Below are 104,231 nucleotides of genomic sequence, written 5' to 3'. Positions count from 1 at the left end.
CTGGAGTACCAAGCTTTATACTACTGTCCAAACAAAATCCTTGTAATGGCTTAGATAACAAGATGCAAGGCCTTTGTTTGGACAGCAGTATAAAGCTTGGTACTCCACATTACTCCAGACTTTTTGAATTGAGAAAGCTTCCTGGAGAGCAAGCTAAACGTCTTCAACTACGGAAAATAAGTCCAGTTGCTTTGTTTTTTACTTTTTTTTGGAAAGACCATGACCTGGATGACTGAGAATCTTCACCAGCATATGAAGAGCTTCGTTTTTGTCGCCGTTTCATGTTGAAAAGGACATGCGGCACACTAAAACTCATCATACTGGCACAATAAACACAAGTGTGTATCTATTTTTCCCACATTGACAAATGTGTTCCAGTTCAGAAAGTTTGTAAATTTCTACCTCAAACGTGTTAAAGTTATTTGCTTGACTTTAAACGTCCTAGAAATACACGACTGAAGCAAATACGGTCCACTCCCCTCAAAAGTCCTCCCATACCTTCCAACTTTTCACACTGCAACCATGAATATCGGTGTATTTCGCATTATAGCGACTGACCAAGACTAAGTAGTTTGCTGGTTGTGAAGTAGTGAATTTTGACGTGCATTTGCACATCCGGTCTGTAAAAGCCTCGTCTGAGGACATAATACTGAATAAACAGTATGGTGAAGACAGCAGTCGAGTGATGAAGTTGTACAAAAACCCCAAATAAGGATTTGGCTATGAATCAAAATCCAAGCCTAGCTTCTAACAGAGTGCTTTTCAGTTTCTCATCAAAACCGAAATAGTATGACGGCGCTGCAAACGTACCAAGACATGGTCGGAAGCAGCCAAGAGGTCTGTAGTAACTCTGGAGGAGCTGCAGAAATGGGCAGCTCAAGTGTTAATACGAAAACGGGTGTAGGCAACAAATATGGCCTTTCTGGAAGTGCGGGCAGAATAACAAAGTCCCCATTTGAATGTTACCAGAGGCCATGTAGGCAGACACAACAAGTCTGTGTGGACAAAGGTCCGGTGAGACCAAAGTTAAACGGTTTACATCAAAACACATTCATGCATTAGCATGGCCTAGTCAAAGTCCAAGACTTGAGGCCAATTGGACTAAAACATTGTAGTTTTAAAAATAAATTCAAATGAATGCTTCACTGTTGAGAATTCTAGCTATAAACAGGTTTTAGTTTAGGATTTGTGAGGTACACACTTTTTCGACCTTACACACAAATGTCAATACCATCCATTTGTTGTGATTACTCACTTATCTATGTGGGGGTGAGGCGAGGTGCACCCTGGACAGATTGCCAGTCCATCAGAGGGTGGAATTTCAATACCTTAAGGGGATATATCATGCAAAATCCACCTTTTTAGCCCTTTAATACATGTTGGTGTGTACTTAGAGTCTCTAGGAAGGAAGGAAAGTTGAATTTAGTCTGTCCAAGTGCTGTGTAGATATCTCTATATTCTGTTGTGGCCCCTGTCCTAAAGACATATCAAATACATTTCTTACAATGATATATGCCGACAAACATACCATAACTGAAATGTTACTTAGACCAAATGTATTTTTTACCTTTACAGTTTTACTATAACAATAATTTAAAAATTAAGTCGTTTCACATTAAGCTCCAGCCGTATTGATTTAGGATCAGAATTGGCTCTTTGGCTCACTTAATATATTAAACAATGAAACATTGTCCTGTTTAGTTTATTTCCCCAAATCTTTGGCAAGAAATACCTGCCTTTTAATGTTTATAGTTTTTTTATATCGTGTTTTACATGTTTACTTTTATGGTATTTTGTATTTTAGGAATTTTTCTATTTAATTTTCACCCTTTTAGTCAACGGCCGTTGTTTTAAAGAGCTTTACAAATAAGCTTGAACTTGATCAGTTTCTATTATTATTTAAAGTGGACATGTCATGTTTTTAATGCCACATTGAAATCATTCAATATTAATCAGAACTGCCAAGATTTGCTCTGAATTCCTCCTTATTGTTGCCCCACGGTCCCCTTTTTTTGCCCCTCTTCTGTCTCGTTAAAGGCACTTTACACCCCGCCCGCCCCATCTAGGTGGCAGAGCGTTCCTCTTCAATCCGTTCGGCCATGTTTGCAGTATGCTGTGGGACGGTGTAATGAACAACCGAACATTTTGACTTATCCACTTGTAGCTTTGGCATCCCCGAGGTTGGACAACAAAATTGCGGCGGAGGAATGAAAATGGCGGATTTGTGAAATCGGTCCTTCAGAAGTCTATGTTTATCAGCTCTCCAGGAAATACTGTGATGTAATAGCTCAAAAAAATTTATTGGGGAATAGACAAACCCGACAAGCTTGAAAGATATGACCCTAGCAGGTGCCAGGACCAGTTCTACAGGGGCACTGGGCCCTGTTGGCCCCTGTCTAGAACCGCCCCTGCAGAGCTGAAATTTTATGTAATCTTGCACCCTGGACATTAAACAAAAGAAGTGTTTCCTTTGTACGTTATCTGTTTCTCCGGGCTATAGCCTTCCGGGACTTCTCTGCTGCAGCTTCCTGTTAACAGGGACTTTACATCACCCGCTGCTGCCACATACCTGCTTGTTTCTATTTTCGAAGCAGTCGTCGCACAGGGATTTTTCTTCGATACATTTTTGTCTTTCTCTTGTGAGTTAGCATCTTGTCAACGCAATGCGCTCAAATGCCTTCACATCACAACTGTTCTAATTCAATCAATCATAAACACTCCAGAAAGTCACACACACTGTTATTTGCGTCTCACAACAATCACTAAAACCAGAAATTACAGTTCTACGGTTGTTTAGCTAACTTTGAGCCAATTATACCTCACGTTAAAGGAAGTGAATAGTCTTTTCAAAATTCCCCAACAATAAGCCCTGCAGATAATGCTCCTGGGAAGCAGATCTGATTGTTGGTTTGGAGGAATTTCCTTGTTTTCCCTGGAAGATGTAGCTACCTGTTTTTATCCTTAGAGATGAGTGATATCGCTTTGTTTTTCTATTCAAATTGAGCAGGAGGTAAGCCGACACCAGAGCAGGCCGAGCTGCGCGTAATACACCTGGATGACGGCACCCTGAGCCAATGTGTCAGCGACGTGTCGGCTCGCACATAAATCACCATGTAAGTACAGTAGAGCTAGGTGCTTATTTTCTAAGCAGCGTTGGCAGGGAGACAGCTGGTGGTAGGACTCCTCAAACACATCCTCTCAGTTCGGAGGCATGTAAAATATGTAGTTTTGTCATATTGGAGCCACAAGCTTCGAGTGTATCATTGTGATTTTTACAAAATAGCTCAACGCAAAGTTGCTTAACCACCAAGAACAATAATTTATGGTCTTCATTTAATTTAAGCAAATAAACATCTGAAAAGTGTGGCTTGCGCATGTCACAAGGTGAAACTGTGTAGCCGTTGCATGTCAGTGTTTTATGTGGTTTGATTGGCATGCTGACTAATTGATATGTAAGTATTTCCCATTTTACTTCACCCATGGTTGCACATGGTTTCTTGTGCAACCATTAATATGTCAGCAGGCTGGTGGAAAAAAAAAAAACAATGAGTAATGCTCCTGAAGAGGCTCTAAGGTTCCTGGTTTGACTTCCACAGATCTGAGCAAGTGAGCAAGACCCTTAGCCCCAGAAAACTCCCCAGGTACCGCACAATGGCAGCCCACTGCTCCCTAAGGGGATGGGTTAAAAGGTAAGGACACAAAGGGGAGGAACATGAATGGTCAAGGAACAGGAACTGAGAACAGGAGCTTTACATTGATGTATTTGGATGGTGCCCCTGTCTTCGTTTTTTAGGAGATAGCTGCTGAATGACTCAAGTCAGAGAGGAGGGGATCCAGACACCTGGACGTCTCTTCTGAACATTTGTCGCCTGGACTGGACTTTTGGCTTGGCTTTTTAGGGCTTTTCAATGGACCTTTGCTAACAAGGCTTTATTCTAAATGTTCATGTTGGAGAACATGAATGAACAAACGACATCACAAAGACCTAAGAACACAGAAGGCAGGTCAGGGACACAGTTGGGAAGAGGTTCGAAGCAAAGTTGAGTTCTAAAACAACACCGCAGTCTTTGAACACCTCAGCGTGCTGCTCTATCCGTCATTGGAAAGCGGAAACACTGGCACAGACCTACTTATACCCAATGGGACACGAAATACTACTGCCTGAACTGACAGGTCGGGCAATGAGGGCATTAATTGGGCTATTTGCAAAATGCCATTTGTGGATGAAAGCAAACACGGTGGTGGCAGCGTCATGCTATGGGCTCCCTTTTCTCAATATGGACACAAATTCTGGACAGAGTGGATGGAGAAGATGCACGCTGGGCAATACTAGAAGAAACTTCTTGGAGACTTCCTCCTCCAGCAGGGCATTCACCCAGAGCTGGAATGGGATGGTTTAGAACAAAGTCCACATCTAATTTCATCTGAGAATCCACCTTCCTTACAGATTTGCCCTGTAAAAAAACGCACTGACAAGGCACAGTGACTATAAGATGTTTTTAAATAGGGTAACCTTGAACTTTGTGCCCGATGTTGACAAGATGTCCTTCACTGTCGTGTTTCTGTTACTGTCAGATTCCTCAAGGACACCAGGGCGGTTTATCGAATTTGGTTTTCAGTAAACAGAAATTACTCCACTTGTGTTCGCTGAGAAATTAGAGTGCGTCAGTGCGTCTGTTTTTTTTCCCAGAATATTCTGCGCATAATTATCTGCATGTCCTGCTAGTACATATTACCCAGTTTGCTGTTGTGAACAGAAACGGTCAGTGTTGTCAGGAGGGTGGGGACGTTTGCCCCATAACACTGAGTTGTCAAAAAGATATACAGTTCCAAGTAAAATTGTATGAGCAACTTTTTGATTTGCAAGCTTGCAAAAAGACTTTCATGCTTGGTTTTAGTTGTTGTTGGGGAAAAATGCAGAAGTGGGCACATTATGGAATATTACTCACAATCAGAAATGAATTAACAAAAGGAGTTAAAGTCCACCCTAAATGTTAATCTTTTTTTTTTTTTTACAGATTCTTTAAGTGCAGCTGGGATACGTAGCTGTAAAACTGTGAATAGCCGTAGACGTGGGGCAGAATCAGTTTGTCTAAAAACGTTCGGATGCAGGACGCTGAACCGATTTGCCCTGGGATGTTGAGAAGATCGGCTTCCCTGGAATTCAGGCTCCTGTGTTTACAGGTGCTGTCATGTGAATCCAGTTTCCCCCTCTCTGCCTTACAAAGTTACACCTAATCTGATCAGCAAGCATTTAGCTCCAATAAAAGGAGGAATGATCCTCAGGGCATTTTTTTTTTTTGCCTCAGTGTTTCTGCTGACCTACGGATGGCCTTCTAGTGCCTATTGATGCTCAGCTGCTCGTTTAGAAGGGGATTAAATCTATTTTTGCTTTGGAACGGTCAGGCAGTCATTTATCTTCTTCGAGTTCCTCATTGCCCACATTTTCTGGATTTGATTAATTAATTCTGTTTTTGCGTTACATAACATGTTGAAAGAAAAGGCCAACGGGAACACTTTATTCTGAGGATTACGTTTAATTGAGATAAATCTAATTCAGTTTTACTGACACATTTCAAAATCACAGATCCCATTTTTTTTTCTTTTTTTTCCCTTTTTTCTTTCTTTTTTTCTTTTTTTTCTTTCTTTTTTCTTTTTTTTCTCTTTTTTTCTTCTTTTTTCTCCCCTTTTTTTTCTTTTGTTTTCTTTTTTTTTCACAGATCCCATCTGAGCACAAGAAGGACATCCAAAGACTGCCTTCAAACAGACGTTTGTTTACGGTAAAATGCTGAGGCACACGTCTGTGTGAAGGTACCAGGAATAAGAGGCGCTGAATGCGAGCTGAAACAGGATCAGTTCTGTATTTTTCATCAAACAGCCATGCTCCGATGAGACCGGGTTGTGGTGGACCAGCTTAGCAGGCCTCAGTCCCCAACTGGGAGGAAACATGAAAGAGCAAACTCCAAGAGCAACGTTATCAGGCTCCAAACAGCACGCCGTCATAAACTGGATCAGCCAGGCTTTGCGTCACAGTGGCAGACCTTCCTATTCACATACTTTCCACAGATCAAGTGCGTTCATGCAGCGGCACTTCACAGCCATGAGTCACTTTAGGCCCCATTAGTGTTGTGCAAGAGTAAAGGGGGCGTGGCTTTAATGTCACAGTGAGCAAAGCGCTCCGGTAAATTTAACCCCAGTGGACAAAAAAGATCAACGTTTCATCACCCTACAGATTTATTATCGGCTTGTCCCGACCTGTTCCGGCTCCTGAAGCTCGTTTTTCATATGTGACAGAAATTAGGACGCGTCAAGCTCAGCTGGCAGGCAACACAGATCTGACTCTTCTGTGTCCTGATTCAGGGAAAACGTATAAAAGAGCGTTGTTTTGCAGTCTAGAATGACATCTTGTAACAGAAGTATGTTAACATAGTTCCTGACTGATTGCGAGGGCTGATTGCAAAGTGCGAGCGAATCTCAGGTTTTCGCGTCACGTCACAGAAGACAAAGGATGTCTTATTCAATACAGGAATTTGTCATCTGCCGTTGCTTCGTGCTGTAAATGCATGACTACATGTGTGTTTCATGCAAGGACGGTCTCATCTTTCCGTCATCCGCAGCCTCTCCTAATAAACATCCTGTAAGAAGAAATTAGTCCCTATTAAATTGTGGGATCTCTGTTTTGGCAGGGCCTAACAAAAGCCATCCTATGTTTGGCAGGTTCTATAATTATAAAGTTTACAAAGACTCACAACAAATTATGCAATTATTTACTTCCGTATAATAGGGGGAAAAAAAAACTAAACCCATGATTAAACAGCTTGTAAAACGATGGGGATGACAGGAAGTCATCTGTTTCTGCTGGTCTTTATCAGTGTCTCGCATTGTTTGTGGAGGAATGTGGGCCGGCTCTTCCTTACAACATCACTTTATTGCTTTGCTGACCCGGTATCAGTGGAGATTTGGCAGCGATCAACCCCCAGCATCACTACTCCCACACTGTGCTCTACAGTCGAGATAAGACGCTTGAGCAGATACGCAGAGTTTGGTTTTCCACCACACACCGTTACTGTCTATTCTGGCCAAACATATCCGCTTTGATATTTATATACATATTATTTGGGATTCCTTCAGATCCAACTTTGCAGACCTTATCTCTGCTGCTGTATTATTCCTCGATGGTGGAGAATTTCTCCCCACAACTGACCCGATCTTATACGGTCTTCTTTTAGCTGTACTGGGGGAAAACGACTTTTATATTTACCAGACAAGCTGTTTTTAATGTAATACATGGTCAATACCTTCATCTGCTGCCATATAGCCTTTACCAGCCATAATGGGCGGCAGCAACGATTTGCACCTGTGCTGTAGAGCAGCTAACTACCAAAAGCTCTTGCTTATGAAGAGGTAGTGACACCAGATGATTCAAGTGTTTTAATTAGCAGCGCCGGGCTAATTTTCAACCTTAAAGCCTATTAAAGCAACAATGCTTAGTTTCCACACACAGTGTTTTCGTTTGCTTGAGTTTTTTTATATAAAAAAAAAAAAAGAAAAAAAAAAGAGAATGTGGAATCAGTTGTGTGGCTTTGTAGAACTGAAGTTAGATTAAACTAATTTTAGAACCTGGTAAAGAAAATTAGTTTTTTCTTGTGTGCCAGTACCCCAAAAGCCAAGAGTGGCGCTTTCTTTTCATTGCGACTTAAATATGGGATTTGAACTTTGCCTGGTTCTGACACACCACTGCCATCTAGTTATATACATAATACACTTTGTGTTTTTTTCTCCAGTCAAACAGTTTGGGGCCGAGTTCAGTGCAATGGCGCCATCAAGTGGGCATAACGTCAAAGTCACCTTCATGGCCCAGCTGAGATAAATGTCGAGGATTCTGACTAAAAACAAACTGGAGATAAAAATATATGATTTTTTTTCTATCTTCTATGAGACTCTATGAGTGAAGTAAATGTAAAAGCAAATAATGTAACAGTTGAAAGAGTTTACGTATAGATTTTTTTTGTTGGGTGTGACAGCAGATGACTAGGTTTCATGGGGCCTCAAGCAAAATTAGATTTGGGGCCCCTCAAAAAACAAAAATTTAATAGTATTCTCATTCTCAGTAAAAGCAACTACACAAAATTTAGGTACGTGTTAAGTGTTTAAATTCAAGCATTTATGGTAGGCCGCTACTGCTTTAGGGGCCCTAAGCAGCAGCTCAGTTCGTTTTGTCTTGGGCCAGTTCTAGTTGGAGGTCACATATAACACATATACAATCTAAATGACAAAAAAGTATTTAAATTTAAGGTAAGGCAAGGCAATTTTAAAATCACAAATAACTCCAACTGCTTTATTCCTCCCTTATTGTACCATACCTGAACAATGCATGGAGATTTGAGGGGATATATATATATATATATATATATATATATATATATATATATATATATATATATATATATATATATATATTATATGGTTGCAGCGCTTGAATCATTGTGGAAACTACTGAAAAGAGTGATAAAGATATAAAATAATGCTGGCTATTGTGAACATACAAACATGCTATTTTGCAAGTCATAAGCCCTAAAGTTTGATGATCTGCTCAAACGAAAAACGTAAAAAGTGACACACAAACTGTTGCCTGCAAAAATGCAGAAGACGTTTTCAGAGAGACAGAGGCCATGATTTTCAGAAGAAAATATAGGTTCTCAGTGTTACAACAACTATGAAACTATGAACTACATAATAAATCTATTTTGTTATAAGTTTAAGAAAATGCTGAATGTTAATGCCTGATGGCTACTGGCAAATCCGTCGACATGATTTTTGATTTTGAAGTGGTGGGGTAGGATTTAATATGTTTATAGCCTACTTCTTCCTGCCTCATTTCAAACTTAACATGCAGCTGTTATACTGTGAATAGTGTGAAATCTCTGATTATTCCTGTTGTTATTTTGTTTTTCTGTTTTTATAAAGTCTTTTATTTTCCAATCATCCTCAAACTAAACTACACTAAACTGATAATGTTGATGTGTTTCAGAACCAAATTTCTCTTACATAACAGATATTCACTCACCGCCATAGGAACAAAACTACAAGTGTGGTTCACAATGTTAGGCAAGTCAAGGACTGGTTTCTATGTGAGTGAGGAAAAATCTGCTGAATTTAACTTTTGCAAAGAAACTTTGCACCGTTTTTCTTTTTCATTCTTATGCAATCAAGATGTGAACTTAAACCAAATTACTAATCAGCCTTTTGTGCTATGAAGAATAACGGTTTTTTGAACGAAGCACAAAAAAGCATATTTACAAGCAGCTAAGTCTTGTCTCTTCATATAACTACCACTACCTCTACTACTACTACTAAAACTTTTCATCCCTGTAATATTGCCAACATTAGAAATGTTTTGTCCACGGGTGATGATGAAAAACTAATCCATGCATTTGTTACTTAAAGGCTGGGCTATTGTGATTCTTTACTATCAGGAAGTCCACAAAATGCAGTTTGAAGCCTTCAGCTGATCCAAAATGCTGCAGCAAGAGTTCTGATGAAAATCAACAAGAGGGATCATATTTCTCCAATTTTAGCTTCCCTTCATTGGCTCCCGTTAAATCAAGAATAGAATTTAAAATTCTCCTTCTACAGTATAAAGCCTCTTAATAATCAAGCTCCATCATATATCAGAGCTCTGATTACCCCGTATGTTCCTAACAGAGCACTTCGCTCTCAGACTGCAGGTCTGCTGGTGGTTCCTAGAGTCTCTAAAAGTAGAATGGGAGGCAGATCCTTTAGCTATCAGGCTCCTCTCCTGTGGAACCAACTCCCAGTTTTTGGTCCGTGAGGCAGACACCCTGTCTACTTTTAAGACTACTCTTAAAACTTTCCTTTTTGACAAAGCTTATTGTTAGAGTGGCTCATGTTACCCTGAGCTACCTCTATAGTTATGCTGCTATAGGCTTAGGCTGCTGGAGGACATCAGGGTAAATATTTCTCACTCTGTTGGCATTGTTTGTTGTCAACTTTTAACTTTTTGTTCTCGTCATCTTTTTCTTCATAGTAGGTACACCTGGTCTGGCGTTCTGTTAGCTGTGACATTATCTAGGGGAGGCAGATCACCCGCTACTACCATCTAATGTAGAACAGATTACTAGATCAATGTGTGCTCCTGTGCTTTTTGTGTCTCTGCTCTGTCTTCTCTAATCTCCAGTTGATCGAGGCAGATGACCATTGACACTGAGCCTGGTTCTGCTGGAGGCTTTCCTCCCTGTTAAAGGGGAGTTTTCCTCTCCACTGTCGCTTCATGCTTGCTGAGTATGAGGGATTGCTGCAAAGCCATCAACAATGCAGACAACTGTCCACCATGGCTCTACGGCGTAGAGTCTACGCTCTTTCAGGAGGAGTGAATGCTGCTTGTCAAGACTTGACGCAATCTACTGGGCTTCCTTAGATAGGAAACTTTTTGGCCAATCATTCTGATTTGATTGAACTTGACTTTGTAAAGTGCCTTGTGATGACACGTGTCGTGAATTGGTGCTATATAAATAAAATTGAATTGAATAACTACTACTACTAATAATAGTAATAACAATGTAACGATTATTATAACAGTTATTATTAAACAATAGTTGTTACAATATTAATAATCATGATAATGATTATTAATATTTAATAATAACAATTATTATTGTTATTTTTTTATTATTAATAAGGGGTGGGGGTAGAGGGCCCAGCGGCATTGCCATTTTCTAACACCGGGGGCGGTATTGGCCGAGGTTAATTTAGAAATAATCTGGAAAGCTCCATAACTCACCAGGTCAGAACCCAAAATCTACAAGGTTTAACACCTCTCACTGAATAAAAAAAATAAATAAATAGTGATTTCTTTTCACCCAAAAAACATCAGAAGAGACAAAAATATCGACTATCTAATTTCACAAGTATCGCTTTTTTTTTTTTAATCAGGAAAGTAGGCAGGGTGGCGGCCGTGTAACACCGCCCACTCTGATGAATCATTCCCCGGGGAGGAGAGCTGATACGCCGCCGCCGTGTTGTGATTGCAGGGCAGAAGCAGGCACCGCAGACATGGCGCCGGGGGGGAGACTCTGAGTCCAGGTGACTCCCTCCAGCTCCAGCAGCCTTTGCCCTTGTGATAGAGCCACCGCCTGAGTCAGTATCGCCGGAGTGAGCGGGGAAAGCTGGCAGCTTCGGTGGGCAACCGCGGCTCCGCTCGGAGGACATGATGGAGGTGACGGCGGAGGGAGAGGCGGAGGAGCGCAGGCAAGTGACAGCTTGGGCTCGGTTCGTTGCCTCCGCTCGGTGTTGGTGCCGCTGGATAAACAAGACAACCCGAAGCGCGCAGTCATTGGCGACGAGCTTCACTTTCGCTCAATGTTTTGGAGAAAGTTAGCAAAGACTCGTGCTGTGCTGCAGAAACGCCCTGAAGTTAGCCTGGGGCTGTTAGCTGTGATGCTAGGCTAGGCTAGGCTAGGCTAGGCTAGGCTAACCTAGCATTTCCATCCAGCCAGTAGAAGCGAAGCTGTCACCAGACGCGGTTTGATTTGCTTGGACAGTTTTATCGCGTCATCTGATGAAAATGACTCCTAGTCATTCATTAGCTCTGTTGTCGCTAATTATTAACTATTTAGAAATCCTCATCCAGGGCGAGCGGTGCTAGCGGCTAACGCTAGCTGTCAAATGAGGACGGCTGCAGGCTCTCCCTGTTTGTGTCGCCTTTAGACGGATGATTTATCACAGTTATTGCTCATTATTTCTTTTTGCAGTTCATCAAAACGACTCCACTGCGTCTGTAATTTTGAGGAAACTAATTGTTTCCTCCATATTACTCATAGTGAGCTAATATGTGTTAGTTTTTTTCTTATATAATGGCCCTTCCTCAAAATGAAAAGAGGTAAACAAAACCCTCCTGATGTCTGATGCACTGCTACGTTCACGCTCCTAGGCACCTTTCAAAATAAATGAAAATAGTTTATGATTAATGTCACTTTCTTTAAAGCTGAGGATTATATTTTTTGACACATGCTGTAACAGAACAGGGACATTTATTTTTGCTTCCCAAGGCTGCAAAAAACGATCACAGTGATGGTTTGGGAGTTTTTGCAGCTTGTTCTTGACACATCATGTTGTTTATTTCATAGACGCTGAGGGTCACAATGTGCGTTACAAAAGTGCACGATTATACAATAAGATAAAACAATAAAAACATCAGAGTGGGGGGAAAAAAATGCTGACACAGAAGGGATCTTTCCAGTTCTGCATGTAAGTCTGTGTAAACTTTCCTCCTGGCAAGAGATCGGTTTTTTCCCACCTCCTACTGAATGGACACGTGTCTGCGCTGTCTGCTGGAGTTGCCTAACTTCATGCTTCCTCTGCAGTATGTGAGGAATGTTATCTAATGGTCTGATTTGATCAGCGCCCAAAAGGTCTGCACTCACAAACGTCACCCTGTCGGCCATCTAGTCCTGTAGGGAAAGCGAACGTCCAGATCTGTCATTTATCAATCTATTTTAGCTTGACCTCTTTTCTTCTATTTTGCAAAGAACTTGTAAAGATGTGTCGATGTGACACTATCTTCTCCGCCAGGCAGATTTGTTTTTATCCTTCTCTCCTCTTGCAGCCTTGTGTCTGGCTTTTTTTTTAAATTTTGGCTTTAAACGTGACGGGTAACTGACAGACAGTTGTCTTGCAATCCCAAAGGTGCGGGTTCGATGCCGGCTGGCTCCTGCCGCATGCCAGTGAGCCCACGGGCAATTCGCCTAACCTCAAGTTGGCTACCGACCTTTCTATTTGTGCACGTATGTGTGAGTGTCAGTGAGGACAGTTGAAAGTGCTGCATATTCGGTCTGTTTAGCGTTTAAAAAGAAAGTGCTGGATTTAAACCAGAATGCGGTGGCTCCCTGAGCTTTAGCCTGTGTATTATCTCACACTGACAGAGCAACAGGCGTTCCCATATGAAATCAATGCAAGAATTTCCTTTAGAAACTCTGCAAAATTTTGATGAACTAGGTCGGATATCTCTAGGAAGCATTCTAGTGATAAAGCGAGAAGCTCAGGACATCCGTACTAGACTAATTATTCATTGAATTGCTGAGGCTGCCTTTTTTTCCTCCTTCAGTATTCAGAGTCGCTGGACAACATTGCTGTCACCAGCACTTCTTTTGCTTCCTTGCTTAATCTCCTCATCCTGTGTCGTCTCTCTCTCTCTCCATCCTGGTTCCCTCTGTGCCTCCAGGAGGGAGCAGTGGAAGCTGCTGTCCAGCCTGAAGACCACCGTGGAGGGCCTCCTGTCCACCAACAACCCCAACGTCTGGTCGCGCTACGGCGGCTTGCAGAGGCTGCACAAGGACATGAACAACATCCTCAGTCACAGGCTGAAGAACGAGCAGGTGGGGAAATGCAGCTTTGCTCCAGTCGGTTTCCTTCTTTTCCTAAAGATGAACCTCATCTGTCACCGATGCACATTCTTTTTGTCACTTTGTCACAAGCGGCAACTCTTAGGGAAACTTTAGCCTTAAAATCACCACCGTTAACATATCGTGATGGGACTCAAGGGAAGCTTTGATTCTTGCTGCTTGTTAAAAAAAAACAAAACCTTTTTATTTAATTTTGGCCTATTTATAGACTTAAACATATTTGACAAAATGTAATTATTTCATTCATCAAAGTAGCTTATTAGGATTTAAGGAGGACCTTTTATTTTATACTTGACCAGCATTATTATTATTGTTATTATTATTATTAGGTAGCGTCCCATGCATTGATGAAATTAAAACGCAGACATTTATGCAGCATTTGCTTTTCATAATTGCTTTTTGCTATTGAAAAAAAAACCTGTATTTTAAAATGTTTTTAAATAAACCGGTTTACTGTTGCAGATGTACTACAAGCAGCGAGACTACTGGCCTTTTGTTTGGTGCGTCCGCTACATCAGCCCCCACCTAGCCCAGCACGTCGAACAGGTGGGATCTGAGAGAGAAAGTTTCTTTAATCGCAGATGGTTGAAATCTCTCTGGGACATTTACACTAAATCACGTTTTCGGCTTTATGAGTTACTGAGTCTCTTGACAGAGCCAAGCTGCAAAGATAACAATTTTTGCTGAAACTATATCCAAACCAGCTCTAATGTACATTTGTTTAAATATCAAGCAAGTTTTTTTTTTTTTAGTTCATAAGAATAGCTTTACTGCAAATTAAGCTCACTACCTTGCAATAAAATACCTCCTCATACAGAAATTTAAGACTAGAAAAAAAACAGATTTCATTGTTTATTTCCTCAAAGCAGGTCTTGTTTCTTTGTAACTTCACATTTAGAATTAGCGTTGGTAGTTTTGGTCAAAACAATGGTGTCAGCTTTAAAAAAAAAAAAAGCCTTTTTACACACAGTGGACCCTGTAAATTATTATTTCTGGCATGGATGAAGCTAGGGCTAGATGACATGGCCAAAACATTTATCACGATATATTTCTTTATTTCAGTAGGTACGATATAATTACGATATAAACATGAACAAAATGTAAACCTCACAAAAACTTCAACAGATGCCTGTGCAAACTTATGTTTATAAATGTCCTCCAATACAACATTTTAGAAATATTTGCTTCACTGCAAAAACAGATCTAAAAATAAGTAAAATGTCCTTAAAGTTAGTGTATTTATCCTTGATTTGAGCAGGTAAATAAGATTATCTGCCAATGGAATGAGTATTTTGACCCCTAAAATAAGATAATTAGACATCCTGCACTTGAAATAAGATGATAGAGATGAATTGTTCCTATTTTAAGCGCAAAAATCTTATTTCATTGGCAAATCATCTTATTTACCTGCTCAAATCAAGGACAAATACACAAATTTTAAGAACATTTAACTTATTTTTAGTTCCGTTTTTGCAGTGTTTAAAAAATAAAACACATCAATTTACATAAAACCCAGACCGTCAGTCAGTGACAAATGCTGTAACCATAGACTGTAATGTATATGGAAATATTGGTAATGTCATATCACCTTTATTGCATAGTTATATTGCGATATATATTGATATTATATTATTTTCCACCCCTAGATAAAGCATGCATAAATCTTGTGTTGCAGGATGCATTAAGTAGCTGAGCGCTACCATAGTGTCTAGTTCACCAAAGGTAAAAATTATAGTAAATTGAATTTTTGCCACTGTTGTTTGCTTTGTGAATCGATTCACTTAAGAAAGACGGTGAAGATCAGTTTGAGCAACAAAGGTGAACTGGGGGTAAAAAAACAAAAGAATCATTGATTACAAAAACATGCCAGGCATGCTGAATCATCTTATATAAGTCGAGTCGTGCTGCGTGTTATATGATGCCTAGAAGTAGATGAATTCCCTGCTGTGGAAACAGTTCTTTGTTTTCTGTGGTGGTTTGGAAACAACGGATGGACTTTTAGTGGCTGGAATGTAATTATCCTGATTATTGCTGCTGCTGATCTGCAGGGCTTAGAGCTCGCTTAGTTGTGATGTAACAGTCATGTGATCGCTTGCTTTCTGTCCTCTGTGGTCCTTCAAGTTAGGTATAGAGGTGCACCGTTTCTGATGTCTGTTTTTTTTTTTTTAAAGCCTTTTGAGCTGCCTGTTCCAATTTATCTTAAAAATAATGCACAACGGCATTAAAAACATGTTTTTTTTTTTTTTTTTTTACCTTTTTTGACCATTTTTTCAGATAAGAGTCACTCTGAAACAAGCTTTTATATACATTTAAATTAAAGACTGGATTGTAAAGTTGACATTTTAGGCTCTCTTTAACATTTTATATTAGCAGTGTTGTTAGCATTAGCAACTTTAAACAACCTCTATTTAGCTAAAACTGTTGCATCATTTGTGCTTCTTATGGCATTGTTTAAAAACGCCTCATTGAGAATGAAAATGGCTAACCTTTTAGTCTTCATCGGTCAGTCACAGCTTCCCTAACAAAGGGTTTTTGTTTTACTGTGGTCAGTACGCTAAATAGATTAATTAGAGGTTGACGCTGGTGAGCCTGTTCAATTTCACTTGCCAGCTGACTTCCCAGTGCATCTCTAGTAAATTTGCTCGTCAGGGACTCGTTAAATCCCCGAAGCGATACTTCTGATGCTCTAAGAATGTTGTTGCTTCACATATGTTACTGAAATCTCCCCGGCTGCTTGTCCACCCTCAGTTCAGCCACCTGGAGCCGGTCTTGAGCAGCGGGACGCACAGCGCCGGCGAGAGCCACAAGGCCGAGCGCTGGTTGCTGCACAGCTTGCAGGTTCATAAGCTCTCGGCTCAGCTCAAGCCGCTGCTCAGGCATCTGGGCAACACGCGGAAATATTACAACGGTGAGTGCGGCCGAGAAGCAAACGCCGTTGACGTCTTCTGGGTTCCGCGGCGGTTCCCGCAGATCCGGCGTTTCTGTCAACGCAACTTCTCGTCTCTTTCTTTCAGACGACGCCTTCCTGCTGAGCGAGCCCCACGTGACCGCCATGTTTCAGTGTCTGGAAGCCGTGGAGCAGAATAACCCCAAGCTGCTGGCTCAAGTAGACACGGTTGGGGTGGGTTGCTAAGGCGCTTAAATGCATTTCAAACTGCCTCTGAATGGGATAAAAAAAAAAAAAAAAGTTGTCCATCAGTCATGTGGAGTTGAGTCTAACCGTAACTTTTTTTGTCTCCTTCCTCCAGCTGTCCCCTCTGAGGGGCTCTCCGTGCTTCAGTCTGCTGAAGAGCCAGAGCCTGTGCGTGCTGCCGGGGGCCGGGGGGACCTGGAGGAACTCGGACACGCCCCCCGGAGGAGACTCGCTGAACCGCAGACTAACCACCTCAAACTGCTCGCTGCGAGAAGCGGTGACGGCGAGCCACAAGCCCGCAGACACTACAGGAGCCAGATCCCCCCGGGGCGACGCCACGAGTGACGAAAGCATCGATACCAAGTGTAGGTCTTAGCTGTTAGCTGTGTTTCTTTGTGGCAATTAGGGGTAAATATTACATAGATGGACAATCTATCTGTTGGTTTCTGCAAAGGAAGATCTTTATCTAAGGCTACGTTCACACTGCAGGCCTTAATGCTTAATTCTGATTTTTTTGGTGAAATCGGATTTTTTTGCGTGGTCGTTCACATTTCCAAATATATGCGACTTGTATGTGATCTCCTGTGTGAACTGAATGCGTTCAACCAAAGTGTCCCGCATGCGCACTCGAGGACGCGATGACGTCACACGTAGCAAGCGTCCTCAGTGTTTGTGGAAGTAAACATGGATTATAATGCTGGCGTGCATTTTGAGGTCATTAATTTATTTTCTAACCAGAGCTTTCCCTCCATTGACTGCTCTTCTCATTGTAGTCCGCTATGGGCGTCGTTTTTCTTCCCGCTTCTGCATAGCAGGACGCAGAATAGTGACGTTTGTCGAGTATCGGTGACGTACAGGTTGGATAAATGCGACCAGGCCGTACAGACACAGGTCGCATTTGAAAAGATCAGAAACGTATCGGATTCAAGACCACATATACAAGTGGCCTGGGTCGCATTTGAAAAAATCCAATCTGTGTTGTTCAGACTGTCATAAAAAGATGAGATACAGGGCATATATGGGCAAAAAAATCAGAATTGGGTCACTTCAGGCTGCTGTGTGAACGTAGCCTTAGAGCATTGACAGACGGTCAGAAGGTTATTGATCCGTCCTCGTTTCACCCCATCTGGCGCCACGTTTGCTTGAATCAGCATTTTAGTTGTAAACTGATGCTGGACGTCCGTTTTCTCACACAGATTTCCTCCGAATGTCTTAGCAAGCGTGATCTTGGTTTATGTTGCTGTGAATGCACAGCAGTTTGCGCGTGAAACGGCCGACTGAAACACACATACAGGGGGCCGATTGTTTGTGGACACGATCAGCTGCTGAGGAATGTGCAGACGCAGCAGAACAAGAAAAAAAAGAAACATGGAGGTTTTCTCCACCTTGCTTAGTGTTTTTCATTTCTTGAGCTGAATGTCAATTTTAATTCAATTGAATTGAATTTTATTTATATAGCGCCAAATCATGAAACATGTCATCTCAAGGCACTTTACAAAATCAAGTTCAATCATATACAGATTGGGTCAGATTATATTCTTTGTCTCCGTTTTTTCGTGTGTATAGAAAGTTCCCCTGCCTAAAACATAGCATCAATAACTTAACAGTTTGCCTTTTTGCGCTATATTTGCAATAGCGTTATTATGCTATAGTACATATCTGGAAAACTCTATTCATAGTAATATCAACCTGTATATTACATTCGGTACATATCCAGCGGTAAATTTAGTCCACAACACTAGTTATCTATATATTATATTCATAGGACTAATCTATCAGTGAAATTTATTTAACTGATTATTACTTTATAAGTATTCATCTCTATATATATTCAGTAAAAACCCATGTCCTGTACTTATGGAACCATTGTTTATCCTGCACTTGCTGCAGGTCTTCTGCTTAGACCTAAACTGCATTTTGTTGCCTTGTACCTGTGTAATGACAATAAAGTTGGATCTAATCTAATCTAATAAAGCACTAGAAAACCAAAGAATAGGCACGGTTGTCTTTTACTGCAGTTTTTTTTTTTGTTTAGTAAAAGTTTTTCTTTCATGCTGGTTCGCAGACACTACCTCTCCCGCCAGCAGCGTGGAAGCTCCCTGGGTGTCCATGTGCGGGCCAGGGGAGGCCGATCGAGGCGCGACGCCCTCTCCTGGATCAACCTCCATCCCCCGCGTCTCTCTAACGGAGTCCCCGTCCTCCTCCGTTCAGCCCGAGGCCGGCGACTCCTGCGACGGCGACTCCGACGACGGTCCCGAGTACCTGGCCATCGGTAACCTGGGGCAGCGCAGTCGCCGCGACTCCCGAAGCTCCGCCCACAGCAGCGAGCGGGACCCGACGACGGAACCGTGCGCGCAGCGGGGTCCGCCGGGCCCGACCCCGCCGAGGCGCTCCTCGTTCTCCGAGGGCCAGAGGGGCCCCGGCAGGGGGGCTAAAGGACACACCCGCTCGTTTTCAGACACTGGGATCAGTCAGAAACTCAGGAACGGTGAGTGACCAGGACTTCTGGTGCATGTGTCGTACAACAGCGGGCTCAGATATATTTAACGGTGAAACATTTAGCTGGTGATGTCGGAGAACATCATGTGATGTAATCTGCAGAACGTGTCCAGGAGCCGTCCTGTTCTACTTGGATTTTTTGTTAGCTTGCAGTCAGACTGATTTGTTATCTGCGTAAGATGCACTTCCTTTGCAGGGTTCCTACACAGGAAAGTCTGAAACTGGATTTAGCTGTTTCACTGTAGATTTGGATGAAGAAATTATTTAAAATATTCAGTTTCATTTCACAGCCGTCTGTCTATCCGTCTTTCTCTCCACCCGCTCCCTCTGACGGTCTCTGTTCATTCATCTCTTTGTTCTCCTCTCTGTTTTCCTCTCCATGCACTGCAAAAAACGGAACTAGAAATAAGTAAAATATTCTTAAAATCTGTGTATTTGTCCTTGATTTGAGCAGGTAAATAAGATGATTTGCCATTGGAATAAGAATTTTGCACTTAAAATAGGAACAATTTGTCTCAATCATCTTATTTCAAGTGCAGGATGTCTAATTATCTTATTTTATGGGTCAAAATACTCATTCCATTGGCAGATAATCTTATTTACCTGCTCAAATCAAGGATAAATACACAAATTTTAAGAACATTTTACTTATTTTTAGATCCGTTTTTGCAGTGTATTTGTCCGTCTCTCTTTCCATCTTTCTGTTCCCCCATCATCCATCCATCTTTGTCCGTCTCTGGCGACGTTTAAAATGTGTAGGAACCCTGCCTCTGTAACTTCCTGCTGATTGAACTTCCTCTTTATTGCTCAGATTTGTTTTCCCTTTCAGCTCCAGTTAAACTGTACTTCTCCTCTATCTCCCTATTCTCTCTCTCTCTCTCTTTTTTTTTTTTAACTCTTTATGCAAAGGAGGAGGCCACAGAAAAATCACCATAATAATAGAGGATCCAGTTGCAGGTTGGCAGTGCAGTCTGACTGTACTTCCATCACTTCATCACCCTCCCTTTTGACATTTTTATGCATTTCTTTTTTATTTTCTTACCGCATGTTTATGACCTTAGCCCTTCTCATTTCCGGTCTTGTGCTCGATTCATGGTCTGTTCCTCAGGAGCTGCTTTTGTTTAGATAAACTAGATTAAGTCTGTGACACAAATGGTTTTCTCCATTGTTACCTTTTTTTTGTTCATGCACGTGTCGTTTTTATTCCCTCTCCAAGCATTTCATTGAGACCATTGCAAGACAATGAAGTTTTTATTTTCCCCCTGTTGAGCAAAATGAGCCTGCCTATTCAGCAGTTTTTGTTTTTTTTTTAAAGTAATTTTCTTTACGCCTACATCCAGATGCTCCTAAGTTTAGTCGCTGTCTTTCTGGGATAATAAAATCAGCAGCAGGTAAAACAAGTACTGAACACATCAAGCTTTTCTCAGTTTAAATATTTCTAACATCTATAATACTGACATGAAATTTCCACCACATGTTGGCAGCAACCCAAGCGTTCCCACGCAGATGCTTGATGAGGCCATGCTAGCAGTTTTACTTTCTTTCTCTGACACCTTTTGAAGAGGTTTCCTGGCTGTGCGTTTGGGACTACCGTCTTTCTTGGAAATCAACTCTTGTAATCAAGTATATCCCAGTACACTCCCCACGAGTGCTCCTGTTTTTTTTTATTCTTCACAGATCTTGTTGGTTTACAGTGAAACAGTTTTCACTTGTGGGTCGTCACAACTCCAATGGCCCTTCTTACTGGAACAATCAGAAGTTAGGAAAAGCAGCTGCAGCCATTGCAATCAGGAGGTTTTGAAACAGCAGGACTTTTTTTTTTTTTTTTTAATGGTCTCTTTGATTTGACCAATTATACCATTCTGTAAAACTCTTTGATAATAAGAAATCTTTTTATAGGCTTACAGTAAATATTAAACAGTCTGAAACTGATGTGCAGAGGCTCATCTTGGATAATAGTAGGGGAAACGCTGCCCAGAGCGGCAGCAATCCTTCCTAAATACTGACAGATTTTAGCTTTCTATACATTATTGCATGCGTGTGTGTTCAGTGATAATTCCCTGAACCCCTACACAGCATTTATGGACAAATTTATGTTGATTTGTTACAAACACTTGACATCATTTTGATGTCGATAGAGATATAATATAAATATAATTACAGAGGGAAGGTTTGACGCGCTCAGTGCTTGTTTTACTCATTTCTTCATGCAGGTAATAAAACTTTACATGTTTTTTTTTTTTTAAATATAAACAAAAATTAAGAGGATGAAATTGAATATTTCATTGTCTATCATCACTTTTTGAGACACGTTTCCACTAATGATGTCATTTCTGTGATTTTTAAACCCCGTTTGTTCGTTTTTTTTTTTTTTTTGTTTTGTTTTGGTGCATCAGAATCAGCAAGCGAAGACTCCAGCATGAAGGACTACAGCCCCTTCTCACCTCAGCGCAGTGACACCAGCACCCCCAGTTCTCTCTACATGGAGTCCTGTGAGTCTCCTCATCTCCTGAGATTTAACCGTCTCTTCTCTTCCTCCTGCCGATTTACACCTGTTCAGGTGTTTTGTGTGGTTTATAAATGAGGTAGAGGTTTTCTTTTTACAAAACAAAAGCATGATGATAATGGGTTCTGATTAAGTACACATTTTTTTATATATATAGAAACTTTTGCAGATCATTCTTCAGTCTTTAACTGTAAAACGAAGTTTCCAGAAAGCCTTTTTTAGTTTTCCAATGCCAGCATGTGTCAGGTGACACTAAAACGTGAGACTGTGTATTCTCAGCAGGAAACGCATCAAAGGCCATTGTTTGGATGACTATAAAATAATTTGCTGAATACAAATATATATTTTTTTTATTCCACGAATAAAAAAACAAACTTATCTTTCTTTTTAGCATCCCCCTTATAGGCAATCTAATTATTGCCCAAATTATTACTCCACCATTTTGCGTGTAAAGGAGATTGTTAGATTTGATAGCTTATCAGTAGATACAGATGCTAAAAACCTATGGGCAGTTTTTGGAAAAAAAGAAAAACCCAAAAAAACAATAACCTTAAAATAATTACCTCTCACACTGGGAAATTTAGGAAAAGTCATAATTTTGTTCCACTTATTCCGAACAAAATCCCTTTGAGCTTCTAATTAAATCACAGTCGATCCAGTTATTATGCAAATGAAATAAACAAGGACTTTAATTTAGCCATTTTACGTCTTTACCAGGGGTGCCTACATAATGAATTACATAGAATGGCAAACTTTAAGCGCTTGTGTTTCTCTGTTTTGCGTGTTGACTTGGAAGTTGTGCATGCTTTGTTTACTTCAGACGGGCCCCAGAACAGCAGCGTGCCAGACGGGATGTTCAGGAAACCGTCGAAGGGGCAGAGCCTCATCAGCTACCTGTCAGAGCAGGACTTTGGCAGCTGTGCCGACCTGGAAAAGGTAGAAGCTTGACTCGTCTCGGATCACGGTTGAATAAATATCCCACAGATTACATGAAGAGTTGGAAGCTTTTAGTTTAGGGGATGATTTGTTGGGTAATTTCCCTGTTTTTTGCAGGAGAACGCTCATTTCAGCATCTCAGAGTCCCTGATTGCCGCCATCGAGCTGATGAAGTGCAACATGCTGCGTCCGGGGGAGGAGGGCGAGGAGGAGGGAGACAGTGACTCCGAGATCCAGCAGCTCAAGCAGAAGATCCGCCTGAGGAGGCAACAGATCCGTCACAGCCGTCTGCCGCCCTGCACGCCCTCCCAACACAGTACGCCGAGCTAGAATTTAACCTAGAGCTGTCTTTGTCTTCTAGAAATGTATAACTCTGTTTACTGGATAAAACACAGCTTTATTCTTGACGTAATTCCTTTAAACTCTTTCCTGCGCTCAGATTTCCACTCCACCGACAGCGGCGGCTCCAGGAGGAGCTCTCAGGACTCCTACCAGGGTCTGTCGGACTCCGGCTCGGCCGAGGAGGTGGAGGAATGTGAACTGAAAGGTACAGAGAGGGAAACAGCACAAAAAAAAAAAAAATATCAATTGAATGTTTTTATTTTTTCAAGTATTCCCTAAAAGATGAAGGTGATCCGTTTCCCACTCTAGCAGCTACCAAAGCTCAAAAAATTACTACTTTATTCCCAATAAGAAATATCTTCTTCCTCTAAGAAGAACTCATCATATGTCTGTGAATACATTTTTCTGTTCAACTCATGATTCATAATCTCATGACATCACTGGCTGCTCACCAACCAGCTTTTATCGTCACCTATAAACCTGTGGGCCAGAGTACAACGGTCACAGAACATTAGTCTGCGGATGGGGGACGTAAAATCTGCTTACTGCTAACGAGTGACGAGCATTTTAGGGGCTTTTCTGGACCGGCTACACCGCTCTGCAGCCATTGTGACTAATCTAACCCCTGCCATGTAACAAGCTGTTATTCTTACCCGAAAACGCCCAATCCAGACATGCATTATGTTGATTAATTACCGTATTTTCCGGACTATAAGTCGCTCCGGAGTACAAGTCGCACCAGCCATAAAATGCATAATAAAAAAGGAAAAAACATATATATAAGTCGCACTGGAGTATAAGTCGCATTTTTGGGGGAAATTTATATGATAATATACAACATCAAGAACAGACGTGTCATCTTGAAAGGCAATTTTAAATAAAAATAGAACGGAGGCAACAACAGGCTGAATAATTGTACGGTTAGCTTACGCTACATGACACAACTGAGAACGTGCCTGGTATGTTAACGTAACATATTAAAAGCTATTCAGATAACTATAGCATAAATAACATGCGAAGAAGTTAACCAAAGCGCCCGTGTCACTCCAAATAACTAAAATCCAGTGAAATCTTCACTTTCAAATAACTCTGTTAACTCTGGAGGTAGAAGCTGCGGCACTTCCGCCTTTACGTCGCTTACGTCTGATTCAACACAGGCCTAGAGCGCCCTCTTGTGGTTTGGTGTGAAAATAACAGGTGTAATGATATACCTGTAAAAATGTGTAATAATTTCACGCATAAGTTGCTCCAGAGTATAAGTCGCATCCCCGGCCAAACTATGAAAAAAAACTGCGACTTATAGTCCTGAAAATACGGTAATTATGTTTTTCTTGTGTGTGCGTCTGATTGCATTTCTCCGTTCTGTGATTTTTGTTATTAATCGTTGACCTTCACAGCTCCCCCCCCCATAGTGCCGTCTCTGTATGGCTGTAAGACTAACACACCTGTGTCTGGTTGGCTGCGGGTGCACACACACGTGGGTGACGGTAGTGCTGAGTGTTAGTTTCTGTCTCCCAGATGGCTGCGAGGGTCAGTCCCTGCTGGCGGTGTCTCAGAGCGGCCTCTCCTTGTCACTCGCCTCCCTCTTCTCAGGTATCCGCTGGCCGGGAACTCGCCGGAGGCAGCTTCATGCAAACGCCGTGCAGAGAGGAAGCCGCCGGCTCTGCTCCAAACAGGGAAAACGCCTCCCTTGATTCTTTGCAGCTGCATCGGATTTGTTGTGAAGAGTAAATTTCTAGCACTAGGAGATTACAATTGGCAGCGGCTTTTGGAGAAGTATTTAACACCTCCGGGAACGGTTACATGTTGAAACCACAAATTTCTAATGTATGTAATGAGATTTATTGCGACAGTACGACAAAAAAAAAAAAAACGACCGTAATGGTGCACTGAAATGAAAAGTGATGTATAGTTTTAAATTAAAAAGAAATCTGAGAAGTGTGACACGTTTAAGATCCCAGCCTTGACCTGGACACCTTCTTTCACGTTAGCCGTGTGCCTGCCACACTTTTCAGATTTTTACTTGTTTGGAAGATCAAAAACTTTGTGTGCACTCCTTTTTATTTTTTCATAAAATATATGAAAGTTTGTGGTGGTAACATGAACAAATTAAATACATTACCCTTTAAAGGTACAATAAATTCACCATAAAACATGTTTTTTCGAGCATGTTTTAATTTTAATCAATATATTAGGATTTCTGCCTTGCTTGGCTTGTAATTTATGTTGTAGTTGTATATAGCTTACTCCTTGGAGGTACCATTAAAGTAGAGATATTGCGATATATTTAGGTAATGGGCAAATTTTAAACATCTGCAATGTTCAGACCTTCAAAATTATGAGAAAATTGCCTCTTTTTTTTCCTTCTAAAACAGCCAATTTTTTTGTCATTGATTGACATGAGATTGTTTGCTGCATAATTTGGATATAAGCTTTATTTTCTGAGTAAATTACCCAGTATCAAATTAAATGACGATCCTTCTCTAGCCCTTTAGTTTGGAGTTGAGCCGTCTGCCTCCTGATCTGAGCTGAACTGTGTGCTTGGCTGTTTTTTTTTTTGTTTTGTTTTGTTTTTGTCGCTGCTTGTTGCCATGCTTCAAGGCTTTGGTGGTGCAGGAAGACCAACGTGCTCGTGCCTGTTCGGCTTGATGAGTGAAACGAATGGCGTCGTGCTGTAATTGCAGCTTCACCCATGATCACAATCCATCCACTTCATTATTTCTCATGTTTTGTAGCGATGAGGTGTATCTTATTTGTGTCTCGTGTACATGTTGCTGCACATTTTGTTCCCCTTTTTTTGCGTAAAGTAACATTGTGCCTGCTAGGGACTGGAACACTAACTAGTGTTGTTTTACACTAAAATAGGTGTAACATCGGATGTTGCCAGTAATAAAGAAAACAAAGATGCAATCATTTTCTGCTGCATTTAACGTATATTATCTTGTCCAAGCAGGAAACAACATTAACCCCTAACCTGAATGAGACTGATTCCTCCGATAGTCTCTTAATCCCCCTAACTCTGCTATGATCGCGCCTCACTCCTCTTTGTGCCACAGATTGAAATCAACAGCTTTTAAATTTTAGCCACCCATCTGCTTGAACAATCAGGCCAAACGGAGCCGGCTTATTGCACTAATTCAGTCAAATCAGACTCTTTGTCGAAAGATGACGATGTTTTGTTCTGCAGAGCTCTTTATGCTTCTAAAAATCCTTTTTTTATTTATTTTTTTATTGACTCGATTATAGCCGTGAAAGGCTCTGAGCGTAATCTGGGCTACGGGACAACAAAATGAAACGTTGACCCTGCAATCAAAGAGAGAAACTGATATGAAAGAAAATCCCTGCAGGCGGTCTCCTGTTCTGCCAAACCTGTTCTGCTCTCTTCCTTTCCTTCCTCTTTATGAAAATGTTAGATAACTTGATGTAGAAGAATCTGTCAAGCTTGTGCTGCATGCTCCTTGCTGAGTTGTAGTAAAGATGCGCTTAAATTTAATGAGCAGCGAGATGTTTTTTTTTTTTCTCCCAGCAGATTTAGAAAGTGAATTATCTTTAATTTTCTAATACCATTGAATGCTCTTTTCTCTTGCAAATAGTACCTTTTCAATCCATGATGGGGAGATAGTCCCCTAGCTTTTGCTTGTGCTTTTTGTCTCGCTATACAATTATTTTACTGCCACTTGTAATGTTTAAATCACAAAGGTACTTTAAATGTTTTAGCACCCTCCACAATTGGTAGCACCTCTGTTAGAGATCTGGACGAGAGTTTTAGAATAAATGGTTTAAATGGAGACTCTGTTACCCCAGGATTTAACTCTTTAGAGATTTTTATTTAAGCTCCCATGCGAGTGGAGGCGAGATAAACTGAGCTCCTTGTTGTTGTGTTAGCACTCCTGTGTTTTGCTCCGGCTGTAGATATAAGCAGGTATAGACAAGGAGCTTTTTTATTTCTTTCTTGTAGACATTTTCTGTGAAGTGAAAATTGACACATTTATGATAGTTGAATGATATGCTCACTTGTCTTTTCCATTTTGAAGAGTGGCTAAGTCCCTCTTTGCCGCTTCATATTTATCCCGCAGGGAAACAGTAGGTCACTATTTTTACTAATTTTGATCCATTAATTTCATAGGAATTGTTCAGCATTCCACTAAATGTGGTACAAATCATTTGTGCATAAACACTTTTATTTTTGTTCACTATTTGAGCATTATACCACAATAAAAGATGCATTTATTTTAAGGCCTTTTACAAATCTCTAGCAGTGGTGCAAAAATGAGGTAGCTGGCCGGTTTCTCTTCATGATCCGTTGTCGCTTTCTCTCCTAGATGCAGATATAAAGCGCAGCGTAAGCTCCAGCGGCAGGTCTTTCCTGAGCTCAGAATCCATGTAAGTGACTTTTGTGTGCAATATGTTGATTTTAAAATGGCATGATTTTTATTATACTGCAAAAAGGGAACTAAAAGAAAGTAAAATTTTCTTAAAATTAGTATATTTTCCTTGATTTGAGCAGCTAAATAAGACTATTTGCAAATGGATTGAGAATTTCCACCCATAAAATAGGATAATTAGATATCCTGCACTTGAAATAAGACGATAGAGATGAATTGTTTTTATTTTAAGTACAAAAATCTTATTCCATTGGCGGATAGAATGATTTACCAGCTCGAATCAAAGAAAAATACACTCATTTCAAGAGGGTTTTACCTACTTTTAGTTCCCTTTTAGCAGTGTACCGTTACAATGTTGCAATAGGTCATGTTTTTTTTTTCCTATTTTTATTTTTTAAGTCTGTTTAATAATTGACATTTGTATTTATCTTTATTGACGTATAACTTTTTTTAATTAATTTTAGAGTTTGGCATAAGAAAGCAAGCAAAAAAAAACCAAAACACAAACCAATTCTATTCACAAGAGGTGTTTTTAAGTCTATTTATACATCAATTTGCATTTTATCTGCACCGCTAACCAGACTAGGGGCGTTTTTCAGATTCTGCAGGAATCGGGTCATGTGAGTAGAACGGTGCCTCGTGTATCTAAGACGCATGTTTTTTTTTTGTCTTTTCCTGTTGCCTCCTCAGCTCTCCCTCCTTCCTCCAGTCTAACTCGGCTGAGTCGGTCGCCATGGGTTTGCTCCGGCAGTTCGAGGGCATGCAGCTTCCTGCAGCTTCAGAGCTCGACTGGCTGGTCCCAGAACACGACGCTCCTCAGAAGGTGCAACATCACCTTGTCGTCTGAACTAAAGCGTGAAGATCCCCATGCCATATTTATTTATTTATTTATTTAGAAACTCTAACATTTCATGGCAGTATTATGCAAACCTGTTGGCTAGAGCGCATCTAAACTTTTACCTTGTTGCCTACCAGCTGCTGCCTATTCCCGACTCTCTGCCCATCTCTCCCGATGACGGCGAGCACGCGGATATCTACAAGTTGAGGATCCGAGTCCGAGGCAACCTGGAGTGGGCGCCGCCGAGGCCACAAATCATCTTCAACATCCATCCTGCCCCAAAGTCAGTGAATACAAGTTCTTCCTCACATAAAAAAAAAAAAAGATGGTGTTGCCTCATTTTATCCCAACTATTGGTAGGATGAAAGAGTTAGGTTAGAGTTACCACATGGTTGAAGGAAAAAAAAAATATTTACAGGAAATCTGTTAAGTTGGAACGTTGCTTTTTTTTAACTTTTTTTTTAACATGCGATGCTTAATGTCATCAGAGATACCTGATGCCAAATAAAACGGGTTCATGGACAGCAACAGGAAAATATTTATAGCAAAAATAACCTTAAAATTAGTTTTTTGTTTTACATTTCTGTCTGCCAGTTCAAATAAGTTCACCGGATCCGAAATAGTTTTATCCTACTTTTGTGACTAAATGTCAGTTTTGTTTGCCGTGTTTGTTTCCTGTCAGGAGGAAGATCATTGTTGCCAAGCAGAACTACCGCTGTGCTGGCTGCGGCACCAAGATTGACCCGGGTATGTTCTGCAGCCAGAAACACTAAATTCAGATATGTCATAAAAACAACACTCAAAATATATTTTTCCTAAACTTTCTACTTTGAAATGTGAAATGTTTTAGGAGCTTAACAGAAACTGCCAGGCAAAATCAACTTTACCCATACTGTTATCAGCGTCTGACTTCTTTTTATAACCACTTTCTGACGCTGATAATAGCTAGCTGTTAGTTATTCAAAGAATTGTTGTTTGACCCGACTTTACCAGTCGTAGACCCTTTTGAGCCAATCATTCTGAAAATCATCCAATTCCAGTATAACCAGCCCATTTCTCGGTTAAAATTTTTTTTTTATTATAAAAATTTAATTTCTGGTTAAATTTTTGCAGATGCAGGACTTAATTTGATAAACTTTTTTGTTTTAATTTGTCAAACTACACCAGGGGTCTGCAACCATGTGGCTCTTTGGACCTTACACAATGGCTCTTAATAACTTTGGCTACAAATTATATTTTTTATTATGGTATTTAAATGTAATAATATTTAATAATATTAAACATAATATTTCATTTTAAAACAATATTTTTTCATTATGTTGGAAACTAGGATTTTTTTTTACATCATTATCCACAAATATCAACATCCCGTCCATCCTCTTTTCTTTTTTCAAACCTCAAAATAGACATTAAAGGCCGTTTCTTTAACGATGACAACATGTTTCCTACGGTAGATCTTTATCAAAAATTATAACTGGTCTTTTTTCAAAAGGCCAGGCAACATTTGCGGCTCTGATCAAGTTTAATTCAAGTGGACTGTAGGCACACTGCAAAAACGGAACTAGAAGTAAGTAAAATGTTCTTAAAATTTGTGTGTTTGTCCTTGATTTGAGCAGGTAAATAAGATGATTTGCCAATGGAACAAGAATTTTGCACTTAAAATAGGAACAATTCATCTCAATCATCTTATTTCAAGCGCAGGATGTCTAATTATCTTATTTTAGGGGTAAAAATGCTCATTCCATTGGCAGATAATCTTATTTACCTGCTCAAATCAAGGACAAATACACTAACTTTAAGAATATTTTACTTATTTTTAGATCTGTTTTTGCAGTGAAAAATGGCTTTTTAGACTGTAAAGGTTGCAGACCCATGAACTGCACAGAACTTGAAAAAAAAGTGACAATTGGGGTCTTTTTTTTTTTTTTGAGTCGGTCCTCACTACTTCTCTTTTCTTGTCCTCCTGTCCTCCCCTCAGCCTACATCAAGCGCCTGCGTTACTGCGAGTACCTCGGCCGCTACTTCTGCCAGTGCTGCCACGAGAACGCCCAGGCCATCGTTCCCGGCCGAGTGCTCAGGAAGTGGGACTTCAGCAAGTACTACGTCAGCAACTTCGCCCGGGACCTGTTGAGCAAGATCGCCGGGGATCCTCTGTTCAACCCGAGTGACATCAACAGCAGCCTGTACAAGAAGATCAAATCCCTGGAGTCTGTCAGGGTGAGTTCAGGGCATCGTTTCCCGGTGCGGCTGTTTTTACACAGAGTTACGGGTTACATTTCCTCACTGCACAAAACGCCCCGGGAGGAAAGATTATCACGTCCCCAAACAGCAAAATAACAATCTTGTGACCTGTTGCTGTTATCTGGCATGAATGGAGACGTTCAGCCTTGATTAGGCACAGATAACATGATACTAATAAAGTCTCTTAAACCTATAGTTCTCCTACAGTAGCACCTAGTTTTACACGACTGCAGTAAGTAAAACGAGAATGTTAGAAACAGCTTTTTAATCTTTCACAGAGTTTGATAAAATAAAAAAATTCTTCCTTGTCTTTTTATTTCAGGTTTAGGGTTATTTGATTTATGCCCTTTAATTAAATTGGTTCTGCAGCAGAACAACACATCCAGCTCGGCACACAAGTTACACGTAATGACCGTGTGATTAAAAAGAAACGCCCTGTAAAATAAACGACCAGAACAGATTCAATAAATATGTTAGTAATGTTATTAAATAGGTTAAAACAGCATTAAAGCATAATTTATACCATGTGGTTCAGTACACCTTTATTCATAGATGTTGAAGCTCACTGATCAGCTGAATAAGCCACTAAACGGTCTGATTTTAGGGATTTTCTTACAGAGATAAATTGATTCAATAAAGGCTTGATGAACTACTGATTCATAAGTAGTTTTCTAGGCTTTCAGCAAATTTTTCAAAGTTAGTTGCTTTTATTTTTGTAACCTTTTCTTCTTCATTTTTCTTTCCTTTGATTTCTGTCCAGTCCAGGTAATTTATTCTGTTTTAATGCAAGTTAGAAACAGAGAAGTAGAGAACACATTGTGAATCCTGCAGATTAGCTGTAACATATTTAAGAAATTAGACCAAATGTAGCAAAAACCAGGCCAGATGCAGCTTCCTTCACTCGATCTCGACCCACTGCATTGTGGGACGCAAGTTATGTTTTTCTCTAAGCTATGTAGTAAGATCATAATTTTTGCTGCTTGATGCCTTTTTAAATCCAAAACATTACTAAACTCTAAACTAGAGTCTTTGTCCATCTTCCTAGACAACTAGAGGTGTGTTACAGGTTTCTCTGGTTCTTTCAAGCTTTGACCTACAGATACGTTAAGTTGAATTTTAAAAGAGTAAAACTGACTTTTGCTACTATAACGACGAGGTCTTCTCTAGTTTATGATGTGTACACCAGAGGGCGCTAAAATCTCAATCGATAATTTTAACTTTCTAATAATATAAATGTTTAGAACAAGATTATTTGTATAACGAAATTCGGCGTATAATTAAGGATGAAATATTTTTTTCCAGTCCTGTTTGAACAAGCAATAAAACTAACATCGGCTGATTAAAACAGTGTCTTCCATGTCTTCATGTAAGCGTTTATTGTTTTTCCGTCGCACATTCAAATAACTTCTCTCTTTCCTTCAGGTTTTAAGGGTGCAGCTGTTTCACATGAAAAATCTCTTCAAGACGTGCCGCCTTGCCAAAGAGTAAGCTGCTCAGTTTTCCATCAACCAAAAGCGTCTGCGGGACGGCAGCAGCTGACGTGCTGGACAATGTGACCGGTTTGCTTCTTTCTGTGCCGTCCTTTAGGGCGCTGGACCAGTTCGACGGCCTGCCGGGCCACCTGACCGAGGACCTTCATCTCTTCTCGCTCAACGATCTCGCCGCTGTTCGCAACGGCGAACTGGGTCCTCGAATGAAAGAGCTGCTCAAGCTTGGTACCGTGCATGTAGCCAGCTGCGTGGTAAGATTTGTCCTCTTTTTAAGTGCATTTATTCCTTTATTGCAGGGGTGTCAAACATACGGCCCGGTGGCTAAATGCATTATCATTATTCAAAAAAATAAATAAAAAAAAAAAAATAAATAAAAAAAATAAATAAAAAAAATAACAAAAAAAAATAAATATATATATATATATATATATATATATATATATATATATATTTTTTTTTTTTTTTTTTTCCCCCCCAGTGTCTTGTCTGCCAATGTGGCAATAACAATTGTTGTCTTAATGCCAAAAAGAGCTCATCAGATTTGACTTTCACTAATGGAGCAGTACTGCTTTTGCCATAGTGCTCCGCTTAATTTATGAATGTGAATAGTTTTATTATGATTCAAGCAGGGAATATCTCAAATGATATGGACACTACAATGGGAAAGTAGGAGAGGAAAGGAAGAAAAAAAGAAAAGGTGAAAGAAAGAGGAGATAAAAGGAAGAAAATGATAGAACAATTATTGAAAAAAACATGTACTTTGTTTAATTGAAAATCTGCAGTTCCTATATTGTCCACGAGGGGCGCTGTGTTTTAATCAGCAGATGGTAGCGCTGAGCTTCAGATATGGAAAATTGATTTTAAATCATTTCTTAATTTTTATCTGTTTGATGTATTTTGTCATGCAGGACAGTGTTTTTAAATTCCAAAAAATGTGAATAAATGTTTTTTTTAACATTGTCCAATCACTGTTATCAGTTCTTATGCATAATGCACAAGTAAATGTTTAACTGAGTAAAAGTATTGTTGAAATTGTGCATACTTTTCTTAAAAACGCTGAGGTTATTCATAATATATTGTGTAAAAGTGAAATTAATTTAATATAAAAATCAACAACAAGTCCACATTTATTAGTTCTATTTAATCTTGCAATGAGTTAACTCGTGTGAACATCTTGAGATCAGATTAAGCTGAATGCGGCCCCTCAACCAAAATGAGTTTGACACCCCTGCTTTATTGCATCGATAAATGTAGTAAAAAGAAACTAGTTGACTATATGTAAGGAGGAATTTCTCCAAGTTGTTTTTAAATCAGGAAACATAATTTCTAACAGTATCCCCTTTCTTTTTTTCTCTCTTTTTCTCCTCCAGCTCTGTCAGGCGAAGGGCTTCGTGTGCGAGTTCTGCAACAACGACAAAGACATCATCTTCCCCTTCCAGCTGAGCAAGTGCCAGCGCTGCGAAGGTGAGCCCTCCCCGAGAGCCCAGTCCGCCCGCATTTCCTTCCACCTGAACTGGAGAGACTGGAAGATCCCGACCCCCCGTAGGCTGGCGAAGGCCCTCTCCAGAGACAGGAAAGAAGGGGAGGGTGGGGAGGAGGGGTTGGAGCAGGAGGCGAGGAGTGTAGAGCAGGAGGATGGAGAGAACGAAGAGCGGGGCGAGTCCAGGGATTCGTCCGACGGAGGGGGGACGAGTCAGCCCTCTGGCTCTAGGAAGCCTGATGAGATAGTTGCCTGGATTACAGGAAACGAGGAGCAGCGGGAAGTGGCAGCGATATCTGACAGGGAGAGGAAGGAAGAGATCGAATGCGAGGGCAGCGAGGAGGAAGACGCTCGGAGGGAAAAAGGGGGTTTGTTGAAGGTTCTGCAAATAGACAGGTTAAAGCAAAGCGTCTCGACGCGAGAGCGAAGCGACAACGAGACGTGCAGCAGCCTGGAGAGTTTGGATGAAGCGGAGTCCGGCGTAAGGCCGGCGATGAGGAGCCGAGTGAAGAGCTGCTCAAGAAGAGACGCCGAGGATGAAAGAGAAACCGAATCGACAAGAGGAAGACGGAAATGAAGAGGGTATAAAAAGATCGCTGGTAAAGAGAAAAGAGGAAGAGAAAGCTCAGGCAGATAAAGCTGGAAGATTCTCCCTTTTAAAACTAATGAAATCCCGTCAGCTGACGAGCGTCTTCTCCAAAAGCAAGGAGGAAGAGAGCGGCGAGAGCGACGGGAAGGAAGGCCCCCCAGAGGGCACGGCGGAGGGAGCGCAGAATAAGTGGAGGAGTCGAAAAACCCGCAAGGCCAGGAGGGAAGCTAAAGGCAGGAGGAGGAGGGCGAGCGGAGGGGAGGATGGAGGGACGACGGAGGAGAAGAAGGGCGATGATGCAGACGATCGTCGTGAAGGGGGACAAGTAGATGCAGAGTAAAGCTGAGGTTTATTTCTGAATCAGGAAAGAGTAATAAAGGCCGTTCCACTAGAGGAGACTATTTCACCAAGTCACTGCCAGGTTAAAGTTCAGAAGGGGGGGGGGGACGAGAATTTGATGCATAATAATAAAAATGGACTCATGAGATTTATTTTGTAGCTATTTTAAAGGTTTTTACACCTTACACGTTTTATTATGCCGTTTTCAAAGTTCTTCTTTTTTGTTTCCGTTGTTGCTTTTCTTTGCAAAGATTTTAAGGACAGGATTGCACTATTATTCGCCTGTTTGATGCAAAGCCGCGTCCCGCTGCATGTTTATATGGGGACCTTCAACCAAATCCCCTTCATTTCCTGACGTTTTGACCCATCTAACGGGGGTTGTTTCATTGAATCGGGGCATCCCTGCACTCGGTTTCAATGAATGTGCTATTTTTTTTTTATACTTTAGAATAAAGGGATGTATTGTGGTGTGTTACGGGGCAGTAGGTGGAGCCGTAGGTTTGGCATTATGCTCTGCTGTTTCTCATTCTTAATCTTCTCGTGGTGTTTTCTGGTGTTACGGTGCTGGTGTCGGTTTTGGGCTCTTGCTGTTGCACAGCTGGTGGCGGGCAGATATCAGGTCCGGATGGTGGTGGATATTTTAGGTTCGGCTCTAGAAGGCGTTGCTGTTGTATTTTCCTCTGTTTTACTTTGAGCTGCTGCCTCGTTTAGGAAAATAATGAATGCTGCTTGATGGTGTTGCAGAAGTCGTGCGTCACCCTTAACCCTGTTTACAGTTTGTTTTTGTGTATTTTTTTTAGCTGCTTTGGTCGTGAATTTCAGTTTTGGACACCTGTCGGAGTTGATTTGTGTCTGTGTGTTTTTTTTTTTTTTCTGCCCGAGTCAGCGGAGGACCTTACGGATTTTGTTCCCAGGTTGATTGTTTTGTAAATGATTTTAATTTTCCGCTAGTTTTGAGATTTGTCGATAAACACGTTTCGATTTGTTAGTTTGCTTCTCTGATTGTCGTTGAAGTGAGAGGTTTGTCAGAGACGGTTATTTATGCCTTGTGTGGTTGTGCCTTTTTTTAAATTTATATCTTCATTTGAACATGAAATAAACATGTTTTAAATTCCCCTTTTGAGTTTTATTTCACGAATCCATCATTTTATCATTCAACCCATTTATAATTTGTCGCACATAATCACACATGAGGCCATATGAGATCTTGCACAGGTGGAAGTTGCCGGTGTTTATGGATGTCGGGGCGAGTCTGTGCAGGTTTTACGTTGGAGCTCTGGGAGTAAGAGCTGCTTCCTCCCATCTGCCTCGCCGACTTTCACCTCCGTTCCTTTTATACTCCCCGTCTTCCCTCAGCTGTCCCTCTGATTGGCTGCTCTGCCTTTGCAGCTTACCTCATAGCCTGCAAACTGGTTAAACCTGTTTGCTGCTGTATTGTCGGCTCTGCTCTGACACTCTGGGACCTGAATGTCTTTTTTTTTTATGGTAAATGACCCTCTCGTTTGTGTTTTTCCCCTCCCTTCCACCCCTTTTCAGAGTGCCACGCCTGCTACCATCAGAGCTGCTTCCGGACGGGGAAAGGCTGCCCCCGGTGTCGGCGGCTGGCGGAGCGCCGGGAGAGGCTGGCGCGCAAAAACATGGAGGAGCAAGAGGACGAGGGAGGGGGGGCCTAAGCGCCGGGGCCACACGGGAACCCTCAGGAAAAGGACAGGAGCACAAATCGACGATGATTGTAGTCACGGACCTTCCTCCCAGATCACCACTGAAAGCTGCTTCTGACCACGTCCGCAACACGGAAGATAAGTTTAGAGATGAATATTTTCTATAAGCCCCTTCAAGACGTGCACTTTATTTCAACAATGCTTGAAAAGTATATTGACTCTTATGCAACGTTTGATTTAATTAATATCCGCAACATGGAAGAAAAATCTCTAATTAGGCATTTCTGTAAGCCTGGATTTGAACGTTGTTTCTTAAAGCCAACAAGCCCACGATGCGTCCTTTTACTCCACAAAAAAGCTGTTGGGTTGAATCCTTTTTGATCTTAAAAACTTCGTTTTAAGGTTATTACATTTGTCCAACTCTTATTACCAGCTTTCCTCAGCAGTGCTGAATCATTCCCGTACAAATAGACCAGCTCTGTATGAGAGATCACACGTGCTGCCTTGCACAGCTACTTGATGCTAATAATTTTGCAGTTTTTGTGTGCAACACGAGCCAAAGACCGTCTTTAAATGTCAGCACTTGTGTTTTGTGATGTTTGTTGTGAAATCGAGCTAATCTGTCCACAAAATAAGTATTTGCAGAGATGTTTTATTGAGCCTCAGTCTTCTCCCTCTTTAGAGATTCTGAGGGAAAAAAAAAGATTATTTTATTAGCGTAGGAGATTTTTTTTTTTTTTTTGACACCTGAAATTATTTTAGTTTTTAAGAATGACACTGGAAATGGAAAAAAAAAAATACTCAATTTTTAGGACTTGACAAATGATTGTTTAATTATTACTTTTTTTCAGGTGCGGTTTTGTTTTAAGTTTGATAAGAAAACATTTACCTCAATGCTTTCTATTTTTGTGATGCTTATTTTTTTCATATTTTATGCTTTTTGTTGTTGTTTTTTTTTTTTTGAGACACTTTTTGACCAATGAACATGTAATGGAAACTATGGCGGAGCTTCACGGCAGAGCTGAATTTGCAGGAGCATGATTGTGATTCCCCAGTCGGTGTTGCAAATATTATCAGTGAAACTGCAAATGATCGGTCGCCGTGCTGCTCGGTGTGTGTGTGTGTGTGTGTGTGTGTGTGTGTGTGTGTGTGTGTGTGTGTGGTGACAAGAGTGGGCTTAATGCGAGTGCTTGTGGGCATATCTACCTGCTGCTCCTGCAGGTTTGTATTGTTGCAGCTTTTGGGTTAACAGTGTGTTTGGTTCATTGCACTGATCCTGTGTGTTTTGCTGGGATGGCGATGGTGGAGTCAGCTTTGGTTGTTATCCTCCTCATGTAAATTGTTTTTTTTTTTTAGGAATATTAACTCTTAGCTTGAATTGGTTCTGACTTTGAAATGACGCCGTCTGAGCAGTTTCTGCCTGATGCTCTTTTATTTAACTCACAACGTTAAATCAAACTCTTCATACTTGAGCGTTCATTTAAATGTCTTAGCAAATTAGCGTCTTGCATTACAGATATCAAGAGATTTAAAAATGGTCACGTTCATGTTGATTGGGGGTTATGTGACTCCCTTTTCAGGTAACTCCATGTGTTGTCTAAGAGATTAAGTGATTTTATGTTTTCATTAACTAACAGGTTTTCAGTTGTATCTCTTGTGGACCAGTATAAATTAGAAGAAATTTATGTTGTGCCAATTTTTTTTAAGGTTTCAAACTAAATTGCTAATTCATAGTCATGTTGTCTTAAATAAAACAAATCAAAAGTCTGAAAAAAACAAATACAATGTCCTAATTTAATAACTCCTTATTGCCATTTCAGTGTAATGTTAACACAGATCTTTAATTACCAGATAGTTACTGTTCTTTCTAGGCTCTTTGATATGAACCCATTGCATATTTAGGCACTTGAATTTTCTGCTTTTTTCCTAAAGAAACGTTGAAGTCTTCAGTTTCAAGCTTTTGAACAAAGCAACCGCCCAGCTCCTCCGATCAGCTTTGTCTCGGACCTGCCTTTATTGTTGAGGAGTGGAGAGGTTTAAAGTGCACTACAGATTTAAAATGTTTATTATTAAAAATGTTTGTTGTTATTCTAAATCCTGATTTGCTTTGAATCTGTAATTATGTTCACAATAAATGACTGGCAAGACTGTTAAACGCCGGAGTCACTGAGTGTTCTTTGGGAAGTTTGAAGGGCTTTAAATTCATTTATGCTTGGGTTACGTTTTTTCTCTGTGGCTGCGTTGCTCCAGCTCTCAAAGCTTTAACTGATGTCTTTAGATGCTTTTTTTTTTTGTTTGTTTTTTGAATAGAAAATCAGTGTAAAGTACAAGAGTTGAACTTTTGACAGGAAATAGTGTCTATGTCAGACTATAGTTTCTTTTTTGTTCTGACTAAAGTGCTCTAGTCTCATTTAATATTAAAATTATTATTATTTTTACTTTTTAAATGACTAGCTTTGTGTTTTTTTTTTCTTTCTTTTAATGCAGAGTTTTTGTAATGGTGTGATGGACAGCCACGTTCCACTTAGTATAAAGTCTGCCCTGGCTGATGTACAGTAAGCAGCACATTTTGTGGACAGTTGTGCCACCTAGTGGTGGAAACGTGACTTTAAAACAGTGGTCTCAATAAAGTCTAATCCTCGAGGGAAGGTGTCCTTCAACTTTTAGATGCGATTAGCCTTTAGATCAAGGGACACATCTAAAAGGACACCAGCCCTCGAGGATTTGAGTTTGAGACCACTGCTTTAAAATGTACTTCATTAATATAATTTGTAATAAAGTAAAATACATTTCAAACACGTGTTTATAAGGGGTTTCAACAGTTTTTACTCTGCCAATTCAAGCATCAAAATAATAGATGGATTTTTTTTTTGTTTCAGTTTTACTTCAGATTATCCTCTTCTGTGTGTTAGCAGAAGAAAGTTGAGAATACATCCATAAAATTACAAGCTAAAAATATTGTATTTTTATAAGAAATGCGGCCTTCCCCCTGCGTTGAAATGAGAAATATTAAAGTTCTACTTTGGTATCGGTTTCACAAATAAGGAAATACTAAATCTTTTAGCATATGAGCAACAATTTGCCCGGAGGACCTCTAAAAGGTCAACAATGGAAAATCTTTTTCTTAAATGCTTCAAATGTACCACAGTTGTTCCTGTAAATTCAGGATAGCCCACCAAATGTATCTGGGATAAATTATTTCTGTGTGAAAGTAGGTGATAACATTCTGACCAAACGACCACAGGCGATGAAGATTAAAATATTTAGTAACACCACTGACTGCAGGAAACCCCCAAGGATGTGTATTTAGACCTATGTACTTTGAAATGCGACTTCACTACTGGACACCAGAACACTGCAGCCTCTTCTGATATTTGCATATTACAAATCTGTGTGGTGTCTCTGCTTCCTTCACAAATACTATACATTCACTTTGTAATGCATAATAAAATGCATCACCTAGTGCCAAATGTTGCTTTTTGTAGCAACAGGAACAGCAGCCATACAACCATTAGCAGATCCAAGGTTTTATAGTTGGACAATTTTCTTTTGTTGAAATATTTTAAGGCTGAAGACAATAAATTCAAGTATGTTATTAGCTAGTTAGAAAAAAATAAGTGCCACAGCTGTTGTAAAATTCCCTTCTAATTCCTACCACTCATAAGATTTCAAGTTCACTTTCATTTTTCAGCTAGGTCAATGAGTAACTACATCAGTTCATTACTTCATTTTATGAAAAACTAATAAACATTTTCCTAATTAAGAATATTTTTATTGTACTGAATTACAAACAGTGCTCCAATATACATAGGTTCAAAACAGGAAAATTAACCAGAATATAACAGATAATTTATTATTTCACATAAATTCCTATGAATGATGATGAATGTCACCATGCAGAAAATCATAAAACTCTTTTGTAACGTTTTTCCACATAGAAGCGTTGATAGAATCTACACGAAAAGCTGCTGAATAACATCCAACTGTATTAAAAATAAGTTAATCTGTTCTAATTTGGTTTTATAGGGATAAACCAAATTAATTCAAAACAGCTGTGGAAGTGTTTTTACTCCTTCAAACCTGAACTATGCAGCATACGAGTTATTCCAGATCCAGATACCTGTGATGGTGATGAAGCTCGCAGCAATGAAGAGGATGTACAAGCAGAACAGCAGACGGTCAATAACAGCTCCAATCATTTGCCATTCCTCGGCAGTGTTTGACCCCTGGAAGTGTTTGTCCACCTGAAGACGGATGGCTGTGAGATCTCTGCTCAGCTTCCTCAGTTCCTCAAGAGCCGGCTCTGGAGGGGCAGCAGGTTGGGCGTGGGACTTCACCGGATGTTTTTCTTCTGAGATACTCTGATTTCCTGAGATGGTTATGGGGCTCATATGTGAATCTGGGGAAACATGAGTTCTGATACTTCAACACCGTCTTTGACAGCTTTGTGGCTGAAATGTGAAAGCCCTAAAAGGCAAGTAAATGTTTTTTTCTAAGGGGCCATTTTTAAAGTCTGACCATAAAACATATCCACAGATAAACAAAAGTTTTTAAACTTTTCTTTCTGGAATAAAAAAAAATCTTATGATTATGTCCCCCCTTTTATGTATGATTTATTTTTTATTTTTTTTGCCTGAAACAACAAAAAAATATTCTTTGTCTTTTGGATTAAAGTCTGTCTGGCTTTTTAATACACGTTTCTGCCACAAGAGGTGCTAGAGTAAACTGACTAGAACTGATTTCCTGCTGGTCCACAGAATTGAATAGCCAAAGATTCCCACAAACCAGTGTCACTATTTCTGAATAAAGGCAACAGGTGTATCTTAATACTCTGGATTTATACTTTTCTTTACTCACTGGAACGCTCTACGGGAACCGCATTGCATTCACTAAAGGAAAAAAGTTGACATATCTCAATAACACAAGATCAGGATCTCGTAACAATGAGAAACGATCTTAATATGATGAGAAAATATATTGTAATTATAACATCAGGATCTCATAATTATAAGAAAACATCTCATAATTATGAGAAATGCTAAGGACAGCCATCGCTGACCTAGGCCTACATTATAGAAAAAGTGGACAATAATTGCTCCATCAGATTTGATGTGCCTTTACTTCCTCTTATGAGACACTGGGAAATATTGAGGAAATATTGAATCAGGGTCATTTCCAGGGACTGCTTTTATCCAAAATGGGGACATCTGGTCACTCTCTTGAGTTCAGCTTAAAACTCCAGTGTGTAAGATTTTCACACTGGTGTGCTAAATTAATTACAAACGACCTTGCCGCTAAGCACGTAATCACTACTACAGAAGTTGTAGAGTGTCATAAATGTGACAATGTAAACATGTCCTCAATGGATTTGGTACAAAGCTGCTACTAAAAGCTAATAGCTACGATTATCATGTGAAATGGTTTTAGGCACTGTTGCAGAGTCCGCTTGTTTTTTCTAAAGTCGCTTGTAAATGCTGTGAGTCGTGTTTGTTTTTGGGGTCATTTCTGAACGTGTGCCGTGTATTTGGGGTCTAATATAAGCGAATATAAACCAGAGTAAACACGCAATGTATTATGCATTGGACTTACTGCATCACATGTTTTTTTTTTTAATGGTGTTTAGAAAAATAAACTTTTGGTCTCACTTAAAAAATAGGTATTTGATGAAAACATCTAAATAAGTTTCAAAGATAAAGTTCTGGAGTAGTTTAATTTTGTAGCACATTTCCAATTAATTATAAAGGTCAGTATTTCCATGCTTGAAACAGACTGATAATTTCAACCCCAAGTAGGTAGAATAATTATGAAGATGGTTCTTGTCCTTTTTCTTGTCAGAAGTCTTTGACTGGTGTTTTTATGTATGAAAAGTTAGCTGTGTACAATGTTGCAGCTATCTACGTTACATAACACCCATTATTACAATCTTGAAAAAACTTGAGATTCCATTTGAGAGCATTTTTTTATGTAACTTGTATTTAATCTATCACTTATGAGTTCAAATTCTAAACCTCTAAGCATCCAGTAGGACGTTAGCCACATTTTGTGTTTTTCCAACAGCAAGGTTCTTTACCTTTGTGAGATGGGTTGAGGTCGACTGTAACTCTGTTGCTCTTCTTCTTTGGAGGCATACATACGACCACAGCGAGATAACGCAACACCAGCACGCTGAGCCAGTGAGGCACGGCGCTGTACTGGCTGGAGCTGAACTGGATGTTTGTGATGAAGACGGTCTCCAGAAGACTGGCCACCATCAGAGCCAGGCTGATGGAGAAGAACACATCTGGAGGAAACATCACAGCAATTAAGTCTGACCTGAGTTCTTAAATCTGACTTTATTAACCATCGAGGAGGAGGTTGTGGGTTAAATATCATATTTCGCTGGAGCGTATAAATCACACATCTCTCTGTATATCGGTATTCATCTACATCTGAGTCAGAATCTTGATCAGGAAACACTGTTTAGATTGCAACCAGACTAACCTGCTGTCCTTGTGTAGAGAAGTCGGCAGGTTGTCTTGATTTTAGAGGTGTGTCTTTAACACGCAATGCCCAAGTAAACAAAGTCACTGACTCATTTCTGCTTAGATCAGGACTTCCAGTCCCAGTTCCAGTGTTTGTAATGTAATAAACATGTGAGGCCTGTGCTAACATTGCTGTGGAAGCAATGTGTCTTTCAGTAGAAACATGGATGAATGGATTTTGACAGTAAAGGCAACTCCTACTCATCTGAACATTTAGACTGGATGAGAAACTACAACTGAGGAAACTGATGATTCTGATGTTTAACTTGCTGTTTGGTGTCTGTTTACGATTGTTTTTAACCTGCATGGATTTGATCGCGCCTGTTTAATCACTTTCACCTCCTCATTGGGGTCTACCAATGACCCTCATTGGGGTCATTGGTAGACCCTTGCTGGCATTCTGCAATCTGCATATACTTTTAGATAGATAGATAGATAGATAGATAGATAGATAAGATAAGATAAGATAAGATAGTCTTCAGTGAATTTCTCCCTTGTGAGCTCAATAAAGACTATCTTATCTTATCTTATCTTTATTGTAATTTTGTATGCACAAAGTGCGTACAGAACGAAATTTTGTTTTCATACAGACTTTTTCTCTGCTTCTGTTCAATTTCTAACTGGTAAAGTCATTTAACTGAACTGTAAGCAGAATCAACGATGCACAACAAATCTAAGGTGTCCCTTACTGATCAGAGGTGTCTCGTCTCCTGTGATCGGCAGTAAGTCGTTCATGATGAGCAGGAAGACTGTGTAGCCGAGGATCAGGGTCATCTTGAAGGACGATCTGTCCACACTCTGAGGAGGCAGCAGGAAGCTGATGAGATCTACGGCGACGAGGAAGCAGCTAGGGACCAGGAGGTTCACCACATAAAGGGTTGGTCTGCGGCGCAGGATCAGCTGCAGATGACACACCATAAAACTCTTTACTGCACTGTACCACCAAACTCTATACTTTACTGTACCATGCCATACCGCACTATATGGTGATGTACGGTACTGTACCATACAATACTATATTATACTGCACTGTACCATACTACACTATACTGTACTATCCTGTACTGTACCACACAATGCTTTACTGTAGAACACTATACTGTACCACATTATACCGTATTTTGCTGCACTATATTGTACCTCACTGTACTATACTACACTATACAATACCAAACTATTCTATACTATGCTGTACTGCACTATACTGTACCCCTACTATTCAATTTAATTCAATTCAATTCAAAAATACTTTGTTAATCCCAAAGGGAAATTAGATAAATACTATACCATACAGTACTATACTGTACTTACTATACCGTAACACATTATACTATGCTATACTGTACCATACCCCTTATTAACCTTACCAGACCATGCCACACTAAATTATACTTTACTTCCCCATACTGTACTTTACAATACCAAACCAAAGTATATACTATACTATACTATACTATACTATACTGTACTGTACTATACTATACTATACTATACTATACGTGTTATAATCTGCTAACTATGTTTAAGTCTTTCATGCATTTACTATGCTACTGATACATCATAACTTCTTTGCGTGCTATTTTATACTATATATTTCTTAACTGTACGATGATGTACAATACCATACCAAATTATGCCGTGCCGTTACATACTATGCTATGCTAACTTAAACCCCTTTCACACTCAAGTCCCAGTAATTTACTGGGACCGGGACCGCATTCTGGGTTGAACACGAATTGGCGCCTTTCACGCATGCAAATCAGTCCAGTAAATTACCAGGTCAGCTCTTTTCACACTAGCCCTGCTACGGTGGAATGGATGTACCTAATATCACCTGCAGGTGGCAGTAATGCTAGGGATATAGCTTTAACTGATCAAGGCTAACTCTAAAGAAGAATTCCAGCAGGAAATTACATCTGTTAAACAGCTGATTAGCCACAACAAACCATGGCTTCAGACTAGTGGTTCTTACAGTGGTTAGCAGCTTTATGAAAATTGCAGAAGAAATACAATTTCGGTAATTTCTCAATCAGCGAAGCGGCTTGCAGACATCAGGGGATGGGCTAAACAAAGACTATGAACGTCTTACATAATTACGCTAATGCTTGACGTCCCCAGGATTGTAATGGCTTTATTCATACTAAAGCAGTCCCAGTAAGTTACAGGGTATGATATAAGGTCTTGGTCCGGTAAATTGCCGGGTCAGTTTTACCTGGTAAATCCGTTCTGGCTTTATTCACACAAAATCATGACCCAGTACATTACCAGTAAATTACTGGGTAAGGTTATAAGTGTAAAGGGGCTGTATACTAGACAATAATTCAGTAACAATATGTATCAATCGATATATACTTAGAAACTTTTTTGGACTTTCATGCCTATGGTATGTGATAGAAAAGAAATTTTCAAATAAAAAGTTCAATAAAAGAACAGATTCCTTCCTTTTGCATTGTAGCCTGTTGTGTAGGTTAATACTAGTCATTACATTCTCCCAACCAATCACAAACCAGACCCAGGAATGCTCCGCCCCCTTCAATGAGTTCAGAGAGCATATGTTTTTTCTTTTTCTTTTCTTTTTAAACTTGCCCTTTTGGTAAAAACTTCGTTGAATAAAGGGTTGAGTTTGTATTCAGTGTTCTTTATCTAAAAATAGGTCAACAAGCAACAGCATCAAATGGCCCAGGCTGCACCTGAAATATATGTTTTGAATTCTTTATTGCTATTGATCAATATTATTTCTATTTTATTAATATGCTTTTTTCTACCTTCGCCTAGTCCTACTTTATGTATTGCTATAGTTTGCTGTTATTATAGATATAAATATTTGTTGTGATATAATATAATAAAAAAACATAACTAAATGCAATAATCCAGTTGTCACTGTTTTATTTAAACAGCACTGTGGCTGCAATTTTGATTTGTACACATTTTCACAGACAAATTAACTGGTATACTAAAAATATGATAATGAAAAGAAATCCAACTTACTTCATATTGGATCTCAGAGTAGCTTCCTACGTCTAACTCCAGTTGGGAGCGAACCACATTTACGCTGGAGAGCTCCCACTCCCCGTTTGTCTCCAGCACACTTTTGGACTCACTGAGAATCTCCTCCGGTGTCATGGCAGAAAACATCCGTATTTCCGTAGCTTCAGCAACAAACATTCATTTTCACTGTTTAGTAGTCAACAGCTGATAAAAGCAAAGCTTTTTATTACCGTGAGCATATACTGTAAACACACGTTTCATCAGTAAAAAGCGCTATAATTATAAATTAGAAACACAGCACACATAAAAAGTGAGGTGTCGGTGACAGAAATGTTTTGTATTGGTCTCACCAAAGTGCAAATATGATCCAAACGTCAGTGAGCAATTTTGAACATCAAAGGGAAAGTTGTAGATTTCTAACATGCAGGAGCTGACAACTCTAATTGGCTTATCGTCAAAAACATGACCTGTGTTGTACAGGTAAACGTAAGGAGTCTGAGGAGATCTATTCTCGTCCATGCTGAAACAAAAACGAAAAGAAAGACAAAATTATGCCTGATTGTAATTGTTGTTTGAATACCACAACAGTTTTTATTGTTAAATTTCTCCCCAGACAATGTTAAATTGTAGTGAAGTTGTAAGTTTTAAGTTGTAACAAAAATCCTGTTTGATGTTTAATACTAACATTTTTACCAGAAATTCCAGCAAGGAATAAAAACGGTTTAGACTTACAACTCGGCGATGTGGACATCTGGAAGCCAAAGCATTTCCCGAGGCAAAGAGACTTTTTCAGCTCCACATTCCTCCTCGTCCCAGCTGAGTCCTGCTATATCCCACTCCTATGTTGAAACAAACAAACCGCCTGCTCAGCAGATGAATAACATTTAAAAGAAGTTATCCTCCCAAATAAATATATGAAGTAACATTTATCTGTTATTTGATTTAGAAAAGACAATGCAGACTTTGTAAAACTAAATCCGTTTCATCATTCCAAAAACAAGGCCGTGCTTGCCTACCACGGACTGACACACACACACACACACACACACACACACACACACACTGTATAAACATCACTTTAAGCCTGGTAAAAAGCTTGTTATTCTCTTACCAGGACTTGCCATAGGAAAGTTGTCAATGTTTGAGCTTTTTCATCCTGCAAAGAAACGTCTTTTTTTAAATGACTGTAAGATGATTATGAATTTAAATATGACCACTGTTAAGTGCCATTGAATGTGTGCAGAAAGGCCATTTAATCATCAGCTCTAAAATAGGTATATAGGCTAATAGGAAATCATTATTTTTTCTCTGTCACCACGTGCAGAAAAGTAAACTAAAGCATCAAGGTGCATCTATCTATCTATCTATCTATCTATCTATCTATCTATCTATCTATCTATCTATCTATCTATCTATCTATCTATCTATCTATCTATCTATCTATCTATCTATCTATCTATATATATATCTATATATATATATATATATATATATATATATATATATATATATAATTTCTTATGTAAGAATTTTCTAGACTCACCACTCCTAAAATCCCAACCACAGTAATGCTGATATTTATGCGTAGCGGTTCTGAAAACTTTGAGACCGGGCGGATCAGCTTCCTAGAAGATAAATAGTTTTCAAGCCCCTTAAACAGGGAGTCAGGGGTTGGACTGGTGCAGTTCAAAACTGCCACACAACCTTCGAAACAGAGACATAAAAAGCAAAACAGAATTTAGTCCAAATACAGACCGGCACAGCACCAGATCATCCGCTGAGTACAGACTAAAGAAATCGTGTGATCAAAGCCTGAAGCTGTCATTACTATTCAAAAACAAAAAAAAAAGCTAGTCAAGAGTCTATGATTCAATTCATTATACATTTATTATTATTTTTCTGTATATGAAATAATGAATTTCATTTTCACCTCCATTATAATTAGGACACAATAAGTCAAGACTTAATTAAAATACAAAATAGCACAAAATGTCTTAGAAAAAACATCCATTGAAAGATTTTTGTCTTACCACGAAAGAAAGTGAAAAAGATGAGCATCAGCGCCAAGGGTTTGATGTGTGAAACTGTCATAATTTTATTACACCAAGTTCCTTAGATTGTGATGGAAGTAAGTCTTAAGTCTAGCTCATCGAATCGTGCCTCCGCTGTTATGATTTCATCCGTAACCATTACCTCCTCCAGCAGCTAATATTGACTTTTCAATTTGAGACGCCGGTGCGTGACTCGAGCACTTTAATGCTTCTGTGGCTGTGTGGCGAGATCTTATGTTAGTGTTTGCACAAAGATAGTGTTTGGATTTACAACTGGTTCTCAAATCCTTGTGTGATATGACCTAACCACAAGCCAACTCAAGATGGGCACTGTGCAATACAAAGTCCTCCATTGCTGCTTTTACCTAATATGGTTATTAGGTAAAAGCTGCAATGCACATATGAAAAAAATACAACAACAAAACACCCAGCATCGCTGTAGCTTTAACTTTATTAGATCTCATCATGCATTTTTAATTCAATCATGTCAAGCTGTTGCAAAAAATATTTATCATGCCATCAATCTATGACACATTTAGTCAAACTGTTGCTAGTATTTCTGTAAGCTGATTTACATATAAACAACTTTGCTAAAATATTGACGATACATATGGATAAAGAAAAGAACCGCTTCACTGTAGATCAGAACTTTGACAAAAAACTTTAGATAGTTTATTTTGTAGAGAAAACTTGAAAAACACACAAAAGGAGATTCATGGGAATAGTGTGCGGTTAATCCATAAATAATTTTAATTAAATTGCCAGTGATTTATGTATATTATTACTAAGCAAGCCATAAAAATGATAAAACATTTCACAAAGTTTTGGCTGTTCTTTTGCAAGCAAAGGGGACAGATAAACAGCTTAAGTGAGCTTTCAGCTCTTTTCCACATGTTAACCTCGTCCAGTTAAGTCTGGCTGATCCAGATGCACCACATAGTGATGATGACCATGGCGTAGCAGCTGATCAGAAACAGGTAGATGCGGAAGAGCAGGAAGTCGAGGACGTATCCCACGTGACACCACTGGTCCAGCAGCTGGTTTTCCTTCTGCAGAGACAGAAGATGAGCACGCAGGTCCTTTAGGTACTGACAGATCAGCTGCAGCTCAGGGAGAGAAACTGCACCTATAATAAAGGAGAGAAAGAATTCAGGGTAACGTTATATAAATGTTTCTTTATCCAGAAAATTTGCAGTTTTTATTTATTACAATCATGTGAAAATTTAGGACATTCCATTAAAAATTCACTTCTTACAAACTGCTGTAAATACGTATATTACTGTAATTTACCGTCTTTGCTGAAATTTTAGTAATTTAGTATTTAATAACAGGTAAACACCAGAAAATAATTATTTTGGAGCAATTATCCATCCAACCATTTTCTATACCCGCTTTTCCGCACACAATCGTGGGAGGCAAGTGTCTATGTCCAGCGGTCACACTAGACAGGTCACCAGTCTGTCACAGGGCTCAACAAAATGTGTCAAAACAGTGTATTTTTTTAAAATTAAGAAAAAGCTGACATTCCTTACCCTCCCATAAAACTACACTTAACTTAGACTTACTTCTTGTGACTGAAATAGTAACATCTACTCGTCTCTGTAGTTACTCTGAGTAGAAATTTCCCCACTCCTCACTTTTAAATACCCCTCAAATATTCAATTCAGCCTATTTGTGTAGTGCCATTTTACAACAGCTGTCATCTCGAACCACTTTACAAAGCTGCACAGTGGCGCAGTGGGTAGCACTGTTGCCTTGCAGCAAGAAAGTTCTGGGTTCAAATCCAACTCTGGCTCTTTCTGCATGGAGTTTGCATGTTCTCTCTGTGCATGCGTGGGTTCTCTCCAGGTACTCCGGCTTCCTCCCACAGTTCAAAACCTTGACTGTTAGGTTAATTGGCTTCTCTAAATTGTCCTTAGGTGTGAGAATGGTTGTTTGTCCTGTTTGTCTCTCTGTGTTGCCCTGTGACAGACTGGTGACTTGTCCAGGGTGTACCCTGCTTCTTGCCCAGTGGATGCTGGAGATAGGCACCAGCAACCTGAAGTAAACTGGCTGACTAGATTGCAGGCAAGCCTCTCAATTCAGTCCCCATTTACTGTAAATTGATTATAAAAGTTTAACCTCATGGTGGCATTGTATGGACACAGTTCACCTTCTCTAAGTTCAGGCCAAGAAGCTGCTGCAGGTGGCAGAGCGAAATCAGACGTACGTCTCAATTCCCTGACTGATTACCTCCATTGCAGGTTGGGTGCCTGTCTGCTGCCTGATTGGCTGGCTGGATGACCCACGCCTCGGTGCTGCTGTGTGAGCTCTCGGGTTTCTCCTCCTCTGTTTTCTGAGTGGGACGGACATCTTCGGGCCAGCGGTAGCAGATCAGGTTGGCGATGTATTTAAGGACGACCACTCGAACCCAGTTTGGAACCTCCTGATACTTCATGGAGCTGTGATGGAGGACATTGGTGATGATGACCGTCTCCAGAAGGCTGATGACCATGAGAGCCAGACACACAGAGAAATAGATGCCTGAAGGAGGTGAACATGTGATAGCTCAATATGACATCTTTTAAGGGACATGAATTTGTTATAGAGGATCGATGATAAACTCTTGTTTTTACGCAACGCAGTAAAAAAAGTATGTCCCTATCAGCATTATATCCGACCTATGATGGGGGTTCCATTGGCCGTGCTGGGCAGCAGGTCATTCATGATGAGCAGAAAAACGGTATAACCCAGGATCAGGGTCATTTTGAAGGAGGCGCGGTCCACGCTGTGGGGGGGTAGGTAGAAGGACAGGATGTCGATGAGCATGAGGAAGGAGCTGGGGATCAGCAGGTTGACCACGTAGAGCACCGGGCGTCGCTTTATCACCACCTAACGAACAAGAGAGAAACATTCAGCTTAAAGTGCCCATCTGGATGCATCTAAAAACACTTACACAGCTGTGGTTTTGGCTTCTGCAGAGTCCTGAGGTCAGTTCATGACTTTTTAGCTACAAAGTTTTCTCTCTTATACATTACTGTTGGGAAATAATTCATCTATAGTCCTATTATTAGAGCAAATAGCCACTGGCCAACAATTTAGTGCAGCTACCTGCTCTCACCTAACCTGACTCCGCCAGATAGATTTGCTCCGCATATCCATCTGGAAACCTTCCGTTGAAGTAATTTTGGGAAGGGGCGAAAATACTGGTTAGCTGATTGGCCTATGTTGGTGATAGACGGGCCAAATAAACCAATCAGATCAAGGAAGCATATGACGTACTAACAGCGACGACGAAAACACAACCACAAGCTCTTGCCGAAACCAGTCGGTAGAAGAGCAAAAACATCTTTTCCTCTGAGAAAAGCCTCCAGAGCAGTGTTTTGCTCTTCTTTCAGTGAAGAAATACTCTTTAATTCCGATCAAACTTGCTCGATAGCCACGCTAACGCTAGTTTCATCGGCTGAAGCCGCCATGTTCTTTAGACTGAACTGTCGATCTTCTCGTTGCGTCACACCTGAACCCGCCTCAAAGCCAACGCTGATTGGACGTTCGTTTGGTGAACGGCTCCAAATTTTCTTTAACGGAAAGTAGCCAGACTGATCTGCGAGTGAAACCTTGAAAGCTCGCGAGATCAGGATGGTCTCACGAGGCTAGCTCTCACCCCCAAAGTACATTACAGCACAACACTTACATTGTTTCACATTTTGTCACGTTACAGCACCAATGCGTTGTACTGTAACTGCATGTGAAAGACCAACATAAAACAGCTCACACTTTTTGAAGCTGGAAGGAAAAAAAAACGAAATGGTTTTTTACCGCTAAATATCTAAAAAGTGTGGCATGTGTACAGTTCAGCCAGCAAATGTTTGGAAACGTTTGCCTATATGACCAATCCAAACTTTGAAGTGTCGACCCTAAGGTTTGTGCCCCATGTTTGTGCAATCAAAGCTCGTGAGCGACATGAAAATGAGTTTCTCGAACCCAAAAGGTGATGATGTCCCACTCGTCAACGCCAAACTGTAGAATGGACGTCTCTCCTAATAGGTCCACCAGCTCCCACTCTCCACTGGCTTCCAGGTATTGCTTTGAGTTCTCCGACATCTCGTCGAAGGTCAGGGCTGGACTGAGTCTGACATCGCGTACTGTGAACAGGAATTAACAAACAAATATTTCTGTAAAATTGCCTCAAACTAATGAGACGCAACGTAAACTTTATTCGCTTAAACTTTTAATCTCTTGAAGATGCGTTGAAATGGATTTTCCGTGCTGTTTTCCTTTCATTGTCCCTTACCTGGGTCAGCAGACAGCTTAGCCGTTAATGTGTGATTGCTAAAACAGCAGGGAAGCTTTTCTTACTAGTGTGCATGTACGAGCCAAACGTAAAGGTGCAGTTCTGCACATCAAAAGGAAAGCTGAAGATCTTCAGGTTGCAGGCCGAGACGAGCCGCAGCATCCTGTCCCAGCGGATGTGTCCCGTGTGGTTGACGTAGACGTAAGGACACGCCTGGGAAACGTCGTCGTCCACGCTTGGAGGAAAGCGAAAGGAACAATTTTTGTGAAACAGAAAGCATTTAGTCTATGCACGGAACAATGAAGCCAGTTTAGATATATCGTCACAGAAAACACAATGTTTGTTTACAACATGGTCACCGTAGTTCTACTCGACTGAGTTATTTGTCTGATCCGAACCAGCCTTTCTGTAAACTGCTTTGATCCACCACGTTCTGCCCACCTTCTCTTATTAAACAAAAGCTGAAATGATGCCCAGAGCAGTGGTGGAAATCTTTACCATTCAGGGCATTTTCCATGCGTTTTTAGGAGAAACAGGGAGAGTTTGAGTTTATCAACCATGCAGACATGACTTAATGATTCTCTTCCCAGGCCTATTTGCAGTTTTGACTCAAGCCACAGGTATAACTCACTTTTTATATATGTCTGTGGTTCCTTGTTTATCGCCCTGTTAATTTCTGTTTAACCATAAGTTGCTTTGATAAACACAAAGCTTTTTAAAAGTACAGGTTTAGAATTAAAGGTCCCCTTTGCTTTTTTTAAATACAGCTTTTCTCAGGCACACTAATTGCTCCATCATTTTGTTGAAATGCCTTCAAATGTTTGACCAGTGACTCATTTGGGATTCCGTTTTTCTCACAGTTAATTTAAGGAGGAAGACAAGGGAGTTATCCTGCAGTTCAACACCTGCTTCACTTGTAGGTGCCAAAGAGAAAATAAATCCCAGGTGACGCGAGTCCCTTAAAATGATGTAAGCACATCGGTAGCATGCTAATATAATATATTTTCTGGCACTTTCTGCAGGAAACCATATTGGTCAGACAGAATTTCAGTAATGAGACAAGAAAACAAACCCTAGCTGCTGGTGGCAGATGGATGCCCTGACTTTCTCTTGTGTCAAAATTGGGTTTTTAAGTATCATGCGGCCTTATACAGATGCGCTTATATCATTTCATGTAACACACGTCAGCTGAGTCTTATTCTATGTGCTACAGCTTGCAGTGTCTCCACCACAATTGTTTTTTAGGTAAAAGATGCACCATCAAACACACTAAACACTCAAAGTTAAAGAGGCCTTAAAACAGCGCATGTTTTTATTTTGCATTTTTATTAAAAAGTATTGTGTTGAAAATGCTTGAAAGTAATGTTTCAAGATAAATCAAAAACAAATTGCAGTGGAGACAAAAAAATAAAATGGAAAAAAATAAAGAAACAAAACAACTTTAAACTCTATTCCTGATGCAGATTTGACTCACAAACCTTAAAAAAAATAAAACATTATGGTTACTATTTATTACTACAGCTCAAGTCGGATTGCTTATGCAAAGAACAGAGGATGTAGAAGATGGGTAGAGGGATGGAAATTCAAAAGAGAAAGTACAGGTGAAAGACTAACCTATTCAATGACCCTCTGAATATTGAAGATCTATGCATATTTAAAATTTTTCACTGATTCTTAAATCAATATAAAAACAGAAACTTACAATTCATAAACAATGATGTCCGGAGACCACAGCTCCTTCGCAGGGAGAGAAATCCTGGTGACACCGTCACAATCTTCAGGCTCCCAAACCAAGAACTCGTTGTGCCAGAACTGCAGCCATTAAACAGAAATAAAAGCCTGGTAAACTTCCTAGTCTGTGTAAAATTAATTATCTGTGCTGCATTGAAACTCACCAGTCTGAGCCACAGAAACGTGGTGAGAATCTGAGCTTTCTCGTTCTGAAATGCAGATAATAACGGCGAGAACATGAAAGATCCAGACGGCTCCCATCAGATTATAGGTTAGACAAATCTCGGCATACGTGCATCGCTTATAGGAACAGAAGCTCACCACTCCGAGGACAGCGTACAGGGTGAAGGAGATGTTGGCGACGGTGGGGTTGCTGAGGTTTACAGCTGGCCTGAAGGGTTGCAGGTCAAACACGGCCTGCATGGACTCATGCGTCGGACCGCTTTGGCCTTCTTTACAAACCAGTTTACCGTGGCATGTGGACACTGTGCAGAAAGAGGGGAAAGTTCCTGTGATCTGATATATGTGGCATTGCTTTCATTAGTCTTAACTATAATCAGAATTAACCTTAAAAAGATACCTTAATAGAAAATTCTCAACTTTAACTTGCTTTTTTTTAAACATTACTTTTCTTTAATCACCCAAAAATGTCTTGATTTCATATTAACACCGACTTTGAAGCGACAACACAGAAAAGATTCAACTCAAACACCAAGGACTGTTTTAAAATGAAAGTATTTCATTTATGGTAAACCGCAGACCAACGAGTGGAAGAGGTTTTTATTACCTGCCAGTAAGAGCAGCCCTGCAGCGAAGCCGAGCCTCTGCTGAAACCGAATCATGCTGCTCGACTGATGGGTGAGGTGTTCTGCACAATCACGGGTCTAATAAGGTGCACTGAAAATTCCTGCTAATATTGTGCGCACACACCTGCAGACCTTTGTTTTTGTCATTTAGAGGAGCATCACTGTGGACAATAAATCTTCTGGGACTTTCTCATAATCTAACCGCGTCTATATGCCGGTTTTAAATAAAAACGGTGCCAAATTATTTCTAAGTCTTGTGAAAGCGATAAGATTTAAAACAATGTATGCACTGTTCTATTGTGCATTATACACATGCACTCTGTGCTTTTGGTTTTTGTTAAACCTAATGAAAAAATATTTTTCGGTGAGAAGTTTTTGTTTTTCTTGGTGTACACAGATATTGGCTGAGATATTTGTTTCATGTAAATGCATTTATTACAAATAAATATAAATGAAAAAAATGATAATGGATCACAAACATAATTAGGAGAGAAAGAGGTTGTTATTTAACACCTTCAGTGAGCATTCATCCATTTTATTTTCCAGCACCTCCAGCTGCAGGGTGTTACATCTTGTAACCACCACTGGATATATTAACTATGCGCTCATCTGGGATTTAATACTGGCTTTTTAAAAAAAAGTACTGACTGTCTTCATGATCACCAAATGCTCTGAACTCAGGTGAGAAGAAACAAACTTTGATGTTCTACAAAAGATCAGAAGACTTTTTGTTAATTTTACCATTGCATAGTAATATTCTGCAGCTTAACACCGACTAACAAATGTTGTGTTTGTTTCATAGAAATGCATTTTGAGACCAAACTAAAGCATCAAGGTGCATCTATCTATCTATCTATCTATCTATCTATCTATCTATCTATCTATCTATCTATCTATCTATCTATCTCCATATATGTATATATATGTATATATATATATATATATATATATATATATATATATATATATATATATATATATATATATCGTCATATTCAACACACACACACACACACACACACACACACACACACACATATATATATATATATATATATATATATATATATATATATATATATATATATGTCATGGTTTAGTTTTGATTCGGCTTTGGTTTACTATTATTCTCAGTTTTTCCACCTTGTTTGGGTTTTAATTTGTTAAATTTTAGTTTCCTCCTTCCCTTCCACTCAGCCTTCACTCCACTCTCCTTGCAGTCAGTCACACCTGTTAGTAATTATTCAGTCAGATGCATTTCACCTGTTAGTCTTTCTATTTAAACCTCCCTCTGCCTCACTTTAGTGCTGGTCCATCATCATTCTACACCTCACCATGCCAGTTCCCGTTTTGCCTTGGAAGCTTTGTTTTGCTCCTGTTGTAAAGGTTAGTCCTGCCAGTCACTCTAAAGACTGTTCCTTCACTGTTTGTTCCTGGAGAGGTTCAGCTCTGTGCCCTGGTGTCTCTCAAGTTCTGCTAACCTGACTAGCCACTCTGAGAAGACTTGGTTCAGTGCCAAGCCTTCCAGCTTAGCTGAACTCTCTCTCCAAGCCGTCAGCTCCTGCCTTCACCTGCACCCCTGAGCCCCTGTATTCCTGCACCTCTGGTTACTTCATCCATCAATCATTCACCTTACAATAAACCTCTCAAACTTTTGTCCTGTGTGTGTGCTCTGAGTTCATCGATAAACAAACCTGACAATATATATATATATATATATATATATATATATATATATATATATATATATATATATTATACAGGCATGACACTCTTTATTCTGAATTCAAACATTTCCATTTTAGTTTTAAAAGGTTTTACACAGTATAACCTACCACTCCTAATATCCCATACAGAGTGAAGTACACGCTGATATCGGTGTAGGTTTATTGGTTCTCTACAGGCCTTATGGCACTTAGGTCGAAGGCTGGTCGGCCGTGAGCAGTTCACCTCGTCTGAATTACAGAAAGCTGATGAAAACAATTTACGAGCAGTAATGCGGCTCATGCACTGAAACTCTTATCCTCACATTAGAATTTAATCATCTTTTTTACGCCACTGACTGGAAAATATAGTCTTAGATTATTACAAAAACTTCCTTTTAACAGTTTGTCTCTGATTTTTTATGAATACTCATAGTGTCAGTAAAAAAGCCCACCTTGGCAGAATGATGGTGAGAATTATCACAGAGGGAAAGGCAGATGGAAGGAGCCGCTAAAATTAAAATAGAAATCAACTCACCAAACATTCAGCTTCACAGCCTTTAAGCCCAAATTTATTCATACCCCTGGCACAATTAAGTTTACTGTAATCCTTTAATTTTGCAGACATATTTTTTATGACCGGAAGCAAGGATATGTTGGGGGGGGGGGGGTCAAAGTCCGGCCTGATTGATAAATCCCACTACAAATGAGGTGGGAGAACTGAAAACAAGGCAGGGCAGCTGCTTTCTTTATAACTAGTTTAACATGGAGTGAATGCAAGCCACAGTAGACGCAGCATCCCTGGGTGTGAGTTACATCTGATGGTTACAGGCAAATGAGCGCTGGATGCCACATGAGAAACAGCCGTTTTATGGTTTCCCCCCAAATTTTCTTTGAGCCAACCTTTTTTCATACTCTATACAAGGCATTTGCTTCAAATAATCATTTATAAAATATCTGGACAGCTTTAGATAAAATAATACTGGAAGTTGCTTTGAGGTGGGTTTTGTGACTTTTACTTGATATAAATTTAAGTCATCTTTAAGAGAATAAACAAATGTCCAAGTGGTCATTTTTTAAAAAACTAAAAGTGAAATAGTAAACAAAAACCACACAGCTTAGTCTTTATTTTGATATGAAATTAATTTCAGTTTCACACACATAATCTGTTGCTATGACAAAATATATCTGGAAAATCTAGAATCGGTAAAACATTTGAGCAAAAGGAAATTAGGTGTTACTGAAGTAAGGAGGAGTAGCAGAACAGGCAAAAAAAAAAAGCGGTCAGTGTGTTTGACTGTACTTCAAATAAGCTAATTATATTTAGTCATATTCTATAAATTAGAAATAGTTCACATATTTCAGAAACTCGTCATATTCTATAAATTAGAAATAGTTCATATATTTCAGTAACTCAATTCACTAAGTAAAAAAAATAGATTAATTACACACAGACTGTCTTTAAGCCTTTTTTTTGTTTAATTAAGATGATTTTACACTTAAAGCTAATGAAAGCAAAACATTCAAGATTAGAAAATTACATCAAACCAATCTAAACATTTTATTACAGAAATTTGGCCTTAATAAGAGTTCAATAACTGCCTAATATATATATATATATATTTTGAAAATGTATTTGTAAAATGAGAAACAAACCTGATCGGAATGCATATTCAACTCTACTGACTGGCGTCCTCTTCAGGACAAAGGCAGTCATTGCCTCTCGCCCAATGACTGCTGGAGATAGGTACCTCCCCCCCCCCACAACCCAGCAAGTATAAGGGGTTATGGAAGATAGATGAGTGGATGTTAAATAGGCAAATTATATTCTAAAGCAAATAACATCCAAGGCATTAAAGAAAAAGATTAACCTTTCTGTCACGAGTTAGAATAATCATTTAGATTGAAAACATGATTGGTGTAAAAAAAAAACAAAAAACCTGAGAGTTACACTGAGTTATATGAGTTGACCCAGATAATGATGATAGAAATAAAGCTGACTGATAAAAAGATGATGTAAAAGATGAACAGCAGGCGGTCGATGACGAGGCCAACCTGGATCCATTCCTTTGAGCCGAGGCTTCTCTTCAGCTGTTGAACAACATGCTGGTGGATGGCCTGGAGATCCCTTCCCAGGTTCTTCAGAACCTGCAGTGTCTCCTCTTCTTTTAGTGTCTTCTTTCTCTCAGCCATTTCATTCTCTTTGGGCACATTCTCCATTTCTGTATCAGAGAGAGAGAGAGTAAATGAAACATCTTATTTCAAAATGAGCGAAATACATGTAATTACTGACTAAAGTCAGATTCTGGATCTGTAGCCAACCTCGTGCATCCGGATTCTTGATCACCAGGTCTTCTTGATGTTCCGGCTTTGGTGGAAGACACACGAGTCGACCCAAGAAGTGACAAACAAACACTTTGATCCAACGAGGAGGCGGTGTATAGTGAGCGGAGCCCATCAGAAGATTAGTGATTAAGATGGTCTCCAGCAGACTGGTCACCATCATAGTCAGGCAAAGAGACAGAAACACATCTGGAACAGTAATGTGAAAAAAAAACATGATTTGCAGACTTGTTTTACAGCAATACAAACATCAAAGAAAATTAGATGGTTCAAAGAGAGACATGCTTTGTCTTTTAACAAATATTTAACCTTATTTTGACTGCATGAAAAGTAAAACTGTAGAAATGCTGCCATATATTTAAATTATGAGACTTTTAAGCCGTTGTCATACTGTTTCTTAGAATTAAGAAACAGTAGATAATTTATGTTTCATGGGCCTAAAAACATGATAACATTTTCCTGAAAATGTCTATTTGGGTGTGCTCCATTTTGGACAGTACACGTGTACTTTTTTTCAAAAGTGTCAAATTCACAGTGTTATGGTGTTTTTTGTTTTATGTGGTTTTATTGATCATTTATATTGGAAAGAAACATTAATGCTCTATGCTCCCAATTAAATCTAATACAAATTAGCTGAATCTAATAAAAAATTTAGGTCAGGCTGCCATTAGCTAGAGCCACTTCAAGCATTCTGCATGCAAAAGGTTTGAACCTTCATTGGTGCAGACAGAGTGTCTGCATAGTTTAGCATTGTGTTAAATATTAATATTGCGTCGCTTCTCGAACATTAAAATCTGTTGCAGTGGTACATCTGAATGATTTACATGACGTCTCAAAGTTGTGACGGACATATTATAGAATTGTATTGACTTGGCTTATCAGTGAACCAACTGTATGTGCTAGAGTATGTAATGTGTAAAAGGACAATTCTGGAGCATTATTTAACTAATGTAGGATATCTACCTGGTGGAGCATTAGTCAGTTGTTTAATGACTGTACAGCTTTTGATTTTTGAAGCCTTAAAATCTTGAGTATTCAGGAAAATATGACTGGTATCATATATGAAATACAGGTTTGACCTCAAAATCGCAGCCACCCGACTCTCCTTTTTGAATAAAGATGTTAAAACATGTAATATTTTCACTGGTAAGTTGAGGGGTTGTTTTTGCAAGATGTGGTTACTGTGACATCTTTTTCTACTACTGGCCAATATAAATATGCTTCCAGTTGTTGCTTTAAAACAGTAGAAGATTTTTATGCCCAGTAATGGTTAATAAAATACCTTTCCTTGCAAACAGTTTAAGTCCAGTTGCGCAAATACACATTTGTTGTATCTGTGCTTGGAGCATGAAAGCAATCCCATTTCCAAACAGAGATTTGCCTCAATATAAAGATGGCTTTTCTAGTTTCCTAAGATATTACTATAAATAATTGATGGCATCCCTTTTACACTACCACTCAAAAGTTTTGGGTCACATATAAATGTCCTTATATTTCTAATAAAAGCACAATTTTCTTCCATTAAGATAACTTTAAACTAACCAGAAATACAGTCTAGACACAAGTCCAAATCATAATTTCTAACCATGTCAGTGTCTTAACCATATTTTTTATTCATTTTGCATCTCATTTGATTGATAAAATGTGTTTTTTTTGGAAAAACATGACATGTTTTTGTGACCCAAAACTTTTCAGAGGTAGTGTATATTCTGTAAAGGCTAGGCTTAAAGCCCTTTCCCCAAGCAAGATTCATATTTTCAGATCATATTAAAAATAACTTTGCCAAGCAACAATGTGAATTTCTTGAAACATATAAAATTATTATGATGAACATGTGATATTTAATTCTACACAGTCTTAATCTGACAATCACTGCTGGACACATTTGTCCCATTCAATAAGGAATATCAGCAAAGCTTTTAAGAACTGACTGATGAGTGGTATGGTGTCTCCGGTGATAGGAAGAAGGTCATTAGTGCTGAGCAGGAAGACGGTGTAGCCCAGGACGAGGGTCATCTTGAACAAAGACCGGTCAACGTTTTGGACGGGCAACATGAAGCTGAAGAGATCCACAGTGATAAGGAAACAGCTGGGGATCAGGAGATTCACAACATACATGGTAGAGTGGCGCCGGACAGAGATCTGTAGTAGAGGATTGCAGGTAAGAAGACAGTTACTCTGAATGTGAAACTTTACTTTAAATAGAAACAGCAAAAAAAAAAAAAAAAAACTTAACCATTAATATATTTTTTTCTACTGAAACTGCAACTTAAATGCAAAGTTATTGAGATGAAAACTTTTTGAGTCTGCTGGATTTGGTTTTTAGAGTCCTAAACCTTTTTTCTAGTTGAAGAAAGTAGAATGTATCCTGGGTGAAAGGAGTCTATTGTGATGGCGCTGGCTTTCTTCTGGACTCTGCAGCTGTAAATACCCGTCAGAGAGGGCAACTGTGATCCAATGACACTAATCTCACCACCTGCTGCAGGTTCTTCCTGTCCTACTGAGGCAGCTGGAGAACCAAACTGTGCAACAATACACTGGGAGGCGCTCCATCACTGACCTGTAGACATTTGTAAGCAGCTGATGAGGGAGGTGAACACGCTTTAGCTTCTGGAGGAAGGAATGTCTTTGTTGGCTTTTTCCCGAGGTGCTTTCCAGGTAAGGTCCGCAGGGACGTGGACACTCAGGAACTTTAAGTTCTTAACTCTTTAAACCTCCTGTCATGTATCAAGTGGGGAGTGTTTGGGGTGTGCTTAGATTTCCTGAAGTCCATAACTACTTATTTTTTCTTTGAGATCTTGGAGGTCCGGGGTTTTTTTTCCCAGCACCATGGTATCAAGTGTTGGAACGCCTCTCTGTAGGCTGATTCATTCTCATCAGAAATCCGATCTACAACAGTGGCATTATTTGCAAACTTGATTGTGGTGTTGGTGGAGTGAATAGGGGAGCAGTTGTGAGTGAATATAAATAGAGGATTGGGATGAGGACTTGGGGTCTCCCTGTATTCAGTATGAAGGTTGATGATGTGTTATTACCCACCCAAACGATCTGGTGTCTGTCCCTGAGGAGATTCAGAATCCATCTGCTTTATTTCCTTATCTAAACCTTCCTATCCTCCATGTAATATGCTACAGTTATGACATTTTACTTCTTCCTGCTGCCTGTTTGATAAAACCCCATAGTAGGTTTTATCAGATATATTAGAAGGCAGTAGTTCTCCTGCCTTCTAACTACAATTCTTGTTATCAAACCTTCCCAATAACTATATGTCTTCAGTCAGGGAATATTTATAAACCAAAATCCTAAAAAAGACATTGATATTCTTGCAGCCCATTTTAAGGCTTTCAATCGGATAATACAGCTCTGTCAGTGTTGCGTGTTTTAAATCTTTTCATTCAAATGAACACAATTGGAAGAAGATAAAACTTTTGCACTGCCCATACTGTAAGGGAGAAATCACGTTCGATTAAACAATTGATGTATTTTCTGTAAATATACCTGGATTTCTCACTTAGTTTATATCTAATAGACACCAGAATTTTAATAATTTTGTCAGTTTCTTACAAAGAAGCGAAGCTCGTCATAACTGGACCCCTCAATGGTTGGTACCACTACTTTCTTAGATGATATTCCAGCTAGCTGCCATTCACCCATCGTTGCCATTTCTTCTTTGGACGCCTGGAATACTTGCTCTGATGATTCTAGAGGTTCAAGGTCTATAGCATTGCCTGTAAGGATAATAAAGTCATTGTTGGACCAGATGAAGATTCTCAGCACACGTAAGATACCTTCTTAAATACAGTTTTTATTGATGGCTTTGACCTGTTTGAAGAAACTGGCAAGCTCTCAGTTTTCATCATCACCATCTCAGCAGAGCAAAAGACACCTCTTGCAAATAAGTTAACCCATTCTCATTGGTTTGACACATTTTCACCACTATTTTGCAAAACAGTTAACGCAGATGTCATTCATCCAGTCCAAACTCCATTGCTTTAGCTGTGGTAGCCAAACAGAAACCATATGTTCCAAGCTCTTAGAAACTTCTTGATTGGAATGAAATCACTGAAGCACCTGATTGACACTTCTTCACACAACTTTTCAATTTGCAGTCAGTCTGCAGGCCTTAAATGGTGCCATGTTGTGTGTTGTTCTTTGCAAACATGGATGGTCTAAGGCAGATGAGAGTCAGAGTAAGAGGTAGATGGGTCAGGGCAACAGGAGTCTGATGAAGAGTAATCCATGTGTGAGGTGGAGGTGTAGCTGGAAGGGATCAAGTTACAGATGAAATTCAGGCAACTATGATTGATCATGTGGTAAATCGTGGCCTTTCACTTAGAGGGGCAGGACAAAGAGTCCAGCCTGTTCTCAATAGAAACACGGTTGCATACATTGAGTTTTTCGACTGAAGAACAGGTAATGTTGCTACACAGTATATACAGATCTATCTGTATCTATTCCTATAGAGGAATTCTTCAGTGCATGGAGATAGAAGGTATATGATCACCGGCCCTATGAGTAGATGCCCTTGCTCAACGCAATGACTGCTGCTGCCCAAGATATACAGGGGTTGGACAATGAAACTGAAACGCCTCTCATTTTAGTGTGGGAGGTTTCATGGCTAAATTGGACCAGCCTGGTGGCCAATCTTCATTAATTGCGCATTGAACCAATAAGAGCAGAGTGTGAAGGTCCAATTAGCAGGGTAAGAGCACAGGTTTGCTCAAAATATTGCAATGCACACAACATTATGGGTGACATACCAGAGTTCAAAAGAGGACAAATTGTTGGTGCACGTCTTGCTGGCGCATCTGTGACCAAGACAACAAGTCTTTGTGATGTATCAAGAGCCACGGTATCCAGGGTAATGTCAGCACACCACCAAGAAGGGCGAACCACATCCAACAGGATTAACTGTGGACGCAAGAGGAAGCTGTCTGAAAGGGATGTACGGGTGCTAACCAGGATTGTATCCAGAAAACATAAAACCACGGCTCCCCAAATCACGGCAGAATCAAATGTGCACCTCAACTCTCCTGTTTCCACCAAAACTGTCCGTCGGGAGCTCCACATGGTCAATATCCACGACTGCTATAGCCAAACCTTTGGTCACTCGTGCCAATGCCAAACGTTGGTTTCAATGGTGCAAGGAGCGCAAATCTTGGGCTGTGGACAATGTGAAACATGTATTGTTCTCTGATGAGTCCACCTTTACTGTTTTCCCCACATCCGGGAGAGTTACGGTGTGGAGAAGCCCCAAAGAAGCGTACCACCCAGACTGTTGCATGCCCAGAGTGAAGCATGGGGGTGGATCAGTGATGGTTTGGGCTGCCATATCATGGCATTCCCTTGGCCCCATACTTGTGCTAGATGGGCGCGTCACTGCCAAGGACTACCGAACCATTCTGGAGGACCATGCGCATCCAATGGTTCAAACATTGTGTCCTGAACGAGGTGCCGTGTATCAGGATGACAATGCACCAGTACACACAGCAAGACTGGTGAAAGATTGGTTTGATGATCATGAAAGTGAAGTTGAACATCTCCCATGGCCTGCACAGTCACCAGATCTAAATATTATTGAGCCACTTTGGGGTGTTTTGGAGGAGCGAGTCAGGAAACATTTTCCTCCACCAGCATCACGTCGTGACCTGGCCACTATCCTGCAAGAAGAATGGCTTAAAATCCCTCTGACCACTGTGCAGGACTTGTATATGTCATTCCCAAGACGAATTGACGCTGTATTGGCCGCAAAAGGAGGCCCTACACCATACTAATAAATTATTGTGGTCTGAAACCAGGTGTTTCAGTTTCATTGTCCAACCCCTTGTAGATGCAGAGGCATGTCAAGGATGGATCAGGCATGCAAGAAGATTTTTCCCTTGGTGCATCGCAAGGGAAAATATTCAGTGTGATGTAAATGAGGTTATGTGGCCTATTCGTCAAGAGAGAAGAGACTAGAAGAGACAGACAGCCCTAGTATTTTCTGTTGGAATATTTCATTTGTAGCCACAATCTGAAAAATGAATGAATAATCAATAACATTTTGATCACAGTATATCTGATTCTGGGTCCATTTTTTGCATGAAGGCAAATTTGCCGACAAATGACATTGACATGTAAGATGTGTGCAGTAATTGGCTGCAATGACCAGCAGCGCTGCACTGATTCACATTGAGTGTGGTATTTTGTATTTTGTTGCCCCTTGTGTTGTGAATGATTGGAAGGGCTCAAACATTTGTGTGCAGGTTGTGTTGCTTGGGGGCAAAATTTGCTTTTGGTTCATATTTTAAATGTTTTGGTAGAGTTGGAGCCTTTTGCAAACCAAATGTGTCATTTTGGCTATTGGTACCACTGTTTAGGCCTCTGTGTCAATTCAATTCAATTGTGTCAACTGTTTTGAAAAATGGGGATTTTGAGTCGACTGCTGCGTCAAAGCAATCTATAAAAACTGTAAAAGAAAAGCCCTACACATTACAGTTTAAAGTCAGAGTAAAACAGAGTTTTTACTTACTACTATGTATGTAAGAATTGAAGGTGAACGTGCAGTTTTGAATATCAAATGGAAACAAGTAGATGTTGAGACTGCAGGAGCTCACGACTCTGACGGGCTTTGCATCATATACAATGCCATCATAATGCAGATAGGTGTATGGGACGTCTGGAGCTGAGTTCTTCTCCATGCTGCAAATAATTAGAGATGGATAAGGAAAAAAATATTCTTACCTGGTTAAACTGGATGTAGAATAAATGTCATTTTTAAAAACTCTTCAACAACAACACCTCAATCAACATGGACATTGTCAGCAATCGTCTGTGTCCGACAAGCAATTCATCAGCATTGCGTTTTAAAATATTGCTGTCTTTTAAAACTTTTTTTTTTTTACATTTGTTATATTACAACTATAAACGTATGTGTAATTTTTGGGGATTTTATGCAATAGAAGACCAACTCAAAGTAGAGCACAACTGTAACGTGAAATAATTATTACACATGGTTTTCAATTTGCTTTATAAATAAAAATGTAACATTATGGTAACTACCCTTCACTCTGATACGCTGAACAGGACTGCAACCCTCTTCATCAAAATGTTTAGTAAACAGAGTTCATCTGTGTTTAATTTAAATTTCAGTTTAAATTCAGCTGTTCTGTTAAGGCCTAAAAGTTTTTTTGGTGAACATCACTGAACAGAAAGCTTAATGAAAACCAAGGAACACAGCAGAGAGATCAGGGATAAAGTTATTGAGACGTTTATAACATTATGTTACGGTCTAAAATAATTTCTCAAGATTTGAACGTCACACAGAGCGCTGTTTAATCCATCATCTACACTATGAAAAGGTATAGCCAGAACAGCATTAATCAGAGAATCAGCTTAGGCCCAGGGCAACTCTGAAAGAGCTGGAAAGATTGACTTTTCAAGTGTGAGAGTCTTTTGAGATGCTATCTATCAGTGATGCACTCCAAAGAGACGATGGAGTTAAATACACAGGAGAAAATCTGTTAGAAGCTGTGAAAGACCCAAGATCTGGGGTATAAAGTTCACTTTCCAGCAGGACAACAAACTTAAACATACAGCTCTACAATAATACAACAATAGCACTTTCATGTCTTACAATTCCCCAAAGTCCAACTAAATCCAACTGGGAATCTTTGGACTCACTTGAAAACCGATGTTCCCAGATGCTTTCTCTCCAATTTAACTGAGCTTGAGTTATGTTATAAGGAAGAAAAGGTGTAAATTTCAGCTGTTAGAGACATACCCCAATCTAACCTGGCCAGATAACATGTAGCACTCTACGTTCTGCACATTAACAGTCTGGGTCTGCTCCCATCGAATCCGTTTGGGGAAAGGAGGAGCTTTCCAAGCTGATTGGACGAAGCAACACTTACTGCACGCCTAACAAAGTTTGATTTTAGCAGTATCATGCATGGTAAAAATAGATTAATTACACACACTGTCTTTAAGCCTTTGTTTTTGCTTAATTAAGATGTTTTTACACTTAAAGCCAATGAAAGCAAAACATTCAAGACTAGAAAATTACATAAAACCAAACAAAACATTTTATTACAGAAATTTGGCCTTAATAAGAGTTTAACAACTGCTTAATAGTTTTTGTTTTGAAAAGGTATTTGTAAAATGAGAAGCAAGCCTGCGGTATCATGCATGGCAAAAATGTGCAAAGCACTTCTTGCTGTTCTTCTTTCAAAGATGAAATTAATTTCAGTTTCACACATAATCTGTTGCTATGACAAAACATATCTGGAAACTCTAGCATCGGTAAAACATTTGAGCAAAAGGAAATTAGGAGTTTCTGAAGTAAGGAGGAGGAGCAGAAACAGGCAAAAAAGTGGTCAGTGTGTTTGACTTTACTTCAGATAAGGTAATTATATATAGTCATATTCTATAAATTTGAAATAGTTCATATATTTCAGTAACTCAATTCACTAAGTAAAAAAATAGATTAATTACACAGACTGTCTTTAAGCCTTTGTTTTTGCTTAATTAAGATGTTTTTAAACTTAAAGCTAACGAAAGCAAAACATTCAAGATTAGAAAATTACATAAAACCAAACAAAACATTTTATTAAAGAAATTTGGCCTTAATAAGAGTTTAACAACTGCTTAATAGTTTTTGTTTTGAAAAGGTATTTGTAAAAATGAGAAGCAAGCCTGCGGTATCATGCATGGTAAAAATGTGCAAAGCACTTCTTGCTGTTCTTCTTTCAAAGATAAAATTGTGGATTCTGACAAAACACGTGATAGCAAAAGCTACATGTGTGTCCTCCTGTGCTGCCATGTTTGTTTCCTGGTAATGAGCTGCAGGTGTTTGTTGGTCAGACACAGATTCTGACATTTAGTTTATAGTTATGAAATGTGCGAGAGCTAAGAAAGAGCCAAAAGAGCCCCGAGCAAATATTTTCTGACTAAACGAGCAACAAACTTTGGCCTGAGAGTTGCTGCTAGAGAAATCTAAAATAATATCCTGTGTAACCCCTGAGCTTAGTATGCTCTAAATAATTTATCAACTTCCCAAGAAAACTTACAACTCGTTGATGACAATATCTGGTACCCAGAGAAGGTTTCGTGCAACTGCAATCCATTCAACATCACACTCCTCCGGGTCCCACAATGTAAAATCACTTTTCCATTGCTGCAAACATAATTACATGTTTTTATTTACTTATTTAAATACAAGAATTTACAGTAGTAGCAACAAGCTTTGCATTTTTACAAATATACGAAGCACCTTAAACGATGTAATGGGATAAAATTGTAAAAGTGTTTTTTTCTCTAAATATTCCAAGTTTGAAGCACTGATAGATAACTGTACTTATAAAAGCAATTTTAAGAAAAGCACTTACTATAGTTTCCCATATGAAAGTTGTCAGGACCTGGGTCTTCTCATCCTGAAAAGAACAGCCAACATGTCATATGCTCTGTAAAAAATAACATGCTAAGATGACAAAATGTACCCAATAATTTTGTTTGATGATTAAAAACATGTATGTACCTACAGAGAAAAATATGTTTCTTACCACTCCCAAAATGCCAAAGAGGGTAAAAGTAATTCCAACTCGGGTGGGAACTGACATATTTATTACAGGTCGAATAGAGTTCAGTTCAAACACCGGCTTAAGGGATCTCAGAAGAGAGGCTGGACTGGGCTGAGAGCAGTTCAGAATGGCGGAGCTGTTTGGGGCTGCCGGCAAAGAAACAAAATATCATGTTTTATTAAGATAACACAACTCTCATATAGTATGGGGAAGCTATTTCCTCACTGAAATCCTAATTGTCTTGCTGGGAGATAGCATCTTAATCAGTGCCCACAAATATGTAAAAATGGCAAATCAGTTAGTCTCAAAACATTTTTATCTCTCACTTTAAATGTCAAGGTATAAAGAAAGTATGCTCTTACATATTTACAGTTTTATGTGTCAGGAGTAATTGAATTTTTTTTACAGTTTTGTTTTAAATCTAATCTAAAATGTGGAAGAATGCTAGTGAAAACTAGCCTAGCCATCCAGATGAGACCAAAGTAGATGTGATGGCTTTGCATTTTTGTTTGAAATGTAAGTATAGAGGATGAAATACATAATTTGCAATCCAGTGAAGAGCAGGTACATTTTTTCATGTTCTGATAGAACCGAATGAGATGTACGTACGTTTTTACCAGTGGATTTTCCAGTTTATAAAATAACTGGAAAATCCACTTTATGTAGAAGAATGCTAGTGAAAATTAGCCTAGCCTTCCAGATGAGACACTAAACACAACATGTAAGCCCAAGCACTGCATTGACAACTGTTATGCTCCTCTAAAATGATGTGAGCAAAACATTGAATTTTAGCGTGTACTCAATTGGTCCACCCACAGTGTGCACATTTTGGCATATTTGTTTGATATGTAGGTATACAGTGTAGAGGTTGAAATATATAATTTGCAATCCAGTGGAGGAAGTAAATTTGTTCATGTCTTGATAGAACTGAAATAAGATGTACGTATGTTTTTATAAGTGGACTTTCCAGTTTATATACAAAAAAATAAAAAAAATAAAAATAAAAAAATATATATATAAATAAATAAAGATGCACAAGTATTTATTTGAAACTGTTCCTGTACTCACCCAGCATCAGCAGAGAGATGAGGACGAATAGCTGCTTAGAAGGCTTGACTTTCAGCGGGCAGCACTAAAAACATTAACACTGGGTCAGCAGTAGTTGTTAGACTGAGTAATATGTAAGGGCTGTCCTGGGCTGTCCTGTGAGGGCTGGGCATAGCTTTAGAAGGCACTGTTCAAAAAAGGTTTCAAAAGCAGCGTTTTTTTTTTTCAGCAAAAAAACTATGTCAGCTTTTCTGAAAGATCTTCAATTTCCCAGTTTTATCAGCAGTTTTATTATTTGAGCTATTAATTTAAAACTATTTAAAACCTGGAGGGTTCCTGGAGGCTAAAGGAGTAAAAACCAGAAATATCTAGTCTGATGGTTTAGAATATTTAAATAATTTTCAACATATGGTAATTTACATTTACTTTTTTTTAATTGCTTTGTCACATCTTTACCAAAACTCAACCCAATCTATAATACTCAGGTTTATGGCTAACCTGAAAAAGAAGGAAAACAATAATTTCACACATCACACTTTTTCTTAAGCTTTGTTGACATTTTTTAAACAGTATTATGAATGTGTTGAAACTCAGTTTTACTTGGCTTTGGAGAATTATTGCTAACTATACCCTTAAAATATAGCAGCAAAACCTCATTCAGTAAATGTAAAAGCTAAATTTGGTGTAATTTAATCTTTTGAATATTTCAAATTTAAAGCCTCTGGAAATATAAAACAAAGAACAAGATGCATAAACGAATAGCTGAAAATGAGTTTCAATGAAAAGCTCTTTGAACATTTTCAAGTATATTTTATTTGGCAGACAAGTTTTCCTCCATTGTAAATTGCAAAACTTTACAATAGAAATGTTATATAATTAAATATAATGAACAGTGAATATGTAATGAATTAAACATAGGTATTTAAATATAGCATTTTTTATTCTAAACTGTTGTGGAACATTTTTATGAATTGAATAAAATAGTTTCTAAAATACATCAGTATTTTAACATCTCTAAAAGCATTACAATATTCTGTTAAAAATTCTGCAAACACTGAATCAATGTAGTCCTGTCTAGCATGCAGTAGTCTACTGAGAGTAGGAATTCACCCAGACAATAATGATGGTGATGAAGCTGACTGATATGAAGACGATGTAGAGGCCAAATAGCAGGCGGTCAATGATGAAACCCACCTGGATCCACTCCTCCGAGCTCTGGGTCTCCTTCTGCTGCTGCTCCACCTCAGAGCGGATGGCCTGCAGGACGTGGCTCAGGCTCTTCAGCTCCTGAAGGGCCTCGTCCTCCTCAGCTGATCCTCCCGTTCCTGAAGGACCCTCATCGGATTCGAGTTTTGCCAACACATCGTTTTTCCTCTTTTCTATTTTCGGGAAACATTGATGACGTTTATTTATTATCGCTTGTATTTGTTTTAGTTCTATTGTTAAAGTGTTGTACGTGGCCTGCAAACCTTTTGGTTTCTCAATCTTTCGGGGCATGCAAACGAGACAGCCGAGAAAATTCAGAAAGAGCACCCGGATCCATCGGGGGACGGGAGAGAGGTCAGACGAGTTGCTCAGCAGGTTGGTGATGAGGATGGTCTCCAGCAGACTGCCCACCATCAGAGCCAGGCAGAGAGAGAAGAACACATCTGGTGCAAAGAGACCAGAAGATCCAGGTAGTGAAAATTTGCAGTCAAATTTTTAGACTTGTTTTATATCAGACGTTCTTTTATTTTTAAATGAAAGAACAACATGTCAATGTAAAAACGAAACTAGTTACTTCAAAAAAAGTAAGAACTAAAACCCTACAGTTGTGGTTCTCTAAAGCCCAAACTGACTTATTAAAGGTATGGTGTTTCCAGTAACCGGGAGCAGGTCATTCATAAGGAGCAGGAACACCGTGTAGCCGAGGATGAGGGTCATCTTAAAGGAGGATCTGTCTGTGCTCTGAGGAGGCAGGAGGAAGCTGAGGAGGTCCAACGTGATGAGGAAGCAGCTGGGGAGCAGCAGATTCACCACGTACATGGTGGCACGGCGCCGCACTCGGATCTAAAGGGAGGACTTACTCAGGATTCAAACTGCTTTGCTGCTTTTACATAACTTTAAATAGAGCTCAGAGTTCAATGACGTTTTGAAAATATACCACCAAACTTACATAAAAGGCAAGCATGTCAACGTAAAGGCCCGACTCATCATTATTGACTACTTTCTGGGCACTGATGTCCAGCAGCTCCCATTCTCCCATGGTGGTCATCACCTGCTTAGAGAGCTCCGTGGTTATTTCTGTGTCTCGTCCGAGGAACACCCTGATCTCCATAGCTGGAGGCAGAAAAGGAGGCACAGCTGCGTTTCAGAAAAATTCCACCCTTCTGAGAGATAGTAATCTATTTCAGAGTTCAGAAATATTAGAAAATAGCCACAAGGACAGGCAAACATTGTTAATGTAAATGGTTATAATAAATTAAACAAAATTTCTGGCTCTGTAGCTACATCTAATTGTCATTTAGTGTTTGAAAAGTATGAAAACATTTTGTATGAAACATTTAAATAAAGTGCTAATTTGTCTGTTAGCTTTTTTATGGGTTAAGAAATTGTAAAATAGACTCTTCTGACACAAATGGAACATTTTGAGTCAAACCCTTAAAACTGGATGCGTACATGATGGCTTCCGTTACTTTGCCTGTCGCTGTCTAGTGCTGTAAATAGCTAATGCAATGTTTCCCAGACAAAAAAAAAATGAAAAAAATTGGGTGAGCTCAGCTGCTTTGTTATAAAGATCACTCATGGAGAAAAGATGGGTGAGCTCAATGGATATACACAGGTAAAGGAAACACATTTTTCTCATCCTTTTTAAAACCATTTTTCACGATATCAGGTTTAACTAACCCGTACAGGTCTCCGATGCAGTAAAATTAAGGTGCAGAATTGGGCCAAACAGAACAGATGGGAAGAGATACTGGATGCTATTCTCTTTCATATGTAGAGGGCCATTAACCCACTCCTCACAGCCGTACTGAGGTGTGTTGTTGCATGTGATATGGAGGAGAGCATGTGAGTCAAGACTTCAGCACAAATCCTCACCGGGGATCAGCTCTGGCATCCCATGCCCAAGATGCCAGTGCTCACACCACCACAGCTGTGTCATCGCAGAGATCCCCAAAGCTACCAAAGTAGAACCTCTAAAGGGTGCCCACCAACTGGGCGTGAGCAGTCTGTATGAAATAGATGAGCTGTTAGCTTACTGCCAGTGGCAAAGGACCCAGGATCCCAAGAACAAATAGACCATAGCAGGTACACACGCACACCCAATGCCTACTTGGGCATAACACACATCCTTTAACCCTATCTCAAACCCAGGGACGTTTTTACATAGTGTCTCCATACCCCAAGCCCACCAAGGCCTCAGCCAACATGGTTTCTGGAACAGCCGTATCAAGTTCATTACTAAAGTGGTCTCAAACTAGAAATGAGTTTGACAAATTCAGCCAAATAAACAACAAGAACTTACACCAGCTAAGTTCCTCCTCCTGCTGTCTCAATGTTTCACCCACAGCTTTCTTTAAGAAGGTGTTGTCTGTCACAACGTTGGTTTGACTATTATCAAACCACTGTTGTAAAATAACATTTTGGAAAAGGACTGTGTTTCAACAACTAAATACGTTCTTAACAATGACCAGCCGCTTTGACGTTTTTCCAGTCAGGTTTCTGTACTCTGCATAATACAGAGACCACCCATGTCAAGGTGTTTAATGACATCCATATAAATGCAGACTGTGGAATAACCACAGTTCTGGTATTATTGGACCTCAGTGCAGCATTTGATAAGACATTCTGTTAGGGCGCCTGGAAAACTGGGCTGGCCTTTCTGGTACATCATCTTGACTAGTTTAAACACTACTTACAGGACAGGGACTTTTTTTGTGTCAGTTGGTAACTTTACATCAGAGACGACAAAGATTACATGTGGGGTTCCCCAAGGGTCCATCCTGGGTCCCTTTCTATTCCATATCTACATGCTCCCTCTAGCTCAGGTCATAAAAAAACAACTTCAGCTACCATAACTATGCAGACGAAACACAGCTGTACATCACCATGTCACCAGGTGACTATGAAACCATTCAAGCGCTGAATAAATGCTTAGAAGTAGTCACTGCATGGATGTGCCAAAATACTCCTCTGTGATGATCCTGGCACTGGGGTTGGTTTGTTCTTCACTCAGTACACCTATCTCGGCTCCACCCCAACTGCAATCAACCTTCACCGTTTTCACCTGGTTCCACCTCCTTATAAACCACCGCAAAACAAACCACCAGCGCCAGATCGTCTCAAGTCAACTCTCGAGTACTTTCCAGCCTTTCTGATTCTGCATGCCTTTTCTGTTTCCCGACCCTGATCTGTCTTTGGAACCCTGGATTTGTCTGACCTTGGAAAGCCTACCTGTGAGCCTGAACCCCATTCTGTCTGAGTTACCGAGCCTGCCTTCTCCCTTTGTACCTCTGAGCCCGCAAGATATCGAACCTTGGATTGGACCTGGACCTGCTTTTGGATTTCCCCTTTTTTGAAACATTGTGTGCACCCGGTGTACAAGTGATTATTCCTGGACCGTCTCTGGATCACACCAGGAGAGTTCCAGAAGACCATCAGCCCGGCTGCCGCCCCCACGGCTTACGCCCCACAGACACAGTCTGCAGCCGGACTTACAGGTCTCGGCAGGTTAGTGATTCAGCTTCATTCCCTCCCGACCATTTCCCTTCCTATCCTGATCACTAACCCGCTGTCTCTACCGCAGGAAGTTATCGGCTTGTGAGCTACGCGTCACCGCAGCACACTCAGCTTCTGAATAAAGAGCCTATTAAACGTTACAGACTAACCTGTTCTGAGTTGATAATTGGATCCGTTTTTCCCCGCACGTTACACTCCTCAGTGGAGTAAAAACAAAACTGAAATGATAATTTTTGAACCAATAGAGGAGCGATCAATAGGAGTGATGCTTCAGCTAGGAACCACTGATCAGCCCCAAAACCTGGGAGTAGTGATGGGCTCAGACCTGAACCTCTAAAGGCATCTAAAGACAATTACAAGGTCGGCCTTCTATCACATGAAGAACATTTCCAGGAGTTAAGGACTAATGTCTCAACAGGATCTTGAAAAACTGATCCATGCATTTATTTTTAGTCAAATTGATTACTGTAACGGTGTTTTCACAAGTCAGCCTAAAAAGTGGATCAGACAGCTGCAGCTGATCCAGAACGCTGCTGCCCGCGTCCTCACTAAGACTAAGAAAGTAGAGCACATAACCCCAGTTCTAAAGTCCTTACACTGGCTCCCTGTATCTCAGGGAATAGACTTTAAAATACTCTTGTTAGTCTATAAATCCCTGAATGCCTTAGCACCTAAAAACATCACAGACTTGTTATCAGATTATCAACCCTCAAAACCACTGAAGTGTTCTGGCTCAAATCTACTCTGCATACCCAGAACCAGAACAGCATTTAGTTCTTGATTTCTTGATTTTTGATTTAAAAATAATTATACCACTGCATCTCTAATTGAATTACAGTAATGACTATCATCAGGTACAAGTCCTATCACAGTTTGAAAGAAAAAAATAAAGATATGATACATGCCTTTTAAAAATGTTATTGTTAGTTTGCATGTTGATTACGGCACTGCAGGTAATCCCAATGAAATATATTCAACCTTTGACGAAACGACTGTGTTGCATCTGAATCTCCAGACAAATTGTTGTTTTAAATTGAACAAGATTCTCTTGAAGTAACTTGAACTTAACTTTTTTTAGTAAATAAAAGGTTGATTGAGTGACTCACCATAGTAGATGTAGGAGTTGAAAGTCAGGGAGCAGTTCTGTATGTCAAAGGGGAAGGTGTAGATATTGAGGTTACAGGAGCTCACAACTCTGACGGGAAACGAATTCTTCACCGTACCATCATCATACAGGTACACGTATGGGACTGTTGGTGCTTTATTTTCCTCCATACTAAAATAGCAAGAATAAGAACACTGTACTTTTAAGAAAAGAGATACAATAATACAGCATCTGGGCTTATGTGGTTGAAAATGCTGCCAAATAAGGACAAAAAGGTGGACCCGTGTTTTCAAAAGATTGCAGCAACAAAAACTTCATTATGAATGTGTGTGGTCATTAAGCATAGGAGTGGGTAGTAAACTAAAAGATAAAGTTGTTTGTCACCCTTTGCCTTTAACAAGTGTATATTGTAAGAGTTTTACATTATAGTTGAAAGTTTAATGTTTTGCCGATAACTCACAACTCATTGATTACAATGTCCGGAAGCCAAAACTTCTCTTTGGGAAGAGAGATCCAGTTGGAGCCACATTGCTCTGGGTCCCAACTGATAAACTCATTCTTCCACCACTGCAAAAATAAAATCTCCCTTGAAATTCACACTAGTCAGACTATCTGCATAGAAATTAATCACAGTCAAACAAAAACAGCAACAAAGCTGACAAAAACTGGTAATAAATGTTTGCACAGCTTACATAGTAGAGCCAAATGTAAGTGACAAGGAGTTGGGACTTTTCATCCTGGAATATAAAGACAATAGTCAAATTAAAACTATTTGGTTGGTAAAAAAAATAAGCTTTACAGTTATTTTTTTTTTTTTACAAAACTATGATTTTTTTTTTAATTACTAAATGGCTTGAAGCTCAACATACCACCCCTAAAATCCCATAGAGAGTGAAGTACACGCTGACATTCGTGTAGGTGCGTTGGTTCTCTACGGGCCTTATGGCACTCAGGTCGAAGGCAGGAGCCAGAGCTGCCAGGAGGCTCGGCTGGTTCGGCAGGGAGCAGTTCACCTCAGCTGTGCTGCAGAGAGCTGGTCAGGAGAATTTCATGTAATAGGACAACTCCTTCGTTCAAAAGGCTTTACATCGGAAGTACTGTACTTCTTAATTTCCTGGAATCATTGCATTCGTGTTTAGTTTCTATTATTTGTCAACAATGTTACAGTTTAAAATAGTCATAGTTACAAAAAAAAAAACTCACCTGGGAGAAGGATAGTGAGAATTACCACTGTGGGCATGGCTGATTGAAGAAGCCACTAAAAACACAATGAGAATCAACCAATCTATTTATTTTTTCTTAGAACTTACACTTTACGACATACAAGATTTTGTAGCGAAGGACGATACTTTACCTTTGGTGCAGTTTTATTGGATGTCATGATATTAGGAGTGAAAGAGCTGATTTTTTTAGGTGTTGTCAGTCGGATAAAGACTTCCTTCAGGTCTAAGATAAAGAAGAAGTTGAAACCTGAACAACGATTACTGGACAGTGAAGTGTAGTTGCATCTCACCAGGCTCTGGAACCCTCAAAGAGCAACATGTAGCCCCAGATTGCCGAGATATACCCAACACCACTGTGACTTCAGCGTGATTTGGACACGTCCCCCTGCAAATAATGTGGGAGAGCTGAAACACAAAGCAGGGAAGCTGCTTTCTTTGGCGCTGGTTTCACATGAAGCAAACACAAACCGCAGTTGATGCAGTGTCCCTCAGCGTGTGAGTTGAATGTGGTGAAGACTGCCCATAGCGCAGTCAGGAGTCAAAGCTAATGGTTATAGGCAAATAAACGAAGGACGGCAAGCGAGAAACAGGTGTTATCTGGTTTCCCCCAATATTTGCTGTCGGACCACTTTTCAAAAATGTCATACAAAATGCAATTTTAGCTTTAGCCGTCACTTTATACATCTCGTATTAGATAATACTGTATATTCTTCAGTGATGGTATCAAGGTGTTGGTTGTTTGTACCTGAAATACTTTATCAGTTGTTTTTTGCTGTTCTTTTAACGTCTCTCTTTGCAGGTTTAGAAGCAGACTCAGAGGATGTTATCTTGCTCTCTCCCTTTCCGTTCCTCTTTTTTTATCTTGTGTGCTCCACTTGTGAAAGTCAAATCTGTTGGGCTCTCTTTGGCATTAAGGCAACAATTCTTATTGCTACGCTGCCAGACAGGAAATGTTAAAACAAAAACTTCTTAAAAATGTGATAAGTCAAAGGTTATTTGTTAATAGACAAGGGGGCACTTACTTTTTCAAACAGTGTTGGTGTGGGCAGTTTTTTTCCCCCTTAATAAATAAAATTATTTGAAAGCTACATTTTGTATTTACTCACATGATCTTTGTCTTATATGAAAACATGTTTAAAGATCTACACCATATAAGTGTCATAAAAAGTGAATAAATAACAAATCTGTAAAGGTGAAAATACTTTTTCATACCTTTGTAAACAAGATAAGTAAACTGAACAGTTATTTATTTAGCTGAAGTTTTCTCAAATATATGAACATTTCTGAAACACCTCATTCAATCTTTTATTTTTATTTCTACCTCCGATAATGCCTTCAAAACTGTTGGAAAACCATGTCAGGTGACTAACCTCATGAAGCTCATTTCAGGAATGCCAACAATGTGTAAAGCAGCATTTAAAAAAAAAAAGAGAGCAATTTGAAACAATTGAAAATAAACAGATGTTTTGAGTTATTTCACCATTTTATTGTTTGCTGCACAGTTATATATACTTTTGGTTCATATATTTGATGTTTTCATTATGTATTTTCAATTTAGAATAAAAATTTGGGGCCCTGATTGACAGGGGAATTTTAAATATTCTATTTTAGGCCCTTGACAAAAAATCTAAATTATCCCAGTCATTATATGACCTTTTGGGATAATTTAGATTTTAGGCCTAAAATTTGTGATGGCACCCTGCTTACAAGAATCACAATGGTGAGGAGGAGTCCTTAAGCAGCAGTAATTCAGTATATTGGGTTAGATATCTGAAAACCAAAGACAATCAAATCTTTTAAAAACTTTCTTAGAAAAAGGAGGTGGTTCATTCTTGAACTGTGCCTCGGTTTGAGATTACAACTACAAACGTCAGTGTGTTTAATAGAGAGTTGATATTTTAGACAACACAATGAGCATAATGGGGAGATGGAAAGAAAATGATATATATTTGTTACGGCTAAACATCTCAAAAGTGAATTTATGTCCAGTCCCCTTAGAATTGACTTGGTTTCATTGCAACTACAACTGGATGTATGTCTTTGTCAGCTTTGCACAAGGAGTTCAGAGTAAGATTTTTTTTCTGCATAATAAAAATGAAATAAAGTCATGACCCGATCTTGGAAGAGCGGAAGATGATTGGCGGATAAATAATGATGGAGCAGGAAAATGATTTGTGCCATTTATAAATCAGGGAACTCGTGGTTGATTACTTTATGTTGCTTTCCAGATATAGCACTACAAAGCCAACTCTTGCTTAAATGTATTATTATTTATTATTTAATTTCCTTACAGGTTACATTATACAATAAAATAAAACAACTATTGTTCATGATTTAAACATCTGCGGAAGGATAGTAAAGTTAAAGCTACATTCAACCACACTGTATCATGCCTTAAAAAAAGTATACATGCCCCTTGTAGTTTTTCACTTTTTGCCACGTTTTTTCACAAGCTTCAATATGTTTTGTTTTCACAAGATTCAATATGTTTTTTTCACAAGCTTCAATATGGTTTATTGTGGTTTTGCGTGGCATTGCTAAACAAAGAAATTCATACATGTGAAGTGAAACAAAATGGATTTCAACACTTTTTACAGGTTAAAAAAAGTATTTGCAATCAAACCCTTGGAATGTTCAGTTTTAGGCTTCTAACATCAAGATAAAGATTTTCTCCAAATATATATGTGCAATAGATACAGATGAAGGTTTCGGGTAGATTTAAATAGGCTGAAAGTGTACATGTTCCTACTAAATCTTAAAGCAGCAGCCAGTATTCAGTGCTATGTTTGAGATCAAAAGAGACAGAAACAGGCAGGTGTTCTAAACCTCATCTGTGCCAAAACATATAATTTCTGAAAATATCTGGGTTTAATATTAAAGAGTAATGGAAGCAAAGCAGTTGTCTTCACTAATCACCAACCATCATTGTGACAAATTAAAGGCTTTTCATAAAATTGCAATTGTTGGGATCAGATTTACATTTCCTTTAGGGAACCATTGATAACTTAAAAATATGTCAACAAATGTCTGGTATGAGGGATGCTAAATTTCCTAGAAATCAATATATGATTAAGTAAAATGGGTTGTACTGAAACAGAGGAACATAGAGACTGCAACATTTTCCATGTAATTTATTCTATGCAGAACATTTTTTAACATTTCAAAGTGCAATAGGCTATATCACGAAAGATAAAAAGAACAGAGTTACTTTACTATAACTATAACTATTGTGGAAAAGTCATTGCTACTATAAATGTATTCAAAGTCTTTCAATGCATTAACTAAACAATAAAAGTAGACCTGTCAAACATGCAGCAGTCTACTGATTGGAGGAATTCACCCAGACGATAATGATGGTGATGAAGCTGACTGATATGAAGACGATGTAGAGGCCAAATAGCAGGCGGTCAATGATGAAACCCACCTGCATCCATTCCCCTGAGCTCTGGTTCCCCTTCTGCTGCTGCTGCTCCACCTCAGAGCGGATGGCCTGCAGGACGTGGCTCAGGCTAATCAGCTCCTGGAGCGCCTTGTCCTCCACCACTGAAACTCCCATTGTGGGAGGCTTCACATCGCAGTTGTTAGTTTTCTCTGGATCTGTGTATAAGAAAACACAAAACTAAACTTAAAAAAAACAACCAGTCACTTCTACTCTGCCAGACAGGACAGGTAAAAAAAAAATCTAGCTATAGGCTAGTGAATGTGTACACCTTCATGTTCAAGTAGAGTTTATTATGTTGTAATCTCTACAGCCTCTGTTAATATGTTAATCCTGTTAACCTGTTCTCTTTTATATGGTTATTTCTCATGTTTTTTTTTTTTTTTTGCTTTTATGTGATGTTTAATCTTTTTCCTGTAACAAGTGTTCCCTTTAGCTCTGCTTCTAAGTTCTTCCACTTTGCAGTGCGTATAACACCTTGTAAGAAAGGGTGCTGTAAGAACAAACTGGCTTTGTCTTAGCCACTGCAGCCCACCTACCTGAACCATTTGATCTCCTTTTCCTTTGGGGCATGCATACAAGACAGCCAAGAAAATTTAGAAATAGCGTCCGTATCCATTGAGGGACGGGAGAGAAGTCGGAAGAGTTGCTTAAGAGGTTGGTGATGAAGATGGTCTCCAGCAGACTAGTCACCATCAGGACCAGGCAGAGAGAAAAGAACACGTCTAGAAAAAAAAAAGAAGAGAGTATCTAGGAAATGGAAAATTAAAATTTCAAAATTTGAGCTAAGGTTCATAACAGACATTTTTTAAAGCAAGGGTGTCTAAGATCGGCGGGGCATTTTTTAGATGTGTCTCTGGTTCAGCACACCTAAACTAAAGGTAATTCAATCAGAATTACCTCAACAGCATATGCTCAATACCTGAATAGTCCTTTTAATGCCCCAGATGTTTGATTCGAGTGTGTTGCCACCAGCTGTGTACATTTTAACTTCTTTCATTCTGTTTGTAATTCTTTTTTGTAAATCTCTTTTACTTTATTTGTGCTTCTAATCTACAGGGTTTGGTTGAATCTGTTTTGTTAAATGTGCCTTATAAATAAAGTTAATCTTTTGATTCGTTTAAGTAGAGACATGTTTGAAAGGTTAAATGACATCAGCCCTGGGGAACATCTTTAACACACGGCATAACAATCCTCTGAAGCCCATACTGACTTATTAGGGGTATGGTGTTTCCGGTGATAGGCAGCAGGTCATTCATGATGAGCAGGAACACCGTGTAGCCGAGGATGAGGGTCATCTTGAAGGAGGCTCTGTCTGTCCTCTGAGGAGGCAGGAGGAAGCTGAAGAGGTCCACCGTGATGAGGAAGCAGCTGGGGAGCAGCAGGGTCACCACGTACATGGTGGAGCGGCGCCGCACTCGGATCTAAAGGGAGAACTTACTCAGGATTCGAACTTATTGAACACCTTTGCACAAATGAAAGATTTAAATATAGGTGACAGTTCAATTTTTAAAATATGCAATCAACTTACATAAAAGGCAACCATGTCAATGTAAAGGCCCGACTCATCATTATTCACTAGTTTGTGGGCAGAGATATCCAGCAGCTCCCATTCTCCCCTGGTGGTCATCACATTCTTGGAGAGCTCCGTGATTATTTCTTGGTCTCGCCCTGGAAAAATCTTTATTTCCATAGCTAGCAACAAAAAGGTCAGACAGCTGAACTCAGTGAAAGGGCACATGAAGAAAATAACACATAATGCCCAATATTAACAATATATTTTAAAATGAAGGGCTTGAATCACATGAAATTAGAAATAGGCTTGTGTTAAAGGAAGAAAAAAAAAACTTACACTAACTATTAAGGTAATTTTTAAAATTTGATTTTATCTAATTACAACCTCAAAACTCTATGTAATTGATTGGGATTTTATGTGACACTTGGTAATTGTTTTCACAAATCAAATGCATAAGGGTGTGTCGTGCAAATTATACTCAGCAGTATTAAGCTCCAACCATCTTTTTATCAACCCTGACCAATTTGCTATAGAGATTAGTATCTCTATAGCATAATGTTGCCACCACCATGTTACAGCGTAATGATGATGGTTTGTTCAGGGCACAGAGTTAGTTTTCCTCCAGACCTAGTGTTTTATATATGGGCCAAAAAAGTTTGTTTATATTGTAATCTGAGCAGTGAACATTCTTCCACATGCCTTTGTGCATCATGCATGACTGGAACCAAGACTTTAAATAACTTTCTTTCAACAATTGTTTTCTACTTAACTCTTACATAGCGACCATGGACGACCGTGTTTTGGTAGGTTTGCAGTTCGGCCAAAATATTGATTTTCATATAATGTGTTGAACGGTTGTTCGACCTCGGTGGCCTTCACAGAACAGCTGTATTAATGCGCGGATTAATTTACACACAGAGGAACTCCAATCACTAACTAGGTGACTTCTGAAACCAGTCGGGTTCACAGAATTTTATTTTGTGGTATCTAATTAAAAAAGCTAAATAGAAACACTTTTCAGTATTTTATTTGTTAAAAAATGACAACCATGGTACACTTTCATTCCACTTCATAAGTGTGTTATATGTGTTATCATTTTGTTCCATCGCATAAAATCTTAATTAAATAGAGCTTGTGACTGTAAGTGACAAAAATATGTAAAAAGCTGAAGAAGTAGCAATACTTCTTACATAAATACTTTGTGTGTACAGAAGATTTCTGTCATGACACATTAACCCTTCAGAAAACATTACTAGAACTATTCTTATTGTTAAAGCTTTCTTGGCAGTGACGGGTTGTTGTTATTTTCCTGCTAGCATCCATAACGAAACACAGGTTTTGTACATGACAAGTGTACCTTTAAACACAGAAAACTGTTTTGGTTGCATCAGAATAAAGAAAATTTCTATCCCATCTTCAATTATTATTATTGTTTTTTTTTTTTTAGAAAAGATGTACAATTTTGTGGCGGTGACTCACCATAGTACATGTAAGAGTTGAAAGTCAGAGAGCAGTTCTGTATATCGAAGGGGAAGCTGTAGATGTCGAGGTTACAGGAGCTCACGACTCTGACGGGGAGCGCCTCGTGCACCCTACCGTCGCTGTGCAGGTGTAAGTAGGGAACGGACGGGGCTTTGTTTTCCTCCATGCTAAAAGAGCAGAGCATGCAGATGTGCTGAATTAAAGCACGAGTTAGAAATACAATCTTCATAAAATCAATCAATCTCAAGGGTTTGAGCTTCTCTGCAGGTAAAGATTACTGAAAACGGTTTATTATATGAAAAGGATGAGCAGTCAAGCATTTTAGGGAGTTCTGCCTAAACATATTGACGCATATTCTCAATAGCAGAACTAGTAAAGCACATAATATCTTATAAATAGGTTTGGTGAACCTTCTACGTTTTCATAGAATTGTCTTTTGATGATCAGTATAAGGATATGCAGGATTTTAGATGCGTTTGTTGTTAGGATGCAACTCACAACTCATTGATGACAATATCTGGAAGCCAAAACTTCTCTTTTGGAAGGGATATGTTGTCCATGCCACACTGAGCTGGGTCCCAGCTGACAAACTCACTCATCCACCACTGCAACAAGACGTGAAGAGTGGTGGTAAAGAGTTGTTCAATCATTTGAAGCAATCTCTGTCTTAGATAAAATTAATGAAAAAGAAAAATCAACTCTACAACCATAAAGGCTGAGATGAATAATTGTTCTGCTTACATAATGCAGCCAAATGTAAGTGATGAGAAGTTGAGACTTTTCATCCTGAAAGACAGTGAGAGTAAATGTAAAACATGAAATTATTGAAACTGAGCTTTGTTAATGTACATTTTCAAATATGGACACCAAAAGATAGACCTCACTGACATTAAGATGCCAACTGTGTATTAATGAATAAATAATATTACATTATAAAATCACAACGGAAAGTCTCCTGTTTTAACTAAAATGTTAAAAAATGTTGAAAGTCCATCCCCTTTGAACCCTTTAAATTCTTTCTTTTGTTATACTAGAAACAATAACATTTCAGAAGCAGTGAGGTGAACATACCACTCCCAATATCCCATAAAGGGTAAAAAACACAGTGATGTTTGTTTTTGTCCTTTGGTCCAGAACGGGCCGAATGGCCCTCAGGTCAAAGACGGGGCCCAGAGCTGCCAGCAGGCTCGGTGTGTCTGGTTTGGAGCAGTTCACCTTAAATGTGCTGCACAAAACTGATCAGGACAAATTATAGGCAATGATGAGGCTTAATTTGTAGGCAGTGCGTTGTAGTCAACAAAAATTAGTTGACACATGAATACATTTGAAATAACCTTCATTGCAAACTGTAGCATTGACTAAACAAATAATAGTAATAAAAGTAGTTATGAATAGTTGGTGAGTGTTGATAGTCTCTAAGAAACTAAAACTATTGTCACAGAGAATACTTTAAACACTTGTCATTAAAAAAACAAAACCCAACAACAAAACACCTCACCTGGCATAAAAAGAATGAGAATAACCACAGTGGCTGATGGAAAAACCCACTAAAAAGAAATTCACGATTAATTATATGACAGTAAATTAATGGCAAAAAGAAATATTTGTTGACTGACAATGATATGCAGATTGTGCAGCAGGAGAGTATGCTCTACCTTTGGCGTAGTTTCCTTTGATGCCATGATGTTCCAAGTGAAAGGGTTGGATTTCAGTGGCTGTCAGATGGATGAAGCGCATTCATCTCTTGCCTATCTTAGAATGTAGTAGAAAAATGATGACACTTCATTCAAAACTGGAGTGGGAGATGGTAATCTACACAAATAGTATAGGAGAGACCAAACTTGATTAGCAGCTCCTTTCCTCCAAGTTATTTTCATACGACGCAAACATAAACCACAGTTGACGTGATGCATCTAGGTTTTTGACTTGCATGTAGTAAAGATGGACCACATCGCTGTCAGACAGACCTGATGGTTATATGCAAATAAGCAGCAGATCTTTCCCAACATGCTCCATTTCAATAATTTAACCAACTTTTTGCATGTTATGTCACATGCTTATTAGAAATAATCACATGCATCACACATCTTTACGTATGTGTAATGCATTATCTTTGTTCCTCAATAAATAGCCTAAATGTAATTCTTTAGAGCAATGTTTGCCATTGTAAGGATTAGGTGATGATGTCCAAAAGGCTTAGACGGATAACCAAAGGTGCAAAGCTAACAGATAGTTAGGGCTTTACACTATAAAGTATCAGTATTTTTTTTTATCAAATATGTCAACATTTGTCTAATGCACAGTCATTCTGAAACTATATCAGTTTGATCTTTGTCAAACTGGTGTTCTTTTAAAGAATTAATATCCGGTAGATCGGACAACACCGATGAAATAACAGCATCACACTGCAAAAACAGAACTAAAAATAGGTAAAAGTTTCTTGCAATTAGTGCATTTGTCTTTGATTTGAGCAGGTAAACAAGACTATCTGCCAATAGAATGAGTATTTTGAGCCCTAATATAAGACAATTAGATATAATGCACTTGAAATAAGATGATGGAGATGAGTTGTTCCTATTTTAAGTGCAAAAATCTTATGGCACTGGCAAATAATCTTATTTACCTGCTTAAATCAAGGATAAATGCACTAATTTCAAGAAAATTGTAGTTATTTTTAGTTCAGTTTTTTGCAGTGCAATGTTACCGCTTGCTTCCTCGCTGTAAGCCACCATAGTCTGAATCCAAAAAGTTGCTTCTCTGATATGTCACATCTACGAAAATCCCGCCCGGCAATCCTTATTGGCTCGTCCATTTTATGTGGTGTTGAAATTCCAGTTGGATGTGTTGACGCCGTGTGGAGCTCGGCGGAACTACATCCATCTGGCGAGAGTCAGGTTAGCAATCTACAAAACTGGAAAACAAGTGGACTTAAGTTGTTATGTTTGCATTACATGCTAATGGCTAGCATCAAGACATTTGAAAAGAAAAACGTGAACAAACTGGGAAAGGTTTCAGTGTCGTGTGACAACCCAGTCTCATTGAAAGACATGTAATTCCACCTTGATCCACAGGGGGAAACATACTATTATCACAATCTAGCTCCTTCATACGTTTCAGTCCTACATTCTAGTTGGCCTATTAATTTACATTGGCTTGCGAACAAGTCACGTGACTATCACGTTCCCCCCAGCGTAAAAACAACATGACTGCCATTGCCCATGGAAAAGTAAACTTTTAAGCAAAACAACTGTGTTAACAAGCATTTTGATAACATTTCTAGCAAGAAGTATAGATATTATTTTCCTGATCTTTGTTCAGGGAAGGTAGACAGTCTTTCAATTCATGTAAGCATTGACAAAATAAAAAGAAATTTGATTAAAGCTTGTGCCTCATTGTGCTACATTCTACTCCATAGACTATCAGATTTGTTTTCCTGTTTCAGTTAGCTTCTGTTCATTATGATTTCAATAGTTCTGTTAGATCTGTATTTTCTGCCTATACTTCTTTAGTTCAGTTGGATTTTTCCCTCATGTCTGGCCATCCTCATGTTTCCCTGTTCGATTCAGTTCTCCTTCTACCCCTGCTAGTTCATTGCCCTTCCTCTCCTGTTGAATTCCTTTACTCATCTCAGCTGTGTAACTTACTCCACCTGCTGCTCCTTTTGTCCTTCCCTGTTTATTCACTCTGGATAGCCATGCCCAGTTATCAGGTCATCCGTCAGTCCAACCCGTTCTGGTCATGTACGCCGTGTTCCTGTATTTCCTGTATGCCCTTATTATGTCAAATAAATCTCTCATTACTCACAGCTTCCTGGCTCTTGTCTGCATTTTGGTCCTAAACGCCCAAACACAAACCTGACAAGTAATTGCCTATAACTCTGCACACCTTTCGTTGACAAACACAAAAGTAGGTGTTTCATTTTTACAATCAACTAAACCTTTTATTAGCATGTTGCACAGTATGAAAACACCACAACGACAACATTATTCAATTCAATTCAATTCAATTTTATTTAAATAGCGCCAATTCATGAAACATGTCATCTCGAGGCACTTTACAAAGTCAAATTCAATCATATTATACAGATTGGTCAAAAATTACCTATATAAGGGAACCATTTGATTGCATCAAATTCACCTATCTTTGCACACAATCTTTTGCACCTTTTCTAAAATTGTTCATGCGATTTTACAACAATGCATTGAAATTATGTAAATACTTCACATCCAACACAAAAACTGGAGTGTTCAATATATAACTTCAAGTTTTATGTAAGTCCATTTGAACACCTAATTAGAGATTATTTGAATATCGATAAATGTAATCACTTTATTATGATTAGCTTATTCTCTGGTACAGAGTCCCATCTTGCATCCCTCGCAATGATTAGGCTCGTGGGGACTCTTGACATCAAGGCTTTTGGGAACTCTGTTTCTTGGTCCGAGGTTTTCCTGGTAGCACTTCATTCGTATTTTCTCCACCAGGTTCTCCATCAGGATATGAATGTTGTCAGACTCAACGATTGGCTTCACCATAGGCGCATTGTGACATTTCTTGCAGTTTTGGCGCAAGGCTCTCACCTTTACAGTGCCCTGATTATCCATGAGGCGCATGTGGAAAATCACCATGACACGGTTTGAAGGCCAACTTCTCCTACATGAGGTACAGCTGAATCTAAAAAACAAAAAACAAAACATAATGTATTTCAGGTAAAAATTTTTAAATTAATGTCATATTTTATACTTCAGAATCAAATCATATTAAGAGTGCTCATGTGAAAGGACTTGGTTAGACAAAAATTAGGCATTAATGTAATAATCTGGCAGAATGACTTTGTCAACACCTGGGCATCAATCTTGTGACACTAGAGACACATTTAACTTGCATCCAGTATGTGTAAATTTAGAAATATAAATACAAGCTCATGGAAATTCACTTTCTAGAGGAAAAAAATAATAAGCAATTGCAGTCCAGTACTGACCTTGCACTTGTTTTTCTGATGTACGTTTTCCAACATCCTGGATTCTTAGGATCAATATTTTCATCAAACTCCAAATGCCAAATGTGTCCTTTGCTATTGAGCATTTCAACATGACTCTGGAAGATTCGTGTCCATTCCTGTTGTTCCATCTTTTAAAAGCGGATGAGATGAGGCTGTTGGTTGAAGAAGAGCCTGAGGTGGAACAGCTGATGTGTAGAGTTGACAAACAGCTTGTGGCTGTGACTCAGCAGCAACCAGAGGAAGGGTGGTGGCACTAAGTAAACCGAAACTTAAGAATGTAAAACACACTTCTTTAAGTTTCTGTTATGGTTTGTTCATAATATGAAAATGAATCTGGCTGAGATGAAGAAACGAAACAGAAAGCTGACAATGCTCTGAGAAACACTGACCCCTGCTGGTGCATGCGATAACTAGATATACTAATATTTGCATAGGAATATTTTGCATGCTAGTAGTATACAATGCAAACCTTTAGCAAACACGAATGCGTTTTCCATTTTACAAATGTTTACTTACAAACATATTTTACGAATATGGATGTCTGGAAGCAATAATGCTTCATTGTGGAATTCAAAATGTGTAAATGAATGCAATGGGTTTGAAGGTTCACGAAGAGTTTAAATATATATGCCATTTCTTTATAAATGTAACATTTTTACAAAGTGATAAATGCAATAATCCTACCCTTACAAAGCTGGTGGCAATTGTATACACAAAATTGTTGGGGATGTGTTTTAGAAGAAAAAAAACCCCTCAAATTTAACCAGTTGCTTTCAGAAATACTCAAATGGAGAGGAATTGCGTGTCATTAATATCAGTATAAATTGAGCATTTTATGAAAGCTTCATAGGTTTGTTAGATCACATTAATAAACAAAAAGCTTAATAAAACAAAGGATCACAGCAGACAAGTCAAATTAAGTTGTGGAGAAATTGTCAAGTAGGTTTAGGGTAAGGATCAATTTACTGAGTACTAAACATCTCACAGAGCACGGTTTAGTCCTCTATCTGAAAATGTCTGAAATTTTAGTCACTTGATGGGCAAAGGTGGCAGTGGGACACTAAATTAGATTAGATTAGATTAGAGTATACCTTATTGTCTCCATAGGAGAAACGTGTCTTGGACTGCATGTGCTAAAAAAGATCAATCATATTCAAAGCTGTAATTCACTATAAATATTGAGTGAAGTTGAATACATAAACATGTCACGCCTTTTCATATTTTATTCCTAAAAACATGTGGAAAACCATGTCTCCTTTTCCTTCCCCCTTACATTTATGTGCAACTGTGCGTTGGTAAATCTTGTACAATCTTGACATAATTACTTTTCAAAGCCCCCCAAAACAATATTTGATTGTTATTTATTTCTGACAGAGCAATTCGACTTCATTCATCCCATGGAAGACCATCTGTTGAGATCACATTTTGAAATGTCATGTTCTGAGAGCAAGTTGGTGCTGCATGTAGAAATCAATGACCGTACAGATAATTACACAGTAAAATAAATAAACTGTAGACTTTAGGTTCTCCTTATAAGACGTAGAAGAAGGGAGCTGAATCGAAAAGCATTTGTAGAACTGCTGTTAATGCATCTTTCTTTCTTGGACGCGCTCTTATTTTGAAACCGGAAGTAGCCGTCAAATGTTGCTATAGCAACATAAATACTCCTTTAGGTTAGCTTTCGGACAAGTTAAGCTGCTATTTTTGTATTTGTGATCTTAATTTGTCAGGCAAACATGGTGGAGGGGTCAGATACGTACTTTCTACGACCTAACCACCAGCTCAAGTGAGTTTGCTGTAGCACTTGTGTGTTTTTTTTCTTTTACATCACTAAGCTTGCTAGCAAGATTTTGGCTAACGAGAGCTCGTTGAACTATAGCTAAACCATAGATGCACGCTGAATACCGTGCTGTAATCGTTTTGTTATTTAAAAATAACAATTGTACTTGGCGTGAACGCCTCGCAAAATTTAATGTTACCTTCGCACATTTGGTTGGTTCAGAAAAGGTTCATTCTTATTCTTTTCAGCCGTATTTAATGGAATAGTGATGCAGTTTTTGGGGGGTAAATAGATTTTTACACACTCTTAAGTAGGCAGGTTATCAAAAACAACGCTCACAGTTATGGAGGGCCAGGTTTTCATGCGGATTTGTTTTGATTTTAATGAAAATAACAGACTGTATGTTCAGTTTAGGTATTTTCAGTTTAGGTATTTTCAAGGTGATCAATTGTCAAACTCAATCTAAGCAATACCATTAGATTAAAAGTATGTAAGATACTTGGAGGCAAACAGATTGGTGTGGAGAACAGATGAATGTATACTCATTTGTGTCATCTGCTGAGACTAAAGTTAATTTTCTTGTATTTCTACATGATTTAATCCTTCAGATTTAAACCAGCCATCGTAAAAGGTTACATCCGTGAAATTGTGAGGGAGCGCCTGTCTGGAGTGCAGTACGACCCGGAGAATGTCCCAGAGCTGACCCTTTCACTGGCAGAGAGCGTGAAGGACAAAGTGAAGAGTTAGTGCCGCACTAATCTATCCTATGGGCTTTACCCTGCTGAACATATGCTGCCAAAAATGTTACGATCAGAAAATGTCCTACAGCATTGGCTTTGTCAGGTCAAACAGCTAGACGAGTTGCTGTTTCATTTAAATTTTCTGAACTTCAACAACGTGTGGTAATTTCTGCCGACTGCGGTGTTTAAAATGCACACACAACAAGCACAATAAACTTAAATTAAATTTAAATCAACCATGTTTTTTCTCTCTGGCGTTTCATTCATTTGGATGACAGCACAGAGCCAATAGGCGTTGATTAGATTCTAATAATAAAAATCAACATTTAGATTAGCTTCCTTTTTGTGGCTGTAGACTGTAGTCATTGAAAAGGAAAAATAATGAAAAATGGTAAACTTCCGTTTGTACAGCATATGAATCAAATATATTGCAGGCATCCACACTCTTCTCTTGCTTTGTTCTAATTTCAAGCCTGCAGTTGAGAAAGCACTAAAATGTGCCTTATTTGTTGATGTTTTTTTGCACAGATGCCGGATTTGACAGATACAAGCTTGTCGTGCAGGTGCTCATTGGGGAACAGCGAGGACAGGGAGTCAAGTGAGTTACATCTGGTACATCCTGAGCAGTTTGTAGAAAATCATGCTGTAACTTGAATATTAAAAAGAAAAGGTTAAGAAGGAATCTGATGTGAGATGTAACAGCCCTTTCTACATAAAAGCACAACACTAAACAACAATGACAGAATGTGTTTGTACAACATCTGTGTGTCATGAACTTTGAAGGCGCGTCACATTACAGGCAACGGAGCAAGAATGAGTGTGCGTCTGACATTTGGCTTTATCATAAAATAATTTTTTTTTTCAAATGTTTTTCAAAACTATGTCACTTCATTTTGGCGAAAGATTTTTCAGAGAAATGTGCACGACGTCATTTGCACCATTGAAATTGGTTTCAGAGGAACCCACACCTGGGAAGACTATCATTTTGCCTTCTGCAAAGAGCACTAAATGGAAGTAAATTACAGGGTTTATTTGTCTATAGCGTGAGTCATGAACTCTTAAGCTTAAGCAAAAGAAAATGGACCACAAACTACACCGTCTTAACAGAGTCCCCAACATTTGCACATTTTCTAAACTTTTTTCAGATTTTTACCATTTGACATATTTGAACAGAAAACATTGCCACCACAGTGAGACAAACACTTAAATACTGGTGAAAATGTTTTAGATTATGAAAATCCTAAACTAAAACCTGCCTCTAAAACAAAACGAAACCATAGATCCATCTTTCAGGAGGAAAACTATCTTGAATATTCAACCAAAGCTGCGATAGAATGGTTTAGCTCAAGTTATATTTATGAGTTATGGCGTAGTTAAGGCTCAATACCTAAATACAGTTGAGAATATCTGGCTTTAGTTTAGTTTATTACATTTTGTGAGGGATGTACAAAAACATTTATCTCACAATGACAAGAGATGCTTTGAACCAGAGCTAGCTAATGCTGCTTTCCATCTGCAGTCCCTGGGCAACTGAAATAAAATGAATTAATAAAATTCCCAAATCTATCTATCTAGACCTGTAGAGGTCCGTCTTACAGCACATCTGAAGAAACTCTGTTGTTGTACAACAGTGTGATGAAGAGGATGCTCAGGGTTATCCATAATGTTCTTCATTAAATGAAAAATCCTTCTTTTCAAAGTCATTTCTAAAGGTTCTAAACGAGGTTCTGGACGGAGCTTGAGCTATTTCACGTACTAAAATGGAGTAAAGTTTCAGTCTCTAAGAGCTGGTAAGCGAGATAGTTTAAAGAAGTAAGAGCTGTATGTAACGTGAGCGAAATGTAATTCTACAAAGTAACGACTCAGTTATGGCGCGGCACATAGGAAATCTTTCTAAAGTGTTAGCAACTCAGTTTAGCATCAGGTCAGAATTTCTAACGGTGTTTGAACAAACTCACCTTTTCTCTCCATATCTCTGTCATGTTGATTGTTCTTTTCAAATAGGATTATGGGTGGACACAAAATATTGTAACTAACCTGAAAATAGTTTTTGTCAGATGTTAAAATTGTTGTTTAAGTATTCATTGCACATCCATGATCTATTATTTTCCAGGATGTCTTCCAGGTGTTTGTGGGATGCTGACACAGACAACTACGCAGAAGATGTCTTCATGAACGTAAGCAGACACTAAGAACAGGAAGTGATTTCTTTAAATGTGTTTCATTTTCTCTAAATCGCCGTGTTTTCATCCCATAGGACAGCTTGTTCTGTGTGGTGGCAGTTTTTGGAAGCTACTACTATTGAAGATGCGGATTCACAGCGGATTCTTTGTGAGATGAATAGTTGTGAGACGGCACGCTGTCAGCACGTCAGCTGGAGTGCGGAAATGTGTAATTTCTGCAGAGATAAATTGTCACTTGGCCTGAATAAGACCTTTGCTAACATAGTGATTATATAATGAATGATCTGACTGTAATTTCCTGACTTGAAAAGATAGTTATTAATGACTGAGGCTGCTTGTACAGCTAATTCTGTGTTTTCCCTAATCACTAAAAATCTTCCAATCTCAGCTTTGAAAGCGTGATGTCAAGGTGAGGGCAATGTCTTTTGTGATATTTTGTGTTTACTGGACACAATAGCTGGATGAAGGAATGTTTTTATCATTTTATTTAAAAAAGAAAGCTCAATAAAAGTTAAATATCTTCACCAACACAGGTTGTAGTCTATCCTCTTATTGCAACCTGTGGTCTGCAGGAATGTTTGTTTGTAAATTATTATTATTCATGCATAGAAAAACAGTGTAAAGTAACTAAACGTCTGCATTTTAATGGGTATTTAGACTTAACTAAGATGTTGAATTGTCACAGAATTTACAGTACAGGTCAGTATTTTTTGGTGCTGTCAGCATCAAGACAGAAATAGTTAATGTTCATCACCTTTTAAAATTCATTACTTTTTACCAAATACTTTATACTGCATTGTCCAAACTATGGTACTTCTTCTCAGTTATATTTTGGCTTAAGTTTTTTGTAAATATTCATTGTCGGCCATGACTGTGTTATCTTTCCTTATAGAACGGCCGTGTAGCTGTTCTGAATTTGAAATGTTGCCGAAAACACAATATCCATGCCCCTCTTATATCTGAAAAACAATTGCTGTAAAATATTGTTAAAATATTGAGTTGCCATGATTATAACTACGTTGTAATAATGAAAGTTATATTTGTTTGATGTTCAATTATCAAATGTTATCAGATCTCAATAAACTCTTGAACATTTCATTTAAAAGGGATAATTTTCCTTTTTCTAGACCCACTATCATGACAGAAGTCATTACATGTAAGCTTGATTTACAAAATAAAAAAAAGTCGATAGTAAAAAAACAATACTGTATACTTGCATGCTAGTGAAAAAGGAGACAAAGCAAAAAAGATGGGGTTTCTATTTTTTCATGAAAGTAAAGAAGTTGTTCATGTAAAATGACCTATACCCGATATGATACTTGAAATGTCTCAGTGGTTTCATACTTCTTTCTAAAATATGCAAATGAAACAGAACAGGATTTTTCTTTTCTTATTGCTGACCTTTTGATGTGCTCGTGGCCACATAAACCTCATACACTGCAGATAGTTGCTTTTTAATTGAGTGGCAGTCCAACATCCACACCCCACCTTCCCATAAAAAAATCCATAAAAACTGAAGGTTTGCTTTTTATGTGGAAACTAAAAAATACTCTACTATAATGATTTGTTCAAATGATGTAATGTGCTTTTTCTTGTCGATCCCAGTGGAGGCTGGCTGAATGCTTAGCAAACCTGAGGTTTTAAATTTGCCTTGATGGTTAAAAGTTGTAAAAATCAGACTCACAGACTTCCTTTTATTCCTCGTCTTTATCTCTGTACAGTCTGTTATCTCTTGGCTATGAGATTGATTTGGAACCGGTGTTTGTCACTGATACATTTTCTGCTGACGTAAAGATCTATGGCTTCTGGCCATAGTGCAATAGTCCAGTTGTTCTGGAAAAGAGGACGAGCTCTACCTTTTGTTGCAGCCCTAAACAATTTAGTTTTTTAATCCAACATCGTAGCAGGATACATTTTTTTTCCTTAATCTTGTCCTGTGCTGACACTACCACCAGGTTTCAGAACATAATATTTTTTCAGCGCAATCAGCATCATTTAAACAGTAGTTTTCTATGGGTAATTTCTATAAATGCATGTATACTTTAAATACATGCATAATCCCCCATTTAAACGTGAACAAACTGCATCAGTGCAGAGAGATCCTGCTTTCTTGGTCAAGCCATTGTAAGAGCAGATCTGCCTCGGCACCTAGTTTCAGAATTAGAAGAACCTGCAAGTAGTTTTGCGATTATCCTCCTGGGATATGTTTGTTCTGTAATTTTGTCAGGTCATTGACATGTTGCATGAGCAGTTTAGCCCGTTTTAGGCTGACATGGAGTCTCAGTATTTGATTTCAGGAATTCAGATATTCTAAATTTGTATGGTAGCCTTTGTGTTATGTAATTTCTTGATGTCTTAACTATTCCTTACTGGCATTCTTTCAGTCTATTTTTCACATGTTTTGTTGTAATATTCACATGTTCCCTCCGTGGTGTAGCGGTTTAAGATTTTGACTTTAAGTCAGGGGACCCAGGTTCAAATGCTGGTTTTGTTCAGGAAGGGCTTCCAGGGTAAAAACTCCGAAATCTGTGTTCAAGTTGTACTGACTTGTTGTGGTGACCCCTGAATAAGGGCACAGCTAAAAGGACTCTCTCTTTTTATAGTATTAATTTCTTTTTTTTTTCTAAAGAGCAGCTGGATTTAGGTTGTGTGTTACTGATTTAACACAAATAAACTTGCTTTGTGTCTGTTCAACAATGGTTTTCCTCGTGTGTTTGCTCAGATGCAGCTCTTCAAAACTTTTGTTGCTTCGTTCTTTGATGGCAGATGTTTTTCCTTTTTTAAAATGTTTAAACCACCCTTGTTCAGTGTTCCTCGAACTGTGCTGCCCTGAACATCAACATTTAAAGCTGTAACTGAGACTTGTAGACTGTGAGGTTATTTGCAATCTTTCAGCTGCATTATGGGCCCTTAACTCTCAATGAACTATATCCTTTGCCATCGCTCTAGAAAACTACGTCTTAAACGTTTTCTGCTTGTGAGTAATCCTTGTTATTGCTGAAAGATGGCTTTCACCTTATAGATTGTACCCTATAAAATCACCTTATTGCCATCTGTAATAACTCAGTTATTGCAGATGGGATTTTAGCACACATCTGAGGACTATAGAGCAGCCAGATTGTAGTTTTCATAGAGGTTCTCCTACCTACTGCACATCACACAGTGAGAGGCGGTTATTTCGTAGAACCAAGGTTTTTATGAACTTTCCTAAAGTTCTGTGAGAGCTTTAAGTCCTTATGTTTCGCACACAGTACCAGCAGTTTTTGCTCAATTTGTGTTGCATGTCTTGGGCTCTTGTTCATTAGGACAAGATTAAGATTTTGTTATGTTGTGATTATAAATATATATATATATATATATATATATATATATATATATATATATATATATATATATATATATATATATATATATATATATATATATAAAATTACATAGTGGATCAGGGATTACAGCACATTTTATTTCATGTGACTGGACCATCTTTAATCTGTTTTGGGAAAGGAAGTACAAACCAGACGTGGAATGCATGTTGTATACAGAGCAGGCTTGAGGTATTTACAAACTTAGTAATTGGCAGCTTATGGTTCCTTTCAGGTCTGGGAGGGGCCACAATAGATTAAAATCTTTATGTTTTGCACATGTACAGTTAAGCACCAAATTATTTATTACCCCGGCAGATCCATGTTGAAAGTATGCTTGTATTAAAAAGTTTTTAAAATTGACTCTCCTTTTACTTTAATATTTTTGAGAGATGAGTACGGTGGCCAGGAAGTGTAATCCAACAATACAAAATCTGAAACAAATTGGTTTTCACTTCCCGGCCGCCGTAGATGAGTGATACTTTAAAGTTTTTTAATGATAATGAGTTTGGTAACTCGTCTAAGGATAATGGAAATCCAAAATTAATTTTCGAAGAAGACGTATGGGAAATAAGCCAATTAAGGCAGTCTATAATTATCCAACCACACTTTTTCCTTCCACTTAACCTCTTATTAATGTGTTTGCATACATCACTCTGTGGACTGCCTGCATCTTTAGCAATTACCTTTTATAGCATACCTTGTTTGCTGGATACCGGCTCAATCAGCAGTTTTTTCAAGGATTAGGTCAAAAAATAAAATGCATGTAAATGTTCTTTTATGGTTCAGTGAAACAAAATTGATGTTCTCCGTTGGTAAAAGCCATGACAATCACGATTAACATAAATACCTGCTTAGAATGTAATATGAGAGGCAAGAATTATTCCAGTATTACTGCGGGCCAGAAAATGGAGAAGTACTCGTGGTTTCTTCCCCAGGGGTCTGTCCTCTAAATCAAAGTCTGTTTCATTAACATGACTACAGCTACTATGGAGGTTAAATATTGAAAAAAAAAAAAAAACCTCAATATACATCATAAATAGATAACTGGTGTAATAGCTAAATTCATTCATTCACTTTATTCATTTATGTTTTTATGTAGCCCTTTACAACAGCCACCCAGACACCCAAAGTGCTTTATAATGAACTCATAAAACTCACAATAATAATAAAAAAAACAGGAATAAAAACCAATAAAAATATAAAAGAATAATGAAAGTTAAAAATGTGGAATAAAATCACATGTTGCTACTGGGTATTAACAGCCTTCCTGATTAAAAGGGTGATGTTGTAAATTAATTTAATTGCTGCCTCCTTTTACTCACCTGTAGCCTACATACACGGTGTTGAATGCTGAATGTATCACATCCCCAAAAAAAAGGAAACAACGGTCCGACTGACCAACCGGCTACCCACAAAGCCAGCCAAACAAGCTAGCTAGCAAGCGAAAAACACAGAACAAAATGTCAAACTAGTACAATATAAAAGAGTTTAAATGTTGCGGTCGTAGCATAAAGAAATTCTGCACAATATCATGTACTTGGAGCAAGCTTTTCTTTTCTTTCAGCTGACTGCTGACATTTATTATACAATGAATCATCATGGTGAGTGAGTCCAGCGGCTAAAGGGTTGCCAACTCTCTTTTGCGAATTTGTTTAGGAAACAGTGTGTCCTGAATTAAATAACAAGTAGCATTCAGATATTTGTGTTTTTGTAATTATGCATGTAATCACACATCTTTGCATGACTTCAGAATCGCAGCCCCCCTGCAGGAGATCTAACAGCTTTTGAGACTGAAGTGTACCGAGACAGAAGAGGTGAGCCGAGGAAGTGATGAAACTTCCTGTGTCAATTAGGCAAATGACCCTATGTGCTGATTGCATGCACACACCGACAGAAGAGGCATGTTTCTTGTTTTAAAAGGACAGCTGACTTCTAAATGGGTAATATACTGTATATATATATATATATATATATATATATATATATATATATATATATTTATATATATATATACATATATATATATATATATATATATATATATATATATATATATATATAGAGAGAGAGAGAGAGAGAGAGAGAGAGATAGATAGATAGATAGATAGATAGATAGATAGATAGATAGATAGATAGATAGATAGATAAATAGATACAAAAAAACTATACAAGTGTGAGGAGAGTGATTAAGAAAGGTTTTGGACAAAACATTCGTTTGCAGAACATTTTTAAGTGCTGCCTGCTTATTCATTTTAGAGCTAAATGCATTAGGAGACCCTGGGTTGCAGTAAATGTCTTTGTCCACATTTCTGTGGTGCCGCCATAGTAAGGAGAAAAGAACACCCATGAAAACGGCTCAGTGAAGTGAGGTGTAATAAATGCTGGGTCAATACTCTAGACCCAGATAAAGGAGCTGATATGAGGGGAGATGTTAAAGCTAAGAAGTGGAAATGAAGTCAAAGGTCTGTTCTGTGAAATGCCTTTTTTATATGGAAAAAAAATCAGAAATGTAATAACTATGTCAAAGGTTTTCATGGTTGCATCCAAAAATAAAAGCGAAATACTGCAACTGAAAATGTATCCATTTTTAGAATCCAATAGCCTATTCATATTTTTAGTAAACAAATAAAACAAAACATTTCCTATTAAAGCAGTCTAAATTATTCAACCAATAAACAAATAGACGTGGAAGAAGTCAATTGATGAGGAAACATATCACAATCAAAATTGCAAAATTGCAAAAAAACATTGAAATAATAAACACAGTTCTACAAACCCACAGACCATTATGATGTAACATTAATGGATTCTTTCAGCAGTCGGTAAAAAAGGGGGAAAACAGATCTCTCAAATGTATTTTTAATTACTAAATTCTTTCTGAACCTCTTTGTGCAGTCTCACAAACAACTTTTTGGATTTCAGGCTGAGGGTTTGGATGTATTTTCTTGCCAATACATGATTGCACATGCTGACATTTTGATGTTTTTTCACTTGGGTCTGTTATCATGGCAACGACTCCCTCCATTATACTCTGCTCTCCCTTCCTATTTTAAGCTTTTTGGGGGCAATATTATGGTGTGCTTAGGACTACAGATACACCTGAAAAGTACTTTGAAAATCCGATTTGCAGGCATAAATAGAAAGATGCTTTTCTCGGTATAAAGCATTTTTTCTAAACATATAGACTAAAGGCAGTGATCATATTACACTAAAGCATTACTAGCCAGATCAAAGCACAAAGTTGGGCAACTTTTAAATCTGAAAGGCTTTACTTCTATGAGACGCTCGTTATGTTCATGTAACAGATGAAGAAAGTAAACAACCAATGCCACTGTCATTTCTGGTTCTATTTTATAAGCATATGTTACATAATAACCAAACTCGAAATCATTCGTTGTGGAATACAGAGCTACAAGATACCCCCAGCAAATATTTTATTTATTTCTACTTGAAGAATATTTTCATAAAAAAATGAATGTTATTTTGAGCAATGATTCATCTTTTCTGCTGCTACTGAAAACCAAAATAATTAAGTTTTTAGTAGCAGTAGGCTGCATGGATCTGGACATTAGAGCATGCATGTGTAAGGTAGAAATTAAGAGGAAGTTTCAGTTTTGCTTTACTTTAGCCTTTTTTATGAGCCTATAACAGTTGCTATGCAATTCAATTATTACCTTACAGAGATGGTAACATTTCTTATTCTGTCCCATTTACTATCCTATTGCATTCACTGACTTGCAAAGTACAAGTTGGTGAACACAACCTATTTTTTTTCTCTCTCTTAAGTACCAAACTGGGGAAATGCTAAATGTTCAATGGACGCACATGTCACCTGTAATGTAAAATGCTATCTTATTGAAAAACAAACAAAGATTGTATTTTGATTTCCTTTTTGCCAGGGCTGTATAGAAACAACACTGTTTGAACTCGCCAGCACACAATCACAAGGTTCATGTAGCCCTCAATAGTTTCAAACATCTCAGCGCTGTCAGTCAGGTAGAGCGGCTGCTGGCTGAACAGAACGTAACAAACTATTGAGCAGTAGTGTGCATTGATTACTTTACTGACTCTGCATTTTAACAAAGCATCATATTAGGAGTAGCAGGGACATTTATCAGTTCTAAATATTAGAAACAAGATTGCACACACAACGTAGAATACATTTGGGCTACATATCATGTCTATTAATGTTTGTTCATGCAACCAGAATCAGCTTGTCTACAGTGGTTTATAATAGTGTTATTAACGTAAAGAAAACCAAACAGGAGTAATATTACCAATTTAAATAAAGCTTTCAGGTATTCTCGGCATGCTATACCTTGTCCTCCTATACACTTAAAGATGACCGCGGTTAAGAGCTCTGCTTCAGCTTATCTTCAGGTCTACATCTTTTAACAAATTATGCAATATTAATATTTTCAGGCTCTGTCTCTCTGCCTTGTATCAGATGGAAAATGAGCTGAATTGCAGAGGTGAAGTTTTAAATGACTTGGATGACAATATTGGGCTGTAGTTGCTTTGACTGATGACCCGAGATGAAGTCTTCTTTTCTGTAGAAGACACAATTATTCAGAATTCAGCTGCTCGCTTTATTACCAAAACCATTTTCATCATATTACCCCAGTCCTACAGCAGCTCCACTGGCCCCCTTATGAATTTAGAGTTCAATTAAGAATTCTTCTCCACACATTCAAGGCCATCCACAACCTCAACCCTTTCTGATCTCCTTTTTATCACTACTCCTTCCCGCACCCATATATATCTCCCTCTTCCATTCACTTTATTATTCCTCCTTCCCCTCAGCACCATGGCAAGCAGAGCTTTCTCCCGCTCTGCTCCTAACTCTGGAACTCTCTCCTTCCCAGAGGTGTCAAAAGTATTCACATGTATTACTTAAGTAGAAGTTTAGATGCTAGAGTTTAAAAGTACTTCTGTAGAAGTAGTAGTATCAACTCAAACCTTTTACTTAAGAAAAAGTATAAAAGTACCAACGTCAAAACTACTGAAAGTATTAAACCAAAAGTAATTTAAGTAAAAAAAATGCGTCTAAGGTCAAAAGCTTAGACATCCCGCACCCCATTGACTATGTCTAAAGGCTATCATTACTATAATATCATATAGTTAGATATTAGATGTTAAAAATATTTGGGATTGGCTGTTTCACCCACATATGTGTCCTTTGAGAATGAACCGTTTAGTGCAATGAAAATATATTAAAGGTCCATATAGGAGCAATACTGAGCATCAACGTGAGTTTCATGGAGCAGAATATGTGATGTCTGGTTCCCTATAAGTATTGCTGCAAAAAGTCAAACTTCAGAGACATATTATCAATAACTTTTTACGTGTTATTATTGGATTGTAAATGAACATCCAAGCGTAGCTATAGGAATGGATGAGACAATGCCGACGACTGTCCACTGTGGTTCTACGCTCTTTCAGGAGGAGTGAATGCTGCTTGTCAAGACTTGATCTGCAGGGTTTCTTTTTGACCAATTTCTCTGTATGATTTGATTTGAATTTGACTTTGTAACGTGCCTTGAGATGACGTGTGTTGTGAATTGGTGCTATATAAATAAAATTTAATTGAACTGAATTAATATAACAAAACTGGACATGAAAATGAGTGCATTACCCTTTTAGAACAATTACCCATGTTTGGCTGTCTGTATACAGTAGACAGTGTTGTCAAAATGAATGATCAATTGAAGCAGTTAATTAAAAAAATAAAAAGTAAACTAACTAATAATCCTAAAAATGTTATGTTTATCTAAGTTTTGTTTGTCTTAAGTTTTTGTTTTGTTGTTTGCCAAACAGCTTGGTGTAGTACTGCCTCCAACCACCATCAAAATCATTCTGGTTGGGTAGCACTATTTATCTGATTATTAGTATTATTTATTTGTTTATTTATTTGTTTATTTATTTGACAAGCCAGAGCAAATTCAAGCTCAAATGAAATAGAAGTAATGAGACTATGTTTCAAATGTACTGAGTAGAAAGTACATTTAATTGCATGAAAATGTAATGAGTAGAAGTAAAAAGTAGTTTAAAAAATGTCTCCAATAAAGTATAAACAACCAAAATTGCTACTTAAGTAAGGTAGCAAAGTTTTTAGTTACTTGTCTTAGTTACTTGATATCTCTGCTCCCTCCAGACATTTGCAATACTGACAGCTTTTCTAAACTCAAGTCTAAACTCAAACACATCAATTGAAAAATACCTACTCACTGTAATTGCCTGTTGATTGTAACTTTTTAATGTGTTGTTTTTGTCATGATTTATTGTTGACTCCCTGTTGGATTTGTACAGTGAATTACAAAATGTATTATTACTATTATTATTATTATTATTATTATTATTATTATTATTATTATTATTATTATTATTATTATTATTATTATTATTATATATTTTGTTTTTCATGTGAACTGAGTAGGCTACATTTATTTATAACCCAGTTGATCGTGCATTTAGCCTGACAACTATTGCAAAACAGTAATTAATTGATTAAAACGGTTTCTGCTTAAAACCATAGTAGATGACAAAATAAGTGTCAATTGTGCAAAAAACAAAACAAAAAAACCCAAACAAAAACATTGTACAATACTATGTAACGTGAAACTATTTTTATTACCATTTAGTCATTACATACCAACAAAACTGTATCTAAAGGAAAGGTGGACAATGTGTTGAAGTTAGGGGTTAATCGTTGGCATCATTGACAGCAACTTCTTTTTGTTATCGACCACCACATCAGCTGACCTGAAAACAACAGGTCAGAGCAACTCAGGGGCCTCAGAAACAATTATTATCACAGCTCCAGTCATATTAAAAAAAATGGTAAAATGTATTGCTTTAAAGGAATTAATATGAAAATTAAAAATATTAATTGGGATGTTGAAGGTGGTACAAGAGAAAGGGTAAAATTTTGAGTATAATTGTACATTTCACTATATATTTGGTTTTATACAAAATTTTACATATATAAAAATCTACATTTAATAAACCCTTCTTGGGTTGATTGGCGTACCATAGTTGGCTGTGCTGCATTTGGATGCACCAGTCTGTCTGAGAAACGGCTTCCCTGAAAGAAGAATAAAACGGATGGCTCATTTCAGCAGGAGCAACCTCATCAAAGAGAAAATGAAAACAAAACAAAGAAAAATCAAAGAGCAACCACTACTTTGATTTGAATTTAATTTTTACAGCCTCCACATCACACAATCATCACTCAATCAGTTTCTGCTTCTGTCGCATCTTACCACTCATCCATTCTTCTGAAAACATGAAGAGGAACATGAATACAATGGTACCAGTGTTACCTGTAAAAGTTTTTTTTGTTCGTTCTGCAGTTCTTGATGCTATTGATGCTGATATATTATTGTCCATAATTCTTAATTTCTTGCTCTTTCTTGAGATAGAGTTTCTAATCTCCACTTGACCGCATGATTACAAATGCTTACCCCAACGTGATTTTGTCACATGCACTGTGGCATGCTTGACCGATACGTACAGCACGCACCTACATTAGTATAATCTCATCTGGATAGTGCTATGCTTTCTATGGTAGCAATATATTGCAAATTGTCTTGCTAACAGTGAGTTCAAGGCCAAGAAAGTAGATAACAATGGTATGTTCTATGGCCACAGTGTAACTCTTCTATTGTGGAACCAAATTTGAGAATCTAACTTCTTAGCTGTACAGAAATACTGTACAGTATGTACAATTCATGTGTAGTGTTGCCATCTAGGGTCTGAACAAGAAACCACAACAATTGCAATGTAACAGTGTAAAGGTAGCTATCTGACTTTTATTTATTAGGACTTTACCAATTGAACAGATCATCTTAGCATTCACTATAACACCCACCACCCTGTCCACCGCCCGATCTATTCTACTCCTGTTGGTATAAATAAATAAAAATAAAGCACAGCTTCTTTCTACCTGCGCACCGCAGGGACCGCTGTGGTGTGGGGGTGGGACAGAAGCGGAGGGGAGACCATGAGACTGATCTTTAGAGCTTTATGAGTATAATTTTTTCCCAGCAAACTTATTTTGACGTAGGTCAAAGGCTATAGGCGCTGAGCAAGAAAGAGAGCCGCACGCACGCACGCACGCACGCACGCACGCACGCACGCACGCACGCACGCACGCACGCACGCATGCAGATGCTTTGTTTGCGCTGATGAAGATCCACTCACCTCACCATTCCAGATGCTTAAGGGTGGACTGGAAATTGATAGATTGCCTTACTTTAGATTGATTTGGCTAATTATCCAAAAGTGATTAATCGCTTCTGAAGACCTTCTTTGACTCTGTGGCAGCATTAACTATCTTCTATGGTGTGGTCTGTTGGAGCAGCACCACATTTGAAGCTGAGAGGAAGCAGCTGAAGAAGCTCATTAGGTAAAATGTGTGTTGTGGCTAAATATTTCAGTATATCTATCTATCTATCTATCTATCTATCTATCTATCTATCTATCTATCTATCTATCTATCTATCTATCTATCTATCTATCTATCTATCTATCTATCTATCTATCTATCTATCTATCTATCTATCTATCTATCAAGAAAGTTATATATATATAACTTTTTTTTTCTCTGCACCATCAACACCAGGTCAAATTCCTTGTAAGTGCAAACCTACTTGATTCTGATTCTGATATACAAACTAAATTTTAACAGATACGGATGTTGTGTTGCCTGAAACTGAGACAAAAATAACTATCCAGTTTGACTCCAAAAGCTGGAGTAAGTTCCTCCCCTATAAAGGGTGCATTGATGCAAAAT

General features: G+C 38.7%; 6 protein-coding genes and 1 long non-coding RNA gene across 11 annotated transcripts; 2 read left to right on the top strand and 5 right to left on the bottom strand.

The window, feature by feature from the left end:
- Positions 1–10,992: 10,992 nt before the first annotated feature.
- On the top strand, positions 10,993–38,015 carry rubcn (rubicon autophagy regulator). Of its 4 annotated transcripts, none has more exons than XM_021318257.2 (22): positions 10,993–11,268; positions 13,241–13,394; positions 13,884–13,967; positions 16,170–16,329; positions 16,436–16,542; positions 16,670–16,919; positions 18,620–19,042; positions 19,966–20,010; positions 21,450–21,545; positions 22,380–22,495; positions 22,613–22,811; positions 22,935–23,042; positions 24,356–24,430; positions 27,160–27,220; positions 27,913–28,045; positions 28,198–28,343; positions 28,743–28,807; positions 30,039–30,277; positions 31,724–31,785; positions 31,889–32,042; positions 33,162–33,255; positions 35,736–38,015. In XM_021318257.2, the coding sequence occupies exons 1-22, from the start codon at positions 11,228–11,230 to the stop codon at positions 35,870–35,872; spliced, it is 2,949 nt and encodes a 982-aa protein (XP_021173932.2). In that variant the 5' UTR covers positions 10,993–11,227; the 3' UTR covers positions 35,873–38,015. The 4 variants fall into 4 exon arrangements, with proteins under 4 accessions (XP_021173932.2, XP_021173931.2, XP_012721477.2 ...); XM_021318256.2 differs by having other exon boundaries at positions 19,963–20,010; XM_012866023.3 differs by lacking the exon at positions 19,966–20,010.
- A 1,922-nt stretch (positions 38,016–39,937) lies between these two features.
- On the bottom strand, positions 39,938–54,282 carry LOC105928634. Its single transcript, XM_036141662.1, has 17 exons — positions 54,212–54,282; positions 53,746–53,909; positions 53,589–53,633; positions 53,396–53,505; positions 51,759–51,928; positions 51,384–51,544; positions 50,081–50,291; positions 49,653–49,943; positions 48,331–48,546; positions 46,913–47,073; positions 46,481–46,525; positions 46,102–46,208; positions 45,720–45,889; positions 45,370–45,530; positions 43,071–43,281; positions 41,931–42,140; positions 39,938–40,259 (listed from the first exon to the last, which is right to left on the bottom strand). The coding sequence occupies exons 1-17, from the start codon at positions 54,264–54,266 to the stop codon at positions 39,946–39,948; spliced, it is 2,802 nt and encodes a 933-aa protein (XP_035997555.1). The 5' UTR covers positions 54,267–54,282; the 3' UTR covers positions 39,938–39,945.
- Positions 54,283–57,711: 3,429 nt separating this feature from the next.
- Positions 57,712–76,224, bottom strand: LOC105928669 (5-hydroxytryptamine receptor 3A-like). Its single transcript, XM_036140743.1, has 19 exons — positions 76,062–76,224; positions 75,911–75,965; positions 75,577–75,740; positions 75,400–75,444; positions 75,168–75,274; positions 74,709–74,878; positions 71,036–71,199; positions 70,719–70,929; positions 70,350–70,529; positions 70,075–70,259; positions 68,902–68,965; positions 67,816–67,979; positions 67,642–67,686; positions 67,324–67,430; positions 64,788–64,957; positions 61,841–62,004; positions 60,208–60,418; positions 58,256–58,465; positions 57,712–58,155 (listed from the first exon to the last, which is right to left on the bottom strand). Exons 1-19 carry the CDS (start codon positions 76,086–76,088, stop codon positions 57,881–57,883), a joined length of 2,718 nt encoding a protein of 905 aa, XP_035996636.1. The 5' UTR covers positions 76,089–76,224; the 3' UTR covers positions 57,712–57,880.
- Positions 76,225–78,422: 2,198 nt separating this feature from the next.
- LOC105928670 (5-hydroxytryptamine receptor 3A) lies at positions 78,423–82,954 on the bottom strand. The gene is made up of 6 exons (XM_021318273.2): positions 82,866–82,954; positions 82,365–82,534; positions 80,901–81,064; positions 80,583–80,793; positions 79,909–80,094; positions 78,423–79,527 (listed from the first exon to the last, which is right to left on the bottom strand). The coding sequence occupies exons 1-6, from the start codon at positions 82,925–82,927 to the stop codon at positions 79,250–79,252; spliced, it is 1,071 nt and encodes a 356-aa protein (XP_021173948.2). The 5' UTR covers positions 82,928–82,954; the 3' UTR covers positions 78,423–79,249.
- Positions 82,955–83,443: 489 nt separating this feature from the next.
- On the bottom strand, positions 83,444–84,228 carry LOC110368729. Its single transcript, XR_002428344.2, has 3 exons — positions 84,023–84,228; positions 83,866–83,914; positions 83,444–83,602 (listed from the first exon to the last, which is right to left on the bottom strand). It is a non-coding gene; the product is annotated as an uncharacterized LOC110368729 (long non-coding RNA).
- Positions 84,229–85,868: 1,640 nt separating this feature from the next.
- Positions 85,869–88,142, bottom strand: LOC105915450 (receptor-transporting protein 3). Its single transcript, XM_012849562.3, has 2 exons — positions 87,349–88,142; positions 85,869–87,041 (listed from the first exon to the last, which is right to left on the bottom strand). The coding sequence occupies exons 1-2, from the start codon at positions 87,495–87,497 to the stop codon at positions 86,711–86,713; spliced, it is 480 nt and encodes a 159-aa protein (XP_012705016.2). The 5' UTR covers positions 87,498–88,142; the 3' UTR covers positions 85,869–86,710.
- Positions 88,143–88,982: 840 nt separating this feature from the next.
- tctex1d2 (Tctex1 domain containing 2) lies at positions 88,983–92,600 on the top strand. 2 transcript variants are annotated; one of them, XM_036141089.1, is made up of 5 exons: positions 88,983–89,155; positions 89,758–89,894; positions 90,421–90,487; positions 92,003–92,066; positions 92,147–92,600. In XM_036141089.1, exons 1-5 carry the CDS (start codon positions 89,106–89,108, stop codon positions 92,192–92,194), a joined length of 366 nt encoding a protein of 121 aa, XP_035996982.1. In that variant the 5' UTR covers positions 88,983–89,105; the 3' UTR covers positions 92,195–92,600. The 2 variants fall into 2 exon arrangements, with proteins under 2 accessions (XP_035996982.1, XP_012705014.2); XM_012849560.3 differs by having other exon boundaries at positions 88,984–89,155; positions 89,758–89,891; positions 90,418–90,487.
- Positions 92,601–104,231: the final 11,631 nt, after the last annotated feature.

The sequence above is a fragment of the Fundulus heteroclitus genome, chromosome 9, assembly GCF_011125445.2.
Source record: "Fundulus heteroclitus isolate FHET01 chromosome 9, MU-UCD_Fhet_4.1, whole genome shotgun sequence".
In the NCBI taxonomy this organism is placed as follows: Eukaryota; Metazoa; Chordata; class Actinopteri; order Cyprinodontiformes; family Fundulidae; genus Fundulus; species Fundulus heteroclitus.
Note: the sequence above shows the minus strand (reverse complement) of the source record. Positions and strands in the feature narration are given on the sequence as shown.

Excerpts from the sequence above, each read along its gene's own strand:
- rubcn (XM_021318256.2), top strand. The coding sequence starts at position 11,228 with ATGATGGAGGTGACGGCGGAGGGAGAGGCGGAGGAGCGCAG. Across the intron at positions 13,395-13,883 it reads ACAGGCTGAAGAACGAGCAG|ATGTACTACAAGCAGCGAGA; the intron begins GTGGGGAAATGC and ends TTACTGTTGCAG. Across the intron at positions 33,256-35,735 it reads CAAGTGCCAGCGCTGCGAAG|AGTGCCACGCCTGCTACCAT; the intron begins GTGAGCCCTCCC and ends ACCCCTTTTCAG.
- LOC105928634 (XM_036141662.1), bottom strand. The coding sequence starts at position 54,266 with ATGATTCGGTTTCAGCAGAGGCTCGGCTTCGCTGCAGGGCTGCTCTTA. Across the intron at positions 53,634-53,745 it reads TGTACGCTGTCCTCGGAGTG|AACGAGAAAGCTCAGATTCT; the intron begins GTGAGCTTCTGT and ends TCTGCATTTCAG. Across the intron at positions 45,890-46,101 it reads GATGTCCACATCGCCGAGTT|CATGGACGAGAATAGATCTC; the intron begins GTAAGTCTAAAC and ends TTTTTGTTTCAG.
- LOC105928669 (XM_036140743.1), bottom strand. The coding sequence starts at position 76,088 with ATGACATCCAATAAAACTGCACCAAAG. Across the intron at positions 75,275-75,399 it reads CTTACATTTGGCTCTACTAT|TGGTGGAAGAATGAGTTTAT; the intron begins GTAAGCTGTGCA and ends TTATTTTTGCAG. Across the intron at positions 67,980-68,901 it reads CATCTCTCTGCTGATGCTGG|CCCCAAACAGCTCCGCCATT; the intron begins GTGAGTACAGGA and ends CTTTGCCGGCAG.
- LOC105928670 (XM_021318273.2), bottom strand. The coding sequence starts at position 82,927 with ATGGACAACATATCCCTTCCAAAAGAGAAGTTTTGGCTTCCAGATATT. Across the intron at positions 81,065-82,364 it reads CAACTCTTACATGTACTATG|CTATGGAAATAAAGATTTTT; the intron begins GTGAGTCACCGC and ends TTTTGTTGCTAG. Across the intron at positions 80,794-80,900 it reads TTGACATGGTTGCCTTTTAT|ATCCGAGTGCGGCGCCGCTC; the intron begins GTAAGTTGATTG and ends TTCTCCCTTTAG.
- LOC105915450 (XM_012849562.3), bottom strand. The coding sequence starts at position 87,497 with ATGGAACAACAGGAATGGACACGAATCTTCCAGAGTCATGTTGAAATG. Across the intron at positions 87,042-87,348 it reads ATCAGAAAAACAAGTGCAAG|ATTCAGCTGTACCTCATGTA; the intron begins GTCAGTACTGGA and ends TTTGTTTTTTAG.
- tctex1d2 (XM_036141089.1), top strand. The coding sequence starts at position 89,106 with ATGGTGGAGGGGTCAGATACGTACTTTCTACGACCTAACCACCAGCTC. Across the intron at positions 89,156-89,757 it reads CGACCTAACCACCAGCTCAA|ATTTAAACCAGCCATCGTAA; the intron begins GTGAGTTTGCTG and ends TTAATCCTTCAG. Across the intron at positions 89,895-90,420 it reads GAAGGACAAAGTGAAGAGTT|CCGGATTTGACAGATACAAG; the intron begins AGTGCCGCACTA and ends TTTGCACAGATG.